General features: G+C 38.9%; 2 protein-coding genes across 3 annotated transcripts; both read left to right on the top strand.

Annotated features, from left to right (window-relative positions):
- The first annotated feature begins 25,903 nt into the window (after positions 1–25,903).
- LOC102043534 (C2 calcium-dependent domain-containing protein 4C-like) lies at positions 25,904–27,586 on the top strand. Its single transcript, XM_014309020.2, is given in 3 exon segments — positions 25,904–26,039; positions 26,292–26,600; positions 26,602–27,586. Coding segments are annotated over 2 exon segments (1,170 nt in total). The 5' UTR covers positions 25,904–26,039; positions 26,292–26,346; the 3' UTR covers positions 27,518–27,586.
- Positions 27,587–61,100: 33,514 nt separating this feature from the next.
- VPS13C (vacuolar protein sorting 13 homolog C) lies at positions 61,101–130,128 on the top strand. 2 transcript variants are annotated; one of them, XM_031061002.1, is made up of 80 exons: positions 61,101–61,306; positions 63,025–63,090; positions 64,824–64,933; positions 65,774–65,833; positions 66,399–66,458; positions 67,207–67,287; positions 67,922–67,979; positions 68,280–68,407; positions 69,261–69,367; positions 70,007–70,178; positions 70,636–70,698; positions 71,291–71,426; positions 71,977–72,071; positions 72,680–72,822; positions 73,992–74,184; positions 74,351–74,465; positions 74,813–74,949; positions 75,644–75,770; positions 76,371–76,488; positions 76,820–76,949; positions 77,241–77,319; positions 78,038–78,177; positions 78,720–78,873; positions 79,276–79,352; positions 79,529–79,588; positions 80,911–81,064; positions 81,221–81,337; positions 82,330–82,433; positions 82,731–82,898; positions 83,632–83,936; positions 84,177–84,324; positions 85,001–85,109; positions 85,553–85,686; positions 85,983–86,139; positions 86,793–86,872; positions 87,670–87,729; positions 88,800–88,965; positions 89,946–90,062; positions 90,584–90,687; positions 91,104–91,271; positions 91,687–91,991; positions 92,370–92,514; positions 93,643–93,799; positions 94,652–94,782; positions 95,760–95,929; positions 96,482–96,720; positions 96,937–97,166; positions 97,908–98,000; positions 98,501–98,866; positions 100,004–100,093; positions 100,460–100,615; positions 101,609–101,873; positions 103,316–103,473; positions 103,914–104,035; positions 104,261–104,555; positions 105,934–106,323; positions 107,022–107,126; positions 107,662–107,826; positions 108,177–108,305; positions 108,876–109,009; positions 109,218–109,344; positions 110,279–110,514; positions 110,838–110,988; positions 112,045–112,185; positions 113,642–113,723; positions 113,814–113,883; positions 114,317–114,428; positions 114,750–114,863; positions 115,297–115,433; positions 115,718–115,799; positions 116,013–116,126; positions 116,374–116,449; positions 117,005–117,168; positions 117,988–118,033; positions 119,054–119,177; positions 119,839–119,953; positions 125,619–125,710; positions 126,661–126,784; positions 127,045–127,131; positions 128,474–130,128. In XM_031061002.1, the coding sequence occupies exons 4-80, from the start codon at positions 65,807–65,809 to the stop codon at positions 128,561–128,563; spliced, it is 10,620 nt and encodes a 3,539-aa protein (XP_030916862.1). In that variant the 5' UTR covers positions 61,101–61,306; positions 63,025–63,090; positions 64,824–64,933; positions 65,774–65,806; the 3' UTR covers positions 128,564–130,128. The 2 variants fall into 2 exon arrangements, with proteins under 2 accessions (XP_030916862.1, XP_030916863.1); XM_031061003.1 differs by lacking the exons at positions 125,619–125,710; positions 126,661–126,784; positions 127,045–127,131; positions 128,474–130,128 and adding an exon at positions 120,699–123,976 and having other exon boundaries at positions 61,102–61,306.
- The last annotated feature ends 14,051 nt before the right edge of the window (positions 130,129–144,179 follow it).

The raw sequence follows: 144,179 nt of genomic DNA, 5'->3' as shown, positions 1-144,179 counted from the left end.
CTTCTCTGGACCCACTCCAGCCCTTCCGTGTCCTCTCTGAACGGAGGGGCCCAGAACAGGACACGTCTGGAGGTGTGCCCCCAGCGGAGCACAGCACAGGGCATGAATCACACCCCTTGTCCTGCTGGCCACACCGTTCCTGACGCGGGCCAGGGTCCAGCACCAGCCACAAATGAACTGCTGCAGCAGCAAAGGAGACTCAGGCCTTCCCTCACACAGCTTGTATCATTTGAACAGTTCTAACACTATTAGAGTCATGAAAATGCTTTTCACAGCAATATATTAATACAAATATGAGAAAATAAATACATACTCCAGCTTAGGTCCCTTACATGAATTAGTACCATATATACTGGGACCTCTGTAAAACTGCAACAGTTGAAAATCATGCAGTTAAAATAATTTCACTTGATTTAGCTGAAGTACAGTCATTAGTTAATGTTTTTACTTGTAACCAGCTTAAAAGAGCTACATCAGTATACAGCTGGTTTTGCCTTTCAGAGTAATCTTGCTCCAACAAATTACCCTTAAGACACTAAACTCACAATGCATGGTGACACAGTCCAACACAGCTTGGATCAATGCACTTGGTGGGCATGTTCAAGGCAGTCCAGAGATATAGAACCCAACCAGATTATTTTATACACCCACCCTACAGAATTAAAAGCATCACAATTTCAACAGGTTGTCTTTTCCTGCCACCCCTAACAGTTACCCTGAGCTGTGCCAGCTTTATCATACAAGAGGTGTCTGCTCTGTTAGCTAAAATAGAAGCTACACAGGATTTACCTCATAACTTGCCAATACTTGACAATATTATGAGTTTTACAAATGAGTTATTGTTATCATCTGTTACTAAAGAGATACTATCCAACCTGTTATTAAAAGAAGTGATAAGTAAAGTTTATTTTTTGTGGTTTAGAGGTACTTTTGCACATGTAAGTTACCTGTGAACAGCCATAATATTTACATAAAGAACAGTTTGGGATGTTTTGGTTTGTTGGCTTTTTTGTTTGGTTTGGGTGTTTTCCTGGCCATGATGATAAGCTTCCGACAATGTGGTTTTCTCTGGGTGGCACACAACTTAAACTTCCCTCTAAAAAAATAAATAATGATGCATTTCATTCTTCTCTTCATGCAGTATTACCCTATTTCCTGGCTTCAATACTGCATCAAGAGAAATTTCTTGTACACTATGAGTATTCCTGATTGCATTATCTGTTTCTGCCTTCACTTTAAAACTTTTCCCTAACCTGTGTGTTCTCTTACATAGTAACATGCAAGGCCACAATTTCAGTCTCTGTTGCCCTTGCCATTTCTGTGTTCTTCTGTTTCTCCTCTGCTCACTGGAAGGCTGTTTAAATCTCTGTGCTGCATTGACCTCCAAATAACTCCTGTGAAATGTCTGCAAAGAGATTTCAGCAAAATGTCAGTAAGATCCCAAAGAACAAAATTTCACTACAATGTGGAGTGCAATGTCCAGACCAAGCTCCTGTGTGTTATTTCTGTGTCTTGCTCCTCCCAATACATCTGTGTGTCTGGACACATTTACTGCCTCCCTTTGTGCCAAACAAGCTGGTTTTTGCCTCTCTATGTTTGTATCATATCAAATACAAGGGGATCTGAGCACATACCTGCATTCTACAGTAAGAATCCTTGATAAAACTAATGCAATAATAAATGAGGTATTCTGTCAATCTGTCAAGTGAGGATTCAGCTTTTGTTATTTCAGTAACAATTCTAGGCTTATTTGTATTCAGAGAATACTTTGAAGTTAAGGCATTCTATTGAACACCTGACTTCACTTCTAAAGTTGGGGTTTTTTTCCTGCCATCCCAGCTATTCTAACACTTTATCTTTCCATCTTCTTATTACCAAACCCCAGAACTTTAGGGTAAGAGTGTTTTATCAGAGAAAGAATTACAGCAATCTAATGTCCTTCTTCAAAGTGGCTGTGGTGTGTGAACATCAGGATGTCTCCAGTGGTTTTCCTTTCCCACAGGTCAGGAGACAGACATTAAATGATCTCCCAAAAGAGTCATGAAGCACCCTCCCAAACTATCCCTAAATGCTGCCATACCTGTCATACTTGTTCACAGCCCTCTGTTAATCCTGGTACTGCAACTGCTTTAGCATTCTGGCCCTGAAAACATCCTGTGGAAGAGAACAGCACTGGCATATTTACTGATGTTTGGGTGAAGCAGTCTGTGTGCAATGAAGTACATTATAAACAATTTTCTCATCTGTCATGTCAAATACATTTTAAATCACTGTCTCAGAACAAGTCCATTAAAATGTAGCCTAAATCATACCAACCCAGTAAACTAGATTCTCTGTGTGTGACAAGACAATTTTAATAATTATACTGGATAGCTTAGAGAGACATATTGAAGACATTTATAAAAGTGACCTTTATAATAAGTCACATTTATCCTTGGTAAGTAATACTGAGCAAAGCTCAGCACTGCCAGTATTACTTTGGCATTGCAGGTGGGGATGGTTCTGAGTGATCTCAGAGCCCTCAATGGCCCTGACCAACCTCACCTGGGGCCTCCACCCACCCCCCTGCCCACGTGGCCCAGGTCTCAATATCAGAGCAGTCCTAAGCCTGGGGCTTTTTAGCTCTCTTTTTTGATGCAAGTTTCTCTAGAAATTTAGGTTCTTTGTTGCACTTGTCTGCTGTCCCAATAGCTGTCTTGTAACTCTTGTTTTTATACTGCAGGGTGGCTTCTGGTTTTTTTTTTTATTTTGTTGGGAGTGGTTTTCGTTGGGTTTTTGTTTTTTTCCTTTGTTAAAATGCTTGGACTAGGGAATTTTACAGATCCTTGATGTAGCTGGTTCTGGTATTCTACCAGTCTTACTGGGAAGTTTCTATGGGGACCCAGTCCAGGTTTGTGGTGCTAATTCAGATGGGTTCTTTTTGTTCTGCTCCCTGTAGTTGCAATAAACAAGTGGATTGTAGTCTAGACTTTATATTATTGAAGTTGTAACTTCATAGTTTGAAATTTTTTCTTTGCTCTGTTTGACACCTATTTAGGTGTTCATGGGAAGATTACTAATTTCTTTGGGGGTTTTGTACTCTTCTTTGGATCATTATAACTTTATGCTTTTCAAAGACTATTGCATCCCTCTCCAGTGTCTTTTTAGCTTTAGTTTGTGAATCCAATTAGCTCTCTAGCTGATCTCTGCTCTTCTGATACTGAGCTGATTAATTTCTAATTGGTGTTTGTATTTAACCTTTTAATTTTCTGTTTGAGTCCTTCTTTACCAGCTGAGTTTATTGGAGCATATCTTCAGATTATTCCTATCATTCTGGATTTTTCAGCCTCTTCCTCAGTACTCACAGGTATTTTAAACTGCAGTGCTTACTTCTGCTGAATTGGTGTTTTCTTGATACCATGGTGCCTGGTATTGAGCAGTTCATGGGCTTTATGGGGATTAAATCATCTCTGCTCCCTTGTGGTTTATTGCTGTCCTCTGACTTCATCAGAGTCATAACAATCTCCTCCTTGGGCAGCATCCCAGAACCTCCCTGAGCTGAGGGGCAGCAAACCCCCTGTGCTGCAGGTGGGCAGGGCACAGGGGAAGGAGGAGGGTTCTGATTTCCTTCCCCCTCACTCACCCCCACTGGAAGCTGCCAGGTATCCACCAGCAGTGTGAAATAGCTTGTGTCCAAAGTTCAGTGAAGGTCTTGTGTGTGTGAGAGGGAAGTGAATTTGTGGGTGACAATTTTGCTGCTTGCCTGGTGTAAATACTGCCTTCCTTTTTGGCAACATCCACTTTATTCCATACTATTGCACTATATAAAAACCACAGCATTGCTGTGCTACCACAACCATGTTCTGAATTTACGTGGGCCTCTTTATTCTTGTAATAATTGGACCTATCTGTAAACTTTTCACTGGTCCTGCTAAAGATCCAGTTCAGTAAGGAAGTAGGTCATTAGTAAGAGGCATTCAGTATTGCTGAATCTTACTCTTCAGACTTGCACAGTAACTTTCAGAAATTATTTTATTAGAAAAAAAATTCTTTGGATATCAGTCCTTAAAAAAGATATTAAATAACTGAAGGGATCATGTCCCTCTCATCTTATGGTAGAGGATTACAGTATTCTATGGAATGCACAGCAGTTTAGCAGACTTGCTGTAATCTAACAATTTTTCCCAGCTCTACTAATTCTAGTTTTGATGAAAGGACAATGCATTGCCTGTTAAGGCACGATCAGCTGATCTTATAAAATTAATTTTCTAGCTTTGTGGTTACAAAATACAATATGGAAAAGAAATTGTATTTTTCTTTTATGGGGGTTATAGCTGCAAAAAAATTATCAGCTATTTGTAAATGAGAAAATAAATTTATAGGGTTGACATTATTGGTAAGGAACACTCAAGACCAAGACTGCAGAAAATAAAGAGGGTATTTTGGTGCCTAAACTTCAAGGGAACAGCTACAAGAGGATAAAGGGTAGGATTTTAATTCAGATTTAGTTACCACAGAAAATGTCAGTCCTAGCAAAGTTAATGGGACACAGGTTTGGTGGTGTGGGAGGTCAGGACACCAAGAACCAGAGTGGCATCCCTCATAATTGTGTCTGACACAGCACCTGCAGTGGCAGGGTCACAAATTGATCCTGTAGTCAATGTGCCTGTCTGCCCTTGAGCAGCCAGATTTTCTGGTTATTTCTGTATCATCAGAAAAATTCTGACTCCCTACCAGCAGTGTTTTCTGTCCCTCAGAAGGCAACCCAAGCTGCCTTTTAGTTATACATCTCTGTGGCTTCTGATAAACACATTAGCACTTCTGTTTGCAGCTGAGCTACATTCTGCTCTGATGAACACTTCCAGGTTTTCAAGAGTGCTGCAAGAAAGATCAGAAAATGAACATGAGGACTATTGTTCACAAACCCACATCCATCTAGGTGATAATTCTCAATATGAACAGTAAGTAAGACAGAGTCTTTAATACAGGGATTCCTGAGTAGCAGTATATGTGCTTTGCCAGGTTTGTTTTCAAAAACACCTACTAAATTAGTATTGATTTTTAGAAGTCTGACCCTCTCTTGTTTTCTTGTCCATATCTAGAACATTAAGTTTGCTGTACAAATTACATGAAAATACTTTATTGCAGTTCTAAAAACAGAATTCAGCCTTGTAAATTGCTTGGCTATTACATGGCATGATCCAAATTGGATGTGACTTGTATGGAATTATGCTGAACTTTTTGCTTTGTCTGAAATTCATATCATGCAGCAATAATGGGTATTTTTTCAATTGCCTGTATTTTCAGGATGCTGATAAAGCCCTGGAACAATGCCAGGTATTTTAGGAAATGCATTGCTGTTTCCCTGGATCACCAGATGTTACAATACATTAACTCTGTTTCCGGAATGAAGAGTAATTTTTATTGTGTTTCTTTAACTGGGGTGATTCAGTGTTAGATAATTCAGTGTCAGACAAAAACCTTTACCTTTAAAATGAGAGGTGTTGTTAGCACCTTACCTAATACTACATTTTATCTAAGTTATTTGTTTGAAGACATGAAACTGTTTCCTTTTCCTTGTACAATCTCTTTCAGTGCATGGTAAGAACTGTGCCTCATTTTTATCAAGTTGTTCTATTGTTCAGAATTATTGGTTATTTATGATTTTTAGCAAAAAAGTCTTTAAAAACAATGAAACACAGACTTGGAAGTATTTAAATGAATCCAACATGTGCATTGAATCTGTGTGGTACCAGAGGACAGAACTGTAGCTGACACAGGATTATTTCCTGCTGGAGTTTTGCCAAAGAAAAATTGGTGTCATTCTCACTATTCTTTATTGCAAGTCTCCTCTAATGTGTGTGTTTAATAAAACAAACATCTGGGCCCATAGGGTACACATACAGCTCCATGTGTACCAGCAGTGTAACTCTCCCAAATCAATTTTTATTTGCAAACTTTTCACTCAAGCAAAACCATCTCTGAAGTATCTGCTCTGGGGCTGTGTGCTACTGTAGTGCTCCTTTAGCACTGCTTGGGTGAGGGTCCATGGTGAGGCAGAGTCCCCAGGCAGATGCAAAGGAGAGCTGCTTTATTGCAAAAGCCAGGCCTTTTTAAGCAGAGAGCCCATTATCAGTTACACAGCTCTAAAGCATAACAAACATAATTCAACCAACCACCACACGCCACGATGTGAACACGTGGTGGTTATAGAACTTGATTTTCTACCCCTAATTCAGCTGAGTCTCTTTCCCACAGTCCTTTTCTTCTTAGCCAAAGTAACAGGTCTGAGCCGTGATTTTACAAGGCCTTCCTTTTGTAAAGTTTTCCTTGTCAGTAACACGTGGGGTTTGAGGAGCTGAGCTATTAGATAAGCTTTGTTCCTTCCTCTGCTTCCCATTCAGTTGCTGTTCTCTTTATGGCCACACTGGGATTTCCATGGCATGGCCCCAGGCTTGTGCAGGCAGCCAGCACTGCTGTGTCTATTGATCTCCTCTGGAGAGCCAAGGAATGCAATCACAGGAAAATGGAGCTGTGTTTTGGGATGGTTGCTTCTAAGATAAGGCATGTGGTAGGCCAGAGCACAGGAAGGCATTTGTCATCTGTGCTGTCAGGAAGCTGCTTACATGGATTTCTCAGTCTGTTTCTGGTGCTTTCCCTTGTCCTTGTGCCTTTAACAGCTGGAGAGGGTGCTGCACTCAGGTGTGAGGTGAGCACTGAGCCGTGAGCAGGGGCACATGGGCTCATGTGTACTGCACAGGCTTGTGATGATTCTGGCCTTTTCCACAGCAAGGGGAAAGCCCTGCCAAGGGCTTCTGCTATAGCACTCGCTGGCCTTAGTTTAAACTAACTTTTCACACACCTGAGATTCTGCTTGGGTGTCTTTCTAGATGTTTGTATTCTTGTTGGGTGTCTTGTTGGGTTTGTTTTTTTTAGTGAACCAAATCCTCAAACCTGCTCAAACAGTAATAGCAAAAATTTTTTTTCCCTACTGAAATCAGTATATGTACATAAGCAGTATATGTACATAAAAGCATAAGTTTCATGTGGTAGAAATATGCCAGTGCTTTTGTTCAATGGTATTTTACTGTATTGCTGACAAATCGTAAAATCTGAGGGGGAAAAAATAAGAGGAGGGGGGCAAAAGATAAGGAAACTTCTCCCTTGTAGCTGGTGGCAATGCTTTAAATAGCCTTGAGCTCTGAAGGGGATTGCAGTATGTGGGTAGGATTTTGCTCCATAAACAAAGTGGTTGCATAGACCTAGACAGTAACTTGGGGGATAAAAGGAGCTACTATAAAGAAGGTAGTAGATTTTTGAGAATCTATCTTCTACAATAAAGTCTTAGGTCAGTTTATCCAATGCTATCTAAATGGGTGAAAAATGCAACATTATAAAAACCTGATGAAGCAGATCAGCTTTTACAAGGTCTGTGTGGGAAGAGCCACTTCTGCCATTAAGTGGGAGACTATAATTATACATAGTTGATAATTCTGCATAATGTGTCTTAAAGGGTAAATGTGCAAGTGGAGTCCTTGTCTGGCAGTGCTGAGCAAGCATCCTCTACCTGTGTGCATGTTCTTTGTGCACATCAGGATGGCCTCTGTTTAACTGAAGTGATGTCTAGATCTTGCAGCATTCTTGTTTGCAGAGGCATTTTCTAGACATTTGTGCTGTTGCTGTTATTTCTGCTTCCTGCTCTAATCAGAGCACATCATTTTGTTCATGCATATGAAACCAGGTTTATAAGAATAACAGTCTCAACCAAGTAATTAATAATTTCTGATTACGATTGTCAAGTTCATATATAATTGTCTTTTGAGCCATGGGAATAGCAAATTAATTTTCACTCAGTAAAATGAAAAATTTGTACTCTTTGTATGAGAGCACGGACAGCACATAATTAATAAAATATTCCATGTAATTTGTGTTTTTATAAAAATAGATCAGTGCATCCTTTTGTGTCCTATGAATCCTTATCTTAGACTGTTTTGAAAGTAAACTGCCTTTTCTGTGATTTCATTGATAAATCTCTTGATTGCTACGGTCTTTTGTTGATGTATTAAGTCAATAATGATTGAACAGCCTTTTAAAAATTATAACAGCAGTTACTAATGAGAACTGTACTACTTCAGGCATGCCTGAGCTTTGGGGGAAACATAAATGCAACTGCCATGACTGTAGATTTTATGCTCCATTGTGTGATCCTTTGGTTTTGGGGGACATTTTAGCTCTCACGGTTGGGCTGTTTATGTTCAGCTGTCCCATCTCCTGCTGGGTGGTGGGAAGTGAAGGATGGCTGGCACTGCTCCTTCTCCCACACTCTGGGAAAGCCCCAGTGCCAGCCCTGTGCTGCCATCAACCCCTTTTTGGGACATTATTCCCTGCAAGGGGCCATGTCCATTGCTTTTCTGCTGCTTGTGATGCAGATGAGGTGGGTGCCCTGGAGCAGCTCTTGTACCCAGCTATACCACTAGCACAGGGCTAGACATTCCCCAGCCTTTTCTTTTTAGAGATCTCATAACAGAAGAGTCTTTAAATGTACTAATTGTAATCAGGGCTTGTGTATTTGGCAGTTTTCCCTTTCTCCCTGACCAGCTTTACTGTTTCTGCCAAGCCACCCCTTCCTTCCCACAGCTGAATGCTTTGCAGGGCTGGGCCTGAGACAGCTTGTCCCAACTCTGGAAAATGGACCCATGGATTTCTTCCTACAGATATAATGAATTCTACAAAATTATTTGCTCTTTTTGGATTGTATTTATGACCTCAAGAGCAAAATTCACTGTTTAAGTGCAGACCTGCATTCCTTCCAGAATGGGTTAGTCTTCATTGTGCTGCATGCTCCTCCTCCTTATTCTGCAGGAAGGGGGAATGAGAGATCTGGAGCTTTTGTGTGGATAAATCCCTGATGCTTTGCTTGCTGGAATGCATTGCATATGAACATGCACTATTACACATTTTGTGGTCAATTGCTAAGGAAAAAGTGTATCCCAAAGCAAGGGAGCAGCACAAGTTCTCTTATATCACTCTGGCCTTGTGCTCATGGAGTGTTGAGGGATTTCTTAAGTGTAGTACATCTTTTTTAATTATGAAGCATGAACTGAGACTTCACTGGGGTGGGTATCCTGATGGGAACTTGGGGTCATTCTCAGGTCTTACATGCCATTCTGCACCCTGCATTGTGCATAGCTGGCTTTAGAGTTGATTTTTTTTTTTTTGCTAGTATCCTTGCAAAAATTTGACCATTCGAATGAAGCACAAAACAAGTTCTTTGCCTTTTGAATGCAGTAGGTCTGTGAGCATGTGTGTGCATGTACATGCCTACATCATTTACCAAAGAGAAACAATTAATAGTGACCTTGGCAATTTGGGCAGAGGTGGTTTCTTCTTTTAGCATATTTCAGTAAGAGTTGAACTCAAGGTGGGAACTGACACATACTGCTCATAATTTTGTTTCAACTTTGCAGGCAAGGTTATTGATAGATAAATAATTTCTAGTGAGGTGGAAGTGTGTGCAGAGGTAGAACTCCTAGACAGAGTTGATTTGGGCATTTTTCTTTAGTTTTGAATGAGGCTAATCTCAGTGCTTGGCAGGGTCAGATCCAGGCACAGGAGGCAGCCATGGGGATGGCAGAATGGGCTCTGGCAAAGCCCTGGAAACCAGCCTGGCAGCTGCTGCTGCCAGCAAAGGGCATGAGAATGTATGAAACAGCAGCTACTTCAGGAAAAGTGGGTCATGTGAGCCTCTGCTGGATCCTGTTCACTTTTCTGTGGCAGAAAAGGCCAGCTCTGTGTGTGATGTGTGCACTTCATCCTCAGGGCAGCACAGGGTGGTTTGCTCAAAAGAAGCCTTGGGCCAGCTCTGGTGGTTGTCTTCCAAAGAGAATGCATTCAATTATTCATTAGCCCCTTCACAAATCAAACAGGTACTGCTTAAAAACAACTATCAGGGAAAGCTATTGATGACTAGTGGCAGACACTCATGGATATTTACAGACGGACAGAAACTTAGACCCACATGAAATGAAATATGAAAAATGAGCAGAACAAGTGAGAACAAAGTCATCTGTTCCAGCAGGGCAGCAAGCTGTGGGCTCTTCCATGGTGTGCAGACAGAAGTGGCAAGATGGAGAAATGCAGGAGAGTGCTCCAGATGTCAGAGTTGTGGAGAATGCTCTTCAGCTTTTGTGGGCCTTGTGAAGGGACCTAGAAGCAGCAGCCTGTTCTGAACTGGTGGAGGAAATGAGGGTTAGAGAGTAAGTCTATGGGATAGAGAATTGGTCTATGAATAATCAGTCTTTAATAAGTGTTACTTTTACTTTTCCACAATTCTATCCAGAAAAAATTGTAATAATGTCTCCAACTGTTGCTGAGTCCAATGAGTAACTTTCTCCAGTGGCACACTTCCAACCATTCTTGTCTTCTGAGCTTTCTGAGATGCAATACTCTTCCCTTGCCCAGAAGTGTCATCTCTTTTGTGGCCACTAAACTGGATTTCCACGTAGGAGTCTAGACTGTAGATTCTCCCACATATCTAAATAAATGCAATAGAGGCTTACTTATACCATATCAGGGGCAGCCACCTCTGTGAGACAAATACTGATGGATCTACCAGGAATGCTGCCACACCAGGGGCAAAAATGAATTTCCCCTCACTATTGCTCTTTGAGGAATGATACTGAAGTGCCGCAATGTACAGCACTCGGTATGTGGGGAGAACTCATCCATGCACTTAAATGTCAATTGGTCTACATGTTACAGTACTCAAAAGCCCCCTACTTTGTTAAATGTATTTTTCACAGAGCTTCAGTAACTATTGGCACCTTTAGATCCCTTTAGTATTCATCAGGATTTCTTTGCATTGCCTCTTCCTACCACTCTGACAAAGCTCTGTGTGTCAGATTGTTTTTCTAGGCCCTGATTCAGCAGCCAGCATCAGGATTGAATGTCTCAGCAGTAGCAGCATATTCAGAGTTGTGACTGTGGCAACAGTGAAAATGAAAAACTGGTTAGGTTTGTGGTGGTATCCATTTTCTTGGAGGAAAAACAGTCCAAGGGGCAAGGATCAGTTTTCTGAAGGAGCCCATCACCTAAAAAGGCTGGTAGAACTGCTGCAATTTTGAAATATCTCAATGCCAGTCTGTGTCCTATCTGTGCAAAAGCAATTTTTAACAGATTGCTCCTGCACCTCTTGAAGCTGATGGCACAAATCCTGCTGGGGTCTGTGGGGCAGGATTGGGCATTGCCACAGCTCGCTGGTGAGCACTGGCACTGTGGCTGTACTGCAGGGGGAAAGCACTCAGTGAAGTGAGGAGGCAGAGCCCTGTTCTGGCACCTCTGGTGTTGCTGAGAGGCCATAAGATGAGGCAGTATCTGAGCCCTGGCCTGCCAAACATTAGCTCTCTGTCTGTGCAAGCATTTGGGGAATCTAAAACATGGCTGGCATGGTGCTGAGGCAACAGCTACATCCAGGGTGAGTGGTCCTGTTTTATCAGATGTTTTTTAGAGAACTGGGAGCTGTAACCCTCATGACACAGTGAGCTGGGCTGTTTCCTTCCAGTGCTCCTGGGGTTGCCAGGATAACCCTATAGTTAGGCAGTTGCAGTACTGCAGCAAGCAGTACTAGACACTACTACTAAGTGTAAGCATCCTGCCTTAGGATTGATTTTGGCACTCCTTCAATAATATGTAACAGTGCCAATTAGAGATAGCACACAAATTAGAAACACAGCTTGCACAGAAATGTTTTGTATCCCTTAAGTGTTTAATTAAATTGTATCCTAATACAGATTTACTCTAGCAGTTCTAGTTGAATTTTATGTAGTATTACTTTATGTTCATAGAATTGGAATGGTTTAAGTATTTCTTACCACCCAGGGAGGAAGAAGTATCTGTCCTGCAGCAATAGAACAGGCTCTGTAGCTGTGCCAGCCTTTGCCCTCAGAAGCTGGCATGCAAGCTTTGCAGATATCTCAAGCTTTCCTTAGCAAACAGGACTGGAACTTGTTGTGTATCATGCATGTTTGGGGGTAGGAAGGAAGTAGAAAGGAAAAAAAACCCCATTTTTCCTAAGTCTCTTGTTTGACAAGAGACTTAAGTAATGAGTTAGGAAAAGTGTGAGATTTTTTTCTGCTTCTTGCCTGCCTAAACAGAATTTTTTTTTCTCATTGTTGACTACAGCCCAGGAGTAACAGATGAGAAAAGGGTTTATATCTACACTTCATGTACAGGTTTAGCAACCTGGAATCCATTTTGTAAATGTTATGGTACTCTTATCTTGCACAGTCTTGCTAAGTTACTGCAATTCTGTGCACTTCTGTCACTCAGACCCAGGGAGGAGGAGGGTGCAGTGCTGCAGCTACCCTGTGGAGTCATCTGTGCCACAGTGGTAACAGGAGATTATGTGCCCCAAACACACAGCAGAAGGGACAGCTGCTCCTCTGCCTAGGAGAGAGTAACAGGGGTGTCCCTCACACCCTGGGAGCTGGACATGTTTGGGCTGCATCTCTAGAATATGCTTGCAGTGGTTACATCTCCCTCCTGTGAGGCAGATACTGGCCTCATGTGGGATTGGCCAAGGGAACTCCCCAGAAGACAGAGGTTGGTACCTGCTTTACCACCTTGAGAGGAACTGCAGAACCAGCTGATGGGGCTTTCCTTGAGAACTCAGTCTCTTCAAGTAATAGAACCTGTTAGCTGTAAGTAGGAGCAGCCTTTTTGTGTTAAGATTTACAATATAGAATCATCTCACACTTGATGTTCACCCTTGTTTTCCTCTTTTTTTATGCTTTGTACTTTGGTAAGGCAGATTTCCATTTGCTCAGCTGAAAAGTCTCCAAAGCTGGGCTTGCAAGCTGTTTGAGCTAAAAAGAGCAACCAGGGTCTTGCATTACCAAGTGCTTTTGTGCTGGGGCACTGCAGGGTACAGGGAAGGTGATTACAGGTGCTGAGGTAATGCCACCCTCAGACAGGGGGCATATGCACAGCTCTTAACTGAGTGTTTCAAGGGGTGTCAGAAAATTAACAGTGACATGCGACAAGGGGTCAATCCAGGACGCAGCCTGCTGGTGGCTGGGCTCACTATTGCTGTCCTGCTTGTGAGATAGGTAGTGTGTCCTCAGTGCAGCCATCTCCAATGCTCATTGCTTCATCCCACACACCCAGGGTCTACCAGGCCTCCACTGGGACTCACTTTTCACTTAGCTGAGAAAGCCACAAGTCAGATTTCCAGCTAAACCCAGATGGGGAAAAATGCTTCTTCCAGTGAGAAAGGGGAAATGAGGGTGAAATGGAAATGCCATAGTGACTAAGTGCTTGAACAAAATGAGGGAACTTCTGTGTACTTGAAGGACTAATGTTGGTGGGGAAATTGAATTTCAAGACAGTATCCAGTTGTATTGCACAAGAATTAAAGGAAACTGAGGTGGTGAACATAAATTGTTTAGTCATGATCAATAAATCTTTAATTTCACCCCAAAGTTTAATTTCAGCTCAGGTCTGTGATGTTCCATGTTAGTAGCTGGCTTTCTTACTTAAATTTAAGGAAAAGACTAAGCCTGTAATACTTGTCATTTTATGGGTAAAGAAAAGGCTTTGACAGGGCTGGAATCTCCAGTCACCAGAGCCCCATCCATGCAGATACACAGCTGACCCCTTAAGTCTCAGGTAGCAGGGAGGGCAAGGCCTGGGGGCTGAAGATTTGGTGGCTTTCTGCACACCCTGATCAGTGGTTGGAATGGACAGTAGCTTGTGAGGGATGCTTTGGAGTCTTTTCATGAAGTGCTGATGTTCACATTGCAATACCCAGATGGAGGAGCTTGGGTGAGGTGTGTCCTGACTGAAAGTTGGGGAAGGGGTTGGAGGGACCTGGCTGATTGACCAGATGTAGCTGGGGAAATGGTGTGTGCCTGAAATCACTGCATGTTTTGCTGTATATTTGAGTGAGAACTGAACAGCCAAGGGGCTGAATTCAGGAAGGTGTGGAATTGCCTGTGTACATAGACTTAAGGAATGCAGAACTGTAAAAGCACCTGAGCTCTAAGTGCAAGTCCCATAATTCAGCTGCTATTTAAAATCCCATTTCAAGAGACCCTGCTGAGTGTTTATTCCCATCACTGAGTGTGTAAGTACATTTTCAACTCTGTCACTGCACACTGAGGTTTGCTGTGCTTTCCCTTCCTGAGAACAACTGTAAGCACTTCTCATTGAGCTGCTTTGCTTAGGTCTTATTGAAGGACACAGCAGAAATCCCAAGCAGCTTAGAGCCCACCAGGTGTGCAAACCTCCCCCCTGTGCCAGCCAGCTTGTCCCACTGCAAGGGAGAGCTCCAGTGTTTTAGCACAGGTGCAGCCCAGCCCATCACAAGCTGTTTCCCAGTTGCATGAGACTGGTGGTGTGCAGGAGCACTGAGTGCTGGGAAAACAGCTATAAACTGGTTACAGCTGGGAACAGCAAACACATGAGACAAGGAGTGGGGGAAGAAGAGGGAGAGCAGAACATTAGATTTCCTATGCATTTTTGACTGTGTAAGGAGTCAGTTACAACTTTATAGTTTTGCAAGGCAGTTTGTGCTGCTTCAGAAAACTTGGCCACAGGGCAGCGGGGTCTACCAATCTCACAACTCAAAATCCCTTTTTGGCTCTTGGACAGCTTTTGCAGATGTTTCTTGTGTGCTAAGACACTGCTTCTGCTAAGCAATTCAGTGAGGGAACAATATCCTGCTGCCCAATATCCAGCCCTTCCAAAGAGGGGAGCTATGCTAATCACGTGTTCTGGGGTTTTTCATGTGGAATGTTTGAGGGAAAATAATCCCAAACAAAATCCATGAGGTAAGCTGCATTTTGTTTGTACTCAGTATTTGAAATCATGTTAACAGTGAACAGCTCTAAGTTTTTGTGGGGACTTTAATACTGGAATATAAAGTATCTTGTGCTACTGGAGCCCTGTTCAACACCTCAACCAGAGGTGGGTACTGGGGAGGGTTTCCCCTAGAGGAAGGAGCCATTATTTCAGAGAGCATGGCCAGTTCTGTGCTTCTGCAACACCAGGTTTACTTTCCCTATGATAACTCAGAACTGGGTTTTTCACATCATCAGGTAGTAAAAAGCTGGGGTTTTTATCTGCATTTCTAAAGCTGACTTGTCAAAAGATGTTACAATTAAACTCACACACATGAGTGCTTTTGAGAAAGTTATGCCCCATTATTGATAAAGTCAAGGACTGACTTAGAGTGAGTTGAAAATTCATGTAGTGTACATCTTTATTTCCCTCCCTTTTAAATGAGGTATTCAAGACAGAGCAGTGAGATCTTTCCATCTCCCCTTTTGGCAGATTTGTGATGCATTGATTGCTTTATATTTTCTTATTCTATTTGTTGGTTTGTGGAATTTCCAGTTCCTTGGTTTGCTTTGTGAATATTGTTAAAATCAGGAAGTTCAGTAAAACACCTAGAGACAAACAGATGTGGTCATGGGCCTGAATCATTTAGGGGATTCCAAGTAAACTCATTACATCTTTACTGTTTCACTGAAAAAACTTACGTAAAACATTGACTGGCTATGATCTTAAATCTTTTGGGTTTGTTACATGCCCTGATAGCCTGCAGAAAATTAAAGCATCTGGAAAAAAAAGTCTTTTTCTCTGGATTTGCAAAAATGGAAACCAACAGCTGTTTCAGAGCCAAAAATAAATAAAAAGCATGTAGCAGGTGGTACCATGCATGTACATCTAATTGTAATCTAACAATCTGCAAGCCAGCTACCAAACAGTGAGGGGTGAGATCATAATTTGGGCAGAGAAGGGGAACAAAGACAATGGGAAAGTGAGAGAAATAGTTTTGGCTCAGGAAATTGGTATCTTTGTAGAGGAGAGAAATGAGTGTAACTGAGAGCAGTGAGTTGTGATATCCTTTTGTTTTTGAAATGTTGGGCTCTTGACTCATCAGTGTCTAGAGAAACTGGCTATAGATGCCAGAAATAGTGGGGAGGTGATGGCATGTCTGGTTCATGGCTCAGTACAAGTAACCCTGATGTCAGGTGAGGTGCAGCTCGTGGCTCTGAGGATCACACAGAGCAGTCCTGGGGCTGCTCCTGGGCCTCCTCTCACACAATGTGTGTGTCTGCTCACACCTGGGCTGTGGGGGACAGAGTGGGAACAGCCCTTCTCAGCTCCTCAGGAAGGAGATTTCTTAAAGGGCTGGGTTTTGTGGTGTGGGTCTCAAGTGCTCCAGTAAAGGTCAGGATGGATAGAAGGATTAATGTGGGTGACTCTGCAGTCCCAGTGGCTAGGCTGGGTCACGGGCAGTGTGGTGTGTATTTGGCAGGTGATTCTCTTCTCACTTGTGCAGTGAAGTCTGAAGTCAGCAGGATTACACAGAGGTGAAGCCAGCATGACTGAGAGGAGGAAGCATGAGCCCATTCCCAGCTGCTTTCTCTCCAGAGATCTGATGGTGATTTACTTTAATGCTGTTTTTCACTGGGGCCCCCCATGAGGCATAATTTGTTTGCATTTTCTGTGATCAGATCAATCTTCCCTCTTATTGTCAGCCATTCACTGATAGTAATCCTCAGTTAGTTCTTTCTTTTAAAGCTGTCTTATTGTACAGATAAACCATAAAGGATTTCTTTGCCTGGAGGACATGTGCTACTAACTGAAACTGATTTAGGAACTGCTTTTCCAGAATTTCACTGGGCAGCACACTGAAAGCATTTTGAACAAATATTTAAAATTAAAGCATTCAGTACAATAGTACAAGCCCAAGGGTGCTTTTTTCCCTTGCCTGGCACTCCTTTCAGTGGGTGAAATGTTCTCCTGCGTGGTACCAATAAGATCATACCTCTGGAACCATCCTTGAAGGGCTTCTATCAAGGTAAGTGTCATAGCAGCTCCCTGTTGCCAGAGCAATGCTTCAAAAATGAGAAATCTACAAACCTGTAGCTTATTTTGCAAGTTTCCTTCAGAAAACTTAAGCCCAGGATCACTAAGGTTCCTCACAACTTCTAAGGGGCTTTGACTTATATCTAAGCACAAGTAGAAGAGATCTGAATCATATTCTTAGAGGAGAGCAAATTGTTGACAGGTGAAGTTAGGCTGCTGTGGATGACTTTTAGTCTGCCTGAAAGAGCTGATCTTTGAATGGACAACGTGGGCTAAATATCTGGGGGCTGAATGAATGACAATCTTCATTGCTTCAGGGAAGTTGCTGAGCCGTACATTGCCAAGTATAATATTTTAATTAGTTAAGATCAGTTGCTCTTCCCAATTTCCACTGGTCACAGTAAATAGCAATTAAGAGCACTCAGCACAGACTGAGGGTGCTGCTGCCATGGAGCTCAATATTAGGAATAATCAAAGCCAGAGTTCTGGGCTTTTCAGTGCCTGGGCCATTGGCTGGCCTGCAGTTTGCTGAGGAGTTCTGCTTAATTAAAAGCAGCAGGGACAAGCTGATGGCTTTGTGACCCTGGCCCTACAGCCTGAGAGTGCTGATGGGGCAGACCCTGCTGTGGCACAGGGCAGAAGGGCAATCTCACTCTGGAGGCCAGAGATGGGATTTTCTCTGTGGAACAGCAGCTTTCAGGTGTGTTTTGCCCCAGACACACATGAGAGGAGCTGGTCCCTGCCCTCAGCTGATCATCTGCATAATGAATTAATGTCAGGGACTGAAAAATACTGCTGCCCAGGAAGTGTCTAATTTATTAATGTAGGGGGAAAATACAGAACCTGCTGGATCCCCTGGCTGGTTTCACACTCAGCTCTGAGGATGGTGCTGCCCATCATGAAGGGAGAGCTGTGTTTCCCACAAGTGCAGCCTGGAAAAGGTGTCCTCCCCTCGTGCCCCTCCTTTCTTCTCAATGACCTGCCTATGCAGCCTCTTGTAAGACTGGTGCTAGAAGGGACATTTTCCAGAGCTTTCCTTGTATTTGTTGTTTTAATAGAGACAAAAGAACAGTGAACAATACTTGCAAGTGCCAGGAAATAGGAAAGCATCTTCTGCTTTACATGCTTGGGTAGCAAATAACCCTACAAGAGTCTTAACAGCTGAATTATTGGGTTCTGTTTGGGGTGTGTGCAGCCTCCAGTGAAACAAGCACCACAAGTGAATTGCAGCCTGTTTGAAGCATTTGGGGTGGAGGAGGTTCCCAGGACACAAGTGCCATGTGTTGCACATTGCCTGCTCCAGCAGGAGCCTGCTGGCCCTGGGGGATGAGAGAGGGAGGCTGAGGCAGGATTCAAACTGCAGGCAATGAAAGGATGAGGAAGCCAAACAATAAAGGGTTTAATTTTGTCCTCCCCACTTAAGCAAAGCTGCTTACCATGAAACAATTTTTACCAAGTGCCAAAGAATCTGTTATAGCCACATGAGCCTATTTCTGCTTTTCCAGTGGGAATGTGTGTGACAGCAATAACTGCAAATTATTTTTCTTTGTACAGTAATATCTGGCCATATGTTTAAACTTGGTGTTTAGTAGCAGTAGTTAAACAGTTTTTCTCATGCCTAGTGCTTCCTGAGTTGGAAGTAATTTTGTCAAGGAAAATCCTTGCATTTCTGCCACTCTTCTTGCTTGCTGCTGTGAGCCAGTGTTGTTCTCCAAGCACTTTTAACCTAATTTGCTACACATCTCTGGTTATAAACCATTAATAGCAGATGTTTAACATGGGAATTCTGGGGTGTGATCCACAACATGCCCCAGAGCTGCTGCTTTATCCCAGGATATAATTATAGTATCCTGTGACTTTTCTTCTAATTTTCCTTTAAATGAAATTTCAGACAATCCATTTCCTCATGGTAACAAAACTGTCACTGTCTGTTTTCACCCTTTCTGCTCCCAAAGACCAAAACCAGCACCTCCACAAAATCCTGAGCCTTTTCCCAAAGCTGCCTGAAGTCTGCAAGGCTCTTCACACTGATTCCTGCAATCAGATTCCTCTTACCAGTATCAGGTTAATTAATGGATTTTTTCCCCCATCACTGATGGTCCAAGGGATTGTTGTTCTCCAAATATTTTTGGGGCATTAGGAGCTCTGAGATTAGGGAGGTATTCATAAATCATCTGTGTGAAGCTTTGCAGGGTCAGGGCCATAGCAGGCCCTGTTTTGGAAATGGAAAGTACAAGTGGAATGCTATCTCATTTCTGAAAATACTCCTGCAGAAACACAAGCTAGGGGACAGAAAGCCACAATGTAGAAATGTGCAAACTCTAGAAAAAGAACTGTCCTTTTGTACACAGAAATGCCAAGGACAGCCTAAGGGTGAAGAGTCTAGCTTTGAGCTGTGCTTTGAAGGTTGAACTTCAGTGTACTGAAAGCACCATCTGTTTCCTAATGAGATGCTGCTGGTTCATGAAACTACCCTGAAATGCACTCCACTTACAGGTCTGACTCTCATCACTACATGTCCTACCCAGCAAGATGTGGTGGCCAATTCCAGCAGTGTGCTGTGCCACCTTCAGGAGAAGAAATGTTCAACTAAATTTGACTCTTCAGAAGAAAACAATACTCTTCAGTTATTGGTGAGTTTTCTTTTTTCATATTTAATTTGCAATGATTGGTCAGGCTGCCTGGAGTAGCAGGCAGACTTCCCCAAGCTAGCTCTTGATCTGCCTCCCACTGGGACTGGGCTGGGGCCATGGGAGGAAGAACAGAGTCCCCACACTCAGCTCCAGCACAGGATGACTGCATGGCCTGCAGGCAGCTGCACTTGTTGGGCAGAGCTTGGAAACTCCCCCTGCAGTGCCATCTCACTCTTTGTAGCTCGTGGCATGGAAAATGATGGGAAGTGATGATTGCCAGCACACCTGTTTTTGAAGTGTGAAACACTCCTGGTCGAGACCCAGCATGTTTTGATGAGGTGAACTATCCTTTTGGAAATGTCCTTGGCTTGCTGCCTTGTTCCTTCTCATGAGCTCCGTGTGCACCAGCAGGCTGCTGCTCCAACACAGGCACCTGTTCTGGTGCCTTTATCTTCATCCATACTAAACATGCAGGACACTGCAGCCAGCCAGGAAGTCCTGAGCGTGGATTTCAGGAGCAGTGCAGGGAGATCCTTCCTCTGTTTTTAAGGTTGCTTTGGATCTGTGCTCTTTGGAGACTTTGTGGGTGTGACTGGACAGGGAGGAAGGTTATTAAGAAGTGCTTGTTTAATAAAACATGCCAGTAAGGGTTTTGCAGTGCATAGATGAACCCTGCCAAACTTTTGGAAATCACTATCACCTTTTACAGGTTTCTGCATGGCTGCAGGAATATTATATGGCACAATTATTGAGGAAATTCTCAATATTATTTATGCAAATCATGGGGCATAACTCGACAATTGTGGTGCCTAAGGTGACAGCTTTAGCCTTTTATCTTGAAGGAAGATGGCAATCAGGGAAATCCTAGGAGTTACCCTTCCAAAGAATAACTACTGACATTGTAATAGCTGGTTAAGGTGCTAGTAGGAGATAATTATCCATTTGCTGACTCACATAGTCTTCCTTTGAGGTATAAAATGATAAAAAATCAACACATAGATCCATAGCTTTTCTCTAATTTGACTTCTTGAAATGGATGTAAAAAATACATTCTTTGCATGGACAAGCATAGATTTAGTTCCCTAATACACAGTCCTGGCACTGTTTTCTTCTTTTCTCTTTAACCTTGATACAAGTGATCCTTACTGATTTTAAGATTTGTGGAGACTTTTTTATTTTGTTTCTTTTTACAAAGGCTTACTTTTATTTGAAAGCAAAAATTATTTGTAACTTTTATCTTTCATATTTAAATTTACTTTGAGCACAAAGAAGATGGAGAGAATAGTTTTTCTCTCAGTATGTGTGATTCACCAAGCAGGTGTCAATGTAACTTTTCATGGAATGAATTAATTTAGGTCACATGAGAATGACCATCAAATTCGACTACATTAGGCATGAGACCAAACTGCAGAAAATATTCCTCTATTGAGGCTACCAGAATAGAGATGGTTGCACGAAGTGTTTATTTTTGCTTTTGTGCCTAAGCAGGGAATGTGAAATGAATGTGGCTGAGCAGCAGCTGAGGACACTGTTTGCCTGGCTTGAAGAACAGGAGGCTGAGGGGTGACCTAATTGCTAATTGATCTAATTGCTCTCTACAGCTTCCTGATGAGGGGAGGCAGAGGGAGGTGCTGAACTCTTCTCCTGGGATCCAGTGGCTGGATGTGTGGCAGTGATTGAAAGCTGGATGTTCTGAAGCATTTCTTTACCAAGAGGGTGGTCAGACACTGGATCAGGCAGGTGATCAGTGCTCCAAGCCTGTCAATGAGTTAAGAAGCATTGGGACAAGGCCCTTAATAACACACTTTTAACTTGTGAGGAACCCTGGACTGGTCTGGCAGTTGGACTTAGATGATTGTTGTAGGTCCTTTTCAACTGAAATAGTCTGGTCTATAAATGATAAAGTTGTACTGCCTGATTTAATTGCTGTTTTTACTCTGAGGAAAATACTAGTGGTAATTCTCACACTTCATTATTGAGGATGTATCCTGCTATTAGCACAGCACAGTAACTCTACAAAGCTATGACAGAAGGGGAGATCATTACTGCTCTAACACAGTACATCTCTGTGACACGACCTAATCAGTTTGGTGGACTTTTTTTTCCTGACAATCCTAAAAGGCACTGACCTGGCCTAGTGGGAGAGGCCTGCCCTGAAATTGAGCTGTTTGACACTGGAATAAGTTTATCTTCCACAACAGAAGAGTGACTTGAACAAGACAGTCTAGGGGCAGTTCTGCTTTCACCAGATTGCAGAATTCTTGAAAGAAACACAGTCTGTAATACCGAGCTGTTACTGTGGGAAATGTCATGGGAATTTTTAGGTTTTCATCATGTTTAGCCCTATAAGATTGAAATGAAACATCCACAAACAATGCAGTTTATACAGCAGTCCCTTGGGTATGTGTTCCTTCTCTCTTGCTGCAAGGTTTGATCATGCCCAAAGTGTGCACCTCTGCTTCAAGAATCTGAATTAAAGACTCTCACAGAGTATTCTATGGAATGTAAATTTTTTAGAGGAAATACAATTTCCACTCTTTGTGTCTGCATCTGTGACTTGGCTGTGACCTTATGGCTGGCCTCTCAGTGAGCATATAGCCAGCAGCAAAGTTTTCTTCCTGACTGGACATCCTTTAGCTCTTTTGGTTAAATTGATTCCCTGGAGGAAGATCAGACACTTTGATGCTTCACAACGGTGGCCATGCACAGGGGTACCAGCAGCCTCCTTTTGAGTACCTGAGCCCCTTTCCCCTTTGAAGTTTAAGATTAATCACTGGAAGGCACTGCACTGAAAGGCAGCAGTTTGCCAGGCCTTGGCTGGGAGTCACATGTGCCTTCGAAGTTGGAGCTGTGTAACACAACTCAGAAATCCCTGCTCTTTTTTCCCAGAAGCAAGCAGTCTTTCTGCCTATTGCATTTTTTAAAAAAATTAAATAATCCCACATTCTTTTATCTTCCTCCCTCAAATTAGTTCCAGTCTTCTTTAGGATCCTTTCCACCAGCATACCTAAAGTGCCCAGGCTGCCTAGTAAACCCTCTGGTTCTGGGAAATCTGCTCCACTTTGCTGTTAATTTTTTACTGGTTATCCTTGTTATCTTTTATCCTGGTTATCTGTCTGTAGAAACTTGCCTTTTTGGGAATCTGGCTGAGTGCAATTAGTAACAGCATATCTTTCTTGGATTTTTGCATGGCAATTCTCAGCTTCTCATAACAGGACTATGTAATATGCTAGGAAGAATGAATTTTTCAGTTCATACTTTTAGATTTTTACAGTTCACACTGCTGTGACACAAGGCACTTGAGGTACTTGGTATGAAGTCCCCAAGTGCCTGAAGGGCCCTGCAGCTCCTGAGCTATTGCTGCCAGCACTTGGGCACCTCTTCATTCATTTGTTCATTTAAAGGAGCATGGACAGTTCTTGTAAAGCAATGCAGAAACTTTTATTTGCTGATGAGATAAAATATAAGCTACTCTGTGATGCAAAAGAAGAAAGGTCAAGTTGTCAGATCAGGTTTGCTGAATGTCTGTTACTACTTTGTATTACTGTGAAAGTAATGCAGAATGATTTGGCCATTGATTTAGGCCAGAAATGGTGAGCAGTCTGCTAATAGGTATCTTTGCCATTAGTCAAAGTGACAGGAAGGAATTAATGCACTATACAATGTGCTGTATTTGCTCATGATACCGATCTCTAACGAAAAACTGGATCTAAGTGCCTCTCAGTTGATTGAAGTCCTCTTTCAAGAAGCTACCGCTGAGTTACTGCTGCATTCTTTAGCAAAATAAAGCTGAACAGGGCTCTCTATTCTCACAAGTTTGTGGAAATTTGGAGTATTTTAGGTAATATAATGCACAGCCATTGCTGTTGCTTTAAGAATGGTGGGATGTTATGTGCTATCTCATCCAGGACTGGCATTCACATCTCCCCCTTTCACAGCAGAGCCAGAGGTTTTGTGGTTTTTATCTTTATAGTCATTTTTCCCCTCCCTTGGTGCACATCCTCCAAGGGCCGTCAGCTCCTGCAGCTCTCCTACCTCTGTATCCCCTGTAAACCACGGAGAGGGTTCTCCTTGCAGTTCCAGCCCTTGGAGCAGTCAGCTTGAGCCGTGCTCTGCATTGCGATGCTTTACCCGCATCTCCCCGGGCTCCCGGCAGGGAGGGAGCCGGAGGTGGGCGAGGCGCGGCCGGACCCGTCCGGAGCCGCTGTGCCCAGGGAAGTCCGAACGGCAGGGGACGAGATAAATCATAGCAGAACACACGAAGGAAAACTCCCGAGCTCCTCCTGTGTTGGTGGGAAATTCCATTTTTTACAGCCCCTGCCCAGATCCCAGGCTTTCACCGGTCGTTGGTGAAACCCTTTATTACAGGGGTTGCAATAAAGACTTTCCACGAATTATATCCGCTTTAAAAGTGGATCATTGTAGGCATATTTTTTACAACAACAGGAAGTCCTGTTGGCAGTATATTTTAATTATTCTCTGAAGCTAATCAAGGAAAGAATCTGTTCTGAACACAGGAAGTTATATATACACATTTGAGTGCCTATTTCCATGGGGCAGGTTCAAGTGCTCAGGTGTTGCTGAACTCCCAGCCCATGAGCAATCTGTTAAATCTCTATAAAGTGCAGGCTTTCATAGGAAGGAGAGGATCCACCACCCCGTGTAAGGCACCTGCTTCCTCTCTGCAGTCACTGGAGGGAGACAGGCAACTGAGATCATGAGACTCTGATCACCTCTGGAGAAGCCCTAACTCTTTTCCCTGGTGGTAAAGAGAAGATACTCAGGAGAAATCACGTACCTATAAGTGTAGCTATTTTATTTCATCACTGCCTGATGCCAGCTGTGAACTTAGTGCACCTGAGGCTGGTTGCCATGATTGCTGCATATGAACAGCTTCTGTGATCTGTTACTGAAGGCTATAAGGTTTCCACTAAAAAGTGCCATTTCCTTAATTTTTCTCCATGTTTAATTTTTTAAAATTAATTAATGATTTGATTTTTTTTATTAAAGGCAGAGGTGCATAGCACATAGAACAAGCCCACTTACCCTTTGTAAAGTAGATGGTGTGTAATGCAGGATACATGGTATGGTATTGCCTGGTCTGAATGGATAACAGCTGAAAGGTGCACACACTGCTTCCTGAAGGAGAGCATCCCAGAGTCTCCAGGAACTCCTCTTACTGCTCTGCTGTAAAGCCTCATGGGCTGGAGATGGCACTAACCCTCTCCAGAAGCCTGTAAATTGGATTGGAGATTATTTGAAGCACACTCACATCAAGTAAGTTCATCTAAGTAAACTACATGAGCTCCTACAACTGGAAGGTCACTGGGATGTTTGGGGTGTCCTGAACCTTTTTACAAAGCACGGCAGAAAGAATTTTGTCAGATTTTAATCACCAGGAGGTTGTTATGCTAATGAAGCCTAACTGGTATAAAAAAAAACAGGAGAGAAGCAGGGCTTACACCCAGAACACGTGTGTGCCCAGCTAAACCTTTCAGCAGGTTCAAAATGTTCCCTGCCCCTGTTGCCCACGGGATTTATTTTCTCTGAGCACATCTCGTCTATTTCAAGCACTCAATAAACATGCACTTCAGCTCTTCAGTGAAGAGGGAAGAAGAATATTACTTGTCTACTATCCCTGTGTTATAGGCTTCAGATGAGTATTTAGCCAACCAGTTTGGCAGGCCTTCCTGGCTTTGCATTAAAGATTCCCTCATGCAGAATAATTACAGAGTTTGCAGAGGTCCGTTCAGGCTCTGCTGCCTTGGTGAGGAAGTCCACGGATCCCACCTGGCTTTGGGCAGGGTCTGTAAAGCATCACGCGGGCCTGGGTTTCTGATGTGCTGCTTTTCAAGGTGACTTGCCAAAGCATTTCGTGCCTTGTCTTTCCCCTCGCTGCACCTGCATTCCCGTTTCTGTCGCTGCTCAGTGCCAGCGATAAGAACGCTGTGTCAGGGCTCCGCAACTCGTGTTCTTTGTGAGTAACGAGGGGGTGGACACACATTCAGATCAGCAAAGTTCTTTACAAATGAGCTCGAAAACCGCAATCCCCACTTCCTACTGCTCTAAAGCTGGAAAGCTGCCAGGATCTCCAGAAGAAAAGAATCCCCAAGACAATGTTGCTTTTGTCCTGGCTTTGTTAGTTATCTCCAAACACCTCGGGCCGCCTCTGTAAGTAGATATGAATGAAAAAGAACCCGGAGGCAGGGGAAGGGCTGGGGCTGGGCTGCCCCGTCCCCCCGCGCTCGCAGGCGAGTGCCAAGCGCCGGGAACATCCGCTGCCCTGCGGGGGCGGCAGGACACGCTCAAACAGCGCTTTCCCCGGAGAGGCCCCTTCGGCAAGTCCCTCCCCATGGCCCCGGAGCCCGGCACAGCGCCCGGCAGGGCCGCTCCCCCTCCTCACCCTCCGCACGAGAATGGGAGGTGCGGGTGCGGCCCCCGCCCCTGGCCGCGCTGGGAGGCGCCCGGCGCGGATACTAAAGGGGAGGATCGGGGCGGGCTGCGCCGTCCTGCTCGGAGCTGCTGGAAACAACGAGGCTTGGGCTTGTCAAGGTACGTCCTCCGCTGAGGGAAAAGCACCGCAGGGATTGTGCGAGAGGGGCGTTTTCCTCTGGTAGTGATTCGATGCTGTCTTCTCTCTTTAGTGCTTTAGTTCTGTTCTTGCACCACTTGACTTCGCTAAAGGTAGTGTGCTGGGCAGGAGCTGTTTTGAACATGCCTTGAATGGCACCCTTTGTGCCTTGCTTGGCTGTAGTGTGTCCAAAAAGGATGTTCATGTACCTTTTCCTCTCTGTATGTCTGCAGGTGGATTTCTCCTTCAAACTTTTCCCCTTTGAGGACCTCCTGCCCAGCTACAGTGATGTGGTTGTTGGAAAAGATCAGAGCATCACATGAAAATGGAAACCTCCCCAGCTCTTCCTTCCTGGGACTGCCACAAAGCCAAAATCTGCCAGAAAAAGCCCAGCTGAGGGCTGCTGCTTTTCCAAATGTGATCACTCCTGACAGAATCCCTGAATTCTGCATTCCCCCCAGGCTGACCAGCTCTGGCCCCATTAAGGGCAGCGGCTTCCACCAGGATCACAGTTCAGTGGATGCAGCTCTTGCTGCTGATTATAGCCCCAGCTTCCTATGGCTTCTGCACTTTGCTGGAGAGTCCCCACACCAGGAGGAAGGAGTCCATCTTCCATGGTGATCCACGTGCGGCTCTGCCCAGCCTGAAGCTGTCTCGATCCAGAGCTAACACCTTCAGTGGCAAAGGGAGCATGTCTAACCCCATTGCTATCAGCTTTGCTTCGGTGAGACTGCCACCCAAGCACCTCTCTCTGCACAGGCAAGGCGCCTGCGACAGTGACACTGCCTCTTCCAGTGATTCCTCTCCTTTCAGTTCTCCACTTCTCACCAGGTCACCTCCCAGACCCTGCTCCCTGATCAAAGCACAAAGTCAGGAGGGATTGCTCTGCAGAGCACTGAAAGACAAGAGCAAACACAGTATGCCCAGGAACAATTCTCTCTCTACAGAGGAGAGCAGCTCCACTGACAACAGCCCCAGTGCCATCAGGAGGGCCTCCGAGGGGCTGCTCGGCATCCGGAGCTTTAGCACCTCCTGCTCTCCCCTGTTTCCAGTGGACCTGAGCTGCAGTCGGGAGAGACTGGTGGGGGAGAGTGCTGTGGTCATGGACAAGGGAGGCGTGTTGAGGCTGTCAGCTGAGTACTGCTCAGAGAACGAGAGGCTGCGGATCCGCCTGATCAGCGCAGAGGGTTTGTATGATGATTCTGTAGAGCCCAAAACCATAAACTGCTGCATCTCCTTCTCCCTGGTGCCAGGGAAAACACAGAAGCAGAGAAGCACAGTTATAAAGAGAAGCAGAAATCCCATCTTCAATGAGGACTTCTTTTTTGATGGCATTGCAGAAGAAGAGCTGTACAGTCTCTCTGTCAGGATGAAAGCAACAAATAAAGGGTGCAGTATGAAAAGGGATTATACCTTAGGAGAACGGGAGTTGTCTTTAATGAGTATGTTGGCAGTGTAGTGCTTCAAATATTCAAACAAACTGTTTTCTGAAAGTTTTCTACTAAATAAAGTTTTAGGTTGACTTTAATGTTGTTGGGTTTTTTTTCTTTAGGAATACTTAAAAGCACTGCCTTGCTTGGTGTCATGCTCTTGTGCCTTGTTTTGCTGCTTAACACTTCAAACTGAGATATTGACAGGAGGGGGGAGAAAGGCTAGTTTGCCTTTAGGATAAAGGATTAGGTTGTTACCAAGTCAAGGCTGTTGTTTATGGCTTTCAGGCCATAAATTTCAGGTGGAAGTGTTTTTCCCTCTACCTGGTCCCTGAGTGGGTAGCAGTCTGTGCACACAGTACACCCTGAGCTCTATTGCAGCTCCTTGGTAAACCATCAGCTCAATGGACCATTTTGACAGCACTCATATTTACACAAATGAATGTTTTAATGAGCCTGTGTTCGAAGGGAGAATGAGGTGGATTTTACACCTTTTACAACAGGTGGATTTGGATTCCCACAGCCGGTGTAAGTTTGTGTTGAGGATAACAAGATCAGCTCCTGAGCAGCAGCTAAAAGCCACTGGAGGCAGGGCTCTCTTTACACAGCCCGACAGTATCAACACTTGAACAGCCTGGTGAGGTTGCAGCACGGCCAGCATCTTCTTTTACCTTCCCTTTCCATGGTCGGTTTCACAGCCCACAGAAACAAGTTGCCAGGTAATTTCGTTTTGATCAGGAATGTTCCTGAGAGCTACAGCCCTCAGCAAATCCGCTATTGAATCCTTTCTGGAGCTGAAGCAGATAAGATATCAGTGCAGCAAGGACAAAGGACAGCTTGGGATCTCGGCATTGAATTCCTGCTTCAGCTAATGACTTCATGCATACCTTGCTCAAGTCATTGTCATACAATTAGTGTAATCAATCTGTCCTGTCACCACGTGGTGAGTGGCTGAAGCCTTGCCTCAGTGCCAGGGGAAACAGGAAACATAAAGGTACAGAACTCCAGCATGCTTGAGACCATCTTCCCTTCTTTTTTTCTTTTCTTCCCCTTTTTTTTTTTTTAATGAGGTTTACTTGGGGCTGGGTAAATGGATACATTAGTAGAAGGCAAAAGTGTCTCGAAAGTCCAGGTGTGTTGCTGCCTCCCTTGAATAAGTTGCAAGCTTCATTACATGAAGGTAGATAAACCTTAATGGAGGATCAATCCATGCAAGCAAGGGGCAGAGAAAACAAGGTTTACTTTTGTGTTCCCTTTGAGGCTGTAGAAACAGGGCCTTGCTAGTGCCCAAATACACACCTTAAAAGCAATTTCACAAAGATTTTAGCAGGATCTCCCTCTGGCCCATCCTGGCAAGAGTCTAGTTGTCTGCAAATCGTGGGACTGCTCACAGGGAGACTGTGGTATTCCTTGACCAATGAATAATTTGACTCAGTTTCAGACAGAAATACTCCAGGAAGGACAGCAGAAAATTCCTTCTGATAGCAGAAGAAGCCCAAGGGATGTTAGCTGTGACCACACGTGCTCAGAAATGCCTACTGTCAATCCCTGATCCAACACATGTGAGATGCTTCTAAAAACAGAATCCTTGTACAAGGGACAACTCACACAGGTGAATGGCTGGGTGTATTCCCAGAAGCCAACTGAAATAAAATGGAATAATAATCCCTTTGTGCTAAGGGGAGAAATTAAATGTACTGACACACTGCTCAGATGGAGGTGATGCACTGTCACTTTTATCCTTGAATCAGGGCAAATTGACCATAAGGGAAAACTTAAAGGAAGTGGGGAGGAGTGAAATTTAAAACATGTGACTTCAAGGAAGAATCAATAATGTTGAAAAAGAAAAAAGGCCAAATTAATTAGTTATTGCATATGATCTCCTGAAGGAGGGCAGAGGCTCCCTCTCAGGCTTGTCACTCATCCACCATCACATTTTTAGTTCCTGGGATTTAGGGTCTCTTCACATGTATACTCACATGGGCATTGTCTGAGATAATAGAGAGCAGTTCAGGCCTCAGAGGAGCATGTACAGTCACTCTGTGCTGGGTGTCTGTCTGCCCTGTGCCCTGTGCCATGCCAGTGCTGTCCTGCAGGGACACAGTGATGGGGAGGTTAGAGGTGGGGCAGGGCCCTCTGGGGATTCTATCACCTGATTCCTGTCCAATGGCCCTGGCAAGGCAGAGTCAGCTAGAGCAGGTTACCCAGGACCATGGCCTATATTGGGCTTAAAGTGTCTCCAAGGATGGAGACTCCCAGATCTGCTTGGGAAACATACTCCAGTGTTTTACCAGCAGAAATGGGTTTTTTTCCTGCATAAGTGAAATTTCCTGTATTTCAATATGTCCTCATGGCCTCTTGTCCTGTCACTGGATACTGCTGAGTAAAGCCTGGCTCCATTCTCTCCACTCCCTCCCAGAAAATATTCATACATATCCATGAGATCTCCCCTGAGCCTTCTCTTCTGCAGCCCAGTGGGCATACTGCAGTTCCTGCCACAAAAGAAATGTGCTTCTGAAGCTTTATCTTTTATTAGGCAGAGAAGGAGTTAAGTCCTTAAAAAAGTTGTTCCTTCCTGTCACAGGAAGATAGATAGGTTTCCAGCTGGGCTCATCTGTTCAAGTATTTAAACAGGTGAAGGCCACCTCCTTGGTTGGTTGAAAGGAAACCCAGCTGTTTTTTAAGACTCTTTAAAAAAATGATATATTTCTGAGAAAGTCTCATCATGGAAGTTTGATGATAGACCTGCAAGTTAGAGGAGGACAAAGCAAAGCAGTAGAAGACTTGCAGACCCAATTCAAAGGCAGAGTTTAAGCCTGGGAAGGATAGAGGGACTTTGCCTACATTTCTCCAGTAAATAATTTAGATTCAGATTTTTCTAGATAATTTTCTTCCTTAATATAAGAACTTTGAATTAAGTTCCTATTCAGGTACATCAGACTAGACTAGACATAACTGTAACACTAGATGGAAAACAGCTTTGGTGGGCTCCCCCCATTTCAGTGTGTCTCTTTATGTTTTAGAATATTTGATTAATTTTGAGTTTTGGGGTGTTATTAACAGGTGTTATTAACAATGCAAAGCCAAAATATAATTTGAACACTTCAATTAGCCTGCCTAGAAAACACAGGACTTGTTTTGCTGTGCTCTTAGAGGCCAGCTAAGCTGTGAGTGGTGAAAGTGGTGAACACCTACAACGCTGCCTGTGCTGCAGCTGCTTTCCGTGAGCGTCAGCCTTATTGGGGCAATTACGTAAAACACCTGCATAAGCAAACAAAAAGGCAACTGGATACTTGAGCCTGGAAAAACTCATGATGCCTCAATGCTTCTGTTAAGAGTCAGCAGCAAGAAGAAAATCAACTTCCTGGCATTAGCAAACAGCTACTCAGAGTTAAGAAATATTATCTTCAGGAGTTTTCAGAACTTCTGAAACAATGTGAAAATATGGGAGCATAAATAGCTCTTTCAAGCAAAAATCCTGTTTTGGGTAGTCTGATCAGCTGTGTTCACTGGTACTCACTGGTTGGAAGATCACATCTCAATTTAAATTAAAAAAAAACCAAACAGACAATTGTTTGAGGAAAAGAAGGTCATTGTGCCAAGATCCTGGACTCACGTTCTACTAAGCAAATATTATTTGTTTCAGCTGCACTGGAAGTCATACTTTTGCTGGCCTTTTCAAATGCAGTTATTGCAAGCATGCCTCTTCAGTTCTGGAGCAATGTTACTGCAAAGCAAGGCTTATGTTTTTCTTTTCAGAAATCCACTCAGGTTATCTCAAATACAATTTAAATTGAAATATACTGACATATGGTACAGTAAAATGCAATTCCTGTAACTGAGCTCCTTTTCAGGTAAAATTCAGAAATAACACCAAGGGAAGCAAATACATGTGACCTAAAAAGCCTAACAGGACAGATCTTAAGACCAGGGATTAGGCAACATAGTGTTTGCAGTATCAAATTCTGCTTATTGCATCACTTCTTCTAAGCTGCTTCCATTTCTCAGTCTGCCTTTGGAGAGGCACTGCTGAACACAGCACCTGTGCTGCTTCCAAGTGCTTCATCTGAGAGGGCTTTTTGGGGAGGGTGAAACTTCTTCTCCCGGGGCTTGACTTTTCAGTCAGCAACAGTGACTGTGGTGAAAGACTGAGCATGTGGGCCTAATGGGCAAAAATTCCTCTATTTTTTTAGTCTAGCTAGTAATTGCTGTGGGTAAACTCTTAGTTTCCTTAGAGAACCGATGAAAGAACAATTAGATAAATGTATAAATCTGTGAAAAGCCTATCTGTGGGTTGCCAAGCTGGGGAAGTTGTCCTGGAGAAATCTGTCAGTGGGATTGCTCAGTGTGACGACCTCTCTTGCAGGAGCTCTAGGGAGGTCATGCCACAAGCTGTGTGCTCACCAGGCCTGTCCCAGCTGTTGGCTGCTGGTTGTTGTCCTGTGTCTGGGTTGGAGCTCCTGCTTGCATGGGTGCCTGAATTGTGGGCCATGCTATTTGGCCAGGGTAGGAAAGGGAATAAGTCATATCTACTGATAGTTTTTTGCAGCAGGATTAAAACCAGCAGTAGCCTTACACTCACAGAATGAATAGTATAGTTAGAGGCTATTTGTTTGTTTCCAAGTTCTGTGTGCCCTGAACAAAAAATGTGTGTAAGATTTATCTGCATATTTAAATGAATGGCATTTCAGTGCAGACAATGCTGGTGACTGTCACTGAGATGTACTCTAATATCATTAATAGTGCCTTAGAAGCAAAGACAGATGCTGAACAATCTGTCCTTGTAGCAGAGGTAAAATGAAGTTTAATGTAGTGGAGGGTCTGCAAACAAACCTACTTTGCATTGAGGTGATTGATGTAAAACAGGAGTGATGCCCCAAAGCCCATCTCAGCCTGGCTGTGCACAGTGCTGCCTGCAGAGTGGGGAAAGGCTCTACATTCTTTGACTATTTGTGCCTCCATTAGGATTGATAAGCAAGTCATGTTTTGTGCTGCTGCATCTTTGTGTTTAGAGTATCCTTTTGAGAGGAAAAGAGCTTCCAGTAGTTCTTTGTTCCTGTCAGGAACAGAAATAGCTACAGCCCAGGTTCCTGGTTATAGGTGGCAACTGAGGAGAGCTACTGGGAACTGAGCAGAGTCAATTGGGTGAGAGGAAGGGTCCAACAAACAGGAGTGAGTAGAATTCACAGCCCTTTTTGCTTAGATAACCACCACATGTGACCAGACATGTCCAGTCTTCTGGTTTTGTTATTCCTATTCCTGCTACTTTTCTCCTTCTGGCTATAAATATTCCAATGCTGCAAAATTAGCTATCCTGTGTGGTACAGTGAGAACCTGACCTTGTCAAGCATTGCATGTTCTGGACAGGAAAGAACTGAACAAGATTTTCCACTTTGCCTCTGTTCTGTTAAATCAAAATGATTTTTCTACTTACCTTTCTCAGCCTCTTCAGTGCAGGAAACATCTGAAGGAGCACAAGGTGAAAGAAGATAATCTGAAAAACCTTAGAGTTGCTTCTTTTTAGTGGGATGACCAGACAGTTTTGGGTCTTCACTACGTTGCTATAATGGAGAAGCACTTAGAGGGAAGCAAGTCACAGCCTGTCTGTTTCAACTGTTGCTGTGAATTAGAGGAGCTCACACAAGTTGTTCCTGATGCTTGCATCCCTGTGTGCTGTGGATTTCCTATGGCTGTGTCACCACGTTCCTCAGCTGCCTGTAAGGAAGAGCTCTTCCCTCCTTAAGAGGTGAGAAAGACATTGAGAAATGTCACTCAGGAAAGAGGCTTATACTGGAGGTGCTCATTTGCTCATGTGCAGAGGTGACGGATGAAGTAGCTTACAATGGCAATGTATGAATATTCAGGATCATTTCTATAAGCTCCTTATGAAAGTGCACAGTTCTAGAAGGTGAAACCCTTTAACTCAAATATTTGTTCTGGTTTTGGTGGGGTGGTTTGAGGTTTTTTTTGGGTCAAATCTTCCTGTGCTAACCACTGCCTGTTTCCCATGAGCAATAAACCTGAGTTTACCATACCAGTAAATAAAAAAGCAGGAACGGGTATTGTCTTGAAATCCCAGAGCCAACTTCAGCTTGCCTCTGAGGTTTCTGTGATTTCACTGGATTACTTTATTTATCTAATTTTGATTCTAGAAGATACCCTAGCTGTCAGCATGTGTTGTTTGATCCTTTCTGACAGCCCAGTGCCCACAGCAGAGAATTGTTTTCTGTTGAAATCCCAGCTCCTACATTTTGCAGAAGGCATTGGGCACTGGGCACCGCTGGCTTTACAGTGCTGCCTGCCAGAGCCTCAGCTGAGCTGGGGCCCAGCTCTGCTCCTGCCTGCACTGGAGCAGCATGACAGAGCTTTGGTGTTACACAGGCTCAGCATGACCTGCCCAGCCTGCAGGGCCTGCTGTGCTGAGGCTGACAGTAAAGATGGAGGTGAAGTGAAGGAGAAGAAGCATCACCCAGTAGAGCTTGTTAAAGGCAAATAGCTCATGCTGAGTGTTGGCAAGAGCAATGTCACAAATGGTGAGAAAGTGACTGTGGTGGTAAATGCTGACTTTCACACCCCTAATTAGCTGCTGTCAAAGCTCATTCAAGACAGTAATTCAGCTGTGCAGTGTTGAACTGGCTGGTCTGTGGGGGAAGAAGGAGAGTCAAACCTCCACAGATGATTTCTAATGGATGGGACCAGTTCTGTGGAGCCCTAAGTGTTGTTTGTCTGCCATGTGTGCTCCACCAGTGATGGGGGATGGCTGGGCTGGGAGTGAAGGCTTTGTCAAGTGGGATTCTGTAAAGGAAAATATCCACCCTTCTCCTCAGATGGGTGATTAACCCTGCGCCCTGGCAGAGGTTGCAGTGCACCAGAGAAATAATTTTGCATTTTTAAGATAAAACTTATGATTTCTAGAAAGTTCAGAAAAGTTATGAAACTTATCCCACAGCTTTGTTGCTTATTAACCCAGCTGGTTTTGTTAGCAGAACATTTTGCTGGGCTATTTCCTCTGGTATAAGCCAGAGGAATCTGAAACAAGATCATTAGTATGAAAACACTGGTGAAACTGAGAATTATTCTTAACCCACTGGGAACATGGAACATTTTCCAAGTCTCCATAAATCCTAAGCACAAATCTAATTCAATAGTGTGCTTCCTAAGACTTGTCTTAACTAGATCTATTGGAAAGGAACAGACACATCTAGTAAATGCAGACAAAGAGGTATGGGAACCAGCTGGAATATTTTTGTATTGTTCTAAAAAGCATGTGACTTTTTTTCATCATCTGTTTTGAAGATGTCTTGCTAGGAATGAATGAATGAAGTTTGTTTCAGGAACTGGACTGGGTGGAAGTTATGGGACAACAGACATGCCCAGCTGACAACCCTTGGAAGTTCTGCACAGGAGATGAGCAGAACACTTGAGAATTGCACCAATATGAACAAAAACAAAGGGAGATTTAATCCATGGGACTTTTTAAAAGTTCAAAATGCAGCATGATCTCAGGGAAGTTACTGGAAAAAAACCTGATAAAGTCAAAAGCCAAATGCAGGGCAGGTCTGCCAGTATGGAACTAATCTGCTCCATTTATTTATATTTCCACTCAGTGCTTGTGTTGTAAAGAAATATTTGAGGACTGAGTACCACTCACATTTCACTTTTGCTTGATAAGAATTTTTTTTCCTAAAGAAAATTAGACCTTGTTATGGCTTTGGCCCATGACTTTTGGCAGCTCAAGAATCCTGGCATAGCTGATGCTGGCAGGGAGCCAGAGATCCCTGACTCCAGCCCCTTGCTGCCAGTGAGGTCAGTACAGCAGTGTGCCCAGGACCATGTTCACTTGGATTTTGAATATCTGCAAAGGATGGAGATATCCTACATCATCTCTGGGAAACCTGTCCTAGTGCTTCCCCACCCCCAGAGTAAAAAAGTGGCATTTTTCTCCTCTTCCTTCTCCTCTGTCATCCATCTTTTGTGAAAATGGAATTTCCCACGTGTCATCTGCATCCATTTCTTTTTGTTCATTCTGCTTGCACTGAGAAGAATTTGGCTCCTTCTTTGCTTCCTCAAATCACACTACCATTGCTCCTTTTGCTCAGTTTCACTTTCCAAACACAGGAGATGACTTTTCTGTGCTTATATGTTTTGCTAATACCAGAAGTGTAATAATATAAGATGTCTCACCCATCTTGGCTTTATTTTAAGGTAGTACAAATATCTGTGGTCTGACCCTACTTACATTACATGCAAAGGGAATCTCAGAATGTCGTAAGTGCCATGTTAAAAAACTTTTAATACCTATGTGAGATGCACTGTCATCAGTATAAAATGCAAGTGTTACAAAACAAAGCAAGACTTAAAACCTGAAAAGTATACTGACAAAAGTTAATTTGGCAAGGCTGATGTCTTGCTTCTTCAATAGGTTACCAGTGCACAACACTGTAATTCAGTCATGATCCATTTCTCTGCTCACTGCACCTAAATTAACAAGATTTTTAACTGCACAGGCTGCAGGACCAAAGTGTGTCAAGTGAAAGGGTGAAAAGATTTGCGGTATGTAATTCCAAATGCATCAACCAGACTGACAGCAGTTTTAAAGTGAAGAAGAATGCAGGACTGAGTTACTGGTAGCAGCAGTGGCAGTAAGAACTGTATTTCTGTGTATGAAGGGAGGGGAACTTTACCTCTTTCTGCTTTCCATTGCTTTCCATTTTCATTCTGCTTTCCATTCCCTCTGACACTGTGCAGCCTTCTCCATTGCCTCACTGTGCCCTCCTGATTATCCTTATTTTGTTGTGTGATGATTATGTGAGCAGGTGGACACCTCAGATGTGTCCATCTGGAGAAAACCCAAGTAGTCTCAAACTGACATCTGTGCATCTAGACATCCAGCTAAAGAACCTGAAAATTATGCTATTTTCACCTATTATGTTGTACAGATTATGAGGAATAAGAAAAAGTGAAAGTAGCACTTATGTGCCATGTGTCTCATAGGTATAATAACAGCAAAAACAGAAACCTGGGTGTATTGAAGGGAGGCCTGAACCCTGAAACAAAACATGAAATATCCCCAAGTAAAACAGTGCTGACAATTTTATAAATCAGCTAATCAGAAAAAGATCATTTTCTAGTGGATACGTCATAAGAAAAGCTGGGGATCACCCCCACTTTAATTCACATTCAATGACATGAGCATTTTGGGTTCTGCAATGCTACTGAATTGGCACCTACATGTCTCACACTGCCCTGGTGACTGATTTGAAAATGTGGGTAACAGTTCTCTGATTTGGAAAGAGCTGGCAGCACACCACAGCTTGGCTTGCTCGTGGTGCTCTTACACATTGAGTGGTGGTAGGTGAGATGAGACCTGTAAGCCATATTCACATGATTAAACTAACACAGGCTGTACTGCCAGATTTCCTGGAAACTACAAAAGGAGACATAATTGGATGTAAAGGGAAAGGAGCAATCCAGCACATCACACAGAACTCTAGTTCTACAGGTTTCTTCTACACCATGTCCACTTAAATGTTACTGAAATATAAACATTAACAAAATCCATTGGCAGAGCAGAGCAGGACTTGCTCAGGTATATGAAGCAGAAAACATTGAATGAGGAAACTGGTGATATTAAAGTACATCATAAAACACAATTATTGACCTCCTAATTTAATGAAGCATCGCGCCTCATTGGAACAAGCAATTTGTGCAATAGAATAGTTTAGGAAATAAGAGACCTATTTATATCTCCCAGTAGTTTAAAATAGTTCTAGAGATGAAGAAACAAAAAAGCAAGGCCATGGTGATGTCAAGCTAACTGTCCAGGTGAGGAAAGATTTTGGATTTGCTAATTCATGATGTGCCTTGACTAGACAGGGTTTTTCCTTCCTCCTATTCCCCCACCCCTTCCAGTTTCTGAGTTTCTGTATACAGGCACCCATAAGTGTGCCAATAATGTAACAGGATTCTACTCTGTGCATGTGAGAGGGAAGCACACAGCCAGACTCTATGTCCCTGCTCAGTGTATATGAAAACAGATTCATAATTTATGCTACTGCTGAATAAGTCCAGGTACCAGCGCATTGCAATGATTAATTTAACAAAGCTTACTTAGAAATGACACCACAAGTAACAGCTAATGGCAGGTTGTTTCACTCTTGTAAGTGCATATTAGCTGTTACTTTTAAGAAAGAACAAAGGGCGGAAAGTCTGTTCCTCCTAGTCAGTCTGACAGATAAAATGGGAGATTGTATATTTCTGATTGCTCAGGCAACCCCACATAATTGCTCAGGTGTGTCAGCTGCTTGAAGCAGCTTTGGCCTGCAAAGGAGAGGGTAGATTTCCACCCATGCATGATCAGGGCTCAGTAGAATGTTTAATCAAGGTGAATGCTTATCCCTTTCATGAGCCCACAGTGGGTACAGATAGCACTCAGCCAGTCTGCCGGGGCCACCGGGCTTACTTGGTTTGGTTTGGAATTATCAGTTGCTTCACACCTGGGACACAGTACCCAGACTCCAAGTGCACCTGGACAAGTGTTTTGAAGAACACTTTGCAACTGTAACTATGTGCCTCTCAGGCACTTAGTGCCATGAGCTGCTGATGTTTCTTGGTGCAGCTTTGACTTACCAAACAGGTTCTTGGGGCAAGGTTGGCCAAACAGTTTGGTTCATCAGCTCAACAGTGAACAGACCTCCCAGACTGCCTCAGAACAGTCAGATCACTGGACCTGCCATGAAAACAAATTAACTTGATATAAAAATACTTTTAACCTGTAATTGAATGTTTTTGTCAGGGAAATTGCCGAATCCTCATTTCACATGAACAGATATGTGAGTCATAACAGTTGAGCATGTTTATTGTACATGGCAGTTCTTTTCAAAACACACGTTTAAACAGATGGCTGGTGTTGACTATTAATGCAGTTCCTGCAATTAAGTTCAATCTGAACAAAGTCGACAGGGACTGACATTCTACTGACATCAAAGCTGCTCTACTGCATCTTGTCCCTACGAATGTTCAAATTTGGATCTGCTCCTCCAGCCTTACTGAAATGTCAACTGTGATAAGTCACGACGCAACTGAAGAGCAGAGATAAGGTACCTGGCGTCTTCCTAAATTACTTTTTGACAGGGATTTATTATTTACATATTCATGCTGTTACATTTCAATGGTGAAAGTCCATGTTTGAGCAAATTGTTAGAAATAAACACAGCAGTAGGAAGAAACTTGTCTCTCTCTCTCCAGATGTGGTGAGCTCAAAGCACAGGCAAGTGAAGTCCCCATACAAGGAGCCCAAGTCCACGGTGGTGCCGTGCTCTGCCCATCATAATGCCCAAAAATGCTGCTGTCAGATCACTGGTCATGCCAGTGATCTGGTTTTCACATACCTAGTGAAATCCAGAGCAGTTCAAGTGCAACGTTGTGTTGAGGCAGGATATTGCAATAGTGACTGGCAGAGGAGTGTGAGAGCAGACCTGGTGACACAACCCAGACTACAGAGGTTGCTTTGGGGCTTTCTGATATGCAGTTCATTTTGATTTGTTTAAAAATGCCAGACAGGTTTCTCCTCTAAACATTTTTTGCAGAGTCTTTGGAATTTATGTAAACATTCATTCCTGCAGCAAAGTGCTTCATACTTTAGCTGTGCACTATGTGAAAAAATGTCTCCCCTTCTTTTGAGTTAGCTATTATCTTCATTTGACAATCTGCAGGTCTTTCATTGGAAGAAACACAGAACAATTGTTCCCTACTCACTGTCTTTTGTCACCGGTGATTTTACAAGTCTATTCTATCATCTGGTGTGTTTTGCAGCCTGAGGGATCCTATGCTATTTTTAGCACTTTTTCCTGTATTAACTCACCAGTAATTTACTTACCTATCTCAGTAATTTCCAAACACCTGCCTGCAGCCGGTAATGTGTTGGCCCTGAAGCTGGGTTTGTATGGCTGCAACTCAGCAAAGAGGGTATCCAGCCCCTAGTGATCCATTTAGGAGCTGTTGACTGTGACTTCTGAAGTGACACAGAAAAATGTTTAGTGAAGGTTTAGCGAATTAGGGTAACAGGAATAGTTTAACAAGCATGTCAGGTCTATTAGATACTGCTTACCTTTCCCTCCTTCCTTGGTACTCTCCTAAAGCAAATTCCATCTTTACTACTTTTTCTACTATATTGTTCAGTTTCACTTAGTAGCGGGAAAACATGCATTTCATACAAGCCTTTAGAAAGAGATGTGTTCAAATGTCCTTTCATTTTTCAGTAGCAACTTTGTAAATGTGCATGGGAGCAGCTTTCATACAGCACAGAGCTGTACAGTAGTTAAGCTATTTTTCCTATCTGCTCTAGCAGGGCCTGTGACACACATTCTTGACAGACCTCCAAGTGTCACTGCATGATGCTGGACAAGGCTGAGGTTGAAGCAGAACAAGGTCCCTTCTATTTCCAAGTCTGGCACACATTCAGTGTTGCAGGGCTGGCACTGTCCAGCAGTGAAACAGCCTCCATGCTGGAACTCCACCATCTGCTGGAGCAGAGAGCTCGTTTGCAGTCACACTCATGCAAATACCCAGGCAGCCATAGTCAACAATCTAATTAAGTCTGAACATTGATACATGCAACCTAAACCACAGATAATTACCATTCTTTGAGTGGAACTCACTGCTGGAATTAAAAATCCCACTGTAGTTCTGGGAAAGACTTTCTGAGGAACAACATCAAAGCTCTCTGAGGAGCAATGTGCAATGCTTAAATGTCTTCTGATTTGTTTCTTATTAGCTTTAACAAAATCTACACCTCATGAAGAAGGGCAACAGCTATATATCTCATTACATAAGTTCTGACCTTTCATTTCTGTAAATATATTATAATAGTAATGAACTTCAGAGAGTTATTATTTCAGCACTCTCAGATAATAAAAATATCGAACTTCACCAAACAACACTTCATCTTAAACTCCTGAAAACCTATATACCTCTCACCAAGCCAGTGAAATATCCTGGCAAGAGTCGATTTTCTCTCTGGAAAGCTATAGTTAGCATTTTAGCTGACCACAGTTCTAGGAAGGAATCTTGAACCCAAAGGGAGAACAGCCTGGATGCTTCTCCAGTAGGATGTAACTACAGCAACCATGAGGCACAGATATTTGCCTTTATAGAAAGGAGCAAAGTTGTGCTGGAGCTTGATTAAATATTTGAGAAGCTGACTTAACATCCTTTTGCCAGGTGAACCTATCATGCTTTAAACAGCTGGGTAAAAATAACCTGTGAAAACAGATTAATTTTATAACTTTTCCTGAAAAATGGCTCCAGAGAAGTACAGGTAATGAAGAGGTACCAGAAACACCAGGAAGCTGATTACAGTTGTAGCTCAAAAAGCTGGTTATTTAGGTTGCTTGATATTTCTTGTCATTGGAGCTGGATTTCAGTCATTGTTAACTTTCTCAAATTCCAAGTTTTTGGTCTCATGTTTTCTAACCTGGATGTTAACCTCAGACTGTATTTTAGTGAGAAAATGATTAATTTTTCTTGTTTCTGATCAAGCTGTGTGTACATGAACTCTAAAGAGTAATTAAGCCTGTTTTGCCTATGCATGCAAACAGGGTCAGACTTTGCCCATCAAAGCTGCTCTGGGCCCAGCACAGAGCTTGTATTTTTTTGTGCTTACATTGATCCTGTGCTAATGGAACCTAATGGGTGCATGATAAGGAGGAGAGAAGACCAAGAGGAGGGAGGGGTCACCTCAGGGAGCTGGCAGGACATGGCAGCCCTCTGCAGGAGTGGGTCATGACTCTGGAAGACAGGGGTGGCTGGGGGGACCAGCCCAGCTGGCCAAGGACTCTGCAGGAAAACAGCTCAGAGAACTGGGGCTCTGAGAAGACAAAAGAGGGAAGAGAGTCAACCTAGCAGAAGAGGTAAAGCAATGGAGATTTTGGAGGGACTGTAGTTGCACTGGTCAAGGTAAGAAAATCAACAACAGCAGCAGTTTCTCAAGCAGCAGAACCAATTTTTGGGTTTGAAGATAAAATATCCCAGGTTAATAGAATTTATTTTTTAATGTGTGTTTTCTGAAAAATGTTTTAAAACAACCTATTTCAAAAGTATAACATTAGCACAATTGCTACCATCATAGGAAGCAGTCAGATCTTTGCTGGAGCAGAAGCTTCCCAAGTTATTTCTGAAGGATATTGGGAGTGGGAAACTGCAGGTCAAAGGGCAGGGGATGATGGGGGAAGGCAGCCAAGGTAGTCACTTTGAATCAGAGGAAATCTGATGAAGGCTGTTGGTTAGCAATGAACACCTGCAGGTTACATGCATTCATTGAAGAATTTCTCAAATCCAAATTATGGAACAAATTGAAGGAAAAGTGGCCACCTTATGGCCACCACATTTCTTGAATTTTCCTCCCTACTGTGTTAAACAAATGATATCATTTTGCTGCTGCATTATTTTCAGCTTCCTGTTTTTAAGCTTACTGGCATTTCCTCCAGTCCCAGAAAAACTAATTTACTGAGAGATTATAGAACAGTTAGTTTGTGTTGGTTTAGGCAGACACTCAGATTCTGTCTGACATTAAAGACTAATCTCTACTTCCCTTTGGCTTGTGGATAAATGCAACAAACTTTCCACAGTCACATGGCTAAATAAGGATCTTTACAAGTAGAGCAGGAAAATTAGTGTGGTCCCTTTGAAAAGTTGTATACACTTGAAAACAGCAGCTCTCATTGGAACCTTGTGTCTGATGAGCATCAGTAAGATTCCTGGTTTGTGCTTCCATGTTCTGTGCTGTCAGCTCTGAGGAATGGAGATATTTTTGGCAGTGGCCCTGATAAACTGGTAGGCCATAAACCTTGATACTCAGATAGAAGTAGGAGTGAATGATGATCAGATGTTTATTTTGTGGTTTGTATTAATTGTGTAGTTTGGTTCTCCCCCCCACCCCCAGCATTTGCTGCAAGTGAACAAATTTTGCTTTTTCCATCTAGTGGCAGTCTGTCTGCATGCATCAAAGCACCAACAGGCTTTTCCCTTGCTTGTATGCAGAGTATGAACCATCATTCAAGGAGACATCTTGTGAGACACCCTGGCCATGCTGGCAGCTGTGGCATAGTGGAGGTGGCCTCATTCTTCTCTGTCATTTGCCTTTGGCAACTGAGTGTGTAGAAAGAGGTGGTGCAAGCAGGACACACACACCTTTAAGCTACAAAGCAATTATTTGTTGCCTTATGCACATAGTTGAGACTGACAAGTTCCCAGGCTAAGGAGAGCTGGCAGGGACCTGACAGCAACAGGAGAAAACAGTGTTCTCTTGTTCCCTGGTACCAGCTCACCCTCAGAGCTGCTGAGTTGCCATCCTTTTTGAATCCCTGGTTTTTATTCAGGTCTTTATGCCTTTCCAGGAAGTGACATTCTCCATCTCAACAATCTTGCCTCTGTCGGTAAAGTTCTCTTTCTCATTTTGTCCAGCCCCAGCTGACACACAGCTCTTGCTCACAATTTGGTGGTTTTCTCGGAAATCTGAGTGGGGATTATGCTGCTGCAATTCAAAACAGAGCCTCAGGTCACAGAGGGCTGAGAAAAAAGGAGGAGGGTAACTGAGGAGGTGCTGCCATGAACTCTGCTATCTGTGGCTGTGTGCTGGGCAGGCTGGCTGGTCTGGGAAATCTGGCACACACCTTCTCCCTCACTCTGTGCTGGCACAGAGCTAAGAGCCCATAGCTTGGATTAGGTAAAACTGCATGGAAACTGTTTTGGAGCATCATTAGCAAAGAAAATAATTCTCTCAATTGTCTAATACTGACACAACCCTGTTTAGCAGGATCTGAAGGAACCACCCTAGCACCAGACAGTTCCTGCTTGCCTTACAAAAAGAGTTATTCCTAAGTGTATTCCAGGGAAGTGCTCATCCAGCATTCCTGATGCAGGAGAGAACAGAAAATTTTCATGGCTAAGCTCTGAAGTTTAGGGACAAATTGAGCTCACAGTGAAGAAAAGGCAACCAGAGGATATTACAAACCTGTTAAGGATGGATGAGCATGCAAGAAGTCTATGCCAAATATTTCAAACTCTACTCTTAAGTTATAAAAATTGATAACTCTTGTGGTTATTTTTTTCTTTCTTTTTCTGTGTGTAATTTATTTTTTAAATTTTATTTTCTTTGCTAAGTATATGACAGCACTGAAATTCTATGAATTGCACTGAAATTCTATGAATTGAAATGCTGCGCTTGAAGTGAGAGCAGCTGAAGTAAAAATATCTGTCATAAAATCCACATGGTGACCATGAAATTATAACAGATGTGAGACTGAGAAACTCAAGCTGCCTGGACATATTGAGTGAATGCTGTGCTGGGACACAAGGCAGGGTAATTGCTTGGTTCATCAGGTAGCCAGAGACCCACAGCATGAGAAATCAGTCCTGACATACTCCTAAACCAGTATGCAAGATACATAATAGTGGATGAATAGTTGTGATTTGCAGTAGACACCATAATGTACTCAAATGCCAACCCTGGAGGAGGAAAAACTTGATTTACTACAGTAATACATAAAAGAAGACAAATGAAGAGGCTTCTGAAAGGAGATTTAATATAAGCTGTGCAGAGAGGATTTAAAGAGCTCTTATCAAAGACTTGGATGTATGCACCCCTATCCAATGTGTTTTCAAAAAGACTACACCACAAAGTGGTGTGGCTAAACAGGAATGGGAGCCTTGTTAAAGTAAAGAAACATTAAAAAATAATCAGATCCAAATCATAAAAATTGAGAAGAGCATAAACTCTGGTTTTAGAATTACCTTCCACCAAAAAAGGAAGCCATAAGAACTGAGCTGTATCCCTATCATTGTTCAGTTTGCTACTCAAGCTCTTCTATTATTCTCCTGTACAATATGTTCACCTGTCCTCTGCTCATGCTAGTGGATATATTTAAATTCATCTTTCTTCACAAGGGGTGGCCAACTCTAATGAAGGCCTTTGTTTTTAGAAGTCCTAACTTGTGTTTCATGAGAAATTTGCAAAAGGCTGTTAAATATGAAGACATAATCTAGTTCTGTGTGCTTTTTCATATTTTATTATTTTAAATTATAAGGGTAAATATTAGCATCACAGAAGCACATCACATAGGCTCAACTAGTATAAACTAAAATGAGCAATATTATAATCCAACCAAAATGACAGTTCAGATTAGATCATGTGCTCACAACTTTATGAAGTCATAAACCTGGTACAGTATGTAATCAAAGCATGTGCCTACCAGAGAGAAGAATGGCTATTTGTTAATTTTGCATCAGGTGTTTGAAACAGGAGTTGTTTCCCTTTGGTAAAGGCCTGTCTGTAACAGAGCACTTGAGCAACCAGGGATTGCCAGGGCCAGAGTTTGCTGCATGAAGGGTATTGACTGCAAGAGAGGATAAAGCCTCTTTAGCCAGGGTTAAGGAACTACAGAGATCTAAGCAGGCCCTTTTCCATTTTCTGCTCTAACACTTTCTCCTGAAAATCTCATTGCCTTGCAGAGCTATTGTTCACCCTTTCATTATTTGTTGCTTTTACCTACATGAGCACAAAGCTTGCCAATAGTTTTGCATAAAGGTTCATGTCTGGACCAGCCTCAGGACTAACAATGGTAGATCAATATGGGCAACTTTCAGATCACTCTGCTTTGATCTCAAATTAATCAACAGGATTATCAGCTGAGGTTTGCTTTTCAGCTAATTATGGACTGTCTCTACAAATCAGTTTTTCTGCACTAGCTGACAGTCAAGTTAATTGTGCACTTTGGACACAATCTGTGGAACCCAGTCCTCTCCAAGGAAATCTTTAAACTTAGGTTCTCTTCAGAGTTGGTGCTCATTGCTCTGTGCTACAAATGAAAATCTCAGAAAGAATCCAGCTATCTATTTTAGGGTAGGTAACTGGAAAAATTATTTTTTTATTTTAGTTCATCTGAGAACACATAATAATTTATGTGCCAGTTGTGTTTTTCAAGATTACTCTTCTGTGTCCACTGAAGTTTTGGAGTTTCTGTGTGATCTGAACACATTTTCTTTCATAAAAAATGTACAAATGTAAACTGCTGTAAATATACCTAATTTTCCCTGTTTAGTCTTTACAGTATGTAAATGGGTTGTAATTTGGAGTCTGAATTATTAAAATCCCAGTCCAAATTCTATGGTTACATATCCTTAGTGCTTCTTACCTATTCAGTAAAAGCTAGTGTAATAGAAAATATTTTTAAAGTGAAAAAATATATTTCTATACAGCTTATTGGCATTAACTGGGAAATTTGGAAAAAACCTTTTTTTTCCAATCACAGCCTGAAAAACTCCTATATGATTGAACTGACTGATGCCTTAATTAATTATGAGATGCTTTTATCCTTTCCTGTCTGCACTGATTCCCAGAAACAGTGGTGCTTCTGCACACAGTTTAACTCCCTTGTAAACACACCCATCTGCTCAGTGTTTTCCTTCCTGCATAACTTTTACCTCAGAGGTAAAAGCAGCTGACTGAGGGTATTAGGCAAGAAATACATCTGTTCCTGCAGATCACCTTGTTAAAATGAAATGGGAAATCAGGCAATGGTGATTCTTTCAGATAATCCCTATGTTGACAAATGCCAGCTAGAGTTCAAGGGTGTGGGTGACAGGACACTTCAGAGACTTTACGTTATGTGTCAAAGAACATTTTTATTTACTACTTGATATCTCAGCATTGGAGGCTGTTATAATTTAAAGTGGCCTTTCTCAAAATTGTGTGTTCTCAAAAGCAATGAAATTTGATGTGATTATTAGCCAAACTGTTGTGTCATGGAAATCATTATTATTATTCCACTGACTCCAAATATTTTTCTTGGTGTCAAGAGAAGTAGTGTCATCTTCAGATTTGACCATTTTAATGGCAGAAGTACACACAGAGTGTTCCTATGGGGTTTAGAGCGGCGGAAGGATCATTTCAAACTCTGATAGAGACTGGGGTGGGCCTCTTTCAGGCTGGTGACAAGTTTCAGAAGTAGAATGCCAGCAAAATTCAGCTCACCAAAGGCACTTATACTGACTGGCTCTGTACTTCGTGCACAAAAACCTCATGCTCCCAGTTTTATTCCACAGAATTTTCCAAGAGCATCTATCAGTTTCACAGGTCCCAGAGCCTCTACAGGAAAGAAATGTCACTGCAGACCAGACAATTTCAACAGCACAGTCATAGTTCCCATGTTATTCTTGTGCTGCTATACTAAAATACTGAATACAGAATCTGGTGTGCTTGTTGCTGTAATGGCAAGTGTTTGATGTGCTCACTGCTCTCATGAAGTGGACACAGACAAAGTACATGGATTGGGTGTTTTGTGTGTAATTGTACCCTTAGGTGTGCTCAGCTGCATTGAACCTCATAGAACACTGTCTCACCAGGGAGTTTGCCAGCTTTCAAGCTGAATTTTGCTTGGAAGCTGTGCATCTCCATGCTGACTTCAACTTCTTCCAGAGGATCAGAAGATATCTTCCATGTTTGGCAGTCCCTGGTTTTTAAAGTGAGGACTGACTGTTCTATTCTTACTGATTTTAACTTTGTGTAGATCTTATCCTGTGCATTTTAGAAGAGAGAAAATAAAAATTGAAATGACACAGACTGTCTGCAGGAGAAATGCTTCATGTTGGGCTGAAATACCTGGGTATCTACCCAGGACAGAATCTGGTATTCTATAGGTGAGTAAGTGCAGCATGGACAGGCAGGCTACAAGGTGTGCTGGAGACTACTATTTAGAGGTGTCAGCTGGATCAAAAATATTTAGTTTGGTATTTAAAGGATTTTTAAACTGAGATTAAAAATAAAGAAAGGTTTGAACGTGAGTGGTTTCTGATCTAGCAGTGGAATTCAGGTAGATCCCTGTGTCCATGCCCCTTTATGTGACTAGGATTTGGTATAATGTGTAAGGCAACTTGATGTGTGTCTGTAGTTCAGGACTACTACTTTGCATTCTTTAATGCATAAACCAAGAGATTTGTCATGCCAATAATCTGATTTGCACAGACCACTGCAGCACAGCACATGAGTGCCTAATTCAGGTACGTGTTTTTTTAACACAGTACTTTGTTATAGTAACACCAGGAAAAAAGTATATATGGTTCCTGTTGTCAAAAATAAAGATGTAGGAACATAGTAAGCAGAGGCTCCTAATTTCTTTCTCATCTGCCAAGTACAGCCTTCCACCTAAAAACCCCAATCACCTGTAAAAGGTAGTTGTTAAGCTATTATTTTATTAGGTATTATTAAATAGCTTCCTCCTGATAAGTGACTGCTTACAATATGTACAGTAACTCAAAATACCATTCGTATCCATAGGCTTCAGCCTTTCCAAGTCACGTATGCTGAATGTGCAGAGGGTTAATGTTTCATGAGAAAGGCAAGCTTCAGAAATCAGGGTAATCTATAGATAGCATCATTATTGAATGTTGGCATTTAGGGCTGTGTAATATTCTGAAAATTAAAGGTTTGTGTTTTCCAGTATTTTCTACAAATAGTTAACATATACTCTAGGCCAGGTTGTCTTTATTGCTTCCTAAGCAGCATACAAGAGGCTGTGGGGACAATCCACTTTGTACCTGAGAGGTCACAAGTACTGGGATACAGCTAGAACAGTCAAAAAATCCACCTCAGTAGGATGTTGCCAAAGAACTCAATTCTTTGGCATTTCTTCCTCTCTGTTTTTATGGAGAGCCTTTTATTCATAAAATATGAAGCGAAGGACAAGGAAAAGGAAGTGGCACTAATTTGCAGGAGAGCTGTACCAAACAAGGAGCCTTTCTGCTGAGGTGACCATGACACTCCAGTGACACTTTCTGATTTGGCACAGTTGTATTACAGCCTTGAAAAACATGGGTTCAGCACAATCTGTGTCAAACTTGACATCTACAACCATGTTATGAACTGTCACTGTTAAAGTTTCCAATGGAAGTGAAGTCAGGATTTCACTAGAGCAGCATCAGTACTTACATGAATCTCCTGTTTGGGTGGTGGCAGTGTTGCACTGTCACATTGCCTGTGGGGAAAAAAGTTGCAACTCTTGGCTACAGCTTTAAGTATCTAAAAGTTAGAAAAAGCCAAAAAATACTGAAGTTCCAGAGAAGATTGGAAGACCAAATATGAGTGACAGTTGAGACAAACTTTTGGTCTTAAAATCAGGCTTGAGCTGCTTAGTATCTCTTATCTGTTGAGAAGAACTAAAGAATTTAAGGGCAGATACTATGTGTTTGAGTTCAAGTACAGTCTTTAAATATGTTGTGTGTTGTGACCTTCAAGTGCCTCACTTCTGGAATAACTGATAACTTGCTACTTGTATTTGGCTACATATCTACTTATATGAGAATCCTGGTCTAATAAATACCCAGATTATGAATATAAAACAATAAAGTTGGAATGGTAATTGTACTTATCTTCAATTGAAATACAATAAACGCTGAATTTAGATAAACTTTAAAAATGCAATTTAAAGTTAGTTCCTCATATGAAAGTTAGTTTCAACAATTAAGGGGCAATATAAAGACCACGTTTTTCTGTCATGAGAAATGACAGTAACCCCTCAGTCTTTGCAATCTTGCTGAGGTGTGTGGAAAGGCAATCCCCAAACCCAGCAACTTACCCTCTCTTGAGTGTGGCCTTGCAGGGTCTGGAGAACGTGTGACCCACTGGGAGCAGCCTCCACAAGTTCAGCTTTGAATAGCAGATTTTGCACCCCTTGAAGCACTCAGCCAGTGTACACGAGGGTAAATAAGAAAAAGAAGATACTGGCATTAAAAAGCTGCTTAGAGGACTGTAATTCTCTCATTATGACTTACTGGGTTTTGCTGGAGGACTCTTCCAATATCCAAGTGAATGTGCAAGAAAATAAAATTTCTAGGAAGGGCAATGTCTTGGCTTTGGATTAATAGATGTTTATGTGTGCTTCCACAATGAAAAAATTCAAGTCCTTGTCCATGAATGAATTTAGACTTATGATTTAAAATAAATATGTTCTGTCCAGACTAGACTACTATTGCTTTGTTCCCCACTTAAAGGCAGCATATTTATTGAAATAAGCACATTTTTATTTCAACCCATTTTCTACCTAATTAGTGGCATTTTCATCTTCACGGCACATCACTGAAACAAAAAGCTATGACTCTCAACAATTCTGTCAGAAAAAGCCTTCATGAAAAATTAAGTTAGATTCTTCTTATGATAGAACTTAGGTGCTTTTTGAAGATTCTCTGGCTCGGGATAAAATACAGCAATGTAATTTAAATTCCAAACTTCAGCTGATATGACATGCATGTGATCAATACTGATAAGATAAATCAAGCCTCCTGGCCTAGAAATTTCATGCAGAAATGTAGATCCTATAATAAATCTTTCAGATGCTGATAAGGTGCAGTAGATAAAGGAAATGATTCTTCAAACTCTATTGAAAACCACCTGTCACATCAGACTGGCCATGGAGCTGTCACCATCTGTGGATACAGCATTATTTCATTCCATGTGGTGTTTACACTTTGCTGTCCTTGTTTTTTCTAATCACATGAAAGCTGTAAAGATCTTTGGGTCTAGACTCTTAACTAAGGTCAGTGGGAGTTCCAATTTTTTAAATCTAGATTTCTCTGAAAACGTATTTATAGAAGCCAGTGAGGATAATTTTATGCAGGGTTTGTCTTGGAGGATAATGGGTACATGTTTATTTATTTATTTAGAAACAGATGTGGCATTTTTATAGGAGGAAAAATATAATCATTGTGTTAGGATTTAGACAACATGTCTGGTTTAAAATTATTCTGAGAAACAGAACTGGGCTTTCTACAGATGATTGAAGTTATTTTTATGAATAAGACAGGCTTCTATTTGCATATCATTTAGTTCTTACATATTTGTGCACAGCAAGTTTTTTATATTTTATTGTTGGATCACAGAGAGAAAGGACACCCAATGAAACAGTATCACAGCTTTTTGCAGATGTCAGCTCTTCTCCACTGAGAACTGAGACTCTCCAGCTGTTACAAGGGAAAAGGGAAAGCAGATTGCTGTGTGTTGGCATCTTCTTAGTGCATCAGACATCTGAATATATCTTAATCTGTTGGGTTTACTTACTGCTAAAAAGATTAAGTGTTGCAAAAATTCCTAAGAAATGTCTTAATTGTTAGCAGTGTTCTAAGTAGTATCAGTTGTTTTACCTATTTTGCTACTCTAGTCCTTGTAATTTGGGTGTTTATTCTAGTATTTGACATAACTGTTTAAGCACCTTCTGTTTTCATTTATTGCACAAGCGCATTCAGAGCTAAGGAAATCTCCTGTGTATTACTTAAAAAAACATTAAAAATAGTGCAAAATGAAGCTATTATAAAAATTTAAAATCAAAAGATAAATAAGACTAACCCCAGTATCAAATACTACTATTTTACAGTATACTAAACTTTTCTTTAGAAAAGACAAATTGGTAAGAACATGAATTGATCTCTTTCATTTTTAGGTCCAAAATTATGTGCTTTAAGAATATAGTTACTTATATATACACTGTAACAATCCAAAATTGTGACAAGGGAAATCCTTAGTAGCTGGAAGGAATGAAACATCCCTCATAATCAGAGTCCACAAGGGACTGGCTGCTCAGAGAAGCTGTGGCATAATTGGTTTTTGGAGATTTTTTAAAGTTATCTGAACACTTTTGGCTTTGACAACGTGATCTAACTCACCACAAAGTCCTCTTCTCTCTGCAGACTTTGTGATGAGAGTTGATGCAACATTACCTGGCTGATTTCCCAGCTGCTAATAGGCATACATTCTGTTTAGAGAGGTACAGTGGGTAAAATTTGCCATCTGTTCACTTGCCAACAGTCAGAGGGTAGGAGCTGAGACAGTATAATATTAATGCAGAAAAACAGGAGAAGAAAGCTTGGCTATTGAGCTTTCAACCTATGTACCCACCTCAGATTAGAACTGCTGTGGCTATTATTTATTGGTGCATGCAAGACTGTGTAACAAGCAACTCTAAACAGATACTTGTTGTTGCAGTTATTCAGAAAACTGAAGCTTTAAATGATACTTTCAATGCAGATTTTGTGTCTTTTTTTAGGCTTCATATTTTTGGTAAAGGTTTCCCTAAGAAGTTTGATCAAACCTTGCCACATAAAATAGCATACATACGAAGTGTCACAATCTTGTATTTATATATTTTTCAGTAAATTAGTGCAGTGATGGAATCATCAGATGCTCTTATTTAACAGACTGCTGCATTAATATAAAAGAAGCCTTTATACAGCAACTAAAACGTGTTTTTGATGACTTTCACCTGAGTAAAGCTAATTATTCAATTCATATTTATCAAACCAATCATTAGGAAAAGGCAAGTAGAGCGCCTGGGGTTTTCCCCAGGAAGAATTAACGTTATCTGTGTATTCAATGAATGGTGGGCAAATACCAATATTTCTGTTTGTCCTGGATCTGTTCTCCTAGATACAGAATCCTTATGTCATATACCTGTGGATGAGGGGTTTTGGGGTTGTTTCCCTCCCCCACACCCCCTTTGGACTGTTTGCCTTTCTGACTGAGAACACACCAGGAATGGCACCTACCTCCAGACAGAGCAGCATTAATTAATCAGTCATTTCTGAGTGGTGTCCTATCTGCAGGGAGGCTCAGGCAGATGAACAAGGGGTTGTTGGTAATAGAGGTGCAATAAGATGTGTCTTTATTTCCAAGTAATATTGCAGTATTTAAACCACACACATGGTTGATAAAATATCGAATAAAACTGCTCACAGGTTTTCCATTCTTAATTCCATTTAATTTCCCCTTTATTTTAAAAAATCAATGTAGAATTTACTGAAATGGGATGTCTGACACTAATGTGACTGGCTGGTGATCTTTTCCAGGTTAAATCACATTCCTTCAGGAGCAATTTCTGATCCACTACATCTCATGTCTCTGTTTTCTGGGTAAACATAGAATTATTTAGGTTGGAAAGGACCTTTAAGATCAAGCCAAACCTCTTGCCCTGCACTGCCCAGGCCACCACTAAACCATGTCCTTAAGAGTCACATCCACAGGAACACCCCCAGGGATGGATCCTCGACCCCTTCCCTAAGCAGCCTATTCCAATGCTTGGTAACCTGAAGAAATTTTTTCTAGTATCCATCCTAAGCCTCTCCTGGGGCTACTTGAGGCCATTTCCTCAAATAAGACAATTTTATAAATTTATGGAGTTCTTTAGAACAATTTTATTAATCAGGATATTATTTAACCACATAAAAACTACATTTTGTGGTTTTCAACACTCTTTATAGTTGTGATTAAATTTTCTTTGGTGTTTTTTTTCTGTGCAGAAATGATGACCATTATGAAAAATGAAGTACAAGATGGATATATCATCCTGGTTATATTGTATAATTGTTACAAAGAAAATTTACTACCATTAATTTGCACAATTGTTCTTAAATTGATGTACAACTGCTCCCAATTAGCCAGCACTTTTGCTTAAGCTTTAGTTTTTTAGCTGTGGTTTGTATACACAGAAATTAAAATCTTTCAAAACTTCATTTTTAAAAATCACAAGTGAAAATTCATTACCTGATAGAATGGCAGCAGGAGGTTTATTCACAATTTCCTGACATATTTTCTTCCATTGTCTCTTCCCAATGACGGGAAGAGCCAAGGCTCTACAAAACAATTAAACAAATAAATTGAGCATAGAGTAGGCATGTATGTATATATGTATATATATATATATATGTGTGTGTGTGTGTGTTCCTAGCAAAGCCCTCTGGATTTACCTTAACTGCAGCAAGAGGGAGCTTGCAAGCCTGAAACACAGGCTGTAACAGAACCTGAGTGGTAACAATTGCTGATGGACCTTTCCTCTGTCAAACTTAAATATTTTCCTTCAGCTTTGTGGTTTTGTAAATTCTGCTTGCACTAAGATCCACAATACATTTGAAAGCTATTTAAAGCAGTATTTGTCTCACCGTGTCATATTTATGTGGTGTTGATCTATTTTCACATACTTTTGAGGGTGAATCCTATTGCTAATATTGTTTTCTACTCTCTGGAATACATTTTTAGACTGAACGTGCCATTTCGAGCTACCAAGTGCTGTGCTTCCATGAATAATTGAACTCCTGTGAGTTCAGAATGACTTTACAGAACCAGTTTGAGATTAGCACTCCAGAGATTTAAAAATTTGTTCCAGGGTTGACATTGCTACCTGCAGGTTCACCACACGGAGCAGCATGTTCCTATGTACATTCTCTGCAGTGCTATTACCTCTAAAACATATGGGCTTTGAGATTTTTTTCTCATTTCTGTTTACTTCCTCTGTGACCTTCCTGAACTGCTAGATTAACCGTTAAAACAGTTTAATTAGCAATTTTTAAAGCAGAAATAGAGATTAACCGTTTAAACAGTTTAATTAGCAATTTTAAAAGCAGAAATAGAGATTAACCATTTAAACAATTTAATTAGCAATTTTTAAAGCAGAAATAGTTTTCTAAGGCACTGGGAGCACACCCAGGTCCCGCCAACCCCAGGTGAACTGACGTGAACAATTCGCCCTGGAATGGCACCAGCACCACCAGGGCCCCAAACGCCGCGGCCCCACACAGGCGTAGAATCTTGAGTAACATGTTTAGAATCTTGAGTAACATGTTTAGAATCTTGAGTAACATGTTTAGAATCTTGAGTAACATGTTTAGAATCTTGAGTAACATGTTTAGAATCTTGAGTAACATGTTTAGAATCTTGAGTAACATGTTTAGAATCTTGAGTAACATGTTTAGAATCTTGAGTAACATGTTTAGAATCTTGAGTAACATGTTTAGAATCTTGAGTAACATGTTTAGAATCTTGAGTAACATGTTTAGAATCTTGAGTAACATGTTTAGAATCTTGAGTAACATGTTTAGAATCTTGAGTAACATGTTTAGAATCTTGAGTAACATGTTTAGAATCTTGAGTAACATGTTTAGAATCTTGAGTAACATGTTTAGAATCTTGAGTAACATGTTTAGAATCTTGAGTAACATGTTTAGAATCTTGAGTAACATGTTTAGAATCTTGAGTAACATGTTTAGAATCTTGAGTAACATGTTTAGAATCTTGAGTAACATGTTTAGAATCTTGAGTAACATGTTTAGAATCTTGAGTAACATGTTTAGAATCTTGAGTAACATGTTTAGAATCTTGAGTAACATGTTTAGAATCTTGAGTAACATGTTTAGAATCTTGAGTAACATGTTTAGAATCTTGAGTAACATGTTTAGAATCTTGAGTAACATGTTTAGAATCTTGAGTAACATGTTTAGAATCTTGAGTAACATGTTTAGAATCTTGAGTAACATGTTTAGAATCTTGAGTAACATGTTTAGAATCTTGAGTAACATGTTTAGAATCTTGAGTAACATGTTTAGAATCTTGAGTAACATGTTTAGAATCTTGAGTAACATGTTTAGAATCTTGAGTAACATGTTTAGAATCTTGAGTAACATGTTTAGAATCTTGAGTAACATGTTTAGAATCTTGAGTAACATGTTTAGAATCTTGAGTAACATGTTTAGAATCTTGAGTAACATGTTTAGAATCTTGAGTAACATGTTTAGAATCTTGAGTAACATGTTTAGAATCTTGAGTAACATGTTTAGAATCTTGAGTAACATGTTTAGAATCTTGAGTAACATGTTTAGAATCTTGAGTAACATGTTTAGAATCTTGAGTAACATGTTTAGAATCTTGAGTAACATGTTTAGAATCTTGAGTAACATGTTTAGAATCTTGAGTAACATGTTTAGAATCTTGAGTAACATGTTTAGAATCTTGAGTAACATGTTTAGAATCTTGAGTAACATGTTTAGAATCTTGAGTAACATGTTTAGAATCTTGAGTAACATGTTTAGAATCTTGAGTAACATGTTTAGAATCTTGAGTAACATGTTTAGAATCTTGAGTAACATGTTTAGAATCTTGAGTAACATGTTTAGAATCTTGAGTAACATGTTTAGAATCTTGAGTAACATGTTTAGAATCTTGAGTAACATGTTTAGAATCTTGAGTAACATGTTTAGAATCTTGAGTAACATGTTTAGAATCTTGAGTAACATGTTTAGAATCTTGAGTAACATGTTTAGAATCTTGAGTAACATGTTTAGAATCTTGAGTAACATGTTTAGAATCTTGAGTAACATGTTTAGAATCTTGAGTAACATGTTTAGAATCTTGAGTAACATGTTTAGAATCTTGAGTAACATGTTTAGAATCTTGAGTAACATGTTTAGAATCTTGAGTAACATGTTTAGAATCTTGAGTAACATGTTTAGAATCTTGAGTAACATGTTTAGAATCTTGAGTAACATGTTTAGAATCTTGAGTAACATGTTTAGAATCTTGAGTAACATGTTTAGAATCTTGAGTAACATGTTTAGAATCTTGAGTAACATGTTTAGAATCTTGAGTAACATGTTTAGAATCTTGAGTAACATGTTTAGAATCTTGAGTAACATGTTTAGAATCTTGAGTAACATGTTTAGAATCTTGAGTAACATGTTTAGAATCTTGAGTAACATGTTTAGAATCTTGAGTAACATGTTTAGAATCTTGAGTAACATGTTTAGAATCTTGAGTAACATGTTTAGAATCTTGAGTAACATGTTTAGAATCTTGAGTAACATGTTTAGAATCTTGAGTAACATGTTTAGAATCTTGAGTAACATGTTTAGAATCTTGAGTAACATGTTTAGAATCTTGAGTAACATGTTTAGAATCTTGAGTAACATGTTTAGAATCTTGAGTAACATGTTTAGAATCTTGAGTAACATGTTTAGAATCTTGAGTAACATGTTTAGAATCTTGAGTAACATGTTTAGAATCTTGAGTAACATGTTTAGAATCTTGAGTAACATGTTTAGAATCTTGAGTAACATGTTTAGAATCTTGAGTAACATGTTTAGAATCTTGAGTAACATGTTTAGAATCTTGAGTAACATGTTTAGAATCTTGAGTAACATGTTTAGAATCTTGAGTAACATGTTTAGAATCTTGAGTAACATGTTTAGAATCTTGAGTAACATGTTTAGAATCTTGAGTAACATGTTTAGAATCTTGAGTAACATGTTTAGAATCTTGAGTAACATGTTTAGAATCTTGAGTAACATGTTTAGAATCTTGAGTAACATGTTTAGAATCTTGAGTAACATGTTTAGAATCTTGAGTAACATGTTTAGAATCTTGAGTAACATGTTTAGAATCTTGAGTAACATGTTTAGAATCTTGAGTAACATGTTTAGAATCTTGAGTAACATGTTTAGAATCTTGAGTAACATGTTTAGAATCTTGAGTAACATGTTTAGAATCTTGAGTAACATGTTTAGAATCTTGAGTAACATGTTTAGAATCTTGAGTAACATGTTTAGAATCTTGAGTAACATGTTTAGAATCTTGAGTAACATGTTTAGAATCTTGAGTAACATGTTTAGAATCTTGAGTAACATGTTTAGAATCTTGAGTAACATGTTTAGAATCTTGAGTAACATGTTTAGAATCTTGAGTAACATGTTTAGAATCTTGAGTAACATGTTTAGAATCTTGAGTAACATGTTTAGAATCTTGAGTAACATGTTTAGAATCTTGAGTAACATGTTTAGAATCTTGAGTAACATGTTTAGAATCTTGAGTAACATGTTTAGAATCTTGAGTAACATGTTTAGAATCTTGAGTAACATGTTTAGAATCTTGAGTAACATGTTTAGAATCTTGAGTAACATGTTTAGAATCTTGAGTAACATGTTTAGAATCTTGAGTAACATGTTTAGAATCTTGAGTAACATGTTTAGAATCTTGAGTAACATGTTTAGAATCTTGAGTAACATGTTTAGAATCTTGAGTAACATGTTTAGAATCTTGAGTAACATGTTTAGAATCTTGAGTAACATGTTTAGAATCTTGAGTAACATGTTTAGAATCTTGAGTAACATGTTTAGAATCTTGAGTAACATGTTTAGAATCTTGAGTAACATGTTTAGAATCTTGAGTAACATGTTTAGAATCTTGAGTAACATGTTTAGAATCTTGAGTAACATGTTTAGAATCTTGAGTAACATGTTTAGAATCTTGAGTAACATGTTTAGAATCTTGAGTAACATGTTTAGAATCTTGAGTAACATGTTTAGAATCTTGAGTAACATGTTTAGAATCTTGAGTAACATGTTTAGAATCTTGAGTAACATGTTTAGAATCTTGAGTAACATGTTTAGAATCTTGAGTAACATGTTTAGAATCTTGAGTAACATGTTTAGAATCTTGAGTAACATGTTTAGAATCTTGAGTAACATGTTTAGAATCTTGAGTAACATGTTTAGAATCTTGAGTAACATGTTTAGAATCTTGAGTAACATGTTTAGAATCTTGAGTAACATGTTTAGAATCTTGAGTAACATGTTTAGAATCTTGAGTAACATGTTTAGAATCTTGAGTAACATGTTTAGAATCTTGAGTAACATGTTTAGAATCTTGAGTAACATGTTTAGAATCTTGAGTAACATGTTTAGAATCTTGAGTAACATGTTTAGAATCTTGAGTAACATGTTTAGAATCTTGAGTAACATGTTTAGAATCTTGAGTAACATGTTTAGAATCTTGAGTAACATGTTTAGAATCTTGAGTAACATGTTTAGAATCTTGAGTAACATGTTTAGAATCTTGAGTAACATGTTTAGAATCTTGAGTAACATGTTTAGAATCTTGAGTAACATGTTTAGAATCTTGAGTAACATGTTTAGAATCTTGAGTAACATGTTTAGAATCTTGAGTAACATGTTTAGAATCTTGAGTAACATGTTTAGAATCTTGAGTAACATGTTTAGAATCTTGAGTAACATGTTTAGAATCTTGAGTAACATGTTTAGAATCTTGAGTAACATGTTTAGAATCTTGAGTAACATGTTTAGAATCTTGAGTAACATGTTTAGAATCTTGAGTAACATGTTTAGAATCTTGAGTAACATGTTTAGAATCTTGAGTAACATGTTTAGAATCTTGAGTAACATGTTTAGAATCTTGAGTAACATGTTTAGAATCTTGAGTAACATGTTTAGAATCTTGAGTAACATGTTTAGAATCTTGAGTAACATGTTTAGAATCTTGAGTAACATGTTTAGAATCTTGAGTAACATGTTTAGAATCTTGAGTAACATGTTTAGAATCTTGAGTAACATGTTTAGAATCTTGAGTAACATGTTTAGAATCTTGAGTAACATGTTTAGAATCTTGAGTAACATGTTTAGAATCTTGAGTAACATGTTTAGAATCTTGAGTAACATGTTTAGAATCTTGAGTAACATGTTTAGAATCTTGAGTAACATGTTTAGAATCTTGAGTAACATGTTTAGAATCTTGAGTAACATGTTTAGAATCTTGAGTAACATGTTTAGAATCTTGAGTAACATGTTTAGAATCTTGAGTAACATGTTTAGAATCTTGAGTAACATGTTTAGAATCTTGAGTAACATGTTTAGAATCTTGAGTAACATGTTTAGAATCTTGAGTAACATGTTTAGAATCTTGAGTAACATGTTTAGAATCTTGAGTAACATGTTTAGAATCTTGAGTAACATGTTTAGAATCTTGAGTAACATGTTTAGAATCTTGAGTAACATGTTTAGAATCTTGAGTAACATGTTTAGAATCTTGAGTAACATGTTTAGAATCTTGAGTAACATGTTTAGAATCTTGAGTAACATGTTTAGAATCTTGAGTAACATGTTTAGAATCTTGAGTAACATGTTTAGAATCTTGAGTAACATGTTTAGAATCTTGAGTAACATGTTTAGAATCTTGAGTAACATGTTTAGAATCTTGAGTAACATGTTTAGAATCTTGAGTAACATGTTTAGAATCTTGAGTAACATGTTTAGAATCTTGAGTAACATGTTTAGAATCTTGAGTAACATGTTTAGAATCTTGAGTAACATGTTTAGAATCTTGAGTAACATGTTTAGAATCTTGAGTAACATGTTTAGAATCTTGAGTAACATGTTTAGAATCTTGAGTAACATGTTTAGAATCTTGAGTAACATGTTTAGAATCTTGAGTAACATGTTTAGAATCTTGAGTAACATGTTTAGAATCTTGAGTAACATGTTTAGAATCTTGAGTAACATGTTTAGAATCTTGAGTAACATGTTTAGAATCTTGAGTAACATGTTTAGAATCTTGAGTAACATGTTTAGAATCTTGAGTAACATGTTTAGAATCTTGAGTAACATGTTTAGAATCTTGAGTAACATGTTTAGAATCTTGAGTAACATGTTTAGAATCTTGAGTAACATGTTTAGAATCTTGAGTAACATGTTTAGAATCTTGAGTAACATGTTTAGAATCTTGAGTAACATGTTTAGAATCTTGAGTAACATGTTTAGAATCTTGAGTAACATGTTTAGAATCTTGAGTAACATGTTTAGAATCTTGAGTAACATGTTTAGAATCTTGAGTAACATGTTTAGAATCTTGAGTAACATGTTTAGAATCTTGAGTAACATGTTTAGAATCTTGAGTAACATGTTTAGAATCTTGAGTAACATGTTTAGAATCTTGAGTAACATGTTTAGAATCTTGAGTAACATGTTTAGAATCTTGAGTAACATGTTTAGAATCTTGAGTAACATGTTTAGAATCTTGAGTAACATGTTTAGAATCTTGAGTAACATGTTTAGAATCTTGAGTAACATGTTTAGAATCTTGAGTAACATGTTTAGAATCTTGAGTAACATGTTTAGAATCTTGAGTAACATGTTTAGAATCTTGAGTAACATGTTTAGAATCTTGAGTAACATGTTTAGAATCTTGAGTAACATGTTTAGAATCTTGAGTAACATGTTTAGAATCTTGAGTAACATGTTTAGAATCTTGAGTAACATGTTTAGAATCTTGAGTAACATGTTTAGAATCTTGAGTAACATGTTTAGAATCTTGAGTAACATGTTTAGAATCTTGAGTAACATGTTTAGAATCTTGAGTAACATGTTTAGAATCTTGAGTAACATGTTTAGAATCTTGAGTAACATGTTTAGAATCTTGAGTAACATGTTTAGAATCTTGAGTAACATGTTTAGAATCTTGAGTAACATGTTTAGAATCTTGAGTAACATGTTTACTCTGAGTAACATGTTTAGAATCTTGAGTAACATGTTTAGAATCTTGAGTAACATGTTTAGAATCTTGAGTAACATGTTTAGAATCTTGAGTAACATGTTTAGAATCTTGAGTAACATGTTTACTCTTGAGTAACATGTTAACATCTTGAGTAACATGTTTAGAATCTTGATTCAGTCCTTAGATTTAAGAGTATAAATAGGCCTAGAGGTTATTTCTTTTGAGATGCTATTTAAATACTGAGCCAAATGGTCGTGGCAGTGTGTTGGTAAGGTAGTGTGAGGGGGAAGTGGAAACTGCTGACACAAGCCGTTGAAACCATTTTCTTTTTCTAAGCTGTTACAATCTGTCTCTATCAGACCTCATGCATGGAGACCAGAGGCTGCAGGTCTTCTGCTGGTTACAAGAAGAAATGTCAATTGCATGATTTCCCTATGTAGGTAATCACTGGAAGTGGATATTCTGAAGTGAATTGGGCTGTGAGATACTGTAATGGAAATACTGCTGAGTCATACAGATTTGGTGAACTTAATATTAAATCACGAGTTGATTTCCTTCTTTTAAACCAAATGCATTTCTTTGGTTATTTGCTGCCATGTGGACCAAGGCACCCATTCACAAGATTCCTTGTATGGGTTGGAGAGTCTGGTTTACAAGGACACCAAGCCTGGTGGGTATGCATGGTTGGATACATTTTATACATGCATGATGAGCAGGCAGTTTAGGTTTTTAAAAGTCCCCCCTCTCCAAAGCAACCAAAGGTAGAAGTGAGAAAACAATACTTGTTTGGTAAACATCCACATATTGGTGGTTCTAGAAATAAGATTTTAATGAATGTGGATTCAAGTGGAATCTTGCAATGACCTAGTCCCTTTTTAATTGAGTGGCTGTTTCAGAAGATTAGGAGACCACTTGGATTTCTATCAGTCATGTTGAGCTCAAGAATATTATAAAATGCTGACAATATTCTACTATAATTTTACACCATCTTTAGCTGTTAGGAGAGTAATTACCCTTACATAATGTGTCTGGGCTTAAAATAATGGAAGTCCAGGCTGTCTTGAAGCCATGGACAGACAAAATGAGCTATTGCAGGTTGAAGGCATTAGCATGCTTTCCCCTGCTTCTCTTTATTTGCCTTGCTCTCAAGTTGGGCAAGGCAACAGCTTCACTTGAAATTCAAGGGAATTATTGTTTTTTGTACATGCTTTATTTTTAACTTCTGAAACCTGATTTTCAGAAATTTACACTTGGCCAAAGTTTCTTGCTTGAGCTGTTATCTAAGCACAGGTTTAAAGTGATTAACTTCTGAAACCTGATTTTCAGAAAGTTACACCTGGCCAAAGTTTCTTCCTTGAGCTATTGTCTGAGCATGGGTTTAAAGTGTGCTTAAAAACATACATTTAGTGTAGGAATGTGCCCAGTTTCTCCATAGTAATGGATGTTGGTGAAGAAGTGGAATATCCTCTTTCCTTAGTTTTTTCATCTATGGGAGTGAAAGCCTGAGACCTGCAAATTCAATAGTAGGTGAAGGAAGCTGTCCTTTTAAAGTAACCTTGATAAAGGATTACTTGTAGTGTTAAAAGGAACTATGCAAAATAAAATGTTTCTATTTGTCTAGTTTTTCCTTTTTATTATTTATCTAGTGACCACCCTATCACTTTACCTGCAAGACAAGTTGAAATCTTGGCAGGCAATTTCCCTCCTTTGTTTGAGCAGGCTTGCAAATGACATCAAGGTGTTCCCCATGGTTAGGTTAGGTACACTGTTAAACTTGCTTCCTTCTTGCTTTGTGGGATACACCCTTCTCATGCTCCAGCCCCATAAAGATAAGCACAAGCAGCACTATTGCTGAATTATTTTTGCTGGGACTGCCAGAGGAGGAAAAGAAACAGTGCAACTTACCAAACTGGTTTTCTTCAGAATTGTGGAAAAGTACGAGCATCATTTAAATAATGAAATGGTTGTGATTGTGTGGGTTGTAAAATGTATGTAAATAATGGAATTTCATTTCATGTACAGCTTTTAGAATCATCATTTTTGTATGTCTTTTTTGTGCTTACTGGATTTGCTCTTTCAGAGTTGATTATCATGAGAATCCTATTGAAAAGTGCTCTTTGGATTTCCACATACATCTATATCTTAACTTGAAAATTATGTCCTTATATGTTGGAAGCCTCTTCTAGATGTATATTTCATGCTATGAGAAGTAGCTGATTGTTTGTTTACCACAGCTGCAATTCTTGCAAAGCTTTTAATGAGACCTTCTAAGCCATTATGCTTTAAGACAGGCTAAACCTTCTTCCATATTTTCTTATGCTGTCTTACATTTCTGCTTTACTAACTTGAATTTTATCCTTTTTCCAAAAATTGCTTGCATTACAAAAGGACGTAAGCGTAAAAAGTACAAAAAGCATTTTAAGAGACCCTTTAGAGGTCGTGATCACTCAAAAGGTGGGTAACAGTTGTGGCTTTTAACTTTAAGGCTTCTTTTTGCTTTCTGTTTGGATTAGTTTTTAATAGCCTTGGCTGTCCATCCAGTGAGACTTTTTCCTCCCGTTTGAAAGAGAGGTTATGAATTGGAGAGAGCTCTTTTTGCTGTTCGTCTGTTCTCTGGATCCAGTGAGGCTGAAGAGAGTCCTTGTTTCTCTTTACCTGGATAGTTGTGCTTGTTCCTTTAACTTGAGCTATCTGTAGTATTTACAGCAGAACTGTAAACTAGTGGCACTTCACAGTGACTGTTGGAAAAACTGCATGTGCAAGTTAAATCTGTTTGTCTGATTTTTGTAAGATTCCAGTAATAGGTAAAGAAAACCTGAAACTGGTGCTATAGCAGTAAACAATCTTTTTTATCATCTTTTAGCTCTGTTCTAAATAACTGATTTAATGCTATGACATATTTAAACAGGAATGAAATTGATGCTGTTCCCCAAGAGGATAATCGTTGTCTACAAACACCAAACCATACAGGATTCAACATTAGCATGTGTCTAAGAATTGCCATGTCCCATGTGCTTGTGTTGTCATGTATTTGGTCTTGGAGGAAGCTGCAGCTGTACACAGACTTGCAGTTGGAGATAAAACCTTGTGGGGACCCAAGATAAACTTTGCAAGGTGTCACACAAATTGCTGCTGGCAGCTGCATATGGCTGCAAAAATGTTAATGGGTTCCTTGCACTTGGAGATCATGGAGCTTCGATAAGGACTTCTGCCTTTTATTTTTTTAGTCAGTTAATAGGAGGAAATGTGTGTTGCATGCAGAAGTCATACAATGTTTCTTTTTTTTCTGAGTTCCTGACTAATTTTTTTTTGATTGAAATCTAATGCTCTCTTGACTGAGACTGTTATATCATGTTCAATAGTGAAGTCTTCATTTTTAAGCAGATTTCCTGAACCTCTGAACACTTTTAAAAAAAAATCTCATTTTTTTTATTAGGATGTACAAAGTTAGATACCTGCTTTGCTCACCATGCATTGCATATGTAAAAAGTTAGAAACAGTTCAAGTAAGCTGAGTCAAAACCTCTAGTCCTTATTTTTCTTTATAGCCATGACTGTTTCTTCAACTTGAGCCATCTGTAGCATTTCCAACAAAAATGTATGAGCTTGGTAGGCTGATCAGTGTCATTTACTGGAGTAGCCATGTTGTAGGGAGGGCACTGAACACAGCAGTGTGGGCTGTAAAGGCAGCTAGAGGAGAAGCAGCTCACTGATCCAGCCATACTACAGGTAAAATGCTGAAACACAGCCTGATGGTAGAACCATATCACTAGAGTGAAATAATGAGGGATTGTAAATATTACTTCTTGCATATATTTTGTGTTAAATTACTCTGGCTTACTCATTTGCTTCTTGATACCCCTCACTGAGGTACTTTTAAGAGAGAACCTTTTACCTTAGAAGGAGTAGAAGGAGTGTATTAATCCAGAACCTGCTGTGTACCAAAATGTTTTGACTGAAATTTAGACATGTATTTTCTTGTGGTTAAGTTGTGCATGGGCATCTAATATCACATCTTCAGAATACAGATGTGCAGAAAAGGAAAAAAAAATGTAATCTAAATAAGTGAAAACTGTAATGTTAGTTTAGAGGAAGTATTACATTTACATTGATGTAGTTGTTGGTGTAATGAAATTCAAGATGCAATTCTTTCACTAAATACTGGCTTTTTAAAAATTCTTGTTCTAGACAAACCAAAGGAAGAGAAGAAGGATACTTTCTTAGAAAAGCTTGCAACTCAAGTTATAAAAAATGTGCAAGTCAAAATCACAGGCATTCACGTTAAATATGAAGATGATGTAAGTAACTGGGACATATTGTCTTCACTGTAAATTGGACTTGAATGAGTTTCTGAATCTCTTGTCCATAGAGAAACTGTATTTGCCACCTTAAAAAGTTGCTGTGGTTTCTTCTGAGCCTCTTCAAATAACTTGTCCCAGATATGACTGAATGCCGGAAATATGGATATGTGAAACAGATGTTCTCTTTGCCCTTGTCCAGTGCTGCCTTGCTCACTGAATGTGGGCAGTGTCTGTTCTCACATACTGCTGCATGCAGTGGATGCACAGAGTTTTTCAGTGTCCTGGGGAGAGTCCAGAAGGGCAGAAGCTGAAGGGTTTACAGATGGGTCTGAAGACAAACTGTTAAAAACACTTAACTGATAAACAAGAATGTTTGTTTATGTGAACCAAACTGGTATTACTAGTTTACCTTCCTGTAGTTAAATGATTAAGCTGTTTGTTATGAGACAATTGAGTTTAAAAGAAAAGCACTGGATAAGAGGGTATTTCCCAAACCTTTCTTTGGGACTGTTTTCAGAGACACTAAAGTCAAAGAAGTGCATGTCATAGAGTGATATATCTGACTGAGATGTGGTACTCTAATTTTAATTTTTTTTCCTGTATGAAATTATGTTAGAATCCAAAAGAAAATGTTCAATTTGAATTAAAGTCCTAAGTCTTTACACTACAGCTGTATTAGTTTTGGCCTATCTTAGTGGGTTGCAGTAATGTTTCAGTTAGATTTACTAAGCAAATTAAGTTGCTCAGAACAGTTCAGGATTTCAGTCAACTTCAAAGCCTATGTCTGTCTGCAGCAAGAGAAACAAATAAATACCTGTTATTTTTTTATTTTTGCAGATCACAGACCCACAGTGCCCGATTTCCTTGGGAATGACGTTGGGCGAGCTGAGTTTACTGGTAATGTGTGTGTGACTGCCTGTTCTTGTATGTTCAGTCTGCTTGTTTTGGAGTAGCAGAAAGGAAAAGGAACATGGTAGGAAGATACAGGGACAGTGTGCATACAGCTGGAACTGAAGACAATCTTTTATTCATGCAGATAGACTGGCAGTTTGAGCAAGCAGAAGGGAAGAGGATTGAGGAACATCACACTTTCTGAGACTTGGTGATTTGTTCTAATGATTTGAGTGACCTTTGAAACTGGGCAGGTTATATCCAGGCATAGTAAATGAGGGCAAACATTGCATCATGGTGATCAAGAATTTGGTATTTTGCCAGGCCTTTTGAGAAATGGGAAGTGAAAATTTCAGCTAACCTCTCTTTGCCTTAGCTGTTAAGCATTTTCTGGGTAGGATGAGGAGTTGAATATCAAAGTATGAAAGTAAACTGACAGATTTTTGTATGTTATCTTGATGTGTGTGTATGCAGAAAAACTGGATGCATTTGTTGCTTGGAAGCATAGGATAGACCCACAAATATGTTAGCTAAGATGTACAAAATTGCTTTTATCACTTTGAACTTTTAGACAACAAACGAGAACTGGACACCTTCCATCCTGAATGAAGCTGCAAAAATAATATACAAGGTAATGTGTTGTGGGTTTTTTTCCTACACATGTGAAGAGAGCAACTGATCTTGGAGACTAGTAAACCTGGGACTCTAAATAAAGTTGGAAAATAGTTTGCTTTTTGAATTCTCCTGTTTTTCTTTATTTTTGATGTATGTTTAAGCACAAGTAGAGCACAAATAACGTTTTATGTAAGGCATAAAGTTAAACAAACTCCATAGCTTGAATAATTTATCTTAAATGTGAATGCTGATCCCCTTGTTCAATGCACAATACAGCAAGCCTGTGTGGAAACCAATTTCAAACAGGTTGTCTAATTACCATTTCCTAATCTAATTTGTATTCCTAGTGTAATTGGGATTCTGGGAGCTGAGCAGTTTCTCTGTTCTCCCTGCCCACCTCCTGAACCACCCCCAAGCCTGTGCAGGAAGGAGTACACAGAGATCTAAGGAATTATAGGAACAATCTAAGAGGGGTTTAATAGTCTTGGCTTCTTCATTAGGCCAAGTACCAGTTTTGTGCACCCTTGCCCTTGTAATCCAGGGTCATGTTTAACAGATGTGCATGAATGTGTGCTTAAAGAACTTGCAATTCAATTATCATTTCAAAATAGTATTGTCAGATTAAATACATCTCAATACTAATGGTTCATTTGCTGTCTTACCTGCTTTCATATGTTTTCTGTTTTCACAAATGGAAAGCTATATTTATAGAATGGGTTGAATACAGAGTATGCAGTTTGTTTTATGTTTTCTTTCCTGTGCAGCTTTTGTGCCTGGACAGCCTCAGTGCTTATTGGAACATACACAGCAAAATGTATTATCATGGCTCCCGTGAACAAATACTGGTAATGTAGAAGAAAATGCATTAATTACCATATTCTCTGGCTCTTGTAGTATTCAAAACTACACCACACTGACTTCTACCCCACTCCTCACACTTATGGTCACTGTATTCAGGGTCATATGTTAATCCATTGCACTATTGTTAATAATATTTTGTGAACCTCATTTGTTGTCGACCCCTATAAGGTTTAGACATGATATATTTTTCACCTGTTGTGTTTATAAAGGTATTCTATGTGTCCTTGTACAATACTACTACTTACCCTTTTTCTTTTGTGCTCATCTTTATGGATACCTTTATTTTTGTTTTATTTTGTCCTTAACAAATAATGTACTTAACCCAGTGAGCTTGGTTCTAACATCAAAGATGGAATCAAAACTGTGCAGTGCTTAAAACCATCCAGTGGTCTAAGAACAGCCAAGTTCATTTGGCATTGCCTGTCTGTGGATGTTTTCCTTTTTTTTTCTCTGAATCTCAGTCTGAAGTGAAAACACAAATTGATACACAGCTTGAATTGACAGCTGCAGAAGTCTGCAAAATACACGTGAACTTAAGTTGGTCCACTCAAAGTTTTGATAACTCTAAACAAGTAATGCTCTTCAGCAACTGTTAGACAGAATCGTATCCCTTTACAGGACCAGCTGAAAAAAGGAATTCCCTGTCATGGTCACCAGCCTGAAGACTACCAGTACAGTAAGTGAGCTAGGAATGAGTGAATCTAAACTGTTCTGAGCCATGTTAGTGTACAACAGCCTGATCTGATTCTGCAGGCATGGCCATACTCTCTTCCTTTTAGAAAAACCATAATGTAATAGAACATATTAGGGCTTGTATGCTTTTTGACTGTTGCAGGACCATCTTAATTGTCATTGGTAAGAATTGCATCCTGATTCTGTGGGGCTTGAGCATGCATGTTATCTATTGATGTGCTCGATCTGTTCCTTGTTATATTTAAGTAAAAAATCCATCTCATTTTTTTTTTTAATCTTCAAGTTTTCAGACCAGTGTCAGCCTCTGCAAGACTCTATATCAACCCATATGCAGAAGTAGAACTGAAAACTCCTAAGTTTGATTGTAATGTAGAAGTACAGAGAATTATCATTGAATTCACTAAGCCACAGGCAAGTTGGTTTGGTATTTATCACCCTTTTCAGTCTGTGATGAACTATAGTGTTTTTCATTGGAAAGCATTCTTAGAGATTTGTGTGCTTATATGCCTGTAGGATTTCTAAACTGTTTAGCAGTACCTGTGGGAGAAGTGTAGGATCTTTTCCCCTCTGTGTAACCATCTCTTCCTTGTGATTCTTGTACTCTGACACTCTTACCTGTGGACCCTCTGGGAACCATCTGATCTGTATTCAGCCCTTCCAGCAGCATTCTTTTCACCTGGAGAGCCCTTATCTTATTAAATTATAATCCAGTGTTAGAACTGTGGAGATGCCAAAGTACGAGCAAGGGTGGGAATGAATGGACTGTGCTGGCTTTGGCAACAAAGCCTGCTGAAGTATCAAGGAAGTAATTTAGATGGCTCCCCAGAAATTTTGTGTTCTCATTTATTGAGAGATAACTTGCAGTTAGTTGGCTAAAGAGCTTTTTAGCTCTTACTCATGTCTAAATGTATATATATATATAGAGTTCAGAACTGTACCAGTAAGGTGCACCAATGTAAATGCAGCTCTGAAATGAGGGCAACTGCATTGACAAACAGAAAAGTTGGTTTGACAAAGCCTGGGAGGTTGTGCTGAGGAGGCTAGTAAAACTACAAACTATTGTTCTTGGAGGGAAGCAGGGCTTCAAAGTGGTGTTCTTTGAGAAGAATGGGTGCAGTCAGTCCACTTTGAGGTACTAATGAAAATGCATCGACTTAAATTTCTGTGTAGTGTGAGGAATGTGAAGGCCATGGTATACATGCAGTTGGAGCAGTGCCTGCAAATAAAACCTGAACTTTGCTAAGAAACTTTTTCCTGTGTTTAGTACCTCAGCATGATAGACCTGCTGGAGTCCATAGATTACATGGTTCGCAATGCACCCTACAGAAGATTTCGGCCAAATGTACCTCTCCATAAAAATGCCAGGGAATGGTAAGCTGTGTACATTCATGCATTCTTTGGGAGATGCTGGAGTCTTCTCCAGTCTCTTCCTTCTCCTTTGTGATTAAAAGTAGTTTTAAAACTAGATCATATGCTGATGTAACTTCCACAGAGCTTTGCTTAGCCCTTAGATTAAAGTGATAAAAGATCCAGTTGATGAAAATCTCACTTGCAAAGCTGAAGTCCCCAAAACTTGAACAAAATGCCAATACTCTCACTAGAGGTTAAAATGCAATTTTAGAAAGGCTAAAGAAAAAACTTGGCAAATGTTATACGAGGGAAACGTGTGTTAGCTGTAGATTTGAACTGATACACTTTCTGTTGGCTTTTTTCAAAGTACTAACTGATGCTGATTATCAAAGTACTTAAGTGCACCTAGTGCTGTAACAGCCCAAATTTGCAAGTGTGCAGAAGTCAATAATGAAGGTTTGTAGCTCTTACTCATTAAATGTAAGCCCTCTGTCCATTTTTCGAAAGTGATGTTGAGAACATTGAAATTTTTATAAGCCAAGTTATTCAAATCACAAGTGGTGAGCAAAGTGTTTGCATACTAATAAACTACCTCTGCAACCTGTAAGTTGTAGTGCATAAATGAAATGGAAATTGTTCACTAAGAAAAAATTATTATAGGTGGAAATATGCAGGTAACAGTGTTCTGGAAGTTCACATCAGAAGACGTACTCGAATGTGGTCATGGAGTAACATAAAACAGCACAGGCAGCTTCTGAAGAGTTACAAAAATGTGTACAAGAGCAAGCTCACACAGAGTAAACTGTCAGAAGAAACACAGAGGCAAATCCAGGTATGAGTCTTTTCTCTTTGGAGGAATTATGTTTTAGTCCCTCTATGAAATAATTCTTTAGACATAATTGAGAGTAATCCAGATTGATGGTTTTACAAGAACACAAGAGGTCTGTGAAAAACCTTCTTAATCTGAAGTTCTGTGTAACCTATTGTGGAAAACAAAATAAAATACTAGTAAAGTGCCATTAAAAACAATCTATCTTTGGTTGAGGATTAGTGAGCATGGATACTTTTAATTAAGAGCAAGAGTAATCTAATCTAATCTAGACTGCCTAACATTGATTTTAACTTCTAGTGAACTTTGCAGCTGGGGGTGGGATATACCTGTGTTAGAAATGAGCAGAGCTAGAAATCAATTGGAATGTAAATATGAAGGAGCTGGTAGAAAATTTATAGTGGAGAGCCTTTCCTAAATGTGTTTTATCAGCAAATAATTTGATAATGCATTTTTGTAGGACCTAGAAAGAAAACTTGACGTCTTCAATACAGTCTTAGCAAGACAACAAGCACAAGTTGAGGTAAGGAGTCTTTTCTGTTCAGTAATATTGTAACACTTCAAATAGGATGGTTTTGTCATGATAGTATTTTTAAAAACATTGTGCTAATGTGTATGATAGCATAGGTAGGTTAGAAGACAAGTTTCCTATCCTTCCAGGACAAGAGTAAAGTGATTTCCAAACTGAAAACAAGTTCAAAAGTTTTAAATGGTACAGGATTGGTCCTCAGGTTTGTTATTACTAGGTTAAGAAATCTACTAGATTTAGGAATGTAAATGCTTTTTGTACTCTCTTAAATACTGTCTTTTTGTATGGTTCCTACCATTTTGTAGTCTAAATGCTGGTGAAATGTGTAGGAACAACTGTCCAAAGTAAAAATAAGGCATGCTTGTGTCTGTGCGTGCACAGATAGACAGAGACACGTCCCTCACCCTGGTCCTCTTTTTGGCTCTGTCTGCTGAGTCAAAGATCTCTTAATTCCTTGTGATGTGGTGTTGCTGTCCCTCAGTTAAATGCATGTTCAACATGCACACATACATGGATTATTTACAGAAAAAGAGTAATACTATAAATCATGTGTTTTGTCCAATTTGTTTTAATTTTTGGCTTGTAGACAATAAGATCAGGACAAAAGCTACTGAAGAAGAAGAGCGCTGAAGCAGAAAAGAAAAGTGGAGGATGGTTTAGTGGTTTCTGGGGTAAAAGAGAATCTAGGATTAAAGAAGATGAAGAATCACTCGTACCTGAAAGTAAGTGTAGATTGTAATGCACTAGGGAGATTTTACATCTTCTTATACATTAAAAAGAAAACAGTATTTTTGCTTCCAACTGTGCAGGAGAGGGTATGGCACAAACAGTGCATTTCATGGCACCTCTTACTGAATATTGAGCTGGCAAATAAGGCATTCTTCTAAATTGGCCATAAGCTTTTCAGAACCTTGGTGAGGAGAAAAATCTGGCACTTACAGCTATAGTGATAATTTGCAACAATTGGAATAGTCTGTTTCTGGTGATTTGCTGTTTTGATCAGAGGTTTGATCTACTAAAATTCCGGAAATCTGTTTTCATCATGAGGGGCTATGGATGCTTTTGTAATAAAAATTAAATTGATTCCTGTGCTACATCTGTACCACCATATATGAAAACTCTTGTGTGAATTATTTTGCAATCTGGAATTTAGTGCAGTATGAAGAATCAATGGAATGCATCACCACAGCTGAAGTAGTAGGAGGCAATTGTGAAGAAAAGGGGTAATTGTTATTTACTAAGGTGCAAATTATGTGGGTTTTTGGTTTTTAGCTCTTGATGAACTAATGACACCAGAGGAGAAAGCTAAACTGTATACTGCCATTGGATATAGTGACAGCTCCCATCACCTTTCATTACCTAAGCAGGTAAGCACCCTATGGGATGGTTTAAAAAAACAAACCACACAAAACAAATGAAAGATGCCTTCAGCTCTCTCATCATCCTGAAGAAATGTGAAGGCTTCAAATTCCAGTAGGAAATATTATTTGATCCTTCTGAAGTTGCTGATTTATGTAGTAATAAAATGGTACATATATTGAGCAGTCAGAACCCTCTCTTGGGAAGGCCAAGACTTGACATTTAGCAGTAAGAACAATAAAGACATACAAGCTATGTCTTCTGAAATGTAGTTATTTAATGGGATCATAATGATTTTGGTTGATCTAGTGAGTCCTTTACTGAATGTAGTTTAGCTATGCTTGCTTCAGGGTTTAAAAAATTCCCTTAATGCTGAAAAGAGTGAAACTATATTTGCTCTGCCTTTGTTGAACTACACTGTTTTATGTTAAAGAAATGATTGGTAAACACTGAATAAAGTACAGAATCTGTACTTTGCTTTCTGCATAGAGATGAGTGTCTAATCTTAGTTGACGGGAAAAAGTTAGACACATTTTAGTTCGTTAAAATGAGGAGTTCTGAAATTTTTTTTCTTATTGAGATGATTAATTTCAGTTTCCTCTGTTTTTCTCACTAGTATGTTGCCCATGTTGTGACACTGAAGCTGTTAAGCACTTCTCTTACAATTAAAGAAGACAAGAATGTGGCAGAAACTCTAAAAGTGCAGATAATTGATCTGAGTACCAAAATATCACAACGCCCAGGAGCACAAGCCATTAAGTAATTGGATTGGTATTTTCTTTTTGTAGAAACATCTCTGCCCCTCCTCACCCCACTCCCCAGCTTCTTAACTTTTCTTGGGTAGTGCTTGTTGTACACTGCCTTGTAAATTTGTTGGCATTCTGTAATTGTACTCTGTTGTAAATAATATAATTTGGTGAATAACATAGAATGGAAGGAAGAAGGGAATGCTGTCTGCTGGTTTTCATGAACAATGGCAACCTTGTTCTTGAATATAAGTGTTGAAGTGCTGAATATGACTTTTGGGAAGTGATAGCTAAGCCATGGGAGATGGTGTGGCAAACACACTCCAGCCAAGCTAGTGAATGTGTTATTCACTGCCTAAGAAATGAAAAATTGTGTGTTTGTGCTTTAGTTGGAAAATCGGCCTGAGCATAAGATACTGAGACCTTCCTGTGTTTTAGGAAAGGGCACACCAGAAATAGTGAACAACGATTATTGGATTACACAGTCAATGAATAGGATTGCCATGTCTGGAAAATGAATCTGTGCACTTTTTGCTTTCATTTGCAGTTCCTTCAGTTCAGGCTTCATGCATAAGATCACCAGCTCAGCCACTGACACTTGAAATATTTTTGCTGAAAACCATTCTGGGGAATTTTCAAGGTGCACCTTGAATGCTGCACAGAAACAAAGAGCTTTGGCATTATTTTACATAAATACATGCCATAAAATTTAGTTGTTGAGACTGAAGCAGTAGAACAGATAGTCTTACAAGTGTTATGTTTCTGAAAAAAAATTTAGTTCAGTTATCTCAACAGAGCCAGGCATATGCCACTGATTATGGCCAAATACATTGCCTCCCAAAGTCAGGGATTTTAATGGAGGCACAGGACCTGAAAATCAGTTTCTGATGTAATAAGTACTTCTAAGGATGAGTGAAGTTGGTGTGGTTTGGTGGTGTTCAATGGCTTTCTTCAAAGGTGTTTTCCTACAGGCTCCACTTGACACTGTTATCAGGGCAGTTCTCAGTACAGAATTCCCATTTGCACCAAAAGAAGTCTGTGACTGCTTTTTACATCCATACACAGTAGTAAACGTTCCTACACTTTTTATTTATGTAACATAAATATTCTGCCTTTCTTTTCTCTTGCAATTGAGTCTAACCCTTCCCCAGTTAAATATTTTTTACTATTCATTTTCTTTAGGGTTGAAGCAAAGCTTGAAAATTGGTATGTGACAGGCCTGAGACAAGAAAACATTGTGCCATCTCTTGTGGCTTCCATAGGGGACAGCAAATCTTCTCTGCTTAAGATTGAGTTTGATGTTAACCCAGAGGACAGCACAGCTGACCAGAGCCTTACTATTGAATCACAACCTGTGGAAGTAAAATATGATGCAGTGAGTAGTAACCAAAACTCTCAGGTGTTTCTGCGTCCTCTTTCTCTGCTCTTACTCTCTTGGCTCTATCCAGATCTGATTTTGAGTTTTTGTTGAGTGACTTATATGTGTAATGCCATATAATGCTAATTCTTGTCTTTTATTTTTTTTTCTTTTTTTTTTTAAGAGAACAATAAATGCAATGGTAGAATTCTTTCAGACAAGTAAGGGAATGGATCTTGAAAGATTAACAACAGCCACATTGATGAAACTGGAGGAAATCAAGGAAAGAACTGCTACAGGTAAGATAGTAAGAAATCTCAGTGAAGGCAAACCCTTAAATTGTTTCCATGTGATTACCCAAACACTTGGCTTATGTTTTGATTGATGACCAAATGGTGGGATTGGGATTTTTCCTTGAGTTGGTGCCCACATTTCAGCTGGGATGCAGTTAATTACTTCTCACTTCATTGCTTGGAGATTTAGTGAATGTTTTGTGGGAAGGAGCATTGAGTTTAGTAAGAAATCAGTAGAATGCTATGAAAGTCTTGATTCAAGAGGCTTTATCTTTCAGATAACATCTCTTTATAAGCTGACTGTCACAGTTGTTTCACATTGACATTTCCATGGCCTTTCCTTTTCCTTTAAGGATTAGCTCATATTATTGAAATGAGGAAAGTCCTGGACTTGAAGATTAATCTGAAACCTTCCTACCTGGTGGTTCCACGGACTGGTTTCTACCATGAAAATTCAGATTTGCTGATTTTGGACTTTGGTACATTTCAGGTATATAAATGACATCTCTGATAACCTCAGGAGAAGCAAATATTCTCTTTTTACATAGCTGTCATCTGGAAGCATCTTCCTTTCAGAAGGCAGGGTGATCATCTGTGCCAATGTATTTTTAACTTAGCATATTTCTAACCAAATAGATTGGGGTCAGCAGTTTGATCAGAGGTGTTAGGGTATCTTTGATGTACTTGTACTAATCCTCCCCAGGAAATATGTTCATGTTATAATCATGATTGCAATACCTTATCATTTAGTATCTTTCATTTCTTTAGCAGAATACATAAACTTTTGTTTCCTTTTTTGTAAAATTATAGCCTTTTATTAATAAAAGTGAAGATAATTTTTCTCTTGAAGTTTGAAAATCAATTGTTTCTCTAAAATGGAAGGATTGCAATCATTTAACTTGATTTAATGACTGATTAAATATTTATTTTAGTTGTATTCCATAAGTAAAATTATAGATTATTGAAAAAACTATTTTGAATAGCTTGAATTAAGTGGATTGATAGCAGTAACAACAAAAAAATCTACTTAGCAAGAATAAGTGAAGTGTGAAGTGACTTAAGCTTTCTCTGTAAGAGTCCAAATGTCAATTATTAACCCCTATGAATCATCTTTTCATCTTCACTAGAATGAATAGCACATGTTTGTTTTAAAGACTTAACTTTTATTTTGTTTGTGTGTTTAGCTGAACAGCATAAATCAAGGCAGTAGTGAAGCTTCTAACTTTTCATCTTTAGAGGAGATTATGGACAAGGCTTATGACAAATTTGATGTGAAAATTAAAAATGTGCAACTTCTTTTTGGAAGAACAGGTAACAGAACAACATAGCTGCTGTTTATGCAAAAGATTGTCAAAGGCTACTTACCTGTAATAAATAAATATGTTTTTTAAAGAAAGAAAGACAAACTAAAATCAGTAGTTAATGAAAAGATGGGTTATAATACATGTTGGGTGCCAAACTTTGAAAAAGTTGGTTAGTTTCTGCTCATTTTTTGTTTGGACCTGTGCATCACTTTAATGGTAGCAATGAATGTAAATGAAAAGAGCTATTGTGTTTTCCATCTTACACAGGAAAAGCACAGCTAAAATCTGCCTTAGTTCTTCACTTAAGTTTGTGTAATCAAAAGAATGCTAGGTTGCTCTTCTATCTTTTATCTGTCTGTCCATTTGTTTTTCTAGGGGTCAATGTAGATACATCTTTCAGTGTAGAATTGGGTGTAGTGCTGCTGAGGTAGTAGTGCTCACAAATGGGATTAAAAGCTTTTAAAATACTTCACCTAAGTTGTTTTAGGTTTCTTAAGTTGTTTTTTTTACCCTCCTAGTGATGCCATTTGATTACTTTAATGATGCCTTAATTAAAGCAATTAGCAAGTGATATTTTTTAAAATCTAAATTTACTGGACATTTTCAGGTGAAGACTGGAAGAAGGCTCGTTTTGAACACCCATCAACTTTGCACATTTTGCAGCCTATGGATATCCATGTACAGTTGGCAAAATCAATGGTGGAAAGAGATTCCAGGATGGCAAAGTATATATTAATGTTTAAAAGACTCATTTAGAGTTACTTTGTACTTAGAGAAGTGTTTTCCCTAAAGGTTCATTTGCACTTTGTAATTTGAAGCTATTAACTAAGAAACTGAAATAAGTTACTACTGTTGGCAAAATCTTTTTTTGGGTAGTGATTCTCTGAAGCCTTTCCTGGTTACTAACTACTGCTTAAGTCCAAGTCCTGTTTTAATGCAGAATCCCAGGCTTTACTGTAATGTGATCTCTATAGAGGAGTATCCATATTGTTAAGATGTAAATGAAGAATTGGTACCTTTTGTGTAGGAGTTTAATTAGTTGTTTTTTTAAAAAAGGTTTAAAGTGTCAGGAGGACTTCCTTTGGTGCACGTCAGACTCTCTGACCAGAAAATCAAGGCAATCTCTGATCTGATTGATAGCATTCCACTGCCTCAGAAGTCACCTATGTCAGTTCCAAGCACAAAGGTAAGCTGACTACAACTAAAAAAAACTTAAAAAAAACCCCAAACAAATAAAAAAACATCATTAGTGTCTTTATTGACTTACCATCAGAACATTCTGGGCTTCCTCAAGCCATGGTGGAGCCTTTGTCATTGTTCTGCTGGTTTCAATATAAGTATTGGCAGAGTTGACCTTGCCAAAGAATGTGGGGAAAACCTTGTGGAACATTCATCATCACTAGAAAATATGAACATACCAAGTTATATGAACTTTAAAATACTGTGTTGGTTATTTTGCTCTTTTCTTTCCCTCCAGGTACCAGCTATTCCCACAATTCCTGTTGTTGGTAAAGGGTTGCTTAATACACCCCAGTTGTTAGCAGAAATGGTGTCAGGTAAGAAGCTACAGATGGGTCTTTGTAAAGGTAGCAGCCATAACTTAGGGGATAGCTGATATTTACATCTGTTATTGATGTTAGAACATGTAAGGACAGCAGAGATGAGCAGGGTGGGTCAGATCTACCCTCAAACACCTAAGGAGATTTGATTAAGATGCTGGTGTTACCTCAGATGAATAAACTTGCTTTTTCTGAAAAGTAAACCCACTTCTTAAAAAAAAATTAATATTATGCATAAGCAACCCGTTCAAATGAGTGAACTGTAAATACTAACTATATTAGGTTGTTCTGACTGTTTTGTATTAGCAAAGCTCTCCCTTTTCTGAAAAGGCAGAACTAGAATAACACATTACTGAGAAATTACTGTTTTGACTCTGAATTTGAGCATTTATTTTCATGGTTGTTCTAGGGAAAAATTTCCTATGGTGGAACCTGGACACTTGTTTACTGGAGCTTCCCTTATTATTACTTTCTTATGTGTTCTTGAAAGTCTAATGATGCCTTTAGAATCTAGTGCTGTCTTTAATGGGGCTTTAATTTTGTTCACTTCTCATTCAGTGGGTAAGAGAGCAGTATAGATCTAAAGTTTATTTTATCAAGTTTGATTTAAAGTGATCATGCTGTTAAAAATGCAATTGGAATGGAAAAGAGAGAGTGGGATATTTAGCCCTTTTTCTGGAAAAAGTTTACTGACAAAGTAATTTTGCTTCTCTAGACTCTGAAGAAGAATATTTTGATTTTGAGGAAAGCTCTGAACCAACTGACAGTTCAGTAATTAAAGGAGAAGAAATAAGAAAAGAGGAGCCTGCTCAGGAGGAACTGACAGATCTTCACCTCAAGTTTGAAATTAAAGAAGTAAGTCTCTAATTCTGTTTTCCCCTGCCTAAAGAATGCTTCAAAAATTTCTAATATTCTTTCACCAGTATTCTCTAGATGCAGAAACATAATCACCATACAAAACCTTCATGTATACACATGCATATTTCTATGCATATGAGATATTTCTTGTCTGTATGGGATGCATATAAATAAAACATGATGCATACACACAGATGTATTTAAAAAAAAAAGAAAGAAGTCCCTTATTGGAGTATTTTTACTAGAAAAAATTAGTACCAACTCATAACTAGGGGGTCAGAAGTGGGAATTTTGCACTAGAGAAACAAACTCAGTCCCAGGCAGGTCTCTTGCAAAGAGAAAATCCCCAAATATTTTTTGTATTTATATCTTTCACCATCAATCACTTCTCCTTTCTATTATATACTCTAAAATCTGTAATAAAAACAGTGCTTCTGACAAAGCAGGGAGGGCATTAATCTTGCACTTTTGTTGTTGGTTTGAATGGTGAGAATACTGCATGTGAAAAGATGGCATAACTACATTTCTTGTTCATCCAGGTTTTAGTAGAACTCACCAGACAAAAGAAAATTGAGGAAACAGTACTTGTATTTGATGTAATGCATCTTGGGACAGAAGCTACTGTCAAAACCTACAATTTAGCAGCTGTATCTTATTTGAAGAAAATAAGCTTGGATTACTATGGAATTGGAGGTAATAAGCAGTGGCAGAGAAGTGGACTTGTGTGTGTGTAGCAATTAGTTGGAGCTCTCCTGTGCCTTGTGCTCTCTGAAATGCAAATATTGTTCCAGTTTCCTAGTTAACCTGCAGCTGTCCATTGCAGTGCTTGTGCCACTGATAGAATTGATAAGCTCTGGACTCTCACCATAATGCTAATGGGATAAATAAATGGCTCAGAGCTCAGTCTTTGGGTGGAGAAGGGATTTGCCATTTTGGATTTAGCAAAGAGAAACCAGTGACTCATATTTGGTGGTGCAATGTATTTTAGCAAATGGTACTGAAAGTTAATCCCTACCTTCAAGGCACAAATTGTTTGGTTCTATGAAAGAACAGAAATGATCCTAATTCTTGTTTATCTCATGTGGTGTTTTACAGGTAAAAAAGCACCCATTCATCTAATTAGTTCCTCAGACAAGCCTGGATTAGACCTTCTGAAGGTGGAATATGTCAAGGTATACACAAAGCTTTTAAAAATTATTTTTGAGGCATTTGTACATATTCTTAATATATAGTCTATATTTAGTCCTAAACCTGCTATTCAGAGCTAGTTGGATTATTTTGTATCTTCTGAAGAGAACGGTGACTGGTTGAAATTAATATTAAACATCATGCAAATCATTATTTTCAGGCTGACAGAAATGGGCCGCAGTTTCAGACAATTTTTAACAACACTGAACAGATGATTCAAGTGAGTATTTACAGATTTTATTGCTTATTTTATTTTGGTTTGCTTGCTCAGAACAGGGGAATTAATAAGACTTGTTTGCTTTCCTGTTTTCCTGCCTTCCAGTAGGAGATTTCAAGAGTTAAAATGTCCTTAAAAATTTTTATACCACTTTAGAGCAGAATGTTTGTCTGTTGAACTGTTGAAAAAGTGTCTGTCTAGCTCATGTGGATGAAATTCAAGCTACTGTAAGAATGCACCTTCTCATGCATCAGGGATCATGACATTTAGGGGCCCAGTGTGGGAAACTACAGTGGAGTCACAAAGTCTTTCACTTTCAATGTTAAATAATCTGTGTTGTGAGTGCCACATATTCAGCACTCTGTTGGCTGTCTTTTGTAAGGAGTCTAAATCCATGTCTGACTATGATTCTTTTATTTTACTAATGGTGTATTTCTGAGGCAGATTTTAGTCTAAAGAAAAAGAGTGGCTTGAGGCATTCTTGAAATAGATGATCTTGAAAGGATGGTGTTTTTTGTAATAGGTTATTTCTCCTCTTTATACCTCTATGGCATTATTTTACCTGCCTTATTTTAGTATGAAGACTGAAATATTTCACTTGTTATGTAATAGTTTTAAAGTATCTATAGATTTCATCTGAGAGCTTTAATTACTGAAATGTTTTTGCCAAAAAGCAGTTCCTGAAGCTGCAGCAGGAGATGAGAGTTCTAATACTCCAGTGCTGCTGAGTTACCTGTCTTCATACATACATGGGCTAGTGCTAATGTCAAGAGAACTCAATTTTCTGTACATCATCTGGAGCTGCTGTTGCCTTGCAGCTCTTCAGTGGCACTTCTGTGCCTGGAAGAATTGCATTTGGGCTCTACTTCCAGTTTCAAGCCCATTCAAGTGGACAACTTTTTTTAAACTATACAGCAGGCACTTACTTACCTTTTAGACTCCTTAGTGGATTTTTTGAGGAATACCCATATTCTAAATATCTACATGTGAGCCACCTGCTGTACTACTGTTATTGCAGGAGCATTCAAGCCCAAGGCTGTGTTTGACAAAATTAATTTTGCATCACTTTTTTTTGTACTGTGGAGGTTACAGGTTAGCAGTTACAGCTGTAAGAGCTGGGTTCTTGCTAGGTTCCCTTATTTTCTAAGCTTATCCCCATTCTGCTTTACAGAAAGCTTTTCCCTTTATGATCTGTTGCTGGGCACACATGCAGCTTCTCTGTTTCTAGGGAATGGTTCTGTTGCACTGGGTACTTCTGCACCTCAGTCTGACTCTGATACCTTTAAGTATCTGTTTGATCATATGGACTCTCATGTTTTCAACAGGTCACTTTTTCATCACTGAACCTCCTGTTGCACACAGAGGCCCTTATGTCTGCTGTCAGTTTTCTAACAGCTGTTAGTCCATCAGGCAGTGAAAGAAGTGGGGAGACATCATCCAAAGAAAAAAAGCAAGAAGATGACTCCAGATTGAAGAAAGGTACAGTTGTGATTATCCAAATGATGGTTCTAGAAGGATGTGTTGCATACTGGCAAAGCAAATCCAGAGAAATGTGATTAGCTTTGTAGAAATAAAGATGAAAGTGAAAATATGAGTCATAGGTGCCTTGAAAATCCCACCTTCTCTTATTTCTAGTGTCTAAACCTTCCAAGGATAAGGATGTGTTTGACTTCAAGCTTTTTGCCAAACTGGATGCCTTCTGCTTAAATATTTGTGATGAAAAAAAGAACATTGCAGAGATCAAGATACAAGGTATTAAATTCTTTATTAGAAGTAACTGCTCTGGTAATTTAGTTTCAAAGCAATTGCTAATCATTGGACTAAAAATAAGGCATAAATATGAAGCATCTGTTTTGATTTATTTGTTTATTTATTGTTATCTGTGCAAGAATGGCTTGTTGTCTTGTTTTTAAAGTCAGCCTTCAAGTCTGTCGTAATGTTTTGGCCTCCAGCTAGAAAGATGTGCTATGTTATTACTCAAATAATTAGGTTCATCCTTTGAGGGAGTTTGATTATGGCTTTTCATGTTGTACTAAGTGTTTCTTATGTTGTACTAAGATATTTTATGGTATACTGTAAAGTTATTTAGGATAAATTATGATGTAGGATAAGAAAACCCCTTCAAAATGTTTTCTTTAGTTTTTAACCCTAGGAATTTGTTTGGGTTCCTTGTTTTGGTTTTGTTTTCTTGATTGGTTTTACCCCTTGGAAGGGCTATCAGTAATTCTTTGGGGAGTTTCACTTTTGTCTGACTTTAACTGCCATCCTCATAGTTGCTAACACTCTCATGAATATTTAGGAATGTGTGATATGCGAGATTAGTACTACAGTTCATAAAGTCTTTTGCTTGTGCCCATCTCTAAATCATATAATGTATTCATACAAGATTATGTATGCAAAATATTGGATTCAAATAGTTCAGTATAGTAACATCTTTGCTGATAGAAAATCTCAGTGCACTCACTCAATAGCTTGAAATGCATTCACTCAATAGCTTGCTTATTAAGAAGTGGAGGATGGATTATTTTTCTGTGAATAGTAGCTCAGTTATTTCCAGAGATGATTGATATTGAGACAGTATTTGTATTACATCTATTTTTATTTGGTTTTGGTTGAAGCTGTAGTACAGTCATTCTGAAAGTAACTTAATAACTTTTCCTCACTTCCTCTGCTGGTGTCCCCACCCTGAAAATAACTGTTCGTTCTGCTGTGCAAGACTCTGTTTCTGTTTTTGTACTTTGCAGGTCTTGACTCATCTCTTTGCCTTCAACCAAGCCAAACTGTATTCTTTGCCCGACTTAAGGACATAGTTGTCACAGATGTTGATTCAAGGACCCTTCATAAAAAAGTACTCAACTACAAGATTTTAACTTTTACTTGATTCTTGGTTAGTTTGATGTGTATAAAAGTGAAATGTAATACACATTCCACTCTTCTAAAAGTATTTGATTTGTCGTGAACAAGTATTTTCAAATAAGGTACATCATAAGGAAAAATTTTCGTTTTACAAGAATGGATGTCTGAAAGGATTAGGAAAACTAGCAATCTAACTTGTAATCTGATAGGGTGATGGTATCTTTAGTTCTTTGTGTCATTACCTCTGTAGAAGCTGCTGATGGCTGGTGGGTGCTGTTTCTCTTTCTAGGCTGTGTCTATAGTGGGAGATGAAGTTTTCAGTTTCAATCTGACATTAAATCCTCACGCTACTGAGGGAGAAGCCTACACTGACATGTCAAAAGTGGATGGTTCTGTATGTTTGAAAGTGGGCTGCATCCAGCTGGTGTACCTTCACAAATTTCTCATTTCTCTCCTGGTAAGTCTTATTTCCCTTTCTGTCTTTCTGCAGCATTCTCAGATTAGTCTTCTGGGCGGTGCTCTCAGTACAAGTGTTAGGTTTCATTTCCTGAAAGAGAAGGGATGGGTTTAATTTTTTCTATGTACTATTAAAAAGTTTGGTTAGTAACTGATTTAAATTTCAATTGAGTCACTTCCCACCCTCAGTTTTGGAAATAGAGAAGAACTTGGTGCTATTGAGGTAGTTTGGGGGTTTTATGTTTGCTGCCCTTTCCACTCCTAGCAAAATTCTGAGTTCATTGCAGACATGTCAGGGCTAACACTAGAGGAAAATCTTCCTGCAAGGTGGGTGTCATGATGCCTGCAGATTAACCAGTGTAAATATCAGTGTGTCTGAGTACCCTAATGATAGCTTTGTCAATAAAGCACCAGTATAGGTTCTTTAATAGGAATTCAATACTATTCAGGGAGGGCGAGAGGAGCTTTCAAAATTATGTCCCTAAAAGCTAATGAGCTGAGGAAAGAAGGAAAAATAGAGATGAATTTAGAATAAGTGGATTGCACTGGTTAGTACTTCTTTGGCCCTCTATTAGAGGTTATGACAGAAGGCACTCAGTTGTCTTTTCTGTGGAAAATTCAACTCCCATTGATGTAGGCAGCATAATTGGTGGATGATGGTGAAAAATGGAAAAGTGACCTCGAGTAAAAACTATTTACAGACATTTCTCCATTCTCTTCAACTGCTTTTCTAGACCTTCTTGAACAACTTCCAGACAGCCAAGGAGACACTGAGTGCTGCTACAGTCCAAGCTGCAGAGAAGGCTGCTACCAGTGTGAAAGACCTGGCCCAAAGGAGTTTCCGGCTTGCGATGGACATTCACTTGAAAGCACCAGTTATAGTTATCCCCCAGTCCTCCATTTCCCCCAGTGCAATAGTAATAGATCTGGGCTTGATTAAGGTTCAGAACCAGTTTGTCTTGGTGTCCTCAGAGGACAGTTCACTCCCTCCAGTCATTGACAAAATGGATGTGCAGCTGACGAAGCTGAAGCTATCGAGGTACAGTGATTAATACTCTGTAGAACATGAATGTTCTTGCCTAGAAACCATGTCCTAGTGTCACATATTTGGTATTTAAATGCCTTTTATCTTAGAGCAGTTAGATCAGTAATAAAATCAGAAACTGTTCTGCTTAGGAAAGTGTTTGGTGCTGCATTTGAGATTTTAAGATTTTCAAAAATCTAACATGTGACTTCCAACTTTCCAACTGTTCTCTTTTCTTCCTTTCTGTGTTTCAAGGATCACTTTGGAGACAGATTTGACACATCCAGATATTCAGATACTTCACCCTATTAATTTAAGCCTATCTGTGAAACGAAATCTCTCTGCAGCTTGGTTTCACAAGTTACCAGTGTTGGAGGTCACAGGGTATCTGGATACAATGAATGTAAGTCTTGTGAGAAGGTGGTGATAATACTTACTGTGAGAGCAGCCCTTAATGTTATTTCTGGGCACAAAGGGGCAACAAGCTGCTAATTTCTAGTAGGTGTGGGGTGGATTTCAGCAAAGAAATAGAATTTAGCCCCACCTAGGTGAATGTAGTGGTTTGAGAGGATCACATAAATGGTTTTGTGACCAGTTCTCTGTGCAAGAATTCTTTGAAGTGAAGCAAGAATTCTTTTCTTCTTTAGAAACAGAATCTTCTTGAGAGGAGTTTAAATTAATGCAAACATTGCTCTAGTAACTCCAGCTTCCTATCTTCCCATCACCCTTGAGTTTGTTGTGGCATTTTATGTACTGTGAAAGAAAGTACCAGGGACATCTCAGGTGAAACTGAAATGAAAATATCATGGAGGGGCATGTCACTGACGGGAATGTATTAAAAGGATAGGTACATTAAATGCTGCAATGTATATTGATACAGCACTGGAGGTCAAAACCTTTAATCTCCTCAGACTTTTCCAATAAGAATTTAATTTTCTTATTGAAGGGATGATTCTGCTGGCAAAATAGCTGTAAATAAGCATTCTTCTTGCCAGGAAACATTGTTCTGCTTTGTTAGCAGGTGGTAAGTTCAAGGAACAATGTGTTTTTCCTGAGAATTGTGATCTGCAACTTTTTAGGTTGTGTTAAGTCAAGAGGATTTGAATGTCTGTCTCAAAGTGTTGACTGAAAACCTGGGTGAAGCGGAAGAAACTCAAAAGGATGCAAAATCAGTGCTGCAAAAGGAAGGTCAGAGATGGAATTTGTTGTGAATACTAAGTGTGTTTGCTTTCAGGAGTAAGAAAAAGCATTTATTTTCTGGAAAGGAAGTTTAGATCTGAGTGTATGGGAATAAGCTGAGTCTAATTGATAAACTCTTTAATTTTGCAAGGACAGTGTTCATATTTGATACTTAAAAAAATTGGTAACATTACAAGACAAAATTTGGTAATTGTGTTAGCTAAGTTGTCAAGGAACTAGCAAGGCATTGAGATGTCAGAGTCATCTTATTGCCAGAACATGTTTCTATTTCCCTTTCATGCTCTGAATTTAAAGGCTCTGCTTATGGAAATGTTATTAGCTTATCTTAGGTGAATGTAATCCATCCAAATGAATAAAAGAATTGGATGTGTTTCTTGAGCTAAACAAATGATGGTAGTTTCAAAAGTTAAGTAATATATTGAATGTTCCAGGTAAAATGAAAGAACTGGAGAGATCAGTTTTGATACAGGATAAGAGTGTTTCAGAAGGAATGCTGTCTGAAAAGAGACAAATAACATTAAATGAAGATGTAATCAATATGCTCCTTAATTTTGAAATCAAAGAGGTATGTATCCATCTGTACAACTTATTCAGTCTGAGCCCTGTACGCATGTTTCTTAGAAGTAGTGGGCTATAAAGTCCATTTTAACAGTTTGACTTGGCAAATAAAAGAAAACAAACAAGAGGAAGAGAGCAGGGGTCTGGGGAAATCTTTAGCACATTGGTCTTATAGGGTCTATTTATAAAAATGCAAAATATCTAGACTAATATTAAGTTTCACATTTAGCCTGTTTATAACTGCCTGCTGTGTCTGAACAGCTTCACTGAAATACTAAACTTCTTTCCCTTTCCATATTCAAGGTTGTAATAACCTTGATGAAGCAGGTTCAGAAGGAGAGATATCCATTACATATTCTAACTGTACTACAGCTTGGGACCAAAACCAAAATTAGAAATCATGAATTGGCTGCAGCAGCATATCTGAAGAGAATTACAATGAGATGCACTGAAATACATGGTAAGTTTTCTAGGGAACTGATACAATCCGTAGAGTGCGTGCAACTGGATTTATAGCCAGAGGATAACATATAGTAACCAATAATGAGGGGAGGGAAAGGGTAATTTAGATAGAATTAATCTGTTTTAGCTGATACCAAGTTTTACTGCCATTGCTAGAGTTAATGTATTTGAGTGAGTTGAGTACTTTGAGCAGGAGTGTTCCTGAGAAGTATTCCAGCTGTTCAGTGGGTTTTGATGAGCTTCTGATTCTGTGCTTTATGAACAGTTCTGGCAGCACTGGAAATGCTTTGGTCAGGTAACAATTCAAAGTGACAGTGAAGTGATAAGTAAAATAACCATTTATCTGAAGTAGAAAAGTAAGGTTTTCAGTATGAAAACATGAAGGTAGGAATGCAAAGAACTTGAATTTTAAGTCTTGCTTCAAGAGCAAGATAAGTTAATTTTTACTAGTTTAATTTAAAGTGAAGTGAATATAGCATTTCACAAAATAATGCTTCATGTGTAGCTTCTCAGTGAAAATAGCTATTTACTTTCACTATTTCAGCAAGAATAGTATTTAATTAGTATGTAATAGAGATCTAGCATGGAGGCATTGCATAGGTGGAGTAAAGCTTGTGGAAACACTTTACATTTTTATTTCTTTGTTTGCAGACTCAAAAGGAGATCCTCTTTGCATTCTTAATTCCTCAAGTGAAAGAGATGAACATCTTTTGAAAATGGAATATATTAAGGTTTCAATACATTTTCAGTAAAATTACATGGGGAGGAAAGTAAGGCTTCCATACTTAGCCTGTAGATTTGTATCTAAAACTTACCCAGGTCTTCTCCTATATAGCTGTTTTTCAGTTTAATATTTCATTTAATTCTCCACTGCTTCCATGTAGCTCTTGCTTCATAAGTCAGTGCTATTACTGAAATCACTGTCAAGACAAATATTTGTTTGTGTTCTGTGTGTACAGCACAAATGGGCACCTGTGTGAAACTTAACAGGTGTGATGGTCTTTGTGCAAGTGAAGAGTGGCCCTACAGGTGATAAAACTGGCATTTGGAGAGTGATATGTAGCTAGCTTAAAAAAGCCTTTAAAAATTGCATGAATACTTGGGAGCCTGATAGGTTGTAGAACCAGTGGGCTCCTCAATGCTCTTATCTGGACTGGCATCATTTATATAGTGAAAAATAGATTAATTTGTACTGGCAAAGGATTAAGCATAAATGGATCCAGTTTAAGTAGATTCTAGATGAGACAAAGTTTTGTAAGTAGCCAGTTGAATTTTCACAAAATATATGCTATGAAATGTCCCTGAGCAGAGCATTGTGAATAACCCATTCTGGTTATCTTGCTTATGCATCATCTGAAAACTTGTTTGTTCAGGCTTCATCACTTTCCTTTGTTTTCTTTTGAAATTGGAAAAAACTTTGTGTGAGGCTAAATTCAAGCAATTCAGTTAATAAAATTATTCATAATTAATTATTGGCTAATTCAATAGAGACTGACTGTGTCCCTTTTCTTTTGTTTTTTCCTTTTAGGCTGATCCTGATGGACCAGACTTTGTTACTACTTACCAAAGCACCAAGCAAAACATCAATGTAAGTACTGGATGTACTTAATTTGTTTTTTTAAGCTTTTTGAATCATAGCAGCTGTGTTAGTTACTCCCTTTTTTCTTCTCATTGAAGAGGAAAAAAAGAGAACAAAACCAAAGTCCTGACTCTCATCATTAAAACCTACTGCTTTATATTTAACTACGTCAAAGACAAATCCAGGTGGAAAAAAAAGATTTATTTATTGACTGAGGTATTGTTTGTAATAATTAATTTAAACTAAAAACTATACATTTTTTGCTAGTTAGAAAAATGTCCTTATGAATTTTAACTGAGGCCTTTAGCGTGTGCTTTGTTTCTGGAGCCGTACACTTGGCAGAGAGATAAACCAGGGCCTTGTGTTTCTGAGCTTGTAACAGTAACAGTGAAATTGAGATGTGAGCTGGAATATCCAAGTAGCATTCTCAGGGGTCTTGAGTGCAATTAGTCCTTTTAGTTCTCCTGAAAGCAGCTATTCATGAGTGATTTTCCATGGCTTCAGTGACTTCTGAAGTAAGCATGTCATTGTGCTTTGGAAATGTTTCCTTCAAAACAGCAATGGTGGGTCAAGCAGCTTCTTGGGGGCCTTGTGTGGAATAAGTGACTGATGCTGGGTTTCACTCAGCAACACTGGCAGGAGTAGTTGCTGCTCACATACTCCCTGTTCTGATTGCAAATTTTGAATCTTACTGGGGTTTTTTTTGTTGTTGTTGTACCATATCTCCTAAAACATCTTCACATGTGGTTCTGAAGTTGTCAACCAGAGTGCTGAATGCGATGCGATCAGTGAAATGCAGCAGAACTAAAGAGAGTGTCCTGAAAAGGCATAACCACGTGAGGCATCAGTTTTTAGATTGGCACAGTTCCTCTGTAGCTGCTGTAAGCTTCTCTTCCCTAGCTCCCTCATCTGTTCTGGAGCTTGTGAAGTTGAAGGGGATGGAGATAGAAGAGAGTCAGATACTTGTGAAATTGAGCAAGAGGCTTTTTTCCTTGGTTCTGTGACAGCAGCTCTGAGTTGTTAGGGTATAAACTGCTACTAAATCACAATATGACTTTGTCTCCTTGCCTTCCTTTTAGGTCATCTTTTCCTGTTTGGATATAGTGCTTCACACAGAGGCTTTGCTTTCCATCATGAGTTTCCTCACCTTCAGTGTTCCATCAGGTGGTCTTCCCAGTACTGAGAAATCATCAGAGCACAAGCCTCACATGAAAGAACAGGAAAAAGGAAGCACTCTTAGACCAGGTAGTGTCACATTACACAGGCTGTACTTCTGTTGTTTAACAGCATCTCATCTTCAGTTTCACAGGATATTATTTCCAATTACAGCATTGCAGTCTATTTGGTGGAAAACAAAGCATGCACAACTGTAAATGGGGAGAAAATAATCTTATTAAAAAAACATAAGCAGACATTTTTCCTGTTGCTTAATTTTACAAATTCTCCTTACTCAATATAACTTTTCCCTGGGTGGTGGTCTGATTTTCATAATGAAAGTTGAATAAATGATGTTGCAGTGTGCAGCCTTTCCAAAGGTTTAGTGTCACAACCATGTAGCTTTGCAATCTGAGAGCTCTAAAGAGTGCTTACATTGCTGAAAATAAATACTGCTCTGGGGAAGCAAAGAGGAGTTCTGAACTGAAGGGATGGTGTGTTTATTTTAAGTATGGGTCTTGTAACCTTGAAAAAGGAAGAGTTTTTGCGTGGAAGCTCCTGAATATTTTGTCAGGTCCTGTGTTGTTGATTCTTGTGCTTGTAGTGTTGCTTGTGAAATTCAAGGTTTTCTAATTCTAAAACTATTGGGATTGAGCACAGTGGCTGTTATATTTTCTGATTGTACAGTGTTGCTGGAGTTAATATGCCTAAATTGGCTTTGCTACTTGACACAGAGAGGAGCACTTCTCATGTGATGAGACATGTTTCTAATAATGTAGTGTATACTGCACTCAGCAACTAATGCATGAAAACTAGGTATTAATGAGGAGAAAAGACATCTTGATGGCTTTTTGCCTGTGTTGATTGGTGACAGTTTGTGTGCGTGAAGGAAACTTTGAATAAATGACTTTTTTCACATTTTAACTAAGGATTATCATATATTTTAGGGAATGACTACAGGTTACTTTTGAATAGTTCATATATTTACAAAACTACTAGTCTAATATTTGTTTAAACAGTGGGCTTGTAATATTTGAACTCCTTGTATGTCTCTTGTGTTTCCTGTGCAGTGGCTGGTGATGCAGCCCATGATGATGTCTCTGAATTAAAGCTCACTGCAAAGCTAAATGCATTCAGTATTACAGTGTGTGATCAGACCTGTAGAATTGCAGACATTAGAATACAAGGTAAGGTGGTTTTTATTTAAATATTAGATGAAGCTGGCTGTAGCCAGAAAAATGCTGTTTCCCTCCCTTCACTTCTAAAAGGCCAGAGTGTGCACTGCAGGTGTCTCTAACATTTGTTGAAATATATTTTGGTTGTGTGAAATGATCTGCAAGGAAAAAAATGTTGGACTCAGAAAATGAAGACGATTTGGAAGTGTAGTAAAATTAAAAGAAGTGAAGGCACTATGTTTTAGATACCAGACTTCCATTTTTTAATAGCTAGATCCTAGATAGTGTTGGGGAATTGTACTCTACTCTTACAATCAAGTTATGTTGGCAACTTTCTCATGTGCAGTAAGGCCCTGACCTCTCTCTCAGGCTTAGCATTCGTTATTACATAGGAGAAAGCTGGATTCTAAGCTGTTATTATCCTTTATATTCAATAGTAAATAATTCAGGGGTTTGTTTGTTTTTTAGCAGAAGTGTTTACTTAGAAATTTGTTGAACTGCGTTTATTTCCTTCCTTCTTTTGTTTCATTCAGGAATGGATGCATCTGTGGCTATGAAGCCTAAAGAGATTAAAGTGTTCTCCAGGCTTGAGGACATTGTAATTACAAATGTTGATCCAAAAACAATCCATAAAAAGGTAATGTGTTGAGCAGATTGTAAACAGCTGAAGAGACCCAGTTTTTCAAGTGATTTGGTGACAGCACTGTAGTTTAATTTGCTGTGTAACAGAATGCAATGTACGATGTAATACTAAGCAAAATGTATTGGTTAATTTCCTTCCCCTCAGAGAAGCAAAACATTCTTCCAATTAATGTTCTTTTTAGTTATGTTTGCACTGGTATGTTTAATTCTGAGGAGCAGGGGTTAAATATAAAATGGGCTATAGATAATCAAGTGAGAAGAGGCTTGTACTATAAAATAGGTGATTCTGTTTCCTTTTGTGCCTACCATGTGTCCAAGTACTGCTGCTAAGTTGCTGTGGATCTTTTTGGGGAAATATTTGTTGTTTCATAAATACCTGGTAGTATTAACTATGTGGACTTAATCTTCTAGGCTGTCTCCATAATGGGAGATGAAGTGTTTAGATTTCACATGTCACTTTATCCAGATGCCACTGCAGGGGAAGCCTATGCTGATATGTCAAGGGTGGATGGTAAAATGTCTCTCAAAGTGGGCTGCATCCAAATAATTTACCTGCATAAGTTCTTCATGTCTCTCTTGGTAAGACATTAGTTGAAGTTCTTTTCTTGACATTCAAAGTTCTTTTTAATGAGATGAAATGCAATCAGCTCATTTTGCCCTGTACCTGGTGGTGAGCTGATGTGCAAGCACATAAAGTATTTTGCGTTAGAGTTACCACTTAAGTTGCACTGCTTTACAGAAGATTGGTGACAGAAGTAATGAATGGAGCTGATAGCTTTCATAATATCTTAAAAATTACACAGTTAAATAATGTTTAAGCTTATTCATGATTTTAACATTTTTCTCTTTTGAAACAAGTGTGGTTGAATTAGCAATTTCATATTTAAACCACAGGTGTTAATTTTTGTTAAATTTACATTTTGCCTGGATGTTGCCTTTGAGAAGCTTTTTTGTTTTCATGGAACTTTTACTTTTTTTCCCTACCTGTGAATAGAACTTCCTAAACAATTTCCAAGCAGCACAAGAAGCCCTGACTGCAGTCACTGTGCAGGCAGCAGAAATGGCTGCTTCCAGCATGAAGGACTTTGCTAAAAAGAGCTTCCGCCTCCTAATGGACGTCAACTTGAAAGCTCCAGTCATAGTTGTCCCTGAATCTTCAGCTTCGTGTAATGCTTTGGTAGCTGATCTTGGCTTAATCAGAGTTCAGAATGAATTCAAGCTGGTGTCTTCAGATGAATCTCCTCTTCCTCCAGTCATTGACAACATGGATGTGCAGCTGACTCACTTGAAATTATCAAGGTAAATAGGGAGCTGTTCCCTGAGTTGAAGTGTCTTTGTAAAGGAAAAGTGCCCATGTTCTGTATGCAGCATTCTTCTCTTATTTGTACATGGAAGGCAATGAGAACATGCTAAAACCAAGCAAAAAACCTTGCCAAGCTAAGTTTAGGAGTGCTTTTAGTTAGAGTCACAGGTCTACAATCTCTAAAGCTTCTTGGAAAGAGAGCAATGATAGCCTGGTAACTTGAGTTCATCTGGAGTGCATACAAGGGTGTAAGTGCCTATTTGCTTATTCTTGAATTAATGATGGCTGTAATTTTGCTAGATTAATGTGGTATTATTTGGTCTTCTGCAACTAGTCAACATTTTTCCTCTGTTACTTCCATTGTCTTTTTTTAGGTGCATTATATCCACAGATTCACAACCAGATTCTGAAATTCTGCGTCCTGTGAGTTTGACTTTACTGGTCCAGAGAAATTTAGCAGCAGCATGGTATCATAAATGCCCAACAATTGGTATCAAAGGAGACCTAAAACCAATGCAGGTAATATCATGAGTAATTAAAATTATATCAAAAGTTACACAGATTCTCAGAATAGTCCTCAGCTTAGTTAAGGAGCTTGTAAACTCATTTCAGTCAGTGTCCTTTGCAGTATGTTGAAAGACTTCCAGATGGATCATCCAGTTCATGGATTTGTTAGAGTTTTGATACTGTATAATGAATAGTTTTTGGTGTAGCTGCATGCAAATGGAATAAAACGTGGTTTTATTTTTCTGGACGTCCGTTGGAGCTATCCATGGACTCAACAGGCAGTAAAATCATTGAGGTTATTTGTTGAGTTACCATTTAAAAACAAAATTTGACAATTCAAATTGTTTAATCTATAACATTCAGGTTATTTGAATGCTTAGTAGGTATATTAGGAATGAAAAGGTTATCTCTAATACACAACAATTTAAAATGATCTTTGCAGAAGGAGAGCTCTATTTTTCTTTTCCTGCCTTAACCATGTGGATTTTAATGGGTAAAACTAAACTGGGGCACCTTTTCCTTGTTCCTGAGCCCTTTTACTTGTTCATTCCTGTATCTGTGCTGTGGCCAATTGTCACACTGGTGAAGCACAGAGAAATAAGAGATTTAAAGGAGTACCAGCAAAATGATTCAAATATAGGAAAAATATTCTTAGATTGTGTACTATGGGCTAAGTGACTGCATCTTGTCACTTAGCACTGCTTGCTTTTCTGTCATTCTGTAATGTTATGACTGGATACTTATTCATTAAATCTTTGAAGGCTTACTGAATGGCAATTGCTTTAGTGCATACAATGCAAATCTTGGCTTTAATGTTTTCTGGTCATGTGTTTGGGTTACTGAATTGTTGAGAAGTGCTTATGTTTATCAATTACCCATATTTTTAATAGGCAAAGATCCTTTACAAATCTAGAAAGTGTTTACCATGTGGACTGTTATTTCTTGTTGTAACTCCTGTTTATAACAAGTAAAAAATTACGTAGGAGAAATGGGCAAATAATTTTGATTATTTTGGACAGGATAATTGTGACTGTCCCGTGTGTTTCTGCTGGAAGCAGCCCATGGTTTCTCCTCAATGCTTGCATACTGTGTTGGATGAAATGTCACCAAAACTGAACTTGTGGCTTTATCACTTTACAGATTGCACTCAGTGAAGGTGATCTAACTGTTATCATGAAAATTTTACTCGAAAACCTTGGAGGGGCTTCTTCCCAGCCACATACTGTGCAAGAGAATATTGAGGATATGCAGATACCTAAAAAAGGGAAAGCTCCACATGAATCAGGTGGCTCTGAGGGTATGTTCAATTCAAAGGCTGAATATGTGTAGGCAGAGGGCTGTTTGCAAATTCAAATATCATATTTTTCTGAAGCCTTACAAATTGTTTTAACTGTTACAAATATATTGTATGCATGAAAAGTTATAAATAAGAATATATGCACTTACATGGAGTGTGAGCTCCTGATGGTCAGAAGTTTTTGTGATGTGTCTTTTGTGATTCATTTCTCATATGATGGTATTCTTCAGTTTATGTCAATCACTCTTCTGTCTGCATGTGGTTAAGAAAGAAAAAAGCCAAATCATCTACCTCAGAATGTTAATGCACAATTATAACAATCAAGGAAGATATAGGTATTCAAATAGTGTGTCAGTGTAAACAGTGCATGTCTCTGGATGAAATAGAGTTAATACTTTGCCAAATCTATTTCTTCCCCAAACTTAACATTTTCCATGTCAAAAAATTGCTCTTTAACCAATAGTTGAATTGCTTTACTGTGAATAGGAACTGGAAGGAAGGGTACTGCAGACTCCCTGAGCAGACTTGGTACTTTGTATTGTTCTTCATTAAAGTGAACAAAGAACTTCAGTGAACTAATGACAGCTTCTTTTAAGGTTCTAAACCACTCTGTGCTAGATAATTTTAGCATGCATTGGATAGAACAAAATTAAAAATGTGAATTGTTTAGAGTAGTCTTCTGGATTTAGAGCTTTCCCTCTTTTTTGTGATTTTCTGATCTTAATTTAGAAAACCCCAAACACCAAACTAACCAACCAAAAAAACAAACCAAAACCAGCCAACAACAAAAAACCCAAAACCAGCAAGCCCAGTGTTCAAAGAAATGTGAAAATATCTTCTTTTCGCTGACAGGTACCCTTGTTGATTCTGGACAAAAATGTGTTTCTGCAGTTCAGTCTCCTGTGGAATGTTATACACTGCTTAAATTTGACTTCAATTTTGAGTCCCTTTCTGTAACTCTCTACAACAGTGACACAACTCAGGTTTGTGACAAAGCTTTTACCACACAGGTGGGGTGGGCAGCCAGGGCTTCTCACATGGACAGAACTCAGGTCAGAAAAATGAAGTTATATCAGCTGCACTGGCTTTGTAATGCTTTCCTAATGGAGCCTTGAGCTTTCCTGGGCAGACAGTGTCCTTAAGAGGAAGAAGGTATTTTCATTTCTGAAAGTTACACTAAAAATACTACTAAACCACCAAAACCACCCAGCATTTGATTTGGTCATTCAAACTTTGATTGCAGTTAGCCAAAATAAAAATGAATATTTCAAAAGCAGGAGTTGTTAGTTCAGACAATGCTAGTTCTATGCATGCTGCCTCTAGAGTTAGTAGGCAGATCCAAGCTGTATATTGCCCATAATTTTCTCTTGCATATCCCTGGGTGTGAGCAATCATGGGCATCCTCTCTCTGCTGAAAAAGAGAGAAAGATGTGAAATGTTGTCTTGTTTTTATGACTTAATAAAGTCTGCTTTGTGTAGATGTGAAGGTGCTTGCTTTATACATCTTTGTGTATAGTGAATTTTATTTGTGTATAATTTTTAAGATGTTCTTGTGCAATGAGCATCACAGGGAAGAAGGACACTGTAATGGGATATTATTTTAATTTCACTGTCATATAATTCCCACTTATTGCTGAGGTGCTCTTGTAGATGAGTTAGTGTGATGAGAGTGGAGGGATCCTTTGGTAAGGGATCTAGAGTTCAAGTAGATTGTCCTTCAGTGAAGCATTCTGAGCAACTGCTGCCAGTGTGGTGCAGAAACAACTTCACTGTAGCCCAGCAGGATTTTTGTTTTCTCAGTGAATTTCTTGAACTCATTTGTATGGGTGGAGGACTGATGATAGCAACAGGCTAATCAGATCCTTCAGTTGCTGGCTGGTGATGCATATGGCTAGCAGCAAGGGAAATGTGTCACAGCTTTGTTCAGTGGTACCTAACCCTGCACTCTGTCCTTCTGCAGGAGTCTGTGCTCTCAGTGCACAGCGACAAACTGCGCCTCGGGGAGCTCCGGCTGCACCTCATGGCATCTGCAGGGAAGATGTTCTCAGATGGCTCCATGGACATCACTGTTAAACTCAAGGCATGCACCTTGGATGATCTCAGAGAAGGAATTCAGAATGTCACTGCAAGGTGGGTTTGAATGCGTCAGAAATGAAACAACTCCAGCTTGTGAGGAAGGCTTTTTCCTTGTTCTATACTTTGCTTCACATGGAATTGATAAAACTCAGTAGTGCTGTCAGCTGTGGCCTGTAATACTCTGTGCTTAAGCAATGAACAATTTTAATAATGTTCAAGAAGTTTCTACTCTTTTATGTTGATTTCTCAGGTTATCCAAAACAAAAAGAAATCTTGGAGGCTGGCATATTGCAGTAAACTGTAGAACAGCTGAATAGAGAGCACCCAGCCTCATCTAGAGAGTTGTGTGCACTGAAACTTCAATGTGATTGTTATGTGCTGCATGCATACTTTCAAAAGTGTAGCACACTAGTCTTAAATTGAAATTATTCTTCTGCTAGAAAATCCTCTACCCTTTTATTTCTAGAAGAAACACTGCTTGCCTATTTAGTAATTCTTCTTTATAAAGGGCATGGAGAGAAAAAATGGCAGTACTTATGCATCTTTGTTTTCCTAGATCTATGTGTTATGATGTTTGAGATGTTTCTTATTGAACTTGTTTTCCAGAATGATAGACAAGAAAGATGACACAAATGACACTTCTATGATTGATATAAGATATAAGCAGGATAAAAATGGAACTGAAGTTGTTGCTGTCCTCGACAAGCTGTACATATGTGCTAGTATGGAATTTTTGTTGACAGTAGCACATTTTTTCATTAAGTCAATGCCAATATCTTCAGCTGAAGGATCTGCACAATTCCAACTAAAGCAAGTTGCTGCTGGGAAATCCAAGGCAGATACAGGTCTGTAAAACCAGTTTCCACGCACCTCCATTTCCCTCCTTTGCAGATTTCATTCTGAAAATTACGCATCCAAAAGTTTTCAAGATGCTGTCTTGGTATCAGACTTAAGAAATTAGTTTATTCTTCAGGATGTGTAGATTGGCCACTGACAGAGTAGATAGCTTTCCTCTTTCTGATTTTTATATTCAAGCTGTTTTTTTTACCTTGTTTTCGCAGAGATATCTGTACGGCCAAACATGACAGTAAAAGCTGTGATTATGGATCCAGAAATTGTATTTGTTGCTAATTTGACCAGTGCTGATGCTCCTGCCTTAAAAGTTTCCTTCCAGTGTGACTTTTCGCTGACATCAGACAAGCTTGCACAAAGGATGACTGCTCAAGTGATGGCCTTCAAAGTGTTGGCCTGTGCTTTTCTCAAAGAAAAACAAAGCAAGAATGTTACCACGGTAAGGAAAACAGTGTTTCATGATGAAAGAAACAATTAGAAGGGGTGGCAGGCATGTTCCTTAGCTGGCATATCTATAGCACTCAAAACTCTGTTTTCATATCACTGATTATTCAGGAGAGAGGAGGGGCCTGTGCCTTTTAAAGGTGAATCTTTTATCAGTAGGTGCAGGAGTTGAGCACTGAGAGCTCTGTCTAAAACCTATGCTGTGCATTTGTAAATGACATTAAAAGTTTCTTAGTGAAGAAACTGTATGAGGCGTTTAGAAGCCCAAGACCTTTTGCAGTGTTTTTCACTGCCTTTTGGTTTCCTTGTTGCAGTAGAGCCCTGAGCAGCATTTTGTCTGAAACCTCATTGGTACATTCCTGCCAAGGGAGCCTCAAAGGTGGCCTGGGTGCTTATCTCACATGTGCTTATCTTCCCTTATGCATTTAGGTTTTTTAAGGATTCAGGGTTTTTGTTTACTATTTTATCACTGTGGTTGGGCTTTTGTTTTGTTTGGTTTTTAAGCATTATGTCAGAAGCTTTTATTTCACTGCCTTTTAATCTTCCAGTACAAAATTGTGCTTGTGCAAATTGGGATGTGGGATTCTTGCACTATATGGAATGTTTTTACTCTGAAACATGTTGTTGCTTCATGGGATCAGTGCCCCTTTGGCCCATGGAGTAAAAAAAATATAAAACCTTATGAAAAGGTTAGATTTTAGGAGTCGCTTTAATAATCAAATTGTTTCTCACTCAGGTGTTACGGCCGTGCTCTTTGGTCATGGAAAATATGGTGCACACTTCAGGGTTACACACAGTGGCAGTAACAATAGAGGAACTAGCTATTAAGGTAAGATTAATTAAAATTGTCTTTGGAAGAACAGCTACATTTCTCAAACTGTAGCTTGTTTTTTATTGTTGTGTAGGGTTTTAAAAAATCATTTAAAAATTATTATTATTAAAATTTTATTTTGTTTGCATATTGTTATTTACATTTTTTATTTCCCCATGAGTTTAATTCCAGAAATATGCATTTTAGAACTGTGTTGGAAAAAGTCATTGTGTGTTTGTCATTTTGACAGTCCCTTGACTAGAAAGTGATAAGTTAAATACTTCAGATTCTAGGATTCCTCCTACCACTTCCCTCCAAAGTTACAAAATAACTCTTCCCCCTGCTGCTGCCTCCACTATTTTTGGGATATTTTGTAGGAAAGGAAAACAGGAGGAGGTCCATGAATAGATTCTTTTCTTTGGAAATTAAGTTGCATCCCTGAAAAGACTTTTCATGTTTGCTATTTCTATTCATCGTAGATTTTGTATTTTAATTGAAGACTTTTTTCTTTTTTCGAGATATCACCAATAATTTTGAATACTGTTGTGACCATTATGGCTGCCCTAAAACCCAAAACAACAGAGGAGGATTCTAGAGGAGCAACAGAAGTTTCTGAGAACTTGTGGCAAGTGAAGCCTGTGGATGAGTGCAATGCTTGGTTCCTTGGTGTTGACATAGCCACAGAAGCAACAGAAACTTTTAGGGACCATGAACAAATTCTGAAGCAAGAGAAATTTGATATTGTAGTGAAATCAGTTCAGATGACCTTGGAATGTGGCCTGGGCCATCGAACTGTCCCTTTATTGTTAGTGGAATCTACATTTTCAGGTGTCCTTAAAAACTGGTCCTCACTGATGGAGGTCACTGCTGATATGTCACTGGAGGTATGTGGGGTTTTAGCAGTTTAAAACACTTCTGCACAGTGCCTGAGTTCAAATAACTTTTTAATATACTTTATATGTGCTGAATTAATAATAAGTTTAAATTGAAATGCTCTCAGGAGTTCTTTAGTTAGGCAAGTGAGCATAACATGCTTTGTACACAAAGTTGGAAGTCAGTTAATTTTAATGGCAGTTGTAATGTGAAATAATCTAGTCCTGTGTTTCTGTATTATTTTTGCATATTCAAGTTCTGCTGTGTGAACAATGAGCTTGGCTTACTTGAATAGTCACATTTAACTCTTATTGCCCCCCCCATTTTGTTTGTTTCTCCAGCACTGTGTTTATTGGTAAGGTAGAAGTTACACTCTTTTGCCAAATGAGATTCCATTCTGAGATGGTAAAAGTCTCTTGTGGAGGCAGCATGTTAGAATTTCACACAACCAGATGTGCAGCTGCTCTATGCAATGCCTTTACTAACCCCTTGTCATTTTACCAAATTACCACTTTTTTCACTCTGTTCTTGGATATACAAGTAGCCTTCTTCCATTGCTGTGTGCAAATAATGGTGGAGTTTGGATGCTTAATTGTGTACCCCTGGGAGAGGTCACTGTGGTTCCAGGAGGGACAAGCAGAATAGCTGAAAGGGAACATCCAGAACTCCTGAGTCCACAGCTTCTATTCAGATCTGCAGTGATGGAAGCAAGTTAAAACCTTGGTGTTGGCTATGAGTTAAAGGAATCATTCCAGTGGACCAGATTCAGACTATAGTTGACTCAAACTGTTACTTCATAGTACCAAAAAGTACTTGTGGCAGTGAAGTTCCTGGTCTCAAAGTCTTTGAAACCATGTGGGGGCAGATAAGATACTTGATTATGTTAACTGAAAGTGTTAAAAGGATATGGCATTACCAGGATGCTTCGTTGCTCTCAAAGCAAGCCAGGGAATGAACTCTTGAAAAATGGTGTAATTTGTGAAAAATATGTGATATATTACACTTCTGTCTATTAGTTTTTAAAGCCATTAAAAGTTAATAGTTGACCTCCAAAACATGAAATGAAGATTTGTTGTATTCTTATTAACGTTTTTCATAATAATTGTTTTGTATTTAGAGACCTTATTTAATTTTGTATATTCCTTTAGGTTCATTATTACAATGAAACCTATGCAGTGTGGGAGCCACTTATTGAACGAGTCGAAGGAGGAAGGAAGCAATGGAATTTAAAGCTGGAGGTATCTAAAGATACTTGACATTATGTGCAATGGTTTGTACAGGCAGCTATTTTTAAATTTCTTTAAAGTTTTATGGGGCATTGACCTTTTGAATGCTGTTGCTTGAAGGAACTATGCAGTTTTACATGAAAAGAAAAATCTTTCTTTAAATGAAGCATGTAACCATGCAGAGAAGAGAAACAAATTTGCCTCCTGTGTTGATATAAAATTCCCATGTTTGTTTAAAGCATCTGAGATTTAGAAGGCAAAGTAGATATTACTTTGCTTGCACAATTGTCAGGTGTAAGTCAAGTAGTTTTTTCCTGTTTTAACATAGGAGAAAGTAACCTATAGGTTTGTAATTGTCTAATGGAATTTTTCTTTTAGATGAAGACTAACCCTGTCCAGGAGAGAAGTCTGCTGCCTGGGGATGATTTCATTGTTATTCCTGAGCCACAAACAGCAATTAACATCTCTTCAATGGACACAATGAATATTACAATATCCAAATGTTGTCTTGCTGTTTTCAGTAACCTAGCCAAGGTAATAACAATCAGTTATGTACTTCCATAGGAAATTCTGAATTATCTTTGTTTTAAGAACTATATTGGCTCCCAGTCAATGGCTTTTCTGCAGCTCTGACAAATGTTGCCTGGAGGGGCTGAGGAGTTTTACTCAGCTCCTTTAGGCTCAGCAAAAAGGTGGAGTTGTCTTTTGAAAGAAGTAGCTTCTGTGTTAGACCAACAAATGTGCCTATGCAGGACTTAAGGAAGTGTCACGTGCAGGTTAACTGAACATGAAATGCTTTAATAAACACAGCTGTTTCCTACAATACTCCTTCTGAAATATTAAAACAGAAATTTACTTCCTTTACATGTTTTCTGTTTAATTGAATACTAAGAAAAGTGTGCATTTTAGGATTGGCCTTTAAACTGCTGGAGCAGAATGTCCTGTGTGTTAAAAATACTTTTTACCCCTATAGTAGGTGTGCTTATGAATGGTCGAGGCTGCTTTTCCCTCCTTTTTTTTCTGAAGCGAGGAAATTTTGGTCACTAAATCAAGCTGTTTTTACAGACTGTGACTTATGTCTGTCTATTTTTTAATTCTGAATGAGCAGCAGTTGTCTAAGTAGTTGCTTACACTGTAAGTCTGTATTGGCAGTCAGTTACTGTGGCTTCTGTGTAACCAAACAAAAGCTTGTAAGTCCAAGTTGTGATTGAATTTGGAGCTTGTGTTCTGACTTGTATGTCCCAGGTCTTATGTTTCTCTTACAACCTAAGATTTGGAAAAATTCCCCGTGAGGAGTAGGAATGCTTATTATAACATCAACATTTACTGCAAATCACAGAAGGAAATTAGATTCTCTGGAAGTAATCTGTACTTGCCTGAAATATTACTATACAAAACATAGTTCTGCTGTATATAATTCCTCCCCACTTTAAAAAGGTAGTTGCTAGGAGCTGTCTTTTAAAGCCCTTATAGGTATGTTATTGTGGCTATTTGTCTATGACATATTGTATATGTTTTTATTTACAGGCATTTTCAGAAGCAACTGCATCCACCTTTGGCTATTCCTTTAAAGAGACAGCACCTATCATAGTGAAAAATGCCCTGGGTGTTTCTCTCAAAGTGCTTCCTAGCTCCAATTTTCGGATAGTGGGTTCAGTTGAAAAAGAAAACGTGAATGAAATAGAAACTGGTCAGAGCATGGAACTGGAATATTCTGTTTTTGATGCACCCCAGCGAGGAAGGTTGTCTGCACTGCACCGACAGGAAAGCTCTGTCTTCTCTTTAAATTTAGGTATTATGCTAAGGAGTGCTGTTTGTTATCACAGGCTGGGCATGGGAAGATGGGAGTTAAATTCAATGTGGTAGAAATTCAGGTCAAGTGTGTTGTGTTGGAATTACCTTTGAATATTGATGCCAATTAAAAAAACACCACAAAACAGGTACTGGGCTTCTTAGAAAGATGGAAAATTCCTCTGCTCCAGTTTTTCAGAAAGTGAAAAGAGTGATATTTTTTTCCTACCCCTTGGGAGAACTGGAAGGCATTCTAGTGGAGTCATTGATAAACCATCTTAGAGGCCCCTGTGACATAGGCCTGTGTGTTCCAGCTCCTGTTAGACAGGATTTCCATTTCTCCTATCACTACTTTTATTTAGCTTTCTGTGGTTACTCAGCTACTTGAGACCAGTTATGATTCTGTGGTTTTAGCTTTGCCAGGAAATATTCCTAAGAAAACAGGTTACAATAGCCACTAATATGTAATCATCTGAGTTTTTCCCTTTCTGTCACATCCCATATGAAGGTACTTGCTGATACAAGGCTTGTTCTGTGTTCATTAATTCAGCCAACAAATACCTTTGATAACTGCTTGCAGTATTTCCCATGCTGTGTATAAATCATAATGTAAAGCTGTGGAGTTGAGGAGTATTTGGACCCCAAAGCTTTCCTTCAGTGGTGCTTGAGTACCCTTTAAGGTGCTTTTGCCAGAGGATACTTTGCTCTCAGGACTTCTGCTGCTCAGAGTGACCCCGAGATGTGTTTGAAAGTCTCATTTTCCCAGCCTGGCAGTCGAAGAAGAAGTCAGGACTCTTCTATTCTTGTTCTCAAGGTTATTTATTGTTTCTTATCTATAAAATTCTTTCTCTGGCCAGCCGAGGTCTGCTCAGCAGGTCAGACAGAGGCACACTGACTGCCCTCAGGGCAGTGTTACCTTTTTATACTAAAAACTACGTGTACATTACTTACCATAACTTCCCAATACCCATCACCCATGTTAGACAGCGAGCTTCTACTCTAGACCAATCCAACAGTGCCAGCATCACAGCAGAAGATGGAGTCCAAGAAGAAGAAGAAGGAGAAAGGCTGGACATGCCCAGATTCCTCCCTCTTGCCTCCTGAACCCCCATTCTAAAAACCCCAAAAAATCTATTTTTCACCCTGTGACAAACTAATTATTATTCTATTTAGACTTTCATGGCTTGCAGATCCTCATATAAGGTTGATAATTTTTTCCATGGGTCATAATCCAAGTCACAGGTGCCTTGGGCTCTGTGCTAAGGTCTCTGAGCCTCCTGGCAGGGGCTCAGGCAATCCAGGACAGCCAGAGGGATATCCTGAATTCTGACACTTTGGTTCTGGTTGTTGCTGACTTTTGAGTAGCTTAAGCACTGTTCACATAGGAAATGGTAATGTAATTTGTGTTTCTAATATAGTCTTTTGTCTGTTTTTATGGATCAGAACTTGAGGGATACAAGGAGGCCCTGAGCATTCCCGTGGCCAAGCCAGGCCGCCGCCTGTACAGTGTCAGAGACGGCGCCGACCGCCCAGACTCCGTGGTGGTGCAGATCGATGCCACAGAAGGAAATAAAGTCATTACTGTGCGCTCCCCTCTGCAGGTAAAAACCAACCCCAGGCACCAGCCCCTGGCAGTGCTGCTCTTCCATCAACCACCTTCCTTTTCTTCCTTAAGGCATTTCTTCAAGATCCTACTTTTCCAAAATGTTGCTTAAAAGCCACTTACTAAGTGTTTTACTCTGTTTGTTATGTGAATTTTCCTTTGGTTTTCTCTTTCCTGTTTGGCTTTCTAATGTCCTCAGCATTGGGGATGCTTTTTATGCTACATGACATTTTAAGCATGTTTTTCAATTCTTGGGACTTAGAGTTTTCTCATATACTTGTGTATTAAGACAGCTCAAGTCTGTTTTCTAGAGTAATTTGGTTAAATCTACTAATGTTGGTTTTCCTTGTTGTTACTAATACTTTTTCCTTTAGAAATTTGCACTGTAGAAATTTGTACCATAGAAATGTAATGAAAAATTACTCATTCTGATTCTAGATCAAGAACCATTTTTCAATTCCATTTGTGATCTACCAGCTGGCTAAAGGCTCCAAGTTGCTGAAGCCAATTGGCATATCCAAGCCAGAAGAAGAGTTTCATGTTCCTTTGCATTCATACAGGTACATTTCCTCTGCTCTGTAGGACCAGTCTCTGTTACACTGATGCACAAATACAGCATTAGTTTTGAAACCTTAATTTGCATGTGAAAGTCTTCCTGACTGGACTAAGACTCCAAAGTGCTGTCTTTGTTAGATAATTAGTGTGCTGCAAAAGCCATGACTTTAAAATAGATGAAGTTAGGTGTCAGTGTGAAGTTGTGTACAAGTCCTGCTGTTTTCTTACAGGTGCCATCTGTATGTCCAACCAACAGGAATATTTGAGGGTCAGTATAAGGAGTCTACAACTTACATTGCCTGGAGGGAAGAGCTACACAGGAGCAATGAAGTCAAGTGCTTGTTGCAGTGCCCAGCTACTGAGACCAATTTCTTGCCTCTTATCATCAGCTCAACAGCTGTACCTGATGAACTAAATTTTATTTCAAGTTCTGTAGAGGAGTTGGATCCTGCCTACATTATCCACCTTTGCCCTACACTGACTGTGAGGAATCTTCTACCATACTCCTTGAGATTTTTACTTGAGGTAAGTTACTTTATGGTTTTATTTGTAAATCCTTTACTTGCTTTTGAGTAAGAATGCATTTACTTAGAAGTGAAGGTGAATGTAGGGTGGAAGATGCTGAATGTTGGGTTTTGTATTTTCTATCGTAAATGAATGAGGCAGATAATTCATTCTGGATGTTTTTGGGGATTGTTTTAAATTTCTGTGTACCTGACCAGCTCTGCCTTGCTCCTTTATTAGGAATCCTGTACTGGATTAGTCTTTTTCTTTTACGTTCTTCTGAGATTCTGTTGGCGTTTTGCAAGCTGTCTTTAGCTTCACAAGAAGAGATGTAAGAGAAAGCACCTGTAATTTCTAGAGCTTTTTTTTCCTATGTAGAAAATGCAAATTCTGTCCATTCTGACAATGATTCTTTCTTGTGACTGTTGTGAGGTCTTGCACAAACTGGAAGAATCTTTGAAGGATGTTACACAGTTTTCCTCCTGTCTGTTCAGTATTTTCAGTATCTAGTATTTCTTCATTAATCTGAGTGATTTTAGTAAATACAACAGGTGTGAGCATTTAGAACCACCATCCTTGTTTTTTCTGTTTTGTCCTATTTGCATAACTGGCTGTGACATTCATTGAGATCTTTGTTTCTTTCGCTTTGTCCAACATCCCATTGGCACTATTCCCAGTTTTCCTCACCTCCATGGTACTTCAGTACTTGGAGTTACAGAATGTAGAACAGAATGGTGTTGCCTTGACTGAGGAGCTAGAAACCAATCATTCATATCTATTTCTGAAGTCACTGTACCTGTACAGGGGTTTGTACTTATTGTCTTCACATCCCTGGGCTAATCAAGCCTGGCTATTATTCCATACAGTTAAATATGGTGTTTATCAGTAAAAATGTTTTATCAGTAAAGATTAGGAAAGCTGTTGTTGCTGGATGCTACTGCCTGAGCCACGTTGTGCTACCAAATAGCATGGCAGAACTGGCAGGTCTGAGCCTTGGGGGTTCTTTAGTGTGAAAAATCCTGGCTGTGTATCTGCAGCATAGTCCAGTGCAGTGTTACACCCAGTATTGTAAGAATATGAATAAGAAATCATTGCCAAAATCCTTTGGAAATCATGGAGGAGAGAGGGAGGGAGTGGAAACAGGCGATATGTTAGAGCAAGTTTGCCTCCCTGAGATCCAGAATTAAGCAGTCTGTAGTGCTCTGCAAGTAAAGTGCTGTTCTCAAATTATTCACAGCATCAATCTCAAGTGAAAGTGATTGGAGATTAAGACATGGGTTACTGAGGTATCAAAAATGTGCATCCTACAAGAGAATAAAATGCTGGTTCTTGAACCAGCATTTAAAGTCTAATTTTTATGTGTTGAAAACTTAATTTACCGTGTCTAATTTTGCTACAGGGAGCCGCAGAAGACGGTGAATTAACTGAAGGGAGTGCTGCAGATGTTTTTCATTCAAGAATCAGTGGAGAAATAATGGAGCTTGTGTTGTTAAAATACCAAGGCAAAGACTGGCATGGCCATCTTAAAATTTGTGATGAGATGTGTGAATTTTTTCCTGTGCGTTTCACGTCCCACAGTGCCTCAGAGCTGACAGTGGATGTTTACATCCATTCCAGGCGGGTCGGGGGCCACATGGTCCTGTCTGTGTTCAGTCCCTACTGGATTATCAACAAGACCTCCCGAGTTCTGCAGTACCGAGCTGAAGACACTCATGTGAAGCATCCAGCAGACTACAGAGATATTGTTTTGTTCTCATTTAAAAAGAAAAATATTTTTAGTAAGAACAAGGTACGCTTAATTTAGGTGGCAGTCTTTAGGCTATGCTCTGAGGGAGAAAACACAAACACTTGTTATAAAAGGAATATTTTAATGTAGTTTTTAAGTCTAAAGGTTTTAATTTGACTGCTGCCTTCTTTGGTACTTGGACATTTAAAATGCACACTGTAAATATTCTATTTTGTGTTACATACATTCCTTTTGTTTTGATTTTGGTGTGATGTGATTTTTACATGTTCAAGTGAAGAGCACTGCAGTAGAAGTTGTTTTGAATACTTTTGGGAAAAAATTTTGGAATTTTTTTTGAATTTAGAATTTTTTAGATAACTTTTTTTTACCTAACAGTTGTTGAAGAAATGGTTGAAAAACTACTTATTTGATTATTTGCTTCCATCTCTTCAAGTTTATGAAGCACCACAAAGTTGTGGGCTTTTTTCCCCATCTGTGTGTGCTGTCATGAGCATGAGTCAATGAGGACTACTCTGCTTTGATACCTTTTACTGTAACATCTTTCCCAGAACTTGATCACAGATAAATAAATCAGAATATGAAAAGTGACGCTAGATTATTAGGTTATCCTAATTTATGGGAGGTGTTAAAAGCACTTAAGTGTTGTCTTTGCATTGCTATATGTGATGTAACTGCACTCCATAATGCATTAACTACAGAATGAAAATGAGTTTACTTTGCATGTTGTTTTTTGTGTGTAGATCCAGCTCTGTATTTCAACTAGCACTTGGTCCAACAGCTTTTCCCTTGATACTGTGGGAAGCTATGGATGTGTCAGATGTTCAGCTAATAACATGGACTACCTGGTAAGATCTGTTTCAGTAATTTGTGAAGCTCTCTGTGTTCTTTTAGCTTGACTTTTTACAAAGGTGTAGTACTCTCTGTTTGCAAACACAACGATGAATGTGCATAGTGGAGATAATTGTTCACAATTGCTTGCTAGTGTTTGCACTCCTTATCCAAGACTGCATTTTCACAACCAAGCAGAGTAAAGAGATGTGGGGAGTTGTGTTTTCATGTACTCTTTAACTGTTTTCTGATGATAATGGTCATTTTCAGTTGTCATGATTTACTCCAGAGGCGTTTCTGGTAGATTTTCCCCACAAAAGCTACAGCTGCAAAATGCTACTGCTAAGCCTGTCAGTTTACCCTTGTGTTAGTTGTGTTGCATAATCTGCTGATTTTACTGTATGGTTGGTGCTTTTACTTCAGGTGGAAGGAGCAAGAGTGTTGTGTGTTAGGCTTTGTAATCACACTGATGTTGTCTTTTCTACTTTTCTATCCTGGCTTTTCTCCTTAGCTTTTTGTTGATTATTTGCTCAAATTCTCCTTGTTCAACAGGTTGGAGTTAGCATCAGAATGAGCAGTTTCAACCTTACCAGGATAGTTACCTTCACTCCATTCTACACAATAGCAAACAAATCTTCTCTGGAACTTGAAGTTGGAGAAATTGGTCCTAATGGTTCTCTTCCAACTCATAAATGGAATTATATTTCAGCTTCAGAGGTAATGCTTCATGTTTTTTCCTTTTGATATCACTGTAGACAAACAGCTGGTGTTTAGGTGTCACTTGAGGGAAGAGGAGTTCCCTTACAGAAGCTGTCTCTTCTGGTGGCATGACATGGATGTTTCACATCCCAAGGGAACTTGAACAGTACAGGTTGCATGTGCTGGTACATTAATCAAGTCCTTCAGTTTAGGTAAGTTAGATGTGGATGTGTTCATCAGGAGATACTTGGCTAAGAGCTAAGACATGTGAAGTAGTCTCAGACACACAAACCTGTTTGTTTTACTGCTGGCTTACTATATTGAACATACATGAAATGGTCAAGTTATGTGTATTTCTTGTCTTACAGTGTCTTCCATTTTGGCCTGAAAACTCATCTGGTGAACTTTGTGTAAGAGTAGTTGGCTATGAAAGCTCATCCAAACCATTCCTGTTTAAAGCTCAGGATAATGGTACTCTGCTGAAACTGGAAGAATTGGTGAGACTGACTTTGTGTAGTCTGTTGTTAACTCTCCATTTTAGCCCTATGGTAGCTTGACTCAATAAAATCATCAAGATCAAAACCTTGTGCCTTAAGTTGTGGGTACACTGCTCTTCATTCAGTTCTGTTGCATTAAAAAAGTTGTGAATCAAGTTTGCAGTGTTGTTAATGTTTTCATAGCTGTGTAGTCAAGTTAATTTGCTTGTGACGAGCTTATAGGAAACTGAACAGCTCTATTGCTATTAAGTTGCAATAGTGTGCTGCACCTCTGACATCTGGGCTTTTTGCAGAGGGTATGTCCTGGGTGTCTTCAGTTTGTTTAAGTAGGTAACAAAAAATACATTCAGTTTTAGGATTTCTTGATAAGCAATTACATGTTGGAGACACACAGTTCATGGTTAAATTAATTTGATTCAAATTAGCAATATTATAGTTTCAGAACTCACCCTAGCCTAGCATGAGGGAATGTGTTTATAAAGGTACCATGTTCAGTAAAGTCTTTGGATATAATGTTTATCATAGTTCTAACCTGAATTAATGCTGGGCTTTGTCTAACTTCCTCTCCAGAATGGGGGCTTGCTGGTAGATGTGAATGTCTCAGAGCATTCTACTGTGATCAGCTTCACGGATTACCACGAGGGAGCTGCCCCAGCTCTGATTGTGAACCACACTCCATGGGACTCCCTCAGATATAAACAGAGGTATGTGCAAGGAACAAGTCACCATTACGTGTTTAACCAGGGGTATCCTGGTTAAACATCACCAAGATATCACATGGGTATCACCAAGAGCTGATGAACCTGCAGCTGGAGGGGTGGAGTTGTTAGTACTGGGGTTTGCTTGCACCACTTCCATCAGTGCTTTTAACCAGTGAATGCTGTTATTTTCTCCTTTTCTTTTAACCTGCAGTGGATTACAGGAGGAAATGGAGTTGAAACCAAGGCAAGTATGCCTCTTTGCGTGGACAGATCCAACCAAACCAAGAAAATTGACTTGGGGCTACTCTCAATGTTTTGGTGAACATGACCTACTTAAGGTAAATTTTCTGAGGGGAGAAGGAAATGATGAACCAATTTAGGACTATTTCAAAATTAAAACTATCTGGGAGAAAGCTTGATCAGTAACTTTGCCTCTGTGTCATCCTGTAGGAGACTTATAGCTACTGTCAAGAAGCAAGATTTTAGATGTTTTGGTAGTCCAGCGTGTCTGTCTTTAATTAGCTGCCCACTTGCACCTTACACTACAATGAATTCTTCAGAGGTGGCGTGGTTTTTCTGTTGAGTAACACAGAGTTAACAAAACTGAAGAATATTGCTAGCTAAAAGAAGGGATAGGAAAGCAAATTTGAGTTTCAGTTGTACGGGAAATGGGTTTAATTTCACACACCTGAACTCAGAACCAGTTACAGTGTGCTTTACTGTATAAGCACTTCCTTGGGTCAAATTTTTCACTTTTAAAAATGGTTTTAGTTTAAAACCAATTTCCTAACCATAAAATTATGGTTACATTCATGATTCTTTGGGGCTTTTGAGAAAAGGGCTTTAATTATCTCAATTTCCCCTTACAAATTAAAAATAAGGGGTAACTGCTTTTGAAAAGCAGAAGTCTTAGTAATTGTCTGGTTTTACTGTTTCATGGTATATGATTTATTGCCTCCTTCTGCCAGTACTAAGATTTGAAGCCTTTTGCTTTGCTCTGAAGGCTTTTGTTCCCTAATGATTTCCAATATTATTCTAAACCTCAGATATTGCTGGAATGTTTAGTTTACAGAAGTGGGAAAAAAATATCCCAACCTCAGCTTCTTTCCAGTTTTAGGGTACAAGGTGCAACGAAGTCAGGACAATGCAGTAAACTGAACAAACAGGAAAAATACTGAGTTCTGGCTTATGTTTCTCTGTAAACTTGTTTATAAACATAGAGCAACATCAGGGATTCACTCATGTAATATGGTTTTTTTTCCCCTGATACAGGATGACTGTGGCCAGTTCCCGTACAATGCAAACACTCAAATTCACTGGGTGTCTTTCCTGGATGGACGGCAGCGAGTGCTGCTTTTCACAGATGATGTGGCACTGGTTTCCAAAGCACGACAAGCAGAGGAGCTGGAGCAACCCGACCAAGAAATAAACTTGTCAATCCATAGTCTTGGACTTTCTCTAGTTAACAATGAAAATAAAAAGGAAATCTCTTACATAGGAATCACTAGGTACCGCCCGTGGATGTGTAAATGTTCTTTTGAATAATCAAAATTTGGCAGTGTATTACAATTTTAGCAATAGAGTTGAAGGGGGTATGTTTCAAGTTAAATTAAGTGAAGCATTTTTAATTAAAATGAAGTTTTGCATTTACTCCTATTGTGGAATTAGAACCAACAGGATTTAACTGCCCCCTTTTTTTGGCTTACATTAAAAAAAGACATAATAGTGGTTTTTGAGCCTGAGAAATTAGAAAATTATGTTTTACAAGGTTTGCATGCATAAGAAAAGTATAAGTACTCTAAAATTGGTAACTTTGTTATTTGTCTTGCAGTTCTGATGTTGTTTGGGAACGGAAACCAAGGCAAAAGTGGAAACCATTTAATCAAAAACAAATAAACCTATTGGAACAAGCATATCAAAAGTATCTCTCCAAGAGTGCTTTCCAAGGTCCTGGTTGGCATAAACTGGACAGCAATACTGAGGTAGGTATTGAGTTTTAGTGTTTAAATGCTTGCAGAACAAGTGCAACAGTTAAAACAGATTTCTGTTTGCTAAGTTGGGATAGATGCTGTGTGAAGAAAAACAGAAACAAGAGGCAAGATTTTTATTTAAATAGTTACACATTTTACACAGTAGAATGTTTTTGTCTTGTGGTGATACTGAGGCAGTACTGAGGTATTATCCAGGCTCGTGTTATGAAGTAAGAATTTCAAAGGATTTTTCTTTTGTGTGGTAGAAAAGATTGCTCAGTGTCTGCATGTTAGTTGTGAACCTATATTTGCAGTATATACCCTAAATTCTTTGTAGAAATTTTGGTTTTAGCTTCTTAATCAGGTACAGTTCCCATTACTTGATATGGTAAAGGAGTCTGCAGTGTTCAAGGAGTCTGGAAATGAATCCACTTACCTGAGCTTGTTCAGACATTAATTATACATCCCTGTATTCCATGCATAAAGAGTGTATTCAAATGGCTAAGTCCAATACAACCATTTTAAAGTACCATAGTCAGGCTTATTTTCTATATCATCCTTTCATTTGAAAAACATGTATATGCCCTCAGCTGTTGAAAACTTGAATTTTGACCATTGCAGTAGTGCATTTATAATACATGGTATCAAATCTTTTATCTGTAGGTCATTGCATTTCACTCTCAATAAAGGAGAGCTTTATGCTTCTGCTTCTCATAACTTAAAAGTTGCAGGATCAGGAGGAAAATGTCAGTTGGGAAAGTAAATCAGCTGCATATAAATATCTTTAATTATGCCAGTGTAATATATAACTCATGAAGAAATAGCTACTTAGGTGACACAGAGGTTCCTGCTTAGGACAACTAAAGCTGCCATGTAATGTCCTTGTCAGAATAAATGGTGGTTTTCACTGCTTTCCATGCAGTTAATTAGATGGAGAAGCTCAGTAGCCTGTGATCTGATAATGAGGAAAACCACAGGGTTTATTTGCTAGTCTGTCAGCTAGTTATGTACCATTTTATTGTTTCCCAAATTAAACTGTATCTTAGCTCTGCTTCCTTATATTTGCAGGTGAATTTTAGCAAGTCTCCAATGGAAATGCGTCTCCCCGTCAGATGCAGCATCCGCCGTAACTTCCTGTCAGGAATTCAGGTTGAATTCAAGCAGTCACCTCACCAAAGGAGCCTACGGGCTCAGCTCTACTGGCTGCAGGTACCTGCAGTTTAATATTTAAACCTTCCTCTGGTTTTGAAATTAGACAGACATATTAAGGCTTTGCTTTCATTCATTTTTGTGAAGAAGTATTAAAAAATCAGGGATGCCCCAACAAAGGCAGGAATGATGCATCTGACTCGATGTTCTCAGAAGGCTAATTTATTACTTCATTATACTATATTATATTAAAGAATACTATACTATACTAAAGAATACTGAAAGGATACTTACTAAATGCTATAAAGATACTAATGAAAACTCCTGACTCTTTCCAGAGTTCCGACATAGCTTGGCCCCAATTGGCCAATGAGTCAAAACAACTCACAGCAGAATCCAATGAAACAATCTCCAAACACATTTCACATGAGCAAAACGCAGGAGAAGCCCGTGAGATAAGAATTGTTTTCGTTTTCTCTGAGGCCTCTCTCATTGCCTTTTAGCATCTCAGGAGCAAAACCCTGGGTGAAGGAATTTTTTCAGACAATGTGAATTCCACAAAGAAGTATCTCCAAATCTTATGGATGTGGTGCTTTTCTCCCTACATCAGTAGCAGGGGTGCTGTGATGGAAAAGTATTGCAGAATTGTCATCCCAGGCTTTTGAAGTAGTGTGGAAAGAATTCCACGAAACTGTGTGCTAATGTACAGCAGGGTGCTATGATGGCGAGTTTATTACTAAAGGGCTGTATTTTGGTGTTTTAAAACCTCAACCTTTTTCAAAATTTTACTGTAGTTTTTACACAGAAGTGTAACGTTATTCTACAGAGTATATCTAGGTGTTTAGAGACCTTAGTACAAAAACTGCTTGTCTAATGGGAAGTAGAAAACAGGTATTTAAATATGCTAAATAGTATGCAGTAATGTATCTACATGTAATATTAACACAGAATTAGTGTGCAACACTTGCAGCAGATCAGGATAGTCCAGTGAGGACTAGTAATGTTGCTAAATTTACCAGTAGAGCACTTTAGCAGGTACTGGCAAGAAGTGTTCAGTGCTAGAGGGAGATGATGTTGAGTCATCATCATTGCCATCTTCATCTCCATTTGCTGCCCTTCACTGAGGACCCTGGTGCTTTTCCTGACCAGCTGATGGGGAAGTTTGCTCTTTCCTTTTATCTTTCATTTTGTTTTTACTTTTGCCTGAAGGTGGTTTTCACTATACAGTTAATGTTTGCCATCAGCTGCAGACCTTGTAAGGGAGTCTTTGTGGGTTTGAACCTCTCTAAGCATCCCTTGTGCAGCACTTGGAACCATCTGAACCTTTATAACTGAATTAGTAACATTCCACAATGGTATCAGAGTAATCCTTTTGCTCTTTCCTCCTTCCACCCTAATAAGTAGGGTATTCCTCTTGAACACAATTTATAAACAAGTTATTCAAACCTTCTGAAATGAGAACTGTTTGATTATCATGTCACTAAAATATTCCTGTAATTATGCGTTAATTTTTTAGGTTGATAATCAATTACCAGGATCAATGTTTCCTGTTGTATTTCACCCTGTAGCCCCTCCCAAGTCCATTGCTTTGGATTCAGGTAAGAGAAAGCCTATAGTAATAGCAGATTTATTCAGCCTTGAAAGTAGGAGCTTGGCCATTTATTTTTAAGCGTTGTTTTTCTCTTTAGAACCAAAACCCTTCATTGACATCAGCATCATCACTAGATTCAATGAATACAGCCAAGTCCTGCAATTCAAGTGAGTGTAACAGTGAATTGTAATTTACTTTTAGAGGTGTAATATATTTTAGAGGGGAACTTTGTTCTTAAGTTTGTTCTCCTATCTAAACCACTCTTGACTTCAGATTGAGTTTTTAAATATCTCCAATAAGAAAACATCATTCAAAAAGGAACTTCATTTTAGAAAATAAGGACTGGCCACGTGAAGGGACCGTTATGCAAATTCTTTAGTAATCAGAATCATTTCCTTCTTGTACTGCAGTATCAGAGTTGTGTGTCAGTTTGCTGTGCAGTGCTGGCCAGTAAGCACTTCTAACTATAAATTGAGAGTTGATATTGTGGATTGTAAATCTTAGTATGTGACATTGCACAGCAAGACTTGACTTGTATAGGCTGAGCATGTAATATTTAAGTTAAATTTATACAGGTATACACTTTCTTTCCCATTTTAGGTACTTCATGGTTCTTATCCAGGAAATGGCACTGAAAATTGATCAAGGATTTTTAGGAGCACTTAGTGAACTTTTCACTCCATCTACAGACCCAGAAGCTGAAAGACAAAGGGTAATGTTTGAGAGAAACTGACTTTTACTGGAATGAGACCATAAGTGATTGAGGAATTTAGGTGAAAATCAATATAATAAAAAGTGGAAAAATCACCTAGAAATTTTGTCTCCGTTATGGGTTGTTTGGGGCTTTTTTCCTATCCATGGATTCATTAGTACACTCATATTTGAATAGTTAGTTAACTGTATTTAACTATGATTATTTTTTCTACTGTTTATTTATATATATATATAAACACATTTAGATATAATATGATTAATTGTATTACATATATGGATGAGATTAACTTCCTTTTTTTCTTTTTAATATTGAAACCAGTCTAAATTAATTCAGCAAGATGTGGATGCACTTAACACTGAGCTGATGGAGTCTTCCCTAACAGATGTGTCAATGCTCAGCTTCTTTGAACATTTCCATATTTCTCCAATTAAGGTATGCAATAGAGAGATTATTGGTTAATAAATCATCCAATTAATTCATTACAGTAAATCCCTAGTGGGGATTTTATATTCTCTAGAATTTAATACTTTGTTGGAAAACTTTCCCTGTTGCCCATGAGTACAAACAGACCTTTAACCATAACTAAGAGGGGAGAATCAATGGGTATAATAATGCTGAAAGCCAGATAAAATACTGGATAATGTATCATAAATTGTATTAAAATACACTTTAATGGGATTATCTTCATGTCTCTCTTAAAGCAGATAGTTTTTTGGAGCAAGGGAAGATAAGTCATCAGTACATTAAATGAGAGCTTTCCTCAGTTTTCATCACTGATTTGTTTACATGTGCACCACATGACCTGCTCTGGTTTGGCTTTTCTTTGGTCTTGATTTGTCTTGTTTTACTAATTCTGCCTTGACAGTTGCATTTGAGTTTGTCTCTGGCTTCTGGTGGAGAAGCATCAGATAAGGGGGAAGAGATGATAGCCATCCATTCTCTGAATTTGCTGTTGAAAAGTATTGGAGCTACTCTAACAGATGTGGATGATGTTATTTTCAAGTAAGTGAATTCAATTGGTTGGGGTTGGTGGGTTTTTTTTTGGTTTTTTTTGGTTTTTTTTAATACTTTGACTGCTGTACACTTAATAATTGGACCCATGGTTAACCTTGCTGACTGACTGTAGTGTAAATTTATACAGCCTCAGGGGAAAGGGAGGAATGGAGAGGAGATGGGGTTTGGGATCCTTTTCAGGCAATAGTCTTCAGGATTCTCTGAAGGAAAGCAGAAAAGCGTTTGAATGAGGAAGGGTATTTTTAACTAATGTATGATTACTTGTCTTTCAGACTTGCTTTCTTTGAAATTAAATACCAGTTCTACAAGAGAGATCAACTGAGGATGAGAGTTATGAGGCATTACAGTGAACAAGTAAGCTTGTTTAGTCAAGTCTTTGTGTACAATTTTGAGTATGTTTCTTAAAGAAGATTTTATTTTTCTTCACCAAATACTTATTTGGGCACTCTAATACCTTGCTTGGGTAGTAAATTAAAAAATGAACCAGGCTGAGGTTCTGATGTGTGTGACAACAGCTCATAACACTGCTTTTGTTGTTTGCCTTTTTTCTTCCCTCTCATCATTTAGTTCCTGAAACAGATGTATGTTCTTGTACTTGGATTAGATGTTCTTGGAAATCCCTTTGGTTTGATCAGAGGGCTGTCTGAGGGAGTTGAAGCTTTCTTCTATGAGCCATTCCAGGTATGAGTTCCTGATTCTTCAACTGTGTCTTTATAAAAGGCTGTTTGAATGTGCTGGTAGGGTTATAGTTTATTGTCACTGTGCTCCACACTCTGAACAGGCAGGCAGCAGTAATTTTTTAATGTGAATTTCAAAGAAATAACCTATTCAGATGGCCTTGCATCAATGTAAAGGAATTGCTAGTTTTTCTTGAAACAGATGCATCACTGTGTGGTTTTCTGCTATTCCTAATAAGTTTCATTTTTAGGGTGCTGTTCAAGGACCTGAAGAATTTGCTGAAGGCTTTGTAATTGGTGTTAGAAGTCTTCTTGGGCACACAGTGGGTATGTATCAGTGTTCTCTTTTGGTGAATTCCTACATTATTTTTCTAGTGAGTATTTAAGGTTGTCATGCTGTTGCCAGTGTTTGTGGTACAGATCATTCCCACATTATTTACCTGAGACCATCTGAATATCTGTTTGTAGACTGAGCAACCAATGTGAGAAACATTGCATTTATAACTAAATTAGTAACATGCTCTGAATGAATAAGAAGCATAATTTTAATGGTTCTAAAATGTCTGGAGAACCCTGAGAAGTGTTCTGTTACAATTACTTTAGATTTTTATTTAGCTGTGTCTTGACAGTAATTAGAGAAAACATTGTTTCATCCATTATGCTATGTAACATGTAGTAAAGTGCTATAAATGTTCCCTGTTGCTGTATGTATGGATATCAGACCAGATTCTGGCATCTTCTCATGGATAACATGGCTCTGTGTGAATTCATCATGTCTAAACTGAATATGAAGGGAAATTGCTATGGACTTGCTGGCTGTGTGTTGTCTGCTGTTAAGCTGTGAAAGAACAGTAACTTCTGCTTTGTGCCTTGTTTCCTCAGGTGGGGCAGCAGGGATGGTGTCCAGGATCACTGGTACTGTTGGCAAGGGCTTGGCTGCCATCACTCTGGATGAAGAATTTCAGCAGAAAAGGAGAGAGGAGATGGGTCGGCAGCCAAAGGACTTTGGGGAGAGCCTGGCCAAAGGAGGAAAAGGCCTGTTAAGGGTATGGTTTGGGGATGAGTGTTTCATCTGCCAGCTTGCTTGAAAATTACCTGCAGGAAGTTTGAGATCTTTTTTGTTGGTTCATTAACTAAACAGAAGAGACAGGCAGTGGGTTTATAGAAGACTCAGTGTAGTGCATCAGCTGTAGTGTTTGAGGTCATGTTTCTGGTCACCTGAGGAATTGGAGTTAGGATTTGAACGGGAAATCACACCAAGTTCTGCTGTGAATTGTATAAAGAAATAAATAGTTACTCATATTCAAGAAATGTGTTAGGTAATTGAGGTAACTGGGCCCTTGTAGGTACCCAGGTTGTGGTAATTGGGAATGGGCACAGCTGTGAGCAGCACTGCCAGCAATGAGCCATGGAGTGCCCAGGGGCCCTGAGCAACCCCCAAAGGGAGCAGAGGGCACACAGGTGCAGTGCATCAACATCAGGGGTGTAAAAGGTTGGGCTGAAGAACAAGAGGAGCAGATGCTGCAGCCTTCTGAAGTAGTATGGTGTTACTCTGTTTGGGTTGAAGCTTTCTGAAGTTGTATGGTGATACTCTGTGCATCATGGCCGTCTCAGCTGTGACATGTGGTACACCAGGCCCTTACTTGACCTTGCAGTCAATTCTGTCTTTCAAGTCTTTGCCTCAGTTATAGTTTTCTTAAAAATATTAAGAGAAAAAACAAAGCCAAAGCCCCTAGCCAAACAGTGTTTCTGATACTGAACTTTACATTATAAACTATTAAAATAAAGATTTGAGACAACAGATTGCCCAGTTGGACTGACAGCATTCCAGTTTCTCATTGGGAACTTCATTATCTTTGTTTTAGGGTGTTGTTGGAGGTGTGACAGGCATCATCACTAAACCAGTAGAAGGTAAGCACAAAGGCTGCATTCCACTGCTTAAGTGGTTTCTCAATACTTGACAATTTATTTTGTAATGTTAAAAAATAGCAACCAAGTATGGTGATGCTAAGGCATAGCAAAATGTTTATATTTCTTATTCTAATGTGAATTTACACAATGATTTCCTCAAATGTTTTTATATCTGTTGTTGGCTTTACCACCTTTTAAACATTTATATGGTTAAGAATGGCTTGTCTCTGTGGTGTATTTTGTTAGGCCTGCTGTAGTACCCAATTCATTGTCTGAAGCCAGAATAAAGATAGTAAAAATAATAAAGTAAAAATCACCAGCTGAAAAAGTTTTTTGGGGCTCCAAAGGTCAGAGAAATCTCAAAAAACAAATTTGGTTTTATGCCTGAAGTCAGTATTTCTTCCTGTTACTTCATGAAAATGATAGATGATCAAAAACATCCAGGATAAAATGCCTCTTATTAATCTTCATGTGGCAGTGATTTAAATGTTGGGAGTCAGCTGTAACTGTGTGGTATTTTACAGCTTTTGTGTGGTACTTAGATATGTAGTCCTTGTCTCTTGGGTGGGTGACCACACCTGCTTTCTGAACACTCCTTTGGTTCTCCCATAGCTATATATCACCAGAACTATGTAATTTTGAGATAGAAATAGTTAACTTCTATCATACTTGTGCATCTTAGTGTCTTCAGAACATTTTGTTATTACTGTCGGCCTATAAAAAACTAGTTTGTTGGCCTATTGTCCAGACTGAAAGTGTGAGAAGGACAATCTTGGTAGCATCTCAGTGTTGGGCCCTTCAGAGGCTGGTGAGGTGTTCAGTGACCAGTGATGTGTCTGAGCAGACCAGGAGGCAGTGGGTGACTTTCCACAGACGGGTCTTTGTACAGTAGGACTCTGTGCAGTCACTGGCTGTGGGCTGTTTCCAGTACAAAACAGCTCCTCTGTAGCAATAATGCTTTAATTCTGTAATTAAGCAGGTCATGAAAACATTTATTTTTCTGTTTTTATTCTTTTCAAGGGGCTAAAAAAGAAGGTGCAGCTGGATTCTTTAAAGGCATTGGGAAGGGGCTTGTAGGAGTGGTAGCCCGGCCGACGGGAGGCATTGTAGATATGGCAAGCAGCACCTTCCAGGGAATTCAAAGGTACAGTGCAAGAGGAAGTTCTCCTCCTATGTTGGATACCAGGTGGTAAAGTGCTCCAGTAGTGCCACACAACTATTTGCTAAATACAAAAATCAGGATGGTATGTGAGGTTGAGGAATGTCCAGTAGCCTGTAACAAATCTATTTTATGATGATGAGGAAATTGCTGCTTTGGAGAACATGCTGCTCTGTGGTAGTTCAGGTAGGCAGTAACTAATCACTGTGCTAGTTCAGGTAGACAGTAACTAATCCATTTTTTCATTTTGCTCCTTCCACTGAGGAGAAATGTCTGTTAAATTTACTGTGAAAAACAGCCCACTGAAATTTTCAGAGTAAAACTTCCTAGTCTGAAATTTGGTTAGCAGTGCCCATCAGGGCCTTCTTGTGTTTTAATGGTACCTTTGGATACTGTGTTAATAAACTTGAGAACCCTTTGTAAGTTATCTGCATTAGGGAATCAACTTCTCTAGCTTATTCTGTAGCTGTTTAATTGACTAGTGCTGCTTTTGATTTATTATTAGCAGTGTGTCTTTACATCTGCAAAGTACCCAGGATGTGTAAGTGGGATGTGTGGCAAGTGAAAGGCTGACTTCTAAAGATGTACTGGTGAAACTCAGGCTTGTATTAAGCTTACCAGAATCATGTTGCACTGTCTGTGGCAGGGTGGCAGAATCAACTGAAGAAGTGTCAAATCTCCGTCCCCCACGCCTCATCCGTGAGGATGGCATCATCCGGCCCTACAACAGGGTGGAAGCTGAGGGCTATGATTTATTTGAGGTATGTTTTGCCTTGTAAACACAGGGTTCCATAAAGGATTAGGTGCAATCAATCTGTAGCAGTCATTAAGTTTAAAAATTTGTCCCAGACTATTTCATAAAGCAAGCCTGGATAGCAGGAAGGCCCAGTGCTTGGAGTAAGCTGAATGCAAAATGGAAACTGCAGCATTGCTGTTCTGTGGTCTTCTCCATTTTATGTTCATTTCTCATACTCTGGAAGGAGGTAGTACGATTAAAGATTACAAGGATTAAGATTTAAATCTGTGAAAACCCCCCATTTTGATAGATCCAGATTTTTGTCTTTATAACAAAGCTAAGGTTGGTTTACAGACTAAGCAACAGACCTTGAATTGTTTGGTTGTATCAGCGATTAAAAAAACTGCATGAATTTTCATAATACTGCTGTTTGGTTTTTCCTTATGTTGTTCATAATAGCAATCTGTCATAGCTACAGGCACTGTGTGGACATTTAGTCTGCTTTCTCATGTGGATGTGCCTAACATATGGAAGATGAACAACATGAGTTTTCAAGTTCTTGATAGTCAGAATCTGGATAATTTGTGTTTTAGACTTTGTGTTTTTAATACTTAGCTTTAAATGCTTATTCTGTTGCTAAAAAGTTGGAGTAAAATAACTGTCTACATTAACTTGGATATTTGCTAGTTGCTTGTACATGGTCTTTTAATCCTTATTCCCTGTTCTATGTCTAACATTTCTTTTCTTTCTCCTTCTCTCCTGGCATGCAGCAAGAACTGGAATAATGGAGTAAACATTTTCCATATTTCTTGTCTGTTTCTCTCACAGTTTTTCATCTGCCTTAAGTATTTAGATCAAGGGCATGATTGCATTTACCATGTCCTCTCCCCTTCTCAGTCTTTTCTGTGTAGCAGTTGAATAAAACGGTGTTTGATGTTGTCCAGGCTCAGCAAACAAACTTGAATAACCATCTTCAGTAAGATTAGATGGGAGAGACAGGGAGGGTTTGCTTCCTGTATATTTATTTTTCTGAGGATGCTTAGCTCCTTTTGAATGGCAACAACAAAAGGTACTTGGAAAAAAGGATCACGGTAGGTTAGATCCTGAATTTATTTATTTATTTATTGGTGCTCTCCAGAGGTGGAGCTGTAGACAGAGGGGCAGAGCAGATCTTGAGTAAAATTTAAAATAGTGATAGAGAATGAAAGTAACTTCTGGGAAAATGGTTGTAATTTCAAGTTTTCATAGAAATGCTGAGAAAACCTGTACTTGTGGTTTCTGTGCTGTGCTATAGCCCTGAAAGCTACACATCTGCTGACCCACTCTGCCATCAAGTTACTACTGCTGGTTCTTTATGAATTTGCTCAGTTAAACATACAGCTAGCTTAGTTGACTCTGACTTTTATTCACAGAATCTTCAGGGGCTTTGCTCTTCAACATAAGAAATAAGTATAAACTGTCAGCTGTTAACAGGAATTTACACACACACGCATATATAAATAAGTATATATGTATTTCTATACTAAGCAATGCCATAAACTTCATTACTAATACATCTTAGAAATTAGCAAGCTAAGCTTCAGCTGTTGTCAGAGCAAATTTTTTGCCTATTATATGGGAAATATGTTCAACAGAAGCATTTTTTGCTGGTAATGCCTTTTAGAATGTAATGGTCAATTTAAAATTATTCAAAAGAACATTTAGTGAATTTTTCAGAGGATTAAATGAAATTAAGTTGTGATATCCTAAGCAGCCCAATTTTTTCTTCTTGAATGTTTTGGTTTGGTTTTTTTTTTCTCCCTATGTTTTTTATATCTGGCAAAAAGGAAAAAGTGGCACAGCCAACACAGAAAATTTGATATTATGCAGTTCCTCCACATCTGGTATTTGTATTTTTCTTAAGAGGTGTAGATTGGAACGGGATACAAACCAGGAATAGATCTTCTGTACAGTTCACTAAGTACTGTTGGTTTCTTTCAACAAGTCACTTAATGGAATACAGGAGAGGTTTAATTAACTGTTCTTGGTTTTCGTACTAGAGGTCAGTGTTGGGAAGGCTTTGTTTTCTAATGTAAGTTAGCAAGCAATGTAAAGCAAGACAGGACAGTGTCTTTACATGAAATCGGATATTTAATGAAAAAAATGAGTCAGAAAGTCAGTCCTATGTGCATTTACAAATTTAATCACAATAGCTACAAGTGCTGCTTATTTTTGGATCCAGTTTTGATCCTATATTAGAAGTAGTTCAGCCAGGACTCACACCTTCTCATCTACTTTAACTACATGCAATGCATATGTCCCTTTAAAATAAATATAAACTTACAGGGTGGAAAGCTTGTAAGGTTACCTTAAGGATCAGATGCCTCAGTACCATCCAGTGATTGGATGGAAATATGTTTTACTTAATTACTTTTGTGTGAAATGTAGGTATTAGAGCTTGTCTTAGAGGAGCAAAATGTCGGTTTTAAAAGAAAAGGTGCTTATTCCACAGGAAAGTGAGGGTTTTGGTGCAAACTGAGGGTGAAGTAGATGAGTTGAGTTGTGTAAAGTTGTTTCTGCAGTTCCTGGTCCCAGAAGTGCTGGCTGTGATGTCTGTGGGCTGTGTAGGGATGTGCTCAGTGAGTCCCAAAGCTGGGAGTGAGATGTGATGTGAGCATTCTGTGCCTCGGCTCACGGGCAGCACACCACGGCTTTGTTACTCCGAAATGCACAGCAGAACACAAGGGCAAATAGGGCAGCTCTAGCAGAATTGTTTTCCAAGGAATCACTTCTCAAGAGTTCCAATCATGGTCTGAGCAGTGTTGGAGCTGAGTTTTGCAGGAGCAGGTGCTGGGAGCCTTTGGTGCGGTGGGGCTGTGCCTGTGCTGGCAGGGCTGTGCTGGCCCAGCTCCTCAGGGCTGCCATGATGTCACTCATGCATTATTCAATGCCTGTGGCATTACTTTGTTTCACATCCCAGTTAAAGCATGGAGCTTTATAAAGAATGCAGAACACCTCATGAATAATTGAGGCAGGGTGGTGAGACAGTGTTGTGTGGCAGAGCATAGACTATGCTGGAAACTGCAGATTCTATTTCTGCTTGACTCACTGTTCTGCTGTGTAAATCTGCATTGGTTCTTTCATTTCCATGTAAAATAAGAATGAGTTAACTTCTTCAAAGTGCTGTAGTATGCTCATAAAAATAACAGCTTTTGATTAAGATGTCTAAATTTTAAGAGTGTGCAGATCATGGAGTAATTTACATCAAGTGCAACCTCCCTTTTACATAACACCACCGCCATTGTGCTGGCGTCTATCAGGTGTATTGAGACTAGCTCACAAATACTGCATCTTTTAGGCACAGGCCTCAGTGGGAGCTCTTGCTTTGGTAACATATTGCATGTAAAATCTAAAAATACTATTGGGATTGTTTCTGAAGTTATGAGAAACAGGCTTTCTCTCCAAAGCTTTGAGTTTGAATAGAGAAATATGCTTATGAATAAATCTGTTTAAATATGTGGCATGTCTAATTTCTTCGTATTCAACAAAAGGATTCAGAATATGGATTGCAGCCTTTGAATTACAGTCCTCACATAGTGGTGGGTTTTCTATTTCTTCAATTTTTTACTTCTTTTTGAAACAGCTAAGGTTCAGGTATAAAATGTGAGTTCATATTTTCATTTTAGTCATATGCTGCCATGTTTCTTCTAATGTTTTGAAGAGGCTTTGAGATAAGCAGTTTTTCTGGCATCTTTTTTCCTTTCATGTATGTTGTACAGTTTCAGAACTTTTTAAGATGGTCAGAAAGGGATATTTTTTATAGAAGATGTTGGTTGACCATATGGTTTTGCTTACTGAAAAATGCTGGATTAAAATGTGTTTCAAAACACAACATCACTAGTGATCAAGTCTAGGAAAACACTATGCTGTTGATTTCAGCTCTTGAATATTCATCCACTTTTGAGATTAAAGGAATTTTTGGAGTCAGTTGTGATGTATGATGATGCTTTAAGATATTTGTTGAACTTTTGAATATATGAAAATAAAATGCAAATAAGAAAAATTCAAACGTTCTTTTAATTGATTCTTATGTAAGCTGATCTTTCAATTTTGGTTACTGAAACTGCATAGAATGAAACCTGTTAGTCACAGACAGACAAATGTGGAGTCAAGTGCAGCCTCTATTGTCATCTCATTGGTTTTTGGGTCCATCTAAGGAAATAAAAAAGAAATGGCCATTTACAAGAAGTAACTAAAAACCTACTGCATTCTTAGTCTTCCCTCTTTAGGTTATTGTTACTAGTTTGTCAGAAACTTGAGGAATGAGACCTTGAGGAATTTGCTGTTGTAGAGGCTGAATTCCACAGTAACAGCTGTAAAATGAACTGAAAGTCATCCTACTTTGCTCTGAAGAACATCAAACCAATTTTGGGGCACCCATTTGCTAAAAGTTGATCTGAAGTATTTGCATTCTGCATCCAGGCGTTCTTCCTTATGTTTCCCCATGTTTCTACACAGGAGCTGCCCATTTTCCCTTAAAACAGATTATATCATAAATAAGGTGCCTGTATTGACCTGGAGGGTACTATTGAATTTAGTCAATACCTTGAAAGGTATTGACTAAAGTCAATATATATTGACTTTATACTTATGTAATTGTCTTGCCATTTTTTTCTAATTAAACACTATTTATAAGTGTTTTTAGGAAAAATACTTATTGCATGTTAGGAAAACCAGTAGTTGATACAGATTTATTCTCATACCCACTTTGAGGCTAGGTTCCCACTGGTAGCATGTTATTAATTTCATAGTTTTATCTTTTTCTGCATGATGTTTTGATGTGTATTCCTTTCCCACAAACATGTTCAGGTATCACTCTGTGAGTCTTGCTGTCTTTAATCCAGTGTTATTGAGAGCTTGGTGTGGGGGTGACTGTGAGCCTGTGTTCTGTGCTGTCTGTGTTGTTGATGGAATATTGTAATCCTGGTGACATGCTCTAGGAAACATTTTACTTTAGTCAAAGAGTATGTACAGAATGGGAAATCTGAAAAAAAACCTCAATGAGTAATTACCAAAAAAAAATCCAAAGAGCACTTCAGTACTTTATCTCAAAACTTCTTCTGTGTTTGCAGGTTGTCACTTGAGTTGTGGGTGTCTATTTAAAACGTGATGAGTGATTTAATCTGCACTTTCACACACCTTTGTATTTTGGGTATTCAATGGTCATATCTGCTCAGTTCAGAAACCTGTTTTTGAGGTGCATTGAGCATTTGTATCTTGGGAGTTTGTTTCTGAGGGTCTGAGTCATGTGCCTTATAAAAATGCATGACCTTTGCAGGGTTTCACTCTTGAATGAAGCCTGCAGCATGGGCTGTAGCAGAATGAACATTATTAAACATTACTAGCACAGAAAGGAAATCAAAGCTGAAGAAATAGTCTGATACAGCAGTGTCAGTGTTCTACCTTTGAGTGGAATGGATCAGACTTCTCAGTGACTCAGCTTCAGGACTGAGAGCACTGTGAGAACCTCTCTTTAAAGAACTAACCATGAGGTAACTTTTCAGAAGGCTTTTCAATTCAAGACACCAATTTGTGGTTTTTGGTGTTTAGTGGTTTGTGTTTTGGGTTTTTTTTATTTTTTTTTTTGTTTTGGTCTGGGTTTTTTGTTTGTTTCTGTTCAGCCCCAGAATTATTTTCTGTTTCTGTTTCAGAAGTTGCACATCAGGAAGTTGGAAAAAGAGGTTTATCGATACCACTGTGCAATTCCAAGAGGCAGAAGAGCAAATCTTCTTGTTACCAACAGGTATTGAATTTTGAATGCTTTCTAAGGGCTTGACATGATTTCAGCTTGGGGATTAGACATCTGGCTAAGTCTAAATTGATTGCTCTTCTCTGCCTATCTATTTTCCTTCTCTATTTTCTTCTTTTGTTTTTTTACTATTTTATTTTGTACCTTAATGGAAAATGTGATGTAGTTGTGATGTCAGAGTTGGATACTAATTTGGGAAGATGGTTTACTCTGAGATCAGTGATCCTTTCATCATAGTGGGGGGTAATAGTCTTTTTTTCCCTCTTCATTTTTGATTTTTCAAATTAGCTTGTTATAAGTGTTTGCAGTCAAACTAACAGTTTGATAATACATGTTTATCATATTGTTAATTAAAGAATATTCTAAATGAAGTCTTAGGTCTTTGTACCAGTATGCAAATTATTATTTAACTCATCTGACAAGTTGGCAGTCCTGAGTTTGAGGACTCAAAGCTTTCTAAATATGCTTAGATAATGAAAAGGATTATGATCTCCACATCCCACAGGTCACCAGTTTGCACCTTGCCTGAATGTATGAGAGAGGCTCATCCATAATAAGACCATGGAGGTTTCCCAGTGTGGTTTTTTTGATAATGACCAGCCCAGCTCAGAATTCAGGCTGCAGATGGACAAGATTTCAAGGCCATGAATGATAATTGGGCAATTTAGTTGTTTGCAGCCTTAGCTAAAGGTGCAATTCTCTCCTTAGCCCAGTCCTTGGCCTGCTCATGGTGTGTGATGTCTTGGATCATCTGTGGCTCTTAAAGACCAAGTGATTGTCTCGAAATGCATTAAGGAGATATGGGTGCACTGTGGCTGAGTGGGTGCTTGTAATCTGCACAGAAAATGCCTTCTTAAACAAATGCTTTCATTTTGTTTATTTTTTCTAGCAAAGTTCTAGTCCCAGAGAGGAATTGAGTGTGAACTTTTTTTTTTCTTGAACAGGAGAGTGATATATGTGAAAGAAGTGGAAATCTTAGGCCATTTAACAACAGAGTGGGATTACTTATTTGAAGAATTCACACGTTATCCCTCCTATGAAGCAAATATTTTAAAAATTACGGTTTGGGTAAGAATAGCATGTAAATTTTCTTCTATTTAATATTCACTGAAGGTCCATACATGCTTTTAGCTTATTTATGGTTCTAACTGCTAACTAAGAGACTGTGTGACAGGATTTACTGAAAGTTTCTTGAAAGTATTACAGCTGGGTTGGACAGAGACCATGTTGAAATCTCACCTGAAGTTGGCATTCAAGCCATTTATGTGTGAGATTCTGCACTCTTGTTTTGTGAGTCATCTGAAGCACATTTTTGTTCCCCTCTGCAGGAGGAACAAAAGATGTTCCAAAGAAAGGACAGTACAGGTCATGAATGTGTAAAGACTGTTCAGCTTTGGGATGAAGCTACAGCAAGGGTATATTCTTTTTTTTTTTTAATTTAATCTTCTTTTCTTATTATATTGTTAACTGTTGTTGAAACTCAGCATGTAAAAAGATGGTAATGTCCAGAGACTTGTTAGAGAATAGACTGCTGTGCCTGAAGACCATTTACCATAATTTTGTGTTGAAAAATGTGTGTTTTTCCAAGAGTATGATGAGACCAGATAGTCCAAAGCATTCAAGACATTTTATGCAATAAATAATTTAATGTTGAAGCTACATAGTCTTAGGGTTTGTATGTTAAAGCTCATTAAAGGAAAATAATTCCAATATCTGAAGTACTAGGTTGTATTAAATTCCCTATAGTCTGTAGGATTCCACATACCTCCTCATTATTTCAAGATCACCTAAGCCAGTACGAGTGGACCTTGTATGCACAGACTTATTTAGATTTCTCCCTCCTCTGTCTCCACACATGTTTTTCCTACCATTTATCTCTAAATGTTTGTTCCTGTTAGTGCCAGGGAGCCTTTGTTCTGTGGATGGTTGGGTCTTGTAGTTAACTTACCTAAGGTGATCCATCAATTTGGGGAAATTCCAGGGTACTTCAAGAATAGAAAAATTTACCTAGGAAGCCGTGTGTGTGACTGTGGTGTTGTACCAGGTGATGAGAGAGGAGGAGTTCTGATACCAAATGTGAAATCAATTAGGCCCACAGTATCTTGGAGCATGCTTGAAATTGTAGCTGCAGTAAATGGCAAGTCAGCAGATGGAATCAGAACCAGGGCCAAATTGCTGCTATTAAATTGATTGAGCCTCCTAAAATAATGGGTTAGACTGGGAAGGAAAAAAATTGCTATAATTTTGAGGCACTTTATATACTGGAAGAGTCTATCTTAGTTCTACACTGTGTCTTGTCGAAAAATGTTCCTTCAGCTTTCTCTTCCAGCATGTCATCCAAATCACACTTGGCATTAAAGAATTGAAATCCTTTTAGTTTCTCTGTGTCTTAGTGGCATGGCCAAAGCTGGAGCACAGAATACACAGGTCATACTGGAAGGAGACTTCCTTGTGTTTAATTACCTTTTTTGGGATTATTTCCTAACTGCATTTTGCTTTGCTAATGTTTATGCTGGTATCTATACATTAAAAGTTTATTTTTCTGCTCTCACCTGCAACACTGCCCATTTACTTTTTGTGGATTTCTGTTTGTCACTTGAATATTGTGCATATGAATCAGGAGCTAAGTACCTAAATTAGACCAGCCTATGTGTGTGTGGGTTTGCATCTTTGTTGAATTAGGTTTTAGTAGCATCTTATAGAAGAAAAATGCTACCTGCTTTCATTGTTGTTTGCTCTCACTGTGTTGTTTTGCAGAGGGTTTGTGGTGCCATTCAGGAAGCCCTGGCAACACGAAAACAGGAGAAGCTGGTAAAGAGAGCATCCTTGCAGTGGAGGAAACCTTAAATGCTGTCTTGATAGCCAGGATTTATTGGGTTTGACACTTGGTATGCAGTTTTCTCCCTAAAATTGATTAGGAGCAACATGGAAACATTGGGCAAAAAGTAAAAATAAAATATCTGAGGTCTTCTTTCAAAGTTAGCAGCCGTTAACACTTCAGTTTTAGAAGTTATGCATAATTTGGAAGGAATGGGTTTCTAAAACATGCATTTCAGTTTAAAAATTGCATTTTTTGATAAAATGTTTTCCTGCTCTGAAATTTTATTTTCTGCCCTTTTACTGTCAGAGATTCTAAAATGACGTGGTTATCTTATTTGCACTCTAAGGTTATGGTTTACAGACCAGTGGTAGTGGTTGTGGTGTTTTTTCAGATGAAGCACTTCTGTTAGTGATTGAAACAAATTAAGAACTCTATTGTAGACAATTCTCCTTAAATGACTCTACACAATTTAGCTAATATAATTTCATCTCTGAATTTTAGTATTAGAAAATACTGCATTGAAGCAATGTAATAATTTCTATATATGAAAGAAATAGGCTATTGTTGTCTGGAAATGTTTACTTTGAAATGTTGTCACATTGTAAATGAAAATCTGCACTTTAAAAATGGAAAATATTATTCGCCTGTCATGTGCCTGTTTATGGTTTTGGTTGTGTCACTGTAGCCTAAAGAATTCTCCAGGAGGAACAGCACACTGGGTTTAGCATTGTATGTCAAAACCTCAAATCTAAGAAATGAGCTCTCCATATTTCGGTGTACAGTTACTCCACTGGAAGAATGCCATCTCACTGAGTTGAAACTCACCTCTGATGCAATGTTTTTGTTGCAGTTTCTCCTCCTGAAGGCTGTCAGCATTCAGTTTAACACAACAGTTAAACACCAATTGTATGCCTGGCATGAATAACCCCATGATCTTCCTTGAGACAAGTTCCATTCTTAGCAGGAGGCCCATCCATAGGTAACTGAGTCAGGACTAGAGGAGCAAACAGATTTCAGATTTGAGTTCAGTGATCAGTGGACTGGGAGCTGTTGCTGTCAGCCTTTGGCTCTCAGATCAGAAAATCAGTGTCCTTGCAAAAACTTGTGAAAATTTGACCTTCCCAGTTTCCTTTTCTTGGAAACAATATTTTCTATTTCTTACTTCTCTTTTGTGCTAGATAACACCTGTAGATACAAACTTGATGAACTAAAATGACAGTATTTTTCTACAGATCCATACAGTGCACCAGGCCTGGAATTTTAAACTCTACACTTAAGGGTTGGTGCATTGTATAAATGCACTCTTTACCTGTACCTATGAGCTCACCACAGTTAGAAAGTTTAAGATATTTGTATGCTGCCAAACACAGAACTTGTAGAGAGCATTGCACACATGATTTGATTGTTGTTGTATGCACATGGCTATTAATCCACTTTGCTACAAGGGAAAAAATGTGGTACAGCTTTAATTCTTGCTATCACCTGTTTTCTAGAAAGCTCTGCTCAACAATAAATAAAATAGCTGTCCAGCTTGTATGTATATCATGTTCATATTTTTAAAAAAAACACAATAAATTTTTATATGCAAGTATTTGTGCTATGATTTAAAGTTCTGTTTCTTCTCATGTGCATTAGTGTGCCTCGTGTCATTGACACAGTAAGAAAACCATCAGAGTACAAAGGCACTGCAAAAGAGCTTTCTACAGCTCAGCAGTTGCTGCATCTTGTGTTCTGACATTTAGGGACAGGTGTGTGAGTACTGCCTCTTAATGCATACTTGAAAATAGGTGTCACTTCAGTCTACTTGGTGCATGCTCAGACAGCACCATGTGCCTGCTTTTAGGTGAATTGGAGCTTAAAACAGTTCTGAAGACACCTTTCTGACTCCAGTCTTCTCCTTGATTCCCTTATATACTTCCTTGTGGTTTTGATAAACTTTCTGGCTTGAACTGTAAACAGGAGATATTTCATTTGCTCGCTTTGTATGCAATTAGGTTCAATGAAGAAAATTCTATTTAAAATAGTCTGAAGGAGCAGTAGGTTTTGTTTCGAACTGCACATCTTTGCAGTGTGGGTTGCTAGCTGAATTTGAGCTGGTAGATGACCTCCAGCTGGAGTGATGAATGACCTTCTTTACCACTTGGACCAAGAGGAGATGAGAGAGGAATTCCATTTCTTGCTTAAATGAAGATGGATATTTGGGAGGAATAGATTTCCAGTGCTTGTCCTGGGCTTGCCTCTAGTGTTCCATTCCACTTTACCATGTCTCCTTCTGGCTGTGCTTTGTTTTTAAAGTGGCCTTTGGCATAACTGTATCCTCTGCAGCTGCTGTTCACTCTACCTGAGCTTTGCTCTCTGACTTTGGGAACTTTCTTTTCCTGTTCCCTGCCAGTTCTTTTCCTTAAGCTGGTGCATGTTCTTGAAGTGCTGGCTGAGGAAGTTAAGGGACAAGGAGAGGCTCTTGTCTAATCTCTTATGTGTGCCCAGCAGAAGAACAAGTGCAGAATTAAATTATTTTTGTATGATCTATTGAGGTAAGAGGTAACAATATGTTTCAGACAGTCTTGAGTGATGAATTTCAACCAGGTGCTGTGGTGCAAGTGAAAAGTGTTTTCAAAGATTTTGGTGTTGTTGTGGGGAGGTTTTTAACCAGGTGCTGTGGTGCAAGTGAAAAGAGTTTTCAAAGATTTTGGTGTTGTTATGGGGAGTTTTTTTGGTTTGTTTTGTTGTTGTTGTTCAGTTTGTGCTTTATTTTTTAAGTATCTGGCAACAGAATGTTTTTCCATACCTTAAAGATTTTATGCCTCTGTGAAGCTGTGGAGTTTTTCAGTATTACTGAGCACACCAGGTTGCCAAGCTGTTGACATCTTCCTACCTATTCCTGCCAGTGAGTGCCCAGAAACTTTTTGCTGTCTCAAAGGCAATTTTAAAATGAATATTAAGACAGTAAAATTAGTGTGAATTACAACTCCAAGCATTTAGGTCAGGCCTGGGTCCTTGCTTTGTTTCTGTTACTCCCTTGCTTTCTGACTCATCGTAGGTTTCTCCAACTCTTCAAAAGTGGTTTTTTTCACGAGGTGTGGGTGAATGTTGAGTCCTTGTGACTGTTTCTCAGTCTGTTGCTCCAGCTGTAGCCTCCTGAAACCCTTGTGAAACCTGCTCAGTCCTTTGTGCCAAGCCCTCTGTGCCCTGGCATGCTCAGTTGTCCCCTGTGCCCTGTCCCCTCAGTTGTCAGGTAAGGAGCAGTACAGCCTTCCTCAGTGTAGGTCTGTGACCCAGTAACCATTTTAAAAAGACAGTAGCAGAAAAATGATAATACAGTCAAGCTGTTTCATTGGAAAACACATTAATATGCTTGTGCTTACATTTTTAGAGCTACTTAATTCTTTACAAAAAGAGAGAATGATGTGAGAACTTTAGGAGTAGATAATGGCTGTGTGTGCTTCTTCCCAGAATAGTGCTACCAATGCCACTTAACCATGAGCTTTAAGGAGCATTTTACTTTGGTAATTTTCCTTGAGTTTCTGCCCAATCTGGAGACAAGTAAATATTCACCTGCTGAAATGTTGTATTTTAAAAATGCAGTCAGCTTCTTTACAAATTTCTTACATGAGTTTGGTCCATTTTGCTGTTAGCTGTTCAAGGGGATTTTAGGCTCTCTTTCAGTGATAATTTTTAATGGATTTTATTTAGACTTTTTCCTCTCAAAGTGACCCTATATTCATTGAGTACTGCCAGTAATTCTCTACATTTCTGTATTGTATTCAGACTTTTTCCTCTCAAAGTGACCCTATGGTCATTGAGTACTGCCACTCATTCTCTACATTTCTGTATTGTATTCTCTACAATTCTGTATTGTAATTCTAGAGAATTAACAATAAACCAACCACTTACAAGTACTTATGTGGAATTTTAAAGAAGCAAATAGCATCACACCATTCTCAAAACCCCTCAGACTGTGGGATATCTTTGCAGATGTTTGCAGCCTGAGTCCACGTGGTCCTGGGCAGCACTCTCTGTGTCTGGACTGTGCAGTCTCAGGAGATGCCTTCAAAGCCCTGCTGATCTGGGATTCTGTCACTACAGGAAATCTAAAATACTCCCTCTCCCCCCAACACCAAAGAAAATTACCCAGGAGAATTTGGAAAATTACCTAAAATTACCCATTTGTGTTTCCAGTGATAAAGTATATGCATCAAAAGAACTCATACCTCTCACCATCACATTTAACCGTTTTCTCAAAGTTTGCAGAGCCTGGAAGATTGTTTGGTTTTTTTATAGGCACAGAATAGGGAGTAGTTTACTAGTAAGAGAAGAAATAGTTTTGAAGGGGATAAATTGTAAAGTTGAAGGAAGGGGATAAGTAATTCACCTTAACAATCAAGTACCAATGTTCTTATTTCATAGCTGGCAATAAATAAGCTTTTGTTGTAGTGTAACAACACAGAGATTACAGTAGGTGTATCCTAATCTTGGGCTGTGCTTGGCAACAAAGATTATTTATATAAGGGTACCTTGGGTCACTCAGAAGATTTAAAAATAAAACTTAAAAGATTTAGTTTTAAAAGTGTAAACTGGCTTGTGAAACCTTTTGAAACTAGCTAACATCTGTTTGAAAAAATAATTCTTTCAACAGTTTATAAAGTCATATTTCATCAAACCTGAGTATGAAGACTTGATTTGGAATAGATGCCCCAGTGGACTGACCAGAGAAGTTTTATCATATGAAACAAGTGGAGGGATTTGAGAATCAACACATACAGCTTGAATTTCATTGGAAAAATCAAAGCTTTTTTATTCAGCTTTGTTTAGAAGCTGTTAAGCTTGTGTATTAAGATTTCCTGGACAAAGGTATTCTTTGGAGGGAAGGGGCAGTTCCCAGTAAACCTGTGATGCCTCACAGCAGGAGAAGGACAGATCAGAGTGGGGGGGAAAGTTGTTTCAGAAATAGATGTCTAATTAAAATTTGTTCCAGGTATGTGAATATTTGTTTAGTTTACTAATGATCCTAGTGCAATTCCACCCCCTGGATTATGGATCTTATTTGCACAATCACTAAGTAACATGAGGCAAATACACAGATCTCCAGATCTTAATATTTATTATCTCTGTCCTGCAATTTTCTTCTGTTTTGGATTTTTCTAGATATTTATCATCAACTGAGGTGGTAGCTTACTCTGGTTACCTCAGTTGTCTGAGGGAGAAAAGCTGAAACATAAAAGCAGAAGTAACTCCTAAAAGGAAAAGAAATGACCTGTTGAAAGGAACATGTGGGTTTAAAACTTGATTCAGTTCACTGTAGCTTCACCCTTCCTGTAAGTCAACAAGTAAACCTCTAGGTTGACAACATTTTGTATTATTTATTATAAAATGAGATGGTTAATTGTTTTTCCTGATCTTTAGATGGCATAGAGGCCAGGGGAACAAGGGGGGTGGGAGGAATCCCATAATACTGACATGGTAGGTGGGGAGTGGAGGAAGGTGGAAGCAGGATAATGATAAATCCATGAAATGGCTGGGGCCTTCTGAGGTAAAACCAAATTATTAAAAAGCTGATTTGGTATCCTGACACAAATTCCTTTTAATTGGGAAAATAGCTAGTTGGGAAGACCAACAGCAGTATTGAAAACAGTAACTTTGTTAGATCTAACAAGGAAAAGAATTGGATTGGATTTCATTCAGAGAGGTAGAGCCATTCCCAGGTACTTTACTGGAGTCAGCAGATAGAGCACTGAAAATGCACTTTATTGCTAAAATGACAACACTCAAATTCTAGTGCTGGTCTTGTGTGTGTCCACATTGTTTTTACACTCTGCTGTTTATCAGAGGCACAGTAAAGATGTCCAAGTCTGCAAAACACTTGTCCAAAACAAAAGGCTTGAAAAGTAGGGAAGCAGTTTGTGCACTAAATAATGGAGTGAGTTTCCAGGGATTTGAACCATCTCCCCACCAGGTGTGACATGCATTCCTCTCACATAGAATAAAGGCTTTATAGCTAAATCACTGAGCTGTACAGGTCTGGTCTCTGCACTGATAAATGTGGCCCTGAATCTGCCCTTGGTTTAGTTGATGTATGAGGGCTGGGTTGTGCTTATAAAGCTTCCTCTTGTGTTTGTCATCTTCACCTCTGGCTGTGCTTTCCCTTTCCCTGCTGGAAAGAAATTTGCTGTTGACTTCTCAAGATCTATGACATTACACTAAGGTGCTCATAAGGAACCAAAAAGATTTCTGCAACTGATCCCATAGAATTGTTGCAGGTTAATTGTCAGTAAAAGCAGCACAAAGGGATATAATAAAATAAAAATAAAAAGCAGGTTTAGTATAATGAGAAACTTTGAACAGTTGAACAGCTAACTCTTTAGGACCTTCTCCACACTTTAACAGGGTGCACTAACCTTGAGTAACTGATGCTGAGAAACATCATTCTCTGAGCTGCTGTGAAATTTAAAAAATAAAACAGCATGTTATTTAAAACAACTTGGATTTGATCATAAAGATATTTTACAGTTGCACACTCATTGTAGCACAGCAGAAATCTGTGTGGAGTGGCACAGATGAGTGTGGCAGGGTTGCAAATGAAGGGATGCTGCTGTAAATTGTTGTTCCAGCAGATACCCACAAGGTGGGGGAATGGACCTTTGCATTTTACTGCTGTTGTCTTGCATCTTTCCTGCCCCCTCCTCCTGCCTGGGTTTTAAAATCACCTGCTTGATGTGGTCAATGCAGAGCATGGAGCAGTAAATCAGAGCCTGTCAGGAGCTTTTCAAGCTGTAGATCCAAATCTGGAGTTTTACAAGTGTTGAAAAAACACTACAAAGCTCATTCACATGTTATATCTTATTTGTACACAGTGTAATAAATAATCTGAGTTGGTGCAGATTTCCATGGGTGCAGATTTCTTTGGTGGGGAATGTTTTAGTGTACAAGCTTTTCTGTGTGGTTTTTACTTATGTGTTCAATCTGTTAATGGCATTATTGATCTGTAGGTGACTGTGTAACAGGCAATGTCCTATTTTCCCTCTCTGCATCTGATAAATTCAGAGAGACCTAAGGCAGCCCAAGAAGCCATCAGAGGACTCTTTAACAGGGTTGTGCACTTTGTGCTGTTTAGCTAAAGTTAATAAAAATCTAATTTTTCTTAGTACTTTTTAGTAGATACTGCACATGTTTCAAATAGTATTAAAAATCTAAGAGTAATGCAAACAAAACAAAAATTAAAAATTAGAAATATTATTCTATATTTTGGTCATGACTTCTGCTTCTTTCTTTAGAGACTGCCACAACAAGCTGCTGATAAAGAGTCCTCACTCAGCTTGTGTGGTTCAGTTGTAGGAGCCATTCTCACACCCCTGAGCTTCCAGGGCTCAGTGTCATGGATGTTCCTTTGCAGCATGCAAGAACTTGAGATGCATAAGCTCATTTGCCCTTTTTGTGTCTGTATTGTTTGTTGCAAGTCTCTTTCTTTGTCTGGTTTTAGAATCCTTTCCAGTCCCTTCTTTCTGAAGATCTCTTCCCAATTCTTTGCAAAGTAAGGCTACCTAAATGTTTCATAATTTGGCTGAATTTTTTACAGGCAAAAAAAATATTTAGTGAGAGAAAATATTCCTGGAACAGCATATGGGAGAAAAGACAGTCTTGATTGTAGGGGAGTTGCACATTCTAAACCAGGTTATTTCTGATATTATCAGGCAAAGAGTGCTCTCTGTGCTGGGTTCTGAGGGCTGCTCAGATCCTCCTGCCATCACTCACAATTTCCTAACCTTGGAGCATTTAGAGCTTGCAGGCCAGGGCTGAGAACTGAGGAGAAAGCAGGAAAAAGGGAATGAGGCACTTGGAATGAGATTGCTGCCCTACTCCTTTTGTAGACTCTGCCCAGCTGCTCTCATCCTAGCCAGGAGGAGAAAATACCTTGGGGTTTTGTGGTCCAGCTAATGTATCCAGCTTAGCCAGCAAGTAGCAAAGATTGTATTTTAGTTCCCAGTTTGGCCTTTTTATTAATGGATTTCTGCTGGACATTGTGTCTGTGTTAATATCTGCCCTTTTTTGGGGAAAAATTAAGCCTTCCATTGGCGCAAAGACAAATTGAGCCAGCTGGGGTAGCACTGACACACTTGAAATAACCTGAGTAACAAATTCTGGGTGGCCTCTCATTTCTTTCTAATAACTTCTGTGGCTCATTCCTGACTAATCTAGAGACATTTGCAGGATTTGGGAGCTTAGAACAAAGGAAAAATGGAGAATGAAAAGTGGAGAAACCTGAATAGGCCAAGAGACTTGAGATTCATGTTCTGACTCCAGTACTTGCTCTCTGTGATCTGTACTCACAAAGTTTAAAACCTTAATATAACCTAGATGGCAGAGACATTTATATTTGACTTGTGAGATGTTTTTTAAAACTTTGCTTTAGATAGAGGTAACACTTTGTTTTTGTTATAGATTAAAGTCAATGGAGGAATTCTTCAGGCTTGTTCTGTAGGTGTGTTACATGTTCTACCTCTAGCACTTATGTTGCTGTTTCATTGTAAAAGTTAGAAATGCTAAAGAATTAGTACATGTTTTTAACTCTTGCATGCTGAAATGGGGACTTTCATTTGAATGAAGTTTTTATTGAAAAGTGACTTCTTTTTACAGTGTTTCCATTTTTGTTGACAGTGAAGAATTGAGTACCAGAAAAGAAATAAAAAATTTCATCTGGAAGCTGAAATAGTCTGGTTTTGAGGTGTTCCAGTGTTGTCTGATGCAAGGTTCAGAGGCTTCATTGGTTCTGTTCTTTTCTGTGTGCTGAGGTGTCACAGTCACATTTTCTGGAAAAATCCCTTTGCCCAGGATTCTTCTCCTGGGAAGCTGAGAAGCCTCAGAGCAAAAAAAAACCCAATTATTATCTCATTTGCTTCTCCTGTCTTTTGCTGCTCTGAAATGTGTTTGGAGATTGTTTACCAACAGATGATTGCTTCATGGGTTTTCTGTTTACCAACAGATGATTGCTTCATGGATTTTTTGTGAATTATTTTGACTTACTGGCCAATCAGTGCCAAGCTGTGTCGAGGTTCTGGAAAGAGTCACGAGTTTTCATTATTATCTTTTTAGCCTTCTGTAAGTATCCTTTCTGTATTCTTTAGTATAGTTTAGTATAGTATTCTTTATTATAATATAGTATCATAAAATAATCAATTGGCCTTCTGAGAGCATGGAGTCAGATTGATCATTCCCTCCTTTGTCAGGGCACCCACAAATACAGTACTGAGCTCTGTGACCACTTCTGGGGCACATCAATAATGCTCCCACTGGCAGAGTGGACTCAACAAAATGCCCCAAAACCAGAGGCAGGAAGCAAGGGAAGGAGTGGGAAATTCTAGCAGGGGGCTGTTGGCAGGCAGGCTATTGATCAGTGCAGCAGCAGATACTCAAGTGCGGCATTTTCAAAGGCCCCTGCCAGGTGAGCAACAAGCAGGCACTTAAAGCTCCCAGTCCTTGCAATGACATTAGTCAAACAGATGCCAGTGGGCAGTAAACAGGCCATGATTTAGGATGCAGTCACCAGTGTAGCTAGTGAAGATAAATTGATGTAAAAGCTTTGCAGGATGGAGTCTGTCCAAGGTGTGAGCATACCTGTGCACTTGGGAGCAGGGCAGCTATCCACTGGCTTTCTGAGGAGATTTGGGAACAAAGACCTCTTCACATTTCATGTTTATAAATATACAAAGAAAATGGTGGGAGAGCACAGCGTGGATCTGAACTTCTAGCAGTTCAGTTAAGAGACTTATTGTGCATTTTCAGTGGAACCTGAAATAGATTCAGTTTGTGAGATACAAAGCAATACAGGACAGAAGAATGGCATTGTCCTTGCAACACAGGTGAATGCTTTTATTACCAGCTTTTCTTGAGAAAATATGCTTCTCTTTAAGCATCCAGGTGGAGATCATAGCATAAGTGATTGCCTGCATAATTTATTATTCAGCTGTTCCACCAGACCTACTCTGTTACAGGTGATAAGGGCTTGGGAAAAACCTCTTATAATTAAGACAATTATAAACTCCATTTTTAGCATTCACTCTGGACTAAAATGGGGAGGGGAAAGCACAATATAGCCTCACATTTCATTCATAAAGTTACAGTAAATGTTGGAAGAGTGGATCATAGAGAAAATGACTTCTGTATTGAAACTTGTAAACACTAAAAGATTTGTGTGAGTGATGAAGGTGCCTTGTGCTAGTGAGTACTAATTCCAAGAATATAGTGGTGATGTTAGAATATGAAATTAAGAGAGTTTTATGTCTTTTGCATTCCTGTCAGCTTATAGAAGCTAAGTGACATACAGGATGAGGTGGCTGAGACCTCCAAAGAAGTTGTGACAAGAATAGTGTATTATGGAGCATAAAAACCATTTTGAGCTTGGAACATTGGAAAGCTGTGAGAGTAGCAGACTTCTGCAACAAGACATATGGAAGGTATCTTAGCCACTTGATAAGCAATGCTGTAGCCACTGATCACAATAATTTAAGGTTTCCTTTCCCAGGTGGTTGACTTAGGCACTTGCTTTTCACTGGGAAAGGCAGAGCTGGGGATGACAGTGCTACTTTGGGGTTGGTGTGCAGTTGCTGACATTGACTTTGAGGAGAGTTTTTACAGTAGAGTTTTTATGTGCTTTTTAAAGCCTCACCCTTAAACACTCTGGCTTCCCATCTGGCAAGCAGGATTGCAATGCTTTTGTAAATGACTGGTATTTGATGTTTAAAATTGTCAAGTAATCAAATGTAATTAATGTAGATACTGTTAACTCCTGTTAAATCTCTGTTCAAGTCATTCTGTGCATCGACAGAGCACATATGTCAGTAACAAGGAATGATAGATGTTTGTTGGTCCTTTGATGTTTTATAAACATCAGAAATATTAATCCCTTTACACATGCTCATTTTGGCTGATGCTTATAAACTAAAACATGCCAAATATATCTATGTCTTCATGCACCTCCTCACTTCTGTAACAATTAGTTAAAATTCCTGTGGGGCACTTTAAAATACAATAATAATTGCTGCTCAATATTTTAATAAAAACATTCCCTGAAATCTTAACAGCTGAATTTTGTCAAACTGGATTTTTTTAAAGAAATAGGTTTAAAGACAAAGTGATTCTTTGCTATTCAAACCTGCTACTCACTGCTTGATCAGATCTACTTCCCTATTAGAGCAGCACACAAAAATTGGAATAGTTGTTTTTTGAAATGTTGTTTTTTCAATCCTAGTAAAAGCAAAAGTTTCAAACTTAAGAATTCTTTTGCAAAGCTGATTGGATTTCTTGAGCCAAACCTCTCAGGGATGGCACAAAAATTAAACACAGTGGCTTGTTAGCCTTCCAAATAATGTATGCAAAAACTTAGGAAAAGTGTTCTTGTTCAATTTTCATAAATGAAATATTGTGTTCCTATTTTGTTAATGGGAGGGAAAGGAGATTAGTTAAAAGGGTAAGTATGCTGACACATTGATTTGAAGAAGAGCTGCTTGGGTTCAGTTAAGAAGTGAAATCAAAACAAGAGACTTCTGTCCCTCTTCCCTCAATGAAGAGCAGTGACACGTGGATCAGAGCAGCAGCCTCCACATTCCAGGTAACCAAATGCTGCTGAAACTTTGCTTTCTTTGATTGTATCATGAAACCTTCAAGACTTAGTGGTTTTGTCCTAATGGATGCTGAAGGAAAAAGTGAAAAAGGTATTATTGGAACAGGAAATTAGATTTTTTTCATAGCTGGGTTTTAGAGTCAACCTGCTCCTCTTACATTTTCCTATTAAGCCTTAGGAAAAAAAAATTGTCTGCTGAGTATATCAGACTTTGCATGATACTGTGGAATGGAGAACGTGAGGCAATGCTGAATTCTCCTCAAGACACCAGTATTCTAGAGAGGCTGGAGCTATATTTCTCCTGTGTGGGTGTTTGAGCATTTGAATTGGCCATCTGTAGGGACAGCAAACTGCTTAAACTTTGTTTTCTTCTTTGTGAGATATTTCTGTAACAGTCTGAGAATTAAAAGAGGAAATGGAGATGGCTAGCTCTTTCTGTTTAGAAAAGATATAATGCTTATCTGGAGAATTTTCTTAAGAACTTTAGAAGCATAGTAAATAAAAGCATGGAGTGTTTTTAGGTTATATTTAACACCAGAACTCTTTATTTTGTGCATTTGGAAGTCTACATTGAGTTAGTTAAAATAATAGCTCTGTGATAATAAGTAAATTCCTCCAAAGATTTTTCACAAGGTTTAAAAAAAGCCTTAAACTTTTAAACCCCAGAAATTAGGTACATGTGTTTTACTTGTTTCTGTCTTCACTGTTGTCAGTGCCAAACCAATGAGCACTGTTTATTATACCTTCAAGCTGACTGAATGTGCTGAAATTCACTTTCTAAGCCATTTATTTCATATAAGAAAACTGGCTTCTACTGTGATTATGCATAGTTTTGCCCAGACTTATTTCCAGTTCACAATGAAGCTCCCAGCATTTCTCCTGTGTAGAGTTTCTACAGATAAATGTGCATTAGTGAGCCATCATCATGTGTAAAACTCCATGGCCTGCCCAGCCACTGCTTAAGTTGAAAAGTTTTCATCTAAAGCCCTCAATTACAGAGCTTTCTGCTTGTGACTGTTCCTGATCTATCTCAATTGCCTTTCTTTCCAAAGAGACAATGATTTAAGATTTGCTCTGAACATAATGCAAATGATGGATGGTACCTGACAGTTGCCATTGTTTATCCAAACAGAATATTATGTGCAGGAAGGTCTGAACAGTCAGTCTGGGTTCAGTTCTGTTCTGGGCTGAAGCTAGTTTTGTACATTGTGTGCATTTTTCCTCTTGACCACCAAGAAAGGTGTTTTTCATGGTGTTCCTTTTCAGTAGGAAGTCAGCACTGGCAGTTCTAAGGAGAAGTTCTGATACCAAATTTTAACTACCTTGCAAGAACTTTGTTGCTCAAAACAAGCCTATGGAGGGGCTGATGCTGTTAATGAATACTGATGATAAAATTACTTTAAAAACAAATTTTCCATGGTTTGGTATTAAATTCCTCCACACAAGAACCTTGTTTTCTATCTGTGTTCTGTGTTAGACCACAATTCTTGGCAGTGGCTCATTTAAGGAAATCCAGAAACATTGAGAAAGAACCAAGTTATCTTTTCTTCTGGTCATATTTATTTGAAATTTCAGTACTGTAGAGAGACAACTGCTGAGCAGTTATTTTTGTGAAGGTCCACATTTCAGTTGCACATAGGCAGCAAGAGTGGAAGCTGTCTCAGGCAGACATTGTTCCACATGGAACAATCTGTTTGTAGAAAATATCTTCCAGGCTGGATCCTGCACTAGCCTGAGGAGCAAAGCTAGCAATCAGGTGCCATTTAGAGGGATTAAGGAATTAAATTCGGGTTTGTTTGCTTTGTTTTTGGTGAATGTTCATGTTTATTTCATGAAGTTCAATTAGCAGACTGTAGCAATTTGATCTTGGTTCATTTTCTATCAAATCTGTGAAAACAGGAGCACGTAGTGACTGGGTTTGTAGGAATATGAGCTTTGGAAAACCTATCAAGAATTTCCTTATTTCGAGAGAACATTTGTTACAGTGATGGCAGCTGAATTTTGTATAATGGGGACAGTGCACTGGTTTGGAGATTTCATTACTCAAAATGGAGGTGAACTTTAAAACCACTTTTGTTTTTGAATAATTGCTCTGTTTCTGGTGATCAAGATACACTGACAGGTTAAAAAAAAAAGGAAAGAAAAAGGCAATATCTTTTTATGAAGACAGCAAGTCCTACATGCACACCAAGCATATCAGAGCAGTGACACTGCCACAATAAAGCAAATACACCACTTAAATTTCACAAAGGGTTTCAGCGTTAGCTGATGCTTAATCTGTTGCAGAAAGAACCTTTGAATTTTCTGCTATATTTCATCTGAGAGAAGCATGGTCAGAATTTTTATTGATTTTTGAATAACTCCAAACTGCTGTAGGGGAGGCACTAAAATGCCAGGTTCCCCATTTGTGACATGTTGGGCTCCCACCCAGTATGTTTACAGCTGGATGTGAAAAATGTCCTTTGGTTTTGATAGGAGGAAAAAGGAGTGTTATAGCTTCAATGCAGCTTTCAGAGTGATCTCATTAATTATGAAGGGATGTGTAGCCATATGCTCAAATGGCTGACTAGGCTTGAACATCTCCCAGTCCTGCTGGAGCCCTTGAAGGTTGTTGAAGTAAATGTGAACTTCTTTTTTCCTCCATATTGTCCCCCCAGCATTTGAGCTGCCATAAGCTGATCCAAATCCGAGATCTGATGCTGCACTTCCAGCGCTGTTTTCACAATAAAGAGCAAGAACCCAAGTGAGGCATGATGTTTGAGTTGGAATCTGATTGCATCATTATATTGAAGCCTTCCTGAACCTGAATTTCAGAATTCACAGCAGCTTTGGTGTTATTAATGGTTCAGTAGGAGCTGGGTCAGCAGGACTTTGTGCCTTATTTGATTATAAAGAGTTATCTTTCATTACAGGCTGCTTTTGCTGCACAATTCTGCTTCTTGCTCATAGTTTTTGCCTCTTATCTCCTTCCAGCTGTCCAGTTTGGACATGGCTTCCTTCTCAGTGTTACAGGGATCCAGTAGCTATTTTGCCAATTGTCAGGAGCAGTGATACACTAAAACACACCAAGAACATGGCATTGCAGTTGGAATTGATAGCAGATACCTGGCAATTCCCCATGTACCAGTCAGTGCCATGTGAGTAAATACTGTGATTGCCTCAGTAGTCATCCTGCTGCTGATGGAGCTCAGTTGTGGTGTCACCACTGTTCATGCAGCTATGTGTAGGAATGTGTCCCCTGATGATGGAGTGACAAAACTGTCCTTTGTCTCCTTAAAAAGGAAAAAAGCCCAGAGGTTTCTTTCCTCAATTAGCAAAAAAGACACCTCATAGGATCTGGGGGACTTCACCCCAAACCTAAGGACAGCCAATTGGACAGGAGTCCAAAGTCCTGCCTGAGCAAAGGCACTAGAAAAAGAAGAGAACAAAGAAACTAATTGCTTTTGTGAGGTGTTTTACCAGGAGCAAGAATCTCTTGCACCTGGCTAAGTTTTTCTCTGTAAAGAGTTTTGATATTTTGCCTTTTATTAAAACTTTTTTGTTTCCAACACTACCACAAAAACCATCCTGCTGATTTTATGCCTTCTAAAGTAGCTGAGCTATCTTGGGTGTGATATAAATCTCCAAGAGCTTATGAGACCAAGCTTGAGGAGACCATATATCAGCTGTGCTTGTGAACAAAGCAAGGAAGTGTTAAAAAAGTACTTCTTCACCTGGGTCAGCTTTCTTGTCCAGGGCACAGCCTGGCCCTGCAGACGGTGGGACTGGCACAGCCACATGGGCAGCCTGGGGGCAGCAGGAGGCAGCCAGGTGGAATCTCTCCTGGGGATATTCGTCTTCTTATTCAACATGAATATGAAGGTGCCGTCTAGAAGCATGTCCTAAGCAAGACAAGTTAAAATGGCTGGATCTTGAAGTATTTCCTAAATAAGACAAGTTGAAATGGCTGGATCTTGAAGCATATCCTGAATAAGACAAGTTAAAATGGTCTGGTCTGTGAACAAAGGTTCTCTCTGGTATCTGATGGG

This window comes from Geospiza fortis, unplaced genomic scaffold (assembly GCF_000277835.1).
Source record: "Geospiza fortis unplaced genomic scaffold, GeoFor_1.0 scaffold317, whole genome shotgun sequence".
In the NCBI taxonomy this organism is placed as follows: domain Eukaryota; kingdom Metazoa; phylum Chordata; class Aves; order Passeriformes; family Thraupidae; genus Geospiza; species Geospiza fortis.
The sequence above is the reverse complement of the archived record's forward strand: the minus strand, read 5'-3'. Positions and strand labels throughout refer to the sequence as shown.

What these genes read in the sequence shown, in the direction of transcription:
- VPS13C (XM_031061002.1), top strand. Translation starts at nt 65,807, where the DNA reads ATGACGTTGGGCGAGCTGAGTTTACTG. An exon ending in CAAAAACAATCCATAAAAAG is followed by an intron (nt 90,688 to 91,103) that starts GTAATGTGTTGA and finishes TTAATCTTCTAG; the next exon opens with GCTGTCTCCATAATGGGAGA. An exon ending in AGTTCTTCATGTCTCTCTTG is followed by an intron (nt 91,272 to 91,686) that starts GTAAGACATTAG and finishes ACCTGTGAATAG; the next exon opens with AACTTCCTAAACAATTTCCA.